At 38.0% G+C, this 144,179-nt stretch overlaps 3 protein-coding genes and 1 long non-coding RNA gene across 4 annotated transcripts; 2 read left to right on the top strand and 2 right to left on the bottom strand.

The window, feature by feature from the left end:
* The first annotated feature begins 46,806 nt into the window (after positions 1–46,806).
* LOC149500344 (uncharacterized) lies at positions 46,807–48,185 on the top strand. Its single transcript, XM_089737056.1, has one exon. It carries the CDS (start codon positions 47,073–47,075, stop codon positions 48,183–48,185), a length of 1,113 nt encoding a protein of 370 aa, XP_089593182.1. The 5' UTR covers positions 46,807–47,072.
* Positions 48,186–48,228: 43 nt separating this feature from the next.
* LOC149500343 (uncharacterized) lies at positions 48,229–49,105 on the top strand. Its single transcript, XM_089737003.1, has one exon. It carries the CDS (start codon positions 48,273–48,275, stop codon positions 49,098–49,100), a length of 828 nt encoding a protein of 275 aa, XP_089593129.1. The 5' UTR covers positions 48,229–48,272; the 3' UTR covers positions 49,101–49,105.
* Positions 49,106–65,283: 16,178 nt separating this feature from the next.
* LOC114244765 (uncharacterized) lies at positions 65,284–110,520 on the bottom strand. Its single transcript, XM_089736666.1, has 7 exons — positions 110,192–110,520; positions 99,040–99,255; positions 82,176–82,384; positions 81,407–81,542; positions 68,257–68,390; positions 66,295–66,706; positions 65,284–66,062 (listed from the first exon to the last, which is right to left on the bottom strand). Exons 2-7 carry the CDS (start codon positions 99,107–99,109, stop codon positions 65,995–65,997), a joined length of 1,029 nt encoding a protein of 342 aa, XP_089592792.1. The 5' UTR covers positions 99,110–99,255; positions 110,192–110,520; the 3' UTR covers positions 65,284–65,994.
* Positions 110,521–118,744: 8,224 nt separating this feature from the next.
* Positions 118,745–120,102, bottom strand: LOC149500342 (uncharacterized). Its single transcript, XR_016325089.1, has 2 exons — positions 119,562–120,102; positions 118,745–119,044 (listed from the first exon to the last, which is right to left on the bottom strand). It is a non-coding gene; the product is annotated as an uncharacterized LOC149500342 (long non-coding RNA).
* Positions 120,103–144,179: the final 24,077 nt, after the last annotated feature.

Here is a 144,179-nt window from a genome sequence, read left to right as displayed (position 1 = left end):
ACACCCTATATTTAGGGCGCTCTTGTAATAATTCATATTAAATTGTTTCTAGTTAAGCAATGAAATATAGATACTAATATTCAAATATATTTTTTATAGTTGAGAGGATATACGAATTGAAACAGAATTAACTCATTATTATATTTTATCATTAAATTTCTCATTATATTATCTAGTCTAGTATAGTATAGTATAGTAGTCTAGTATCTACTCATTATATTTTACTTATTATACTGAGATAATGTATGTTGTCTTTAACATTTAATATTATAAATTCAAGAGAAACAATCTCCTAAAGCTCTTTTAAATTCATTTAGTGACCTCCAAAATTGACCTAATATTGGAAATGAAGAGTGAATTACAAAGAAAGATAATGAAACTCGCCACACGTACAGTTTCCCGTCGCTTCTATCTCGAACTTTCGCCTCTTGACTTACAATCACTTCTTTTCCATGTTCCAAGGATTTTTTCAACCTTTACTCCAGATACATCTTTTCTTGGTCTAATTTTACCCCGACGCTTGCCGCAGAAAACATGATAGTAAACGATAGAAAATACATTGTATCTTATTTTACTAGGCAATCTCACTGGATTTTACGAGTACATAAAGAACTTACGAACTACTGCCGCCTTAAAAGAAATTCGTTCTTTGAGTATCTTTAAAAAAACATCAACTACAGGTACTTAGTTGTTCTCCATAAACAAAAGTTGAAGGTAAAAAAGTTAAATACACTGTTACAAAAGGAACTAAGTTTCAAAATTTTAATTACAAATATTTAGCACGTTTGTTTCAGAACTAGCCCGAAGCAATATAAGTTGTAGAGGTTTTCACTTACGGCTTAGTGATTTTAACAGCAGCGAAAATTCGGGAGAGTCATTTATTATTATCAGTTGCCTGAGCCCGGGCGCAGCCGGTGCCTTATTATGGCACTCCTGTGGTTTCGTAACTACCATCTCCAAGAATCGAGTGATTTACGCGCATTGAACTTTTTTGCCAAACGACACTGAAACTGTAATACGAAGATTTCTACGGTTCACGTTTCATCCGTTACTTTTATGGACTTTTTATTGGTTTTGATAAAGGGTAATTGAACGCTAACTCCATTTTATTGTCCATTAGATCATCGACGTTGAAATTATTTACTACCATTAATCAGAATGATTGTTGAGTTCATATTTTATCTAATTAAATAAGACGTAATAAAATATTTAAATGTATATTATGTAGCGAGGCCGTACTTCTCTCTCTCTTAAATTAACGCGATCGGTACTAAAGTTAGGAAAACGTTACTTTGTAAAATAATAAATGAGCTTCGAATTCTTTGTTAATTAAATTATTTAAATGACTTTACTTTCTCAAAGTGCACGCCCCTGAATTATTTGGTGGAATTAAGGCAGCCGAAGCCTTTTGGCTTTCAGAGACCCGCAACAGAAACTGGGTAATTAGGATCGCATAATAAGGGTCTCTGCGTGTTGTTTAATGCCACGAACTATTGAATGGAAGTCTGGGGCTATTGAATGTAACTCTTAATGGAAATGTTCCGGTAATGACTTGAAAAGTTTCGGCGATTAGACTCGCAAAGAAAAATATGAGTTGGATTATTGATCCGTTGTTTCTTGTAATTTCATTCGTTGGATGTTTTGTGAGCTACGTTTCGTTGTAATGAAATTTTTATCGAGTTATGTATAGCTCCTATTACCGAAATTGAGTTGAATAAGTACTTTTTTTTTTTTTTTTTTTTTTTTTTTATGATTGAAGGATTACTGGTGGCCCGGAGGCCTTTCCAGTTTCACCAGGACAGGTGGGCGAGCAAAGGCTCAGCCAGGAGGGGTGGGATTTGCTAACAGCTACCCAAGCGCCTCCGAAGGAGACCTAACAGCTCAAGAGCAGCTGCTTCGCGAATGAATCTACTACCGGATCGGAATCGCGACCCGCTGAGAAGATCCGGCGAGAAACTCAGCGAGCTGATTCATGGGTTAGGCTGCACGGCGAACTCCTTGTCGAGTTCGACGAGTACGGTTACCTCGGTCCCTAAGCCTGCTCCTAGAGCTGAAGGCGTCTAGTGCAAAGGTTATTGGATCTGAGGGATCCGTAAGGACGTGTCTAGGGCGTCGACGGTGACTGGCTCCTGCATGATCAGGATTCGGGGAGTAGTCAGCGGTGGCTACGATAAGGCGATTATCATGACGCATAGCCTTATCGAAGTACCGTTCCGACGCTGACTTCATGTATTTCTGGATAGATTCGAGGCCCAGGTCGTCGTGTAGGTCAACGTTCCTCACGAACCACGGAGCTCCGACGGCTAACCTGCAAAAGCGGGATTGTAGAGATTGAAGGGTGTCTATGTGTGTGCGGGCCGCGTGAGCGAACACCACACTCGCGTAAGTCATGACGGGCCTTATGCAAGTTTTGTAAAGTGTCACCTTGTTCCGAAGGGACATTTTACTCCGCTTACAGATCATGGGGTAGAGTCTACCGAGAATAAACGCGGCACGGTCACGGACTGATTTTATATGCGGGCGGAATGTCATCGATGCATCCAGGGTAACGCCCAGGTACTTGACCTTCCTGGCCCAGGGTATGGATTGACTAAAGAGAGTAATCGGGGGTGTGAGATTCCTCCTCCTAATACGGGAGGAAATCCGTGTGGAGCTTCCCCTCTGAAATAGCACCGCAGTACTTTTCGCTGGGTTGATGTCTATGCGCCATTTTCGGAACCACTGTCCTAGGGCTAGGGCTGCGCTCTGAAGCTTCTTCGCGATTAGGGACTTGTTTCTACTGGAATAGTAAACAGTCGTGTCGTCGGCGAATAAAGCTAAATGGGTCGGCGGCGACCGGGGAATATCGTTAACGAATAAGCTAAATAGGAGGGGTGAGAGGACAGAGCCTTGCGGGACTCCAGCTGTGAGAGGTCGTGGGGAGGAGCGGGTTCCCTCGACTCGATATCGAAAAGAGCGGTTCGACAAGAAGTCCCGTATGATGAGCACGAGACTATCCGGCACGCCCATGTTGAATAGTTTGAAAATCAAACCGTTGTGCCAGACTTTGTCGAAAGCTTTTGCGACGTCGAAGAAGAGAGCTCCCGTGTATAACGGTTTTGGTCGATTAAGCCCCACAAGAATGTGCTCCGTGAGGCGGTGCACCTGTTGAACGCATGAGTGATTTGTACGGAATCCGAATTGTTCATCGATGAGAATGCCCTTGGATGAGACGAAGTCTCTGAGGCGTTTGTAAAGCAGACGCTCATACAGTTTGCCTAGAGACATGAGGAGGCTAATCGGGCGGTAGCTCGTCGGATGATTTTTTGGTTTACCGGGTTTATGTATGCCGATAACGTCCGCTTCTTTCCACACCGCGGGAAAGATACAGTTCGCCATAGCGGCATTGAAAATAGATGCCAACATCACGATGAGTTGGACGGGTAGAAGTTTAATAACGCGGTTGGATATACCGTCGGAACCGGGAGCCTTGCGAGGACGTAGGTCTTTGATCAAGTCTTTAACTTCCATCGGGGTGACGGGTGGTAACGCGTCCGAGGGTGGCAAGGAGACTCTGCGTTCTACCTCACTGTCTACTAATTCTACATGAACAGGGTCCACGGATTGAGTGCTGGGCGTGCACTGGGTTTGCAATGTATCGGCCAGCAGCTCTGCTTTTTCATCATCATCGAACGCCGCGAGTCGGCCTGAGGGGCCTACGAGGGGGGGCATAGTTACTATCGTATCCGATTTGAGAGTACGAGCTAAGCGGTAGTAAGACCTTTGAGAGGGCGCGAGTCTTTCTAAGAAATCAGACCATCTGGCATCTCGAACTTCGGCGATGCGAGACTTTACGTCGCGTTGTAGGGCACGCATTCGAATACGATTTTCCGCGGTAGGATACCTGTCGTAGGCGCGTATCGAGGCGTTCTTAGCTCTAAGGAGTTCCCTAATATCGTCGGACAATTTGAAGCGGTGAAGGAAGTCCTCCGCTACAACTTGTTTCGATGACCTATCTAATGTCGAGGTGATGTGTGACGTTAAGATGTCTATGGCTTCAGCGGTATCCTGAGGAGACGGGGTAGAGTCTGGGTTAAACGGGAGCGATGGTGGATCAGATTCAGCCAGGCTGATGCCCAGCGTGTGCCAATCCACCACAGTCCTCGTGACGGGAACGGAGTCGGGAGCGCGACCGAGCTTCATAACGACGGGACGGTGGTCTGAATCTAACTCTGAAACTACTTCGATCGAGTGTAAGCGCAGAGTTACGTTTTTTAATAACGCTATGTCGAGTATATCCGGGCGATGCGCGATATTTAGCGGGTAGTGAGTCGGGGTTAGCGGAGCGACGATATCGAAGGCGAGATCATCGACTAACGCGTCAAGCCGCCTGCCATTCGGGGTTGTAGTGTGTGAGTTCCACCTGATGTGTTTACAATTTAGGTCGCCCGCCAGAATGACAGAGCTCCCCATGCCGAGCAGCGCCTCGATATCACTGCTTAGAACGATCTTATCCGGTGGAAGATAAACGGACGCGATAACGATCGGCGCGTGTCCCGTCAGTGAGATTCGGCACACTGATGCTTCGATATTAGCGAGCGCGGGAGGATCGAGCGGGACGCAATGCAGGGCTCTTCTATAGTAAATGACGGTACCACCACCACGAGCAGAGAGCCTGTCGTTCCTGACCATGTTATAGTTCGCGATTTTAGGGTCACGGCGCGCGGGCTTAAGTAGGGTCTCCTGCACTAAAAAGATATCAATTTGATGGTCACGCAAAAAGTCAGAAACCTGATCACGTTGATTTGCGAGACCGTAAGCGTTAAAAAATCCTTACGGATAGGGGCTTTATTCTACTTATATACGCCATTGATTACCGGCGGAGTGAGGGGAGGACGTACGTATTTAATGACGCGTATACGTCGGCGTATTCTTGCACAACGGCGATAAAGTGTTGTGCAGTGGAGGCAGCGCGAATGGCGTCGCCCAAAGCGTTAACGCGCTCAAAGTTGATCGACTGAAAGAAGTCGATCGCTAAAGCGAGATTGTCGGACGCGGTCGGAGGGCAAGTCGCGGGAGAGGGACGAGTCGCGGGGGCGGGACGAATCGCGGAGGAGGGAGTTGTAGCCGTGTTCGTGTACGGCAGCGGTTTCGCCCAGGCCGAGACACTGGGCACCGGCGCCGGAACGAACGCTGGCTTAGCCTGCGACACAGAGGGTGCTGAGGCTTTGATGTCTGGGCCGGAAGCTCGGAGGCGGTTTTGGCGGGCGACGCGTCGATTTATTTTAGGGGCTCGGGGGCATCCGCGGTAATTTGCGGGGTGACCCTGTGTTCGACACAGGACGCAGCTAGGCGGTTCCGTCGCGGTTTTTTGATCGCGAGTGCATAGGGCCGTGGCGTGATCGCCTAAGCACTTGACGCATCGGGGGCGCGCGTGACAGTTACGGGAAGAATGCCCGTATAATTGGCAGTTATGACACTGGCTAGGTGTGCCTTTCTTGTGTGGGGTTTCGACTGCGATTCCGGAAAGGCTACAGACCGTTCGGATGTTGAATATTTGCTTACCCTCGGGGGTAGGCTGGAGGGCGACGAGAACCATATTATATGGCTCCCTTCCGCGGCCTGTATGCATGCGGTGTACGGAGTTAACGGGTAGGCCTTGTTCGAGAAGGTCGGCCTTAACGAGCTCGGCATCCAACTCTTTAGGGATGCCACGTATAACGGCACGGAGTTCGCGCTCCTCCTGGAGCGTATACGTGTGGAAACTTATACGCTCCTTACGGAGGTAAGAAGAGAGGGCCCTATGGTCGTCGGGTGTTCGAACCTTAATTTGAATGCCGTTCGCGAGGTTACGGGCATTCGTGAAATTGATATTTTTGGCCTTAAGGGCCAGGGAAACTCGTTCCCAAGCTGCCTTCTCTTGAAGGATTACCGGGGGAGGGGTCTGGGTTTTATTTTGTGCCACCGGACGCGGCGACGGAGTGGCACGGGCTAGAGGCGCAACGGGAGTCTGAGGGCGGGGGCGCGACGCGTTCGCGGCTTTGCTAATTTTAGCGGCCGCGGGAGCTCGAGACTCCGCGGCACGCTTCTTACCCTTTTGCACCAGGGTGAATCCATCCGTCGATGAGGCGGGGGCGAGGTCGACCTCCATCTCCGAGTCAGAGTCGGAGGACGAGGAGGCGGGCGCAGGTGACCTACGAGTAGGTGTTTTGGAGGGTGCGACGGAGGCCGCGGATGATCGCGCTGCTGGAACGGTGACCACGGCGGACGACGCAGCAGTTTTACTCGCCAGTATAGGCGACGCGGGAACGGCAGGCACGACGGAGGCTGCGGTGCTCGATGCAGAAGCTTTGCACGCAGGTACAGGCGACGCAGGAGCAGCGAGCTCGGCGGAGTCCACGAGAGGGCTCGCGGTGTGATCGGCCTTGAAGGCCTGAAACTCGGAAGTGAGCTTTGGGTAGCGAAGCCGGAGAAATTCCGCAAATACAGCGTCCATGATGGCTACGTGCCCAGGTGGGGCTACCCTGGGTCTTAGAAAACACTCGCCTTGCGGCGAGGCCCCAACTTCTCGGACCTGAGCGGTTCTATTGAACACAGGTGGCGATGCGGCACGATTACTACAGGACAAAGAAAAAAAACACAACAAAACGGAAATAACAAAATGAAACAAAACAATTAAACACTTCCAGGAAGACAGTTTGTCGGCAGATGTACCACGAACACAGAAATAACAAAAGGAAACAAAACAATTAAAAACTTCCAGAAAAAAACACTTGGTCGGCAGATGTACCACGAACACAGGCCGCGCGAACAATGGCCGGGCTAACAAAAGTCGGGCGAACAAAGGCCGGGCAATCGAGTGGTCGATGAGCACGTCCGCACGTGACGGGTGCCTCTATCGGAATGAGAATAAGTACTGTCGCCGTCGTGGCTCAAACGATAAGGCACCCGGTGTATTTGTATCGAGCGATACGACTATACCCGTATTCGGGTAACTATATTTCTAAAGCAATACGTATATATGTACAGTAATAAGAAATATTTACGAATAGCTTTCACAATGAAGAAATAACATTGGGTAATAAAAGTGAAACTGTAATAATTAATGATTGCGCAATAGTTAATTATGGTATGATGCCTTGTTAGCCCGCACGGATAGGTACTATCACGTTATCTATTTTTAATCATATCACACTATTTTTGCCGCGAAGCAGTAATGTGTTTCTGTTTCAAGGTGGGTTGTCATTATACCACACAGTTCAAACTTCGACCTAATGTTCCATGTGGTGGTATTTTTTTTTATTTTTATTTCTTAGATGAGTGGACGAGCTCACAGCCCACCTGGTGTTAAGTGGTTACTGGAGTCCATAGACATCTACAACGTAAATGCGCCACCCACCTCGAGATATAAGTTCTAAGGTCTCAGTATAGTTACAAGGTAGTAATGTCTATGGGCTCCGGTCAGCCCTTAAGCCAGGTAGATCATGAGCTCATTCACCCATCTATACAATAAACTTAGTTAAAGTTTATTTGATTCACTTTGGGTTACATTCATACGAAATAAAGTCAAGATTAAAACTTAATGTTGTCAATTTTAAGGTATAAAAATACACATATTCTTTTGAAATGTATGCAGCAGTTTTTGTATTGATTTTACTCCTTTCCAATATGTGTCATTTGTTGAATTTTCTTCCATTCCACAAAACAAGCATTTTAATTATTGATCGAATATTTTAAAATTTGAGATAATTAAATATTATAACTTTTAGAACTCACATTCAGCTAATGATCATCTTAAATTAATCGGTATTCTATTTTAGGATTCTATTCATGAAGATGATTAACGATCCACATTTCCGAACCAATTTAGTTATAGTATGAAAGATGTTTTAAAGAAACGCTTCGGCAGATAAAAATGAGATATAAATGCCTCATCATTTAAGAATTATTTTAAATTTCCAACGAAAGCGGTACCGAAGAGATAACTCACCAATATCTATCTATTTAAATTATAATATTATAATACATCTTTAAGAAGTATTATAGACACAATAAAAAACTGTAAAGGATTTGAAAAGTGGGATAAAGGATTAAATAAAAAAGCACAGGATAAAACTCATAAATCAAAAGATTAGACTTAAAACTGATATTTTTATAGTGAGGAGACTGGTTTTTTTTTAATAAGCGAAGCCAATATAATAAGAGCTTCCATTTCAAATAAAAAAGAAGTTCACGTCATTCTTGTTATAATGTTAATGGAGTTTTTTACTGGTGGTAGGACCTCTTGTGAGTCCGCACGGGTAGGTACCACCGCCCCGCTTATTTCTGCCGTGAAGCAGTAATGCGTTTCGGTTTTAAGGGTGGGGCAGCCGTTGTAACTGTACTGAGACCTTAGAACTTATATCTCAAGGTGTGTGACGCATTTACGTTGTAGATGTCTATGGGCTTCAGTAACCACTTAACACCAGGTGGGCTGTGAGCTCGTCCACACGCCTAAGCAATAAAAAAACAAAAAAAAAAGTTTATCAATATCAAAATGTGATTACCTACCTACACCTACACAACCTTGAAATATTAATTCGAAGTTTCAACTGTCTTTCAATTAACTTTCAAACTACAAAAGACATACATAATAATATATACCTATCGCTTTGCGGCAAAAAATATAATAGTAGAATAGTATTCGTGCGGGCTCGCTGTAGACTTATTTTCTTAAGTGTGTCTGAAATTCAACGCCGTCTCATACACGAGAGAAACCTTCGCATTTTAAATTCAGATCAACGTTATTGTTAATTTTGAAATTTTTTTCTTCAAGAATTCTTCATGAGATTCGTTGTCACGAAACATCATCTATACTAATATTATAAAGAGGAAAGATTTGTTTGTTTGTTTGTTTCGAATAGGCTCCGAAACTACTGGACCGATTTGAAAAATTCTTTTTCCATTAGAAGCCGACATTGTCCCTGATGAACATAGGCTACTTTTTTTAATTTTTTTTTTATTTTTTTTTTTGTTTCATGTTTGTTTTAATGTTTCCGAAGCGAAGCGAGGGCGGGTCGCTAGTCACAAATAAAAAGTTTCTGAGTATATTCAGAAATAATGCTATGTTGTCACCAAATTTTGGCAAACGTAATTAAATTAAAATGTGTTTGTTGTCCTCGTTGCCGCTTGTAAACCCATTTCTGCTTATAATCCTAATTTTACATCATATAAATTAGCAACAGGGGACCTTTGTTACTGAACGACCTTAAGACCCCTGGAGACCCATCAAGACCTTGATCTCACCTTAATTAAGCCACTCGTGCGTATATCTAGCGTTTTGTGTATGTTGAAATAAAATGTGATTAAAGTCCAACATTATAGTTGTATCTATTAATTTTGACAAAGATAGGCAAACGTGCTCACAGCCTACTAGAGTATAAACGATAGCTGAAGTAAAAACTGAAGTTTCGGATCTTATTAGATTAGGTATAAATTATTCTACCTGGAATGTGTCATTACTTTCAACATTTCTATATAATATTATTTACGACGTTCAGAAAATTATTGTAATAAAATATCTGCGTTTTGCTGTGTTCGGCAAATCATTTGATTTAGTTGCTAGCAGCGTTTCTGGTCTAAATTATCAGTGCCAGGGTTCAAGTTGTGTACTTTTTACTTACTGGTAGGACGGTGTGAGTCCGCACGGGTAGGTACCACCACCCTGCATATTTCTGCAGTGAAGCAGTAATGCGTTTCGGTTTGAAGGGGCGGGGCAGCCGTTGTACTGTACTAAGATCTTACGGGTCATGTGTCTATGGGCTCCGGTAACCACTTGGAATCAGGTCACCAGGTGAGCTCACAGCCCACCTGGTGATGAGTGGTTACTGGAGCCCATAGACATCCACAACGTAAATGCGCCACCCACCTTGAGATATAAGTTCGAAGGTCTCAAGTATAGTTACAACGGCTGCCCCACCCTTCAAACCGAAACGCATTACTGCTTCACGGCAGAAATAAGCAGGGTAGTGGTACCTACCCGCGCGGACTCTCAAGAGGTCCTACCACCAGTAAAAGTTAATTAAGTAGTAACATATTCACGATAAAGGTAAGTTTACGGAGATTAAAATTTAATTTTCAATTTTATATCGAGGGGCTATTTGGTTTAAGCGACATTTACCTTTGTATTTAAAGGTGCGTTTTATTTCGTATTATTAGAATCAACAATTCGATGATTTTAATTGAACGTCAATTAAGTATACTGAGATCTTAGAACTTATATCTCAAGGTGGGTGGCGCATTTACATTGTAGATGTCCATGGGCACCAGTAACCACTTAACATCAGGTAGGCTGTGAGCTCGTCCACCCATATACGCTATAAAAAAAAAAGTTTACTCCATTCAAATATCTGTAGAAGTACAAATATCGCGGTCTATAACTATATTGTAATTATTAAAAAAACAAATCTTTTTTTTCGATGCGATGACTATATAAGTGAAACCTAATATTTTTACACCGTATCTCGATTCATCAAATACAACTTACTCACTCCATTACAAATGGATAATAAGTTATGTTTAACCACATGTTTTACCACTGTATTCTTACTTCTACAATATTGATATTGTTATGTATGTGTTTATTTCGTAAATTCTTTTTGCAATCGGTAACTACACCGCGGTCAAATTTCTTTCCTAAGATGTTAAAAATCTATCACGGAATATTTGTGTATTGAGACGAATTATTGTTTATATAAAATAAGTTAATTGTTCTAGCTAGAAAAGCTATATAAAGTTAATGACCACTTAGAAGGTTGCGCGATGTCGAAATAAGGCGATCGCTCCAGACCGTTCTATTTTATTACTGCCATGATATTTCTTTTGTATAATAAATTATTTGTTGGATAAATAAATTTAATTTCAATTTGATATCGTTTGCGAACATAAATTTGGTAATTATTTTATAGATAATCGATAGTAAAAACTATGTATATATTGTTTTTCAGCAAATTAATTAAAAACGGTAATTATTAGGATTAAAGTTTCAACGCTTTTGTTGCCCTTTGGACACGTTTTCAGTTTGAATATTCATATCTTCGTTTCCAGGTGAAATGCACAAGAGCTCTGAACGTAAATCCTTACTTAGGTAATAGGCGTGGTACCTACAGTCATGGCTTCAAAACCCATTATGTAGCGAGCGTCTCCAACTTGCTCTCGCAAGATTCGAGTTTCGGAGGAAAATAGCATTATAGCTACACTCTGTTCAGATTTAAGCTTAAGTAAACAAGCTTTGTATTTCATTTCAAATTGTATTAAATTTATATAATAATATTATTAATTGTTCATTTTATTATAATAGTAGCTCAAGTAAGTTAAAATTCCATTTTTTTTTTTTTTTTTTAAATCACTTATTTCAATCTAAAGCCGAAGTATTAACCAATTTAATGGACTACATCTTGTTTTCAGTTAGGAAATTCTCGGTGTAGAGAGAGAGAGAGAGAATACACTTTATTGCACACCAACACAATTTACATTAAAAAAACAGTCAAAAAGCACATACATTTGTACAATAGACGGTCTTATCGCTAAAAGCGATCTCTTCCAGACAACCGTTAAATTTACAGAAATTCTGTAAAATATAAAAATATAGTAGGTATGTTGCGGTGTACCATAGACAATACACTATTATAGAAAATATGTACATATTATAAACAGATATATACCGTTTACATATAATATATACCAATATATATACTTACATAAAATATGTACTAATATACTTACACACACATAATAAATCAACAGTATGGAAATGATAAATGATAATGATGCAACAAACAGCATTAAGCAAGATCAAATTTTATATCTTTTAAACAAGATTAAGATATTGAAGCTTAAATGCGCTGAGCTTTTGGTGGTCGTCGTGGCCTAACGGATAAGACGTCCGGTGCATTCGTGTTGAAGCGATGCACCGGTGTTCGAATCCCGCAGGCGGGTACCAATTTTTCTAATGAAATATGTACTCAACAAATGTTCACGATTGACTTCCACGGTGAAAGAATAACATCGTGTAATAAAAATGAAACCCGCAAAATTATAATTTGCGTAATTACTGATGGTAGGACCTCTTGTGAGTCCGCACGGGTAGGTACCACCGCCCCGCCTATTTCTGCCGTGAAGCAGTAATGCGTTTCGGTTTGAAGGGTGGGGCAGCCGTTGTGACTATACTGAGACCTTAGAACTATATCTCAAGGTGTGTGGCGCATTTACGTTGTAGATGTCTATGGGCTCCAGTAACCACTTAACATCAGGTGGGCTGTGAGCTCGTCCACACAGCTAAGCAATAAAAAAAAAAAAAAAGAGCTAATTTGATACCCTACTAGTTTTTTTTCCGTGACAGAACGTTCAAGATGACTCCAGAAAGGTAATGGAACTGATTTCGAAAACAGTGGGAACTAGCGCTGGCTACTACTTATATGGTGAGTGGTCACAGTCACCAGTTGATGTCAACAATGCCAGGGGTATTGCCAAGCCGCTGTTTACTGCTGAGTAGTCAGTCATGTATCATAAATAAAGCTTGAGAAATACCGCAGAGGTACGTTCCAAAGCCGGATATTCGATCAGCGAGGCGATCAACTATGAAAATGTTTGGCCAACGGCATAAATCGATAGTAATAACTGGCAAATAACAACACATCAATAATTTAAAATCCTTTTTTATTTAACATGTAACATCTCTTTTGTTTTGTTAATGACTGTTTGTGAAAATGGAAATATATTTTTTTACAAAACTCTTTAAATAATTAACTAAGAAGAAAATAATCATTAATAAACAGAGGAAAAAGTTACTATTTAATTATTGGTTATTATAATAGGATATAAAAACAAACATTAGATGCATTATAACGTTTAAAAGTCGTCCGCCATCTTAACTCGAGCTTACGAAAAATACACTCACTAAAACGACATGCATTTCTGCTTAGATTGGTATATAGTAAATATAGTTTCCCGGTAAAGTTACTGTAGTAGTTTATTGCTGTTCCAGCTCCGGGAATAGTCTCTTTGCACTCGCCATTTTTATTCACGCTCAGCTTTCTGGTTTTGTGCTTAAATACTTTATACTGATTAATGCAGATATAGAGCCGTAAAAATTCAAAGAATAACATCAAACAGTCTTTTAGAGATTCTAGTAAGTGCACTGCAAAAAATCTATATCATCATCATCATCATCATCATCAACAGCCCACAGTCGTCCACTGCTGGACATAGGCCTCTCCCAATCCACACCACTGAGCCCGGTCTGCGGCTCTCCTCATCCATTTCTTGCCGGCCACTCTGCGGAGGTCATCGCACCACCTAGCCAGGTGGCGTTCCACGTTACGTCTTTACATATATATATATATGTAAAGTATATATATATATACTATACATATATATATCATACACTCATTTAATAATAAACTGCAAATAATACTAGCGAGTGCATCTGAAAATTACTGAATTGCTTTAAATAGTTTTATAGTGTCATTTTATAACATAGTACAAAGATGCCTGTGAACACTATTTATTTTTTATTGCTTTGATGGGTGAACAAACTCTCACCCCACCTGGTGTTAAGTGATTACCGGAGTCTATGGGCATTTAAACCGAAATACATAACTGCTTCGCGGCTGAAATGGGTACGGTGGTGGTAGACTCACAAGACGTCTTACCACCAATAATTACGCGAATTATAATTTTGCGGTTTTGATTTTTATTACACGATGTTATTCCTTCACCGTGGAAGTCAATCGTAAACCTTTGTTAAGTACGTATTTCCTTAGCAAAATTGGTACCTGCTTGCGGAATTCGAACACTATTGCATCACTTAACATGAATGCCCCAGCCGTATGCGTTAGGCCACGATGGTTTCAGTCAATCTAAACGACGCCTCCTATAGTTGTAAAAATAATAGCTAAGCTTCATAAAATGGTGTCCGCAGTTTGTATTGAGCACGTACTTTAAAAACTTAAAAAATAGCATATATTCTGTTTACAATTTTTTAAAAGCAAACGTAGCTTAAAATCATATGTCCCATATTCCCTCAGAAGCCGATTTTCTCTTGTTTACGCACGTAATAGTGTACTTGTAGAGGTGGGACGGTAGTTAGATAAAGTTGGGCGTTATGCTACGCTTATATAACGAAATATCTTTACGTTTAGTTTACACTGACAGCTGTTAGTTTCATGTTGTTGATAGGTAGTAAATAGTAATGGTAGTAGTAGCAGTAGTATTTAGTAGTAGCAATAGTTTATATGTAAAATATAGACAAAGGACAGTTTCTCAATAAAAAAAAACTCAATTTCTCTTCTTTACTGGTGGTAGGACCTCTTGTGCGTCCGCACGGGTAGGTACCACCACTCCGCCTATTTCTGCCGTGAAGCAGTAATGCGTTTCGGTTTGAAGGGTGGGGCAGCCGTTGTGACTATACTTGAGACCTTAGAACTTATATCTCAAGATGGGTGGCGAATTTACGTTGTAGATGTCTATGGGTTACAGTAACTTAACACCAAGTGGGCCGTGAGTTCGTCTATCCATCTAAGCCATAAAAAAAAGGTGAAAAGCTAAAGCAAAAGCAAGAATTGATTAATGCGAAATATGTCAATTAATTTTATCAATCCAAGTTATCTTTCTTTAGCGTAATACAGCGCGAATTTGAAATTCGAATTCACCGAACTTCTCTATAATCGAATTACTTGTAAGGTATTATCGATGGAAGACACGATGCGTACCGATATATGTAAGTTATGATTGAGAAACGACCGAAAAATAATTTGTATATCCACTGAAGCCTTTGTTTTGATCATGTTTTTCCAGCAGCATCCGAAAATAGAATTTTAAATAATCCTCTAACAACTAAGATTAACGTAGCTTATTTGTCTATTGTTTGTTATGTCCACGGGGTTTCACTCGGATAATCTTTTTTTTTTTTGTGTAGATAAACAGAGGAAATCATTACCCACATATAATCTGTATTGTGAGTCTTTTTGGAACGACGTTCCTTATGGAACGATGCGGAGGGGTACCCTAACCGGGAAAAAACGTCCGTAACGTAAGATTTTTATTATTTATGTTTAGTCTTAGTATCATGGCTATGGTCTTAGTATCAGTGTCTAATGTATAGTCTACGTGATGATAGTTATTACTATTATTCATATAAATAGCTGTTTCTTTGTATATTATTATTATATATTTTTTATAAATCATTGTGAATAAAATAAAGTTGATAACTTTGGTAAGTAGTTCTTTTTATCAATAAAAAAATTATAATAAAAAACAGTTATTTTCTTTATACCTCGAATAGAACTTAAAATTAATGTTTTTATAATAAGGAACTTCGTTCCTATACGGTGTCCCACGACACCACAAATCTTTTTTTATTGCTTTGATGGTTGGACGAGTTTACAGCCCACCTGGTTTTAAGCGGTTACTGGAGCCCATAGACATCTACGACGTAAATGCGCCATCCGTCTTGAGATATAAGTTCTAAGGTCTCCAGTATAGTTACAACGGCTGCCCCACCCTTCAAACCGAAACGCATTACTGCTTCACGGCAGAAAAAGGCTAGGTGGTGGTACCTACCCGCGCGGACTCACAAGAGGTCCTACCACCAGTAAGTCTGTTAGTAGGCTTCAAATTACTTCAAAGAGGCATTTGTTTCGGTATGAAGAACAAAAGTGCCTTTGTCAATTTACAATACAAACGCGTTAAGAATGAAAAGCATTCGCTTAGAGATGTCTCACTAACCAATTAACATCTGTGCTGGCATGCTATTCGACTTCCCTTGTTCTTCGTAATAAGCTTTCAGTATTTCGTTATTTATTTCTAACTGTTACATGTGTACGTAGCTTTATATTACGTACGGTGGGCGGCCAACGTCCAAATGGCCACTTTAAAAGCAGTCACAACATAAAGGCGTCGTTGATAAGCCGAAATCTTTCAACGAATGCATTTGCTCTCAATTATTTTTTATTATAATATTTATTGTAATAGACTTTATGCCTACCGCTGCTCTTTGCGTTTATTATCGGAAATAACATTTCGGTGAATTGATTTAAGTAAATGTGTATTGATTTGTTAAATAGGATATTCGAATTGTTTCGTATTGAAACGATGTTTGTATTGGAATACTTTTCTTTACTATATTATATTAAACAAATTACTATAATAAAGTAAACAACAAGTAGACGAGTACAAATAAATTATTTCTCATGAATTTATTTACTGTTCTAGATCTATTTCGTTTCGTTTCGAGATTATTATTATTATTTTTTTATTTTATTGCTTAGGTCTTTGGACGAGCTCGCGGCCCACATGGTGTTAAGGAGTTACCGGAGCCCATAAGCACCTACGACGAAAATACCGCCACCTACCTCGAGACATACGTTCTAAGTCTCCGTTTTAAAAGCACAACGGCTGCCCTATCCTTCTAACCGAAACGCATTACTGCTTTACGGTAGAAATAGGCAGGGCGGTGGTACCTACCCGTCTGGTCTCACAAGATGTCGTACCACCAGTAATGTCCTACCACCGGTATTTTATATTTAGCTATAGTATTTTTTTAGAAAAATTAGCTACTTTACGTAAGAAAATATTTAATGTTTCTTTGATGTTGTAATTTTACAGGTAATACGTTCTTACACAGACTGAGCCTGTCCGGCTGTTCATTAGTTAATTAATGTACCCGACCATGGGAAATTAGCTACTCCTACTACATACATTCTCCCTGACCCTTACAAAGGAGGCATGATCTCTTAGTTATTAAGGAAAAGTCCTTCCCATATTCTTTCTGGAACCACCGCTTCTATTTCTCTCTTAATTTCACTAGCGGTAGGAGGTAATCAAGCCTACGCTAGTATTAGCATCCTATCTATTTCTTCCGTAAACTGATCTTGTGTTGTGGTGAAAAAGGCAGATAATCTAATTATAATACTATTAAGTCCTCAATGTTGTTGGCAGTATTAATTCTATGATATCTAAGGGCTTCGGTAGCCACTTCACGCCAGGTGGTTTGTGAGCTTATTGTCCCATCGAATATAGTAACAAAAGGAATATGTTGATTATGCTACGTCCAAAGTCGAGTAAAATGCATTAATTGAACAATAGGAGAGTAAAATTTTATTGGCAGTGTTAATTCTATGATATCTAAGGGCTTCGGTAGCCATTTCACGCCAGGTGGATTATGAGCTTATTGTCCCATCGAATATAGTAAGAAAGGAATAATAATATGTTGATTTTACTGGTGGTAGGACCTCTTGTGAGTCCGCTAGGGTAGGTACCACCGCTCTGCCTATTTCTGCCTTGAAGCAGTAATGCGTTTCGGTTTGAAGGGTAGGGCAGCCGTTGTAACTATACTGAGATCTTAGAACTTATATCTTAAGGTGGGTGGCGCATTTACGTTGTAGATGTCTATGGGCTCCAGTAACCACTTAACACCAGGTGGGCTGTGAGCTCATCCACCCATCTAAGCAATATAAATAAAAAAAGCTACGTCTAAAGTCGAGTAAAATGCATTAATTGAACAATAAGAGAGTAAAATTCGTAGACCGTAGCACGCGGAGGCTACGAAAACTCGTAGTCTCGAAACCGGCGTAGAAGCGGAAGACTGTTCCGCGCTTTGAAGCGGAATCGTGGTGACGTCACTGTGCCGTTCGGAACGCTGTGGCCCCGTCACACGCATCCGGGACCAAGAATCTAGGTTACAGAATGTTTCTCGCTTAGAGAGACACCTTCATTTTTGGCGCACTACTTGCTGACTTTGACAGGTTCTTTTATGAATGCAGTACTATCAAAAAATTACATTACCTTCCGCCAGTTATCTGTTCTCATAATCAAGAAAGAAATCTATCTATCTATATATATTATATAAAAATGAATTGCTGTTGGTTAGTCTCGCTAAAACTCGAGAGCGGCTGGACCGATTTGGCTAATTTTGGTCTTGAATTATTTGTGGAAGTCCAGAGAAGGTTTAAAAGGTAGATAAATATGAAAATGCCCGGAATTAAATAAAAATAACAATTTTGTTTTTCCTTTTAATTATCCCCTGTCGGACGGATTCATTTTGTTTGTTTTAAGCTTATTTTAAACAAAAGTTTAGGTCTTTTGTTTATCGATTGAGGCACTACGAAGTTTGCCGGGTCAGCTAGTTATCAATAGATTTGCGCGAATCGCGGACGTAATCAAATACTACATTTACAATTTGAAATCGTTTCGAATACAGTTTTCGCAGGCACACACTAATATATTGACATTAATAAACGCGAGATTAAACCGTAAAAGATATTTAATTAAGTTGTATAGATTTACAGCCTCCAGTAATCATTATTCATGATGTCACAGATTGTTTTACGAGGATACCCTATTGTTCTCCCAGCTATTTTGATAGTTCTATGACGTGAAATGTGTTTATGGAATACTCTTGGAATTGTGGCATCAATACTGAATGAAGTATGTATTCATTTTCACCACGAGGGCCCTATGAATGAAAGCTGTTCACGAGATTGGTTCAACGATCAATCCTTTCTAAGACGAAATGCGTTCATAGATTCTTTATGAATGCCACTATTATGTTGAGACCGTTAGTGATTTTAATTTCTCTTTAACAACATTTTTATTATTGCTTAGATGTGGTGTTAAGTGGTTACCGGAGTATATAGACATCTACAACGTAAATGCCGCTACCCTCCTTGAGATATGAGTTGTAAGGTTTCAGTATAGTTACAACAGCTGCTTCGCCCTTCAAATCGAAACGCATTACTGCTTCACGGCAGAAATAGGCAGGGTAGTGGTACCTACCCGTTCGGATCCACATTCTACCACCAGTATTCTACCAAAAGTAATTTCTACTTAAGCTGTTAACAATGGAAGCTAATTACGCAGGTTTAGGACTAAACAAGTTCATGTATAGTAATTTATCAGCATTTACGAAACAGTTGATATTTCTTGAAAATATAAGATGAAAATTTTTCTCTTCTTAGAAAATATCAATTATTCTCTTTATTTTACATCACAAAAAATGTCGGTCACCTCATTTAAGACATTGATTATGCCGTCTTACTAATTCTTTGAATCGTACATGGCTTACTATCACTTTGCCGAATGTAATGCCACTAATTTTCGTTTTTTCCTGTATGAGTAGCCAAACTTACGGACAAACTTGTGTAACAAGTGGTCCGTGGACAATCACGTAGTTAATACCACCACCCGATTAGAGATATGAAGTTGAAGTTTTATTTTTATTGTACAGCTGTCTCAACCTTCAAACCGGAATACACGGATCTACCCACCAAACGACTACCCTTGCACTCTCTCACCAGACGTTGATATCTGCCCCAGTAGGAACCCAGACAGAGTAGAGGGATTCCCTTCGTTAACACTACAACCAGACCTGCGACGCCACCCCTAAGCCGCCCAACCGACAGGCCGCCCAGGCTGTGCCGCTGATGTTCCGGAATACTCCGCCGGACCAGTTCACAAGATGCTCTGCAACTAGAAATAACACAAATCATTATTTTTGCGGATTACATTTTTATTACATGGTGATATTTGTTCATTGTGGAAATCATTCATGTCCTATTTATTTGAAGGTGTGCAAATTACAAATTTCGCAAAAAAAATTGGTACCTACCTACGGGTCACGAACATCGGCACAGTCACACCGCTAGAATCGAATGCAACAGGCGTCTTATCTTTTAGGCCACACTAGTTTTATTAACTATTTTTATTCGTCTAAACAATTAGACGAATTGAAATAGTTTAAATATATAAATGTAGGTAATGTATCAGATTTGTTTTTAAATCATTTAAAAATGAAATATATAATAGAAAAATGTATAAAATATAGATACCTTATGTTCATATCAATATTGAAGTAATTTGATTTACTTTCCTTAATTATGTTTTCTTAGAAATAAAACTTCTTTCGGCCTACGAAATCGGAATAAGCGCTCCCGATTTAGGTTCTTAGTGTTTTAATTAAATAATCTTCGAATTTAATTACCTTTTGTAACACAAATCCGCTTCTACGAATTCCCTACTAAATTTATATTTGTTTACAAGTAGTTCATAGTTTATTTATGGAAAATGCTGTATAACTAAATTTGTTTGAGTTCATCTTTATTCAAAACTATGTACTTACACTAATATAGCTTTATACGAATTCAAATTAACTGCACGTTCAAAATAAATTATACCAAAGAGCTGTAGATAACCAAACATAATGAATTTCACGAGAAAACAAGTAAGACGCTTTTTTTACGGCGTCAGTGGTACTTACGAAAATTTTAATCAGTTTCTTGGAATCATTATATATTTTGATAATTTGAGATTTAATTTCGTTATATGATGAAGCAAGTATGTAATAACAATCTACAAAGCTAAATCTAGGACTCTTATTAAATCATTTGTAGTGTTGGGGGTCATTCGTATGATGCTGTAATCTAAGCGTCTTCTTTCTCAGGGCAAAACATCTTTACAGGTCTTACACGTTTTGTCAAAGTCAAGCGCGTTCAACCAATTTATCTACGGCCTTGTTATTTTTCAAAAATTAACAACATATTATTCAATTTTCTTGATATAATCTACTCTGAATATACTTATGTAAGTATCCACGTACCCGACCGCGGTTGGCATGCATTGCTAGGCTAATTTCATTTCGACTGATTTATCTTCTACTTACTACTTATATCTACAGCTATTTACTAATAAAGTGCCAATTAATTCTGAAATGTACAAGCAAAGTTGAGGAAAAATCTGTTTCTGATTAAGCAATTACGAGGATTTGTTTTTCATCTAACAAATTGATTAAATAAGATGCCCGCTCTAGCAATTAATTAGAGACGCATTCGGATTCCGTTTCCGTTTTTTTTTTATCTTGACTTTGAACGAACTTCTAGTAAATCACTTGTTTCCTTCACCGAATTGGGCTCTAATTAGGCTAGAGGATTTTATATGTAATAACTGTCTCCTCTGTTACTATTTACATTATCGTTAGTGTTATACTGTGTGATTATTGGAACCATTAGACACCACAGCATGAATCTTGTCACGCCTCACATGAGGTCGAGGGGTCAAAAGCATAACGGATATCTTAATATTAAACTGAAATGTAGGACTGTTTTGGTCAAATATAGGAAGTATACTGCTTACAGGCCCCTAAGGCGCTCATACCACTAGTTCATTTAACCAAGTTCTCAGGCTACTATAAATTCGTTTTTCGCTTCTGTTCTCGAACGATTTTTAGTTACTGGTGGAAGAACGCCTTGGGAGTCCGCACGAGTAGGTACCACCATGCCTATTTCTACTGTGAAGCAGTAATGTGTTTCGGATTGAAGGGTGGGGCAGCCGTTGTACTATACTGAGACCTTAAAACTTATATCTTAAGGTAGGTGATGACATTTACGTTGTAGATGTCTATGGGCTCCGGTAACCACTTAACATCAGGTGGGCACTTAACATCGTCCACCCACCTATGCAATAAAAAAATAAAAGAAGTTCTAAGGAATGATATCATGTAGCTCACCACTGTTTGTAAATTTGCATAATGACTAACGTAGATGATATTGTGACTTCACACGATTGATACCATTACCCAGCTCGTTTCTGCCGCGAACCAGTCCATTTCAATTGTGTATAAACTTTGACTTCATGTGATAATTAAGAGATAATTCATTACTCAGGGCTGACTGTAAACAGGCTAGTGGATGGCTTTTTTTATTGCTTAGAGGGGTGAACGAGCTCACAGCCCACCCGGTGTTAAGTGGTTACTGGAGCCCATAGACATCTACTACTTAAATGCGCCACCCACCTTGAGATATAAGTTCTAAGGTCTCAGTACAGTTATAACGGCAGCCCCACCCTTCAAACCGAAACGCATTACTGCTTCACGGGAGAAATAGGCGGGGCGGTGGTACCTACCCGTGCGAATTCACAAGAGGTACTTGCACCAGTAAATGTCTGCTTCTAATTCTAAAATATAAGCAGACCCATCGATAAAAGAGCGCACTTATAATGATGGGCCATACGTTGAAAGAACAATGACAAAAATGTTTTCTGACATACCATCAATAAATCTAGAATTCAATAAATTCCAAGTCAATCGGGTAAACGAGGCGTACAACAAAACCACAGACATTAATCGTTTACGTCAGATGTTAGTTTAAAATGTGTTTCATTTAAAAGGAAATGTAAAACTCCTTTATTGTAAATATTTCGAAATAGATTTATCGTTGTGCTCAGAGAATGGCTTCTAAATTCTTCCGTCTATACGTTAGGATCCTAGATTTATGCATTCCACCGATACGTCACGTCGGAAACCGTGTTGACGAGGGTTATCTCGAGAACGCTCTCGTTCACTGAAAATTTAACAGGATTTACGTTCGTTCCAAATAACTAGCTTCGTAATTAAAATCAATATTTTAATTAAAAATGAATCGCAGTCGAGAGCACTCATCGCGTTTGTTTCGGTCATCGAAGCCTGTTTATATCTGAACAAATTAAACAGCTAAAACATGACCGTTGATTAAATTCCTCAATGCGAGTTTGAGATATTTCCAAATAGCCCGTATAGAGCGAACGCTCACAGATAAAAAATAAATAAAAACCTATAAAAATAAATCTTTCTTTTTTTAAAGACAAAGTAAAGCGGAAAGGTACGAAATCGTATTTTTTTTTTCTTTCTGAAAAATGCTTTGTTGCCGAACGAGGAGAGTTCGCTTTTTAAATGAAAACAGGTTAAACATAATGGCGGCTTTGAATCAATACGCTATTAAATTCATTGTGAAATGCATCAGTTATAACAGGAAGACGTTGACACGTTAACCTAACAACTCTGCTGCATTGAACATTAATTCAATTAGTGGTATCTACCCATTTCCATTTGCCATACAAATATTCCGATATCAAATTATTTTAGAACGATGAAGAGAAAAAGAATGCTAATGAAAAAGTACTGTATAATGGAGATCAGGAGCTTAATTAAGAGGTTTCCACTCCAACAAATAACAGTCGACTAGCGACTAGTCTATACAGATGTATTTTCAAATAAAGCGCTTTATTCAGTGTAATTCGTGTGTTCGCAGTTCTTGACTTGACGTGACTTGGATGTATTCAGTGTACAAGAGAGTTCTAGAGACGTACCTACTGTACAAGTATTAATGAACATTTATCGCGAAACAAATAATGTTTTCGTGATCTTATTACTGATTCTGTATTCTGTGTTTCTGTTAATGTTGACATATTTGATTAAACTAGAGGTCCCGCAGTAGTCGAAATCAGACTATAATTAATTGGAATTGTAAGTTTGTACACTTCTATAATCACAAATTTCGCCAAGACTACACTATAAAAAATATTAACAAAGACAAACAATATTTAATCTAGTCTCAATTTGACAACAGACGTCAAGAACAAAAGTTTGACAATAAATAGTATGTATGCGTGTGTGTAATGTTTTCTTTATTTATTTAATGTATCTTTTATGCATTATTTAAAAAAAATATTAACATTGTGCACTTCTTTTCTTTATTCTCTATAAGTGTGGAAAATTTCATACTCCTCCGTCCGCGCAATTTTGTAAAAAGGGATACAAAGTTTTTGCTTCACGTATTAATATTTGATTAAATAAATACAAATAAATTTCAAAAGAATATAAAATGTTTTTACTTAGTTATTGTTTATAGGTGTGAACTGGTTTACGGCCCATTTGGTGACGGTATTTCCCCTGGGACCTGAGGTCTATGTGTCTATAGCGTGCAACACTGGCTCATCTAAATCGCATTCGGGTGTCATCGGGCGCAATCGGAATTTCTGAATTTGCAGGTGTCACTAGGTGTCAGTCGACAATACTGGTACGCCGATTTAATTTTTAACTTAAACATATATAATTACTATCTCTTAGTGCTTAGCTTCCTTATGTCCGTTTTTTACTAATACTGTACTAATATTATTATACTGTACACTACCAAAACATTGTGCTTATAAAATAGTATGATTGATTTATTTATTATGGTAGGCAGCGGCTTGGCTCTGCCCCTGGCATTGCTGACGTCCATAAGCGACGGTGACCACTTACCATCAGGTGAGCCGTATGCTCGTCTGCCTACAAAGGCAATAAAAAAAAATCTGAGTACTAATTTTCCGCTAATGTGGTAGTAAATAACAAAACCTATTGTATAGTAATTACGTAAATGAAATTTTTTCATGGTATGGTTTTTATTACACGATGTTTTTCCTTCATATTCATGAGTATGAATAGTGGGAAAAAGATAAATCTTTACAAATTTTCACCACGGCGGTGCGCTGGTTCTATATTTTTGGAAGTTTCTGCGGGGGCGAGTATCGCCAAAAGGTGATCAAAAAAGAGGGGCAGGCCAAGGTTAGGTAGGTAATGAGAAGTAGACGTACCTGCCAACCGGTGATGTCTTCTTACAGGCTGCAGAATCCAAGGAAACGTGACTAGCTAACGACACGTAATGGCGGCGGTCGGCCTGACGACTTGACAGCACTCCGCTAAAATTGTTTGTGTTCACAATACGGGTATAACACTCGCGCAACGACGAGGATGATTGTCCGTAAGAGTTTGTTATAGAAAAGTAGTACAGTAGAGATGAAAAACAAGCGGCGTGTGCGTGTACATTGCGCACGGTGCGTGCGGCAATAGTGCTCTTTTTCTTCTTTTCTTCATTTATTTGTTTTTTTTTTATGTAACTGGCCATGCGATAGGTTTTATGTCATCAAAATAAGAACCAATGAGGTAATTGCTGATTTGAACAACATAGTATAGTACCGTATAGTCGCATCGCTTGATACGAATACACCAGGCGTCTTATCTTTAAGGCCACGACGACGACAAATGCGCACGTTATTCACTTTAAATGCAACTCTACCATTAACACGTTGACTGTGGGACCATTTCTGAGGGACTCTCAAACAGTTCGTATGAGGTCTTTTCAAGGCAAAATTGGACTTTTTTTCAGTGTAAATGAGACCTCAAAAAAATAAGTTTTCGAATATGTCCATACAGAAATGTGGATACAGTCGCCTCGTGTGGTGAGCGAAAGAACGCGATTTTGACTGTCGCACAAGGGAACAATCACGCATGGGACTTTTTAAGCCGCATAACGCAATCAACGTCTTAAGCAAGTCAATGTTTTACTATGTTTTCGCTCATACAAACTCATACAGGCTTGAGCTCACAGCTCACCTGATATTAAACGGTTACTAGAGTCCATAAACACCATAACATAAATAGCGTCAATCATCTTGACACGTGTTTTTATTTTTAAAATCTTTAGCTTATAAGCTATACCTATTCTACAGACTTGGACGTATAAATAGATAAGACAGTAATGTATATGCTAGCGGCTTTCCCGACTAGTGGTAGTCAAATTATATCTATACTGAAGGTAGTATGCAGCTATAATAACTTGATATGACTGGATTGCATACCCGTTACGAGCTTCATAGCTCTATCAAACCAGTACCCTGAAGAGTACATATTTGTAGGTATCCTTTTATATTCAGTAAAGAAAGTTTCGTCTGCGTAGATTCGCTCGTGAATTGGATTTGTGTCCGAATCCATTTGGTTACTCGCGTGTCACACCCTTGTTACGCAAAATTTGTTGATTCCTGTTCTGTGAAATGTTAAAAAAGGGTCATTTTGACTGCCTCGGTGGTGCAGTGGTTAGCGTCCCGAACTGTCGCGCCGAGGTTCGTGGGTTCGATTCTCACGTCGGGCAAACATTCGTTTGATGAGCAGGTTTGTTTCCTCTTTGTCTGGATGGTTATTATCTATATATGAATATATTTAAACGTATATAAGTATGTATGCCAGGGTCTGATACCCATAGAGAGTCCTAATTTGGGGTCGGATTTGTTCCCAAGTTCTTATTTATTTGTTTTAATTTATTTGCAGTTAATTAATTCTGATGAAAATTTTATTCTAAAAACGAACTATATTAATTATTTTGTAGTTTCGATTCGATAGTATTCGATTGTCTATAATGTTCACAATTGATAATTTATTGCAAGAAAGATAGATAAGTTTATGACATTTTAATGATTTATCTAAAAATCAAATATTTTGCATGTTAATTTTTTTTTTTTGATTTGGCTTCAAAAATTGACCTGGGACGACTCTTTTCATCGACTCTAAATAATCAAATGACTAAAAGTAGCTTATAAAGGGGGAAAAAATATTCATCGGTCTCTTTCACTCCGTGCTCTACCTCTAGGTCTACGCGGTTTGAAAACTTTATTCGAAGTTTTCCAAAAAAAAAAAAACCGTATTTTTGGGTTGGGTCAAATTCTAAAAGAGTGATATTTGACCAACTTTTCCAAAAATTCTGATGAAACATCGTCGTCGATGCCTTAAGGTTTATACGAAGCTTTACTCTGTGCACTAATAAAGTTTTATATATTTTTATAACTTCTACGAATTTACGACTTGGCCGCCGAATCGAGGAAAGAATATTCTGGAAGTAAATTATGAAACATTCGCCGAAATGCTGCTCAATCATCATAACTTACATGATCAAAACCTTTTAGCAAATATTTAAGATAAAACATTGATTATTATGAGACAACTGAGGAGCTCACGTATGAAGAAGATAAGTGATTTATTTGTATTATTAGCAGCAACAGCAGAGATAATGATAATTTTTTATTCGCCTATCTTTTGACGGAAATCAAAACCTTTTTTTAACGAATTCTCCTGTCTACCCCAATACTTGTAAGCTTCTAATTCAATGTAAATGGTATATAAAGAATTTAAATGAACGTTGTAAACTATTCTACTGCGGATATTGGGTATTGTTAATAAGTGTATTTAGAAGTGTATAAGTAAAAAAAGTTAATTGTTTTATTTTTAAATACAATTAATACAACCACACTTCGGCATTCTATCACTGCATTCAAAGTACTTTTAATCAATGGATTAGACAAAACGTCGAGAACTCATTGTGTTTATTATACTCATATATAGTATTTACCTATGAATTTCCAGTGTTACAATACTGGCCATTTGAAATCATTTATGTATATTTTTCGCTACCTAGCCGCTAGTAGCCTAAGGAGCAATTTCAGCTACGCTTGAACGGGTAGGTGAGCTCACGGATTCAACCTGAGAGAATTTGTTAACACTAGTCTGGCAAGACTAGTGCTTCGCTGAATATACCACCGGATCGGAATTACAACCCACTGAGAAGATCCGGCGAGGATCCGACATGTTTTAGGCGACGGCGCCTTTGCTTGGTCCTTTTGCCTTGGTGGTTATGTAATTAGCGGCGGCCATGATAAGAGGGATATCGTGTCGCGTCGCTTTTTCGAAAAAGCGTTCTGACACTTTTCTCAGATAGTCTTCAGATTTTCATTTCAGATATAATTGACTTCAATATTGAATGACATTTAATAACAATGCGTTGGGATCCATTAAGATGGTTAAGATTCAAAGCGTGCCAAAGAAATTGTGAACTGAACAAAGACCCGTAAAGCCGTCGCCCTTAAAAGTCACTTGAAAAGGATTCGCAAGAAGAATTCCTCTCCACGAGTGTAGCTAACATGCTCTATCTTACAAATGTGCCGGGATCGTCACTAGTAGCCATAAACCACGTCCTCTACATCACGTTAGTTCCCGGAAATTTCTCTTTATTAGCACCATGACCCTCCCAACGTCTTATAGCTGTCCATGAAATTGATTTCCTTATAATGTACACGTGCGCGCGTTGTTTTATGCGATAAAATGTGAACGATATAAGGCAACGATTGGGTTTTCTTCAAAATAAATCCGCACTGGGTGTTTTTTAGTTATTCCTTAACGGTCTTGCGCGATGTATCTTTGAAACAAAGAACATTTTAATTATTCTCTTGCCTACACATACCTCATAATTTTCTTAACAGGTAATAATTATTGTGATTGAGATTTTCTTATAACGTTTGAAACAAATGCAAATGAGAATTAAAGTAATTATGTTTTATGCAAAGCAGCGGTTTGCAATCTTTATTATAAGCACTGACCAAACCACAAACGTTTGCAGAATTAGTTTATCATTTCTCAAAATTTTCTCTTAATTCTATAATATTTATTCCTTTTTAAAGGCTTAAGGCTTGTTTTCATGGTAAGCAAAGGTTTAACAGAGATTCTTGTATTACTGATATTTTATTATGGCCCGTTAGATGGTGAATGTCGCCGTGTATTGCTCTTACCAAATATGGTTAGAGGAGAAGTGGTATCGTTGCTAATCGCTTAGGACTTAACACCTCATTTAATAGACGGTGCCATAGCGGTGACGTGACGCTCATAGATTAACACTGAGCGGTAGTTTCTTATGGAGAAGTGATTTATCTGAGAAGAGAGCCTTTGTCAGAAGATGCAATGTAATATTGAAATACTAGAGTTTTAAGTTCAGTATTTTTCGTTTTGAATTTTCCTCACTTCCCTCTCTTAACCGCAACAGATTTAGTAGAGGATAAATTAACCATTCCAAATGTAATCAACAGTTAAAAAGGTTCTACCTGGACCTTAAGGATTAAGTTGTTTATTTTCTGTGTGACGTGTCTTTTGTAATATTATAGTCTTTAGAACGTAATTTTGGTGGGGCTGTTTATATTTCTTGCACCAAATAAATGTTCTAGAATAGATCTAGACTTTGATTGGCGAAACCTAATCAGCTTTCGCTATGACGATAAAAAATAAACTTTAGTTAACAAAAAAAATAATCTGATCTATTCTGCCTGAAGCATGTGTCAAATTAAACCCTTTATTTATTTCACATTGCGTGTTTTTAGGCATTGGCAGACTTAATAACTAAGGCATTATGATCCCACCCTTCAAACGGAAACGCATTACTGCTTCCGTGGTACCTACCCGTGCGAACTCACAAGACGTCCTATCACCAGTAATTACGCAAAAGTATAATTTTGCGGGTTCGATTTTTATTACACGATGTTATTCCTTCACCAATTGGAAGTCAATCGTAAACATTTGGTAAGTAAGTTTTAATTATTTTAAAATTGGTACCTGGTAAAATTGGGTTTCGAACATCGTTACATCGCTACATACGAATGCACCGGACGTCTTATCCTTTAGGCCACGACGACTTCAAAGTTAAGTATTTATTTTCTTATTCAGTCTATTCGATTACAGTGTTCACCTTATGGTTTCCTGTTTAAAGCACTTAAAACTAAAAGTCGGTCCCTATAATTACGTCCAAAAAGTAAGCAGCCTTCCGCTCCATCCGACGTTAGTCATCGAACATAAAACTTTAATGAGTTTTGCCTCTTCTTGTTATCTTAAGGCAGGCTCGCCGAAGTTCTATGACGTACTGTTTATTCAGCATAGTACAGTTTAGCCACAACTCTATGTTAAATTGCGTTTAAGTTTTAATCAACGGTCAGAACTCTGTTCAATTTGTATTAAACTAACCCGCTTGCTATAATTTGCAGTTGTTATTTTACGAGTACCTAGAACGGATACCACTGTTTTACGACGCCGACGAAAATTGCCACGAAAATATTTCTTTGAGCCATAACGTTTCATCAGTTGGATATTAATTGAAGTTTATTACTTTCACAAATTAAATACAATACTGTTCTCGGCTGATATGGCCACCAGTTTGTGGCACATTTCGTATTGTTCGAAATTTAATAAGAGACAGGACTGTGTTTTGTAAACGTATTAATTAACTAAACAGTTGTTGCACTAATGAAATTCAGCGGAGTTTGCTCCCACCACCGGTGGTGGCGAAGGCTGTGGAGTTAAGTGGTGTTTTTATTTATATTTTGTGGCCATAAAATTTGAGCGTTAACATTTTATTAATGAGTTATATTATTATTCATTGTTATTTGCGTCAAGTTTCAAATAAGAATGTTTTGAAGAATGCTTGAAGAAGAAAGTTTAAAAAAAGAAAAACCTCTAATATTTAAAACTTTTTAGTTTAAAAAAAATCTTCAGTGTCATTTAGCGTCACGGAGTGAAGTCTGTCATTCAGTATAAAGAGAGCTCAGTTGTGTATGGTTTATTAATATTATGTACTGTTTAATTTATAATATTAATTTTAAAAGAGATTAAGGGCTTTAAATGTTGTTTTCTTATTATATCACAGAAAACGCAATTAAGTATTTTATTGTTTAATAAGAATAACACGATATAGCATATACTTTTTTAAAACTAATTTATAATTTACAAACTTTTATTTTATGCTTAGATAGGTGTACGAGCTCACAGCTCACCTGGTGTTACTGGAGCCCACAGACATCTACGATGTAAATGCGCCACTCACCTTGAGATATAAGTTCTAAAGTCTCAAATGTAGTTACAACGGCTGCCCCACCCTTCAAACCGAAACAGACAGGGTGGTGGTATCTAACCGCGCCGACTCACAAGAGATGGTATGCACTAATAACCTATCAAATAGCTTATTTTTAATGTCTAAGAATCGCATTCCATCTACTTTAAATATGGTATATGGAGACGCTCACTGAACTAATTGACAAGAAGTACGTACAAGAAGCAAACAATTATTATTGTATTCTATAATACTATGCGGACAAATTAGCTGACGGACCATCTGGTATTAAGTAATCACTGGAGTCCATGGACATGGATAAAGGAGAACGCAACCGTCCACTTTGAAACATGATGCAAAATTGTTGTTTAACGGCTGCCTTATCTTTCACACTGGAAGGCATGACTGGGAATGCTCATAATGGTGGTACCTACGTACATATGCGGATACACAGCACCCCTTACCAACCAGTAACTTCGCATATTAAAATCCAACCCAAAAATATTCTATAAGACGTGATAGTCTTAACAGAAATAAATAATCAAGGAAAATTACATCCGTTTTTGTGGCTACAATTTTACATGCTCACATGAATACTATCGCGTTTTGCCCGCGGAATATTAACGAGCCACTTACTGTAACTGTTCGCAAAGTTTGCAACGTACGTATTTTTATGTTCCATATCGGTGTAGGAGAAATTCCGAAACGCAATCAAAATGGTTTATATCCTAACCTTAATAAGGGCTATATCTTGATTTGCATTTCTTTACTCCCATAAGCATAACCTTTTTCTTCGCAGTAAAATTATCTGGTTTGTTAAATATTTTTCGAATTTAAATATAACTGTGTTTGTGTATAGGCTTTTGATTAAGAGAATGTTTACGACATCGTGAATGCGATCCATTTTGTAACACGAGATTAATGTCGAATCATATTTAATTGATATTAATAACTGTGTTCGCCCGAATTTACGATTAATGTTTATGGAAATATTAAAGATGGAACGATTACACTATGATGTTGAATAATACATTAATTTTCTCCGAGTGAACGAAATTGAAATCTAAACAACAGTTTTTCATTTAGATCTTGTTTATTATACACAAAGCATTTACACATAGCGCTGGATTCAAACGTACTCAAGAGTGTACGGGAGACGAGACAACGGAGTATTTCTCACATTAAAGTTAATGTTAAGATCGCCCAGAGTGCTCAGCAAACGAGAGTATACATTTGTACTTACTTCTAACGGAATATTTTTATGTTATTGTATTTTCTTTGTATTCTATTAAATCATGTAGGTATATTGCTATGTATTTGTGTATGTATATGGCTATTTGAAGTCGTTGTGGCCTAAGGGATAAGAGGTCCGATGCATTCGTGTTGAGCGATACACCGGTGTTCGAATCTCAGGCGGGCACCAATTTTTCTAATGAAATACGTACTCCACAGATGTTCACGATTGACTTCCACGGTGAAGGAATAACGTCGTGTAATAAAAATGAAACCCGCAAGATTATAATTTGCGTAATTACAGGTGGTAGGACCTCTTGTGAGTCCGCGCGGGTAGGTACCACCGCCCTGCCTATTTCTGCCGTGAAGCAGTAATGCGTTTCGGTTTGAAGGGTGGGGCAGCCGTTGTATCTATTTCAATATTTTTAGTAACACTCAAACAGAAATTACAATTACCCGTATTTTTTCCAAAATTAGTTTGAGGTATATCAAAGCGTCAAAATCGCCCTTTGTACTTAATTTTCTTGTTTACGATCTTAACGATTATTTAATGTTAAATGAATGCAAATTAATTTTAAATGAATGGTGAATAGATAAAGTGAATTATTCCGTTTGCGCGTTTAATTAATTTTACGCAACCATTCATGCGTTGATTATTGACAACTGCAAAAAAAGTCGTCCGTAAAGTGGCAACTGCTATTGTGCAAGATTCAAATTAAATACGATATGTCGTTAAAATAATAAAACAAACAAAAAACACAAATATTACCAAAATAAACCAAGAATCTAAAAATATTAATTTAATGTATTGGAAGAAAAATCAGTGAAGATTTTGTAATAAAAGTCTTTCACCTGCGTAGTAATCAAGTGAAAAACTTAGAAACATATTTCCTAGAAACTTTATCACCTAAGTTATCTTTAATTTTATCTAATATATAAAATTCTCGTGTCACAATGTTCGTTCCCATACTCCTCCGAAACCGCTTAACCGATTCTCATGAATTTTTTTATGCATATTCAGTAAGCCTGAGAATCAGCTACTATCTATTTTTCATACCCCTAAGTGATTAGGGTTGTCCACCCCTAACATTTTTTTTTTATTTGGACACATTTTTTGTTATAATGAGGTATTATGTGGTTGAATGAGGTTTTGTTATTTTTATTATATATATTCCCTCATCGTTCACAGCACTACATACCTCTTTCACTCATTTACCACATCCTTACACACTTACAATAAGTTAGTTTTTTTTTCTACACTAGAAATTCCCTAGAAATCTTATATATGGCAAAACAATGTTTGCCGGGTCAGCTAGTATTACATATATTCACGGAAAGCGAGTCACGCTATTTCATGTGTGTGTCTAATTTGTGGTGAAAGTCTCTAATAGGTCATCATCTATGAACGCGCCGTTACAGAAATTACATTTAAAATTGCATCTTTAATAAATCGATTTCTCAGATTTATTTAAATTACAATTATCGATGATGAATGGCTATTTGGTTTAATCGATATTTCGCTTAATACGCGGCATTTTGTCTTTGTAATGAAAGGTCCGTTTTGTTTGGTATTAGGATCAACAATTCGATTTTTTTACTGAAAATTTTTTTAGTTTTGGCATTTATTCCTGTAAAGTTGCAAAATGTCGCTTAAGCCTTTCACCCCTCGATATATTTACACACTTTAATGCCTTCATTGTGGAAGTCATTCGAGAAAATGTATTAATAGCGTATTTCTTTAGAAAAATTGATAATTACCTGCGGGAGTTGAACGATGACATGTTGCATCGCTCGATACCACCACACGAGACGTCTAACCGTTTAGGCCACGACAGCTTTCTAACTAACACCCGCTAGACCTTCCCGTATCTTATCTTTATAGTGTTCCAATTATGTGTGACTTCACTTGGATGGGAATCACCGTCTTGGCTATTACTCTCGACAAACAATATGGCGCTCAAGTAAGAGTGCGTTACCATTATCTCGATATAATGGATATTTCAAAGTGTTGAAAGTCGATAGCTGCTTATCATACAATTGTATCTTTATGATACTATAAAAGGTACCAGTAAAATACACTAAACAATTAGTATCTTAATACAGTATCAAATGTCTTGATAGACCCTTTATTTATTTAATCATTACATTCTTTATTGTACATTTAGTATCAGAAAGGGAAAAAAATGTGTTTACAAAATGCGAGCTTCATTGAAATGCAAGTTTTCTTTCGACAAACAAAAGTAAGAGCAGGTTATAGAAAACAGACTAATTCTGAAATAGCCTTTTGATATAAATAAAAAAAATTAATGGATGGGTTTGCAAAATACTACCTAATTTATTGAAAATTTTAGCTGCATGTAATAGCTACATTAAAAGGGAACGTTTCTCTCCTAAATAAACGAACGCGGAAGAGCTCTGCACTGACTGCTATTTTCAATTTCAAATTTGCTCTCCAACGACAATAGAATTGCACAATTTTATGTCAAAAGTTTTTGTGACCTGCGGGATCTGCTGCCCTGTTCGGGTCGTTGAATAGCTCGCGTAAATCAGTTTGACCATTAATGTTTTTATAATCATATTTTTACTCAGGAATTTTCACATGAAACATCTAAAATCACAATATCTTACTTTGAAGAAACAAATGACATAAACCTTCATAACCAAATATAGACTCTTAGATTTGTTTACAAATAATCTATACTGATATATAAATCTACAGTGGTTTTTACGGATGTTCCGTTATAACTACTGAACCATGCATCCGATTGACTTGAAACTTGGTATCCATGTAGAAAATACATGTACTTAATGGATAGGCTAATATTTATATGAGTGTTGGACCCCCTAATAATAATGACAATAAATAATAATGTTAATTTAAGATGCGCAGCGAAGCGGGCGAGTACGGCTAGGTATTATTTAAGTGTATAATGCGTATATATATTTATATGAGTTTAAATGGCACCTTTAGTTCGTATTAACTTATACTTTGCATCATTTTATACCCAACTAGCGGCCCGCTCCGGCTCCGCTCGGGTCTTTAACAAACATTTCAACGATATTTGACGGTGTTTTATTTTTTGAAATAAAAGAACACTTATTGCGGTATAACTATAATAGTCAGACATATTATGCTGTAGCGACACTTTTTGTAAATAATAATGTAATCTACAAAGTCGTAGTACATTATTTTATTCTATCATCAATAGTTTTCGCAGGGCACGCGATGTAATGAATATTTTAGGTAATTTTTTTACACTTTTATTGAAGTTTTAGTAAGGATCCTTAATTTTTTTCAAAAAAGATTATAGCCTATGTTACTCGAGTATATTGTAGCTTCCAAACAGTGAAAGAATTTTTTAAATCAGTTCAGTCGTTTTGGAGCCTATTCAATACAAACAAACAAACAAATCTTTATAATATTAGTATAGATATTTCGCTTGCGGTTATGTTCATTCGTTCGTATTTCGATTACCTTTCAAGTTATCAGCAGTTCAACTTATAACTTTTTGAGAATAACTGAATGGGAAAAAGGTTGGCGCAGACAGTATGGCGCCGTCGCTGTCGTCGCCGAACATACTGTGGAAGAGCAACCCGGTCGGCGGTGTATCGCGTTCCGACCCGGCAGGCTGGTTCTGGCCCAGCGGGGTATCGCGAAACACCAGCGGCATCGCCTGGGCGGCCTGGCAGGGCCGCCGTACCGCGGAGACCGACGTCGTCGGTCGTCGACTACCGCCTCGACGACCCGTCGGTCGGGCGTCCTCGGGGTGGCGCCGCGTGTCTGGTTGTAGTGTTGACCGCGGAAACCCCCCTACTTTGACCGGGTTCTGACCCCGGACGGAGATCGGACGTCGGGTGTAAGAGTGCAAGGGAGTCGTTTAGTGGGTGGGCCCTAAAATCCTTGGGCCCGCGATCTGCTCTCAACACCTGCAGATCGTTGAGTCTCACATACCCCGCGCGCCCCCTAGGCGCGGAGACCTGGTAGGAGGTTCGGCCCCTGGCCCGAAAAAAAGAAAAAAAGAAAAGACAGTATGGCGCAGAAATGAACGCGGTATTCTAGTTGAACAGTCAATGTCAGTTAAGAGAACGTCAATATTAACATTTTGCCACTGTAATCTGAAACCTATAGGTTTATGCATTTTGCACTCTAGTTGTAAGAAGCGGATTGGCGGTGAACTGTCACCGTCTAATGTACGAAAAATAATAGTTTAAAAAAACCAACAAAATACGCTTTTACAAAAAATCTAAACTAAAAAATAGAAAATATATTTTAATAAATTTGAATTAAATATAGTGTAAGGAAAAAATATTTTATTGTAAAAAAAACGTGGTATCAGTAATTATAAATATTTTATGAACAGATATTGAATTGTCATCGGTCCTTAATAAGTTTACCAAATTTCGGGTTAATCCGACGTTTTGAAGGGGGTCAAAATCATCTTCAAAGATTCCGTTACATACATACGTCTGAAGCTAATAAAAGCGTATTAAAAAGATTACGTATGTACGAATGAGATTATAAACAAACATATGCTCGTAAAAATTAAATGCTAAGTTTATTATTAGACAGTAAATCATGGTGTAGAAGCAGAGCGTCTGTGAAGGAGTGCGTATCTCGGCGGCTTACGGCAACACGGAGCGTACGTGAGCTCTAATCACCCTCTTTAAACCAAGGCTCACGTTCCAGAATGGCAGGAAACGTTTATTTTAATTCCCCACAAATGTGTGTCTAATTTCAACGGATGTGTTTTGTTTAATTTCAAAAGATTAGTGTCTGCGACACGTGGATTACGTTAGGTACGGTGCTGCTAAAGGAGTTAGCTGGATGATTTGTCACTACTACCGACTAATAGAGTGTTTTGGTTTCAGACTTTCATAAACATGAGTTCAATAAATGTTTGTTGTAATCATTGAATTTTTGTTCGAAATTGTAAATACACAGCTAAAGTCTTGTTAAATGAATTCAATGTTATTTAGGAAACATTTTCTGTAGCGACTTAATTGCCTTTAATGTGTAACTATGCAACCTTAATTAGGCTAATTAGTTTTGGAAATGGGTCCAATGCCTCTGACACGTGTTCGGTTATTTATTTGATTCCCTACAAACATTACGCCTTGTTTGAACAAAACAATCCTATTTTCTCATTTCGTTTTATCAAATAATATCGCAGGTTCGTTTTAGGTATCTTTCATACAGTGGAAAGGAAAATGCTCGTTAATAATTTATAAGAAAACCCAAATGGAAACGGCAAACAGGCGTCTAACTTTTTTAATAAAATTTTGACGCCGTCACAAATGAAAATTATTCGAAAAATAAAAACATTCTGAAAAGCTGCGTTAAGAATGATACACGTCGGGAGTGTATCATTTGTATTCGTTCAGCGTTCATTGAAGAACGTGTCCCGTTTGTTAATATTGTTACTAAGTAAACTCGGTTTTCAATTACGAAATTTCGGCAATGTGCGATGGCGGCATGATTCGAGAAAATTCATCAAAATTTGAAATCGCTACGTAACGAAAAGCGCACGACGTCGAAGAATTTGAGTAGAGCATTAATTTGGATGAATGTAGCGTGACTGATAATGGAATACATTAATGTTAAGTTGCTTGTACACGTGTGGGTGGCGGATTTACGTTGTAGATGTCTATGGGCTCCAGTAACCACTTAGCACCAGGTGGGCTGTGAGCTCATTCACCCATCCAACAATAAACTTAGTTAAAGTTTATTTGATTCACTTTGGGTAACATTCATACGAAATAAAGTCAAGATTAAAACTTAATATTGTCAATTAAGGCATAAAAATACACATATTCTATTGAATGTATGCAGCAGTTTTTAAATCTAAGCAATAAAAAAACCAACTTGCACCTCCAGGTTACTTTGAGGTATCTCATTTGTAGAAAGATCTATTATATAGAGAGTAATAGTAGAGTTTAATAGAAATACGCTATTAAATTCTACACCCAAATTGAATTAATACGGAAGGATTTTTTTCAAATTTTGATCGCCTATTTCGAGATTTTTAAATTTGAAAATATCAAATAATCTAGACAGAAACTAACTATTAAATAAACATGGACTGAGAATTATTGTCCACAAAACATCACAAATGAATGCTGTTATGTAAAGTTTCTCGTTAAAGATGGGTTCGGGTATTTATTAAAACCGATAATAAAATTAAGGCTAAGATTTACACGCTTCCAAAGTCATCTATACTAATATTATAAAGAGGAAAGATTTGTTTGTTTGTTTGTTTCGAATAGGCTCCGAAACTACTGACTGGACCGATTTGAAAAATTCTTTTTCCATTAGAAGCCGACATTGTCCCTGATGAACATTTTTTTTTGGTTTCATGTGTGTTTTAATGTTTCCGAAGCGAAACGAGGGCGGGTCGCTAGTAGAAAATAAATAGAAAATAAAAATTTGCAATGACACTTATTCTTAACATAGTTTTTTTAATTTAAAAAACTGTAATAAAAATCTTCAAGTTTTATTCAATGAATGGATTAATAGTAGCCTAGATCTCGGTAAGAGATCTTTTAGTTAGAAATTAGAAATGTATTCACTACGGCTAGTTTTAATTTGAATGTAACACTTTTGGGTAATTGGTTCTCAAATTTATTATTTAGAATCAAGAAGTTATTTTGATTGGGTGTTAGTCAATCAAGGAGAATTTCAAGTCAGACGTATTAGTAGCATTGTTTAGGTATATGACTAAATATTCTTTATTAATTCTACTTAATTAATTCTCTTAGGTTTTTACTAACATTTTATATGTTAATCATGTTTAAATTGATCTAGATTGAACTAGAAGCTTCAAAAATTCACGGCAATAAATTCTATTAAAGATATATATTTCGGATCTTAATAATCTTTATCTTTTAAAAACTGGCCCAACCAAAATCAAATATTCTGTGAAAGCATTTGATACTTTGGGTAAAAAGAGAAATTAATGTCATTTGTGCCGTGTGTCCAATCAAAAACGTACATTATTTAAAGAAAAAAGTATTAAATCGCAAAAATGATATTTTACAGGCTATCTAAAGTAAATCTAAGTTCGTAATATAATCTGAGCAGACAGAGATTGAACACAGACATCTATCACTCGTGGGTGTCGCCGGATTCAGTGATGGCGACAAAAATAAAAATTCCGCAAATGGGGTATTGAGTTTTTTGTACAATGCCGTACTTATATCTGTATCTGTTTCCTATTAACTACTCGGTAACGTTTATTTTATGATCATCCATTACGTAATTTTGTACTGTTATGCTTATATATTCCCTGGTATGTTTTGGAGTCGAATCGTAAAACTACGAGTATTTTCCTGCCTATTCCGCAATGAATCAATCACGCATTATTGTTTGATCCGGCACTATAATAATGGAAATGAGGGCTGTAGCATTTACGTTTTGATACCGATGGACTGTGATAGTTAGTTGTCTTTCGACCAAGCGTGCTAAGACAAGAAAAGATGAGCGAATGAAATTTAGAAATATGAAATAAGTCGGAAAAGCGTTGCGGTGGCAAGATATGTCTGAAGAATTTATGCACGGGTTAAAGCAAAAAAAATAATCGAATTGTAAACTTTGAACGTAATGTATCGGATTTTAGAACTCATAAATCTATGTTCAATCGGGCAATCGTATAAATTACAAGAGTACAAAGACTTATTGGGCTAACTAAACTCTCTCTCTCTTCTTTTCTTCAAACAGTGTCCACCCAATACTGACTCTTTAGGTCTCTTTGCCCTTCTCGCTCTGCCTTTAACATCCAGTCCGTACCAACCACTTTAATCCGGTCTGCCCAAGTTATGACGTCCAGTACGAGGTCTCCACTACAGTATTTTTGTGCCCCACGGATTGTCAGTGCGACAGCATATATGGCCGGCCCACTTCCACTTTTTCAAAGAGCCATGGAGTGGGCTATATTAGATATTTCTGTACGGAATAGAGCGTGCAATACCGAAATCCCCAGAAAAACTGGTTTGATTGACATAGGCAAAGTGATTGCTAGCTTAGCAATTTATGTGTTATAGGTATATTTTTTTATTAAATCTTGTTTCCATAATCGTGAAGTATATTTTGTTCCTAACATACATACCAAACAACATATTTTGATTAAAACTAGCTGCTAAATTCAAATAGAGGATCATATGTAGATCTATTTAGGTCTTGCTATACGATATAAGTTATTCGAAATTGGTTTTGCGAGCTCAAGTTCCGTTAAAAGCACAGTAGTTATTGGTAAGTAATGTATTTAAGAGCTTGACTTAGTTCTTGATTCGATATACATACATAAGATAGATACATACATACATACATACATACATAAGAGTCTAGTATAAGTTATCCAATTAGTTACTAAACATTCGATCGGTTTGTTGGATTTTTTTACTATCAATATTGCTTGGTTACGCTGAAGTTCTTGTTCCAATTGAACAGAAAATGGTTCTAAATAAACACTTGAGTTTGAAAAACAAACTACCCAACGATTGGAAAACTTTTTATAGTATTGAATTCTATTATTCCCAAAACCAGGAGTATTTATATAACCAGGAGTATCTATAAAACATTCAGAAATGATGAAAAAATTTCGGTGCCTACACTACTGATTAGTATCACATTATAGCCTTCACTTGTTTCCAATTCGGGTTCTACATCATGACTCTGAGTGTCTTTCTTTTGACATTGCATAAGATAACACCTATTTTTGAAGTCTAAAAAGCTATAAATTATAACTTTAAAGCGATCTAAAGATACTATTCATTAATAAAGCCTAGCAGACAGGCATGACCTAAAGTCTAAAGGATAAGACACCGAATGCACTCGTATCAAACGAAGCGACTATGCTAAAGCTTAAAATCTACAAGCTGGTACCATTTGTCTGAGAAAATGATTACTTAGACTGTGAAAGACTTTCACAATGAACACATTATATTTTTATATAAGAATCAAATCCGAAAAATGAGTAAATTCCGTGATCGAACGATGATTCAGTCGTTCCCCGCTAATGCCTATGGTGTCGGGTAACTTTAATATTCGTTGAGCCGTGAACTCGTTCACCTACGTTCCAAATAAATAATAAATTTGAACTTTGTGAAGCAGAAAATGAAAAGTATAAAGCTTGGCGATCGAAAACAGTACTCACTCAATCTCATGCGGCAGCTTGTGGCAACGCACACGTAATCGTACTGTGCTTGTGCGAAAGCAGAATAAGACATGTGATTTTTAATTGCGTTCCATTGCGTTCTGCTTAAAATGTAATAGTCTAACGATCGAATTCTTTTACTGTGCCAGGGGTCACAACCATTACTACTAGTCTTATTTTTCGGGATTACTTTTATTATACACTGTCTTAGTGTTCTAGTAAAATATTTGTGTTACATTTCTTCACTTAGCTTAATCATAAAAGTAGTTTTAATTATAAGAATCGCGAAAACAAATTTCATCATCATCATCATCATCAACAGCCCACAGTCGTCCACTGCTGGGCATAGGCCTCTCCCAATCTACACCACTGAGCCCGGTCTGCGGCTCTCCTCATATAAAATAAAATAATATCTCCTAAAACAAATTTAAATACTATAAATCATGGGAAAAAAAAAGTTTTTTTTTTATATTCTTAAAATATACGCAAATTTCCTTGTGTGGTTTTATTAGATATATAATGACGTCAAAAGGTACTTTTGAATGAACTAAAACTTATTCTGCGCTCGTGCTATCGTGTTTGTTATTTGAATATATATGATATTGTATCCTATAGTATATAGTAAAGATGTCACAAATTTATTAAAACTTCACAAGCAAAATAAAACAAAATTATTCGATCTTACAATAATTATTACAAATATTGTGATGCCGTTATCATCACATTATTTGTATACATGTAACCTCCATATGATTTATGACGTAAAGAGGTTAATATGTTATATACCTAGGTGACATAAATGTTAATTTGAATATTGAAACATTAGAAGAAGGAACATAAAAAATATAAAAACATTTTGAATTGTAAAATATAAAAAAAACATAAAAACTGGTGAAGCAATAGCTTTAAATGTTGTTTCTCTTTATAGAGCAACTCAATGTGTGCTATATTTTTACCCTAGTAAACTTTATTTTTATGTGTATGAAATAATACATATAAGCTACATCAAAAGAAACCAGTTTAGTGTTGAGGTGAAGATTGAAGAAGATTGAAGGAATGATTTATCAGAATTGGTCCGGTGCTCTGTGTGCGGACACAGTCGGGTGGTACGTGATTAGTTCGGCCTCGCACGGCTGTCGCCGGCTGCCTCTCGTCCCCGGGGCGCGAATCCAATTTACCAACTTGTAGCCCGTTATTGTGTCTGCCACCGTTTGTGTGCTCCCATATGAAAACTTTTCTTTATAATAAATAACCAAGCACAAAACGGAAGATTGATAGTCTCAATAATCTTGACGTTACGAACTTTCATACTATTTAGTTATTTATTAAGTTGCCCCAACAAAGTGATCATCAATACAAAGCATTTAACAATTGACAAAAGTTCATGGCAGATGTCACCTCAATTATAGGTGCAATCGACAGTGCATTAACAACAACAAAAAAAATTATATATAGCTAAGATTTGGTTACATTATTGATTGATTGCTTAAGATTAATTTATATTTAATTGGGAAATGATCCGCGACAGATTTTTCCTGTAAGTTGTGAGACAATTTGAAAAAAACATCTATTTCACTTTAAATTAGTTCAGCGCAATTGGACAACTATTAACACACTAAGTGTCTTTTTCAAAGTGTAACTATTTTTTTTTAATTTAATCTTTAAGCTTTTTATAATGTTTCATAAATTTACATTACTTTAATCAGTTCGTTTTGGTAAATAAACTTTTTTTTCTATATTATTAAAATCAAATAAAAATTTTTACTTTATTTTTCGTCTTTATCATTATTAACTGTGTTTTAACATACAGTGTTTATAGTATATTACTATCTCAGCGTCTTTCTTCTGGTAAAAAATGCATTCTCTTAACTATAACTCGTTTTGTTAATTTGCAACGGCTAGTATGTATTTAAATAAAAACACCCAATATGTAATTCCTTTTTTACTTTGAAAAACGAAACAAAGAATCATCATTTGGATATTTTTTTAGAAAGAGAAGATTAATTGTATTATTATCTGCTAACCATTTACAATTTCAAACGTCGTCAGATTATATTCATCCAAAAAATTATGTATACGTTAAGAATAGCTTGTATTAAATATTTTATTAGTTATTTATACGACACGTGATCTTTTTGGTACACACAGTAATTTTTGAAGCTATAAATCATAACTAAAGAAGTCTACGGCAATAAACGTTTATTCATGAAATCATTAAATTACTATATAAAAAAAAGTTAATACAAAGTGCCACCAGAAAATGATTTTCTCAATTTCCGAGAAAATTTTCGTCCCCTTCCATTCTACACGGGACCCGTTCCGTGTTTCTTTCATAACTTATTTGATGAACTCATGTAATACGCGAAGAATAGACGGATATCTTCAATAAGGCGTAGGAAATATCCTCGAAGTAGACACGTTGATAAACTGACGAGCATTCAGTTTATTGAGCTGAATGTCACAAATGATATCAGTCTTTCTTCATACGCACAAAGTAATAAGGAGTTTTTGTATTATTCTTGCGTTATCGTAAAATTCATCTCACGTAGGACTTTGTTAACTACATTTCGTGGATCTAGAATGAACCTTATGCTCTTTTAAATATATACCTATATAACTAGTCAGGTCATAAGTATTGTCACACAGTAAAAACTTTTCTTTTAGAATGCTGGCCACAAAAAAGTTTATTGAATTCGAATTTCGAATTGTTCATGAAAATAAAAATGTATACTTTTAGAAATTTACGCATTTTTAAATATGGAGTGGACGCTTAAAGAAGACCGTGTTGCAGTTATTGCGTTGCATCGTTGCGGTTACGCGCCAATTCAAATTTTTAACATACTGAAAAATTTGAATATAAGCAAAAGATTCGTTTGTCGTACCATCAAACGATACAATGAAGACTCTAGTGTAGATGACAGGTCAAGAAGTGGTCGCCCTCGGTCTGTTAGGACTCCAGCAGTGATAAAAGCTGTGAAGGCGCGAATTCAAAGAAATCCCAATCGTAAGCAGAAACTGTTGGCCCTTCAGATGGGGTTAAGCAGAACCACGGTGAAAAGGGTGTTAAATGAAGACTTAGGGCTTCGGGCATATCGAAGAAAAACAGGACATCGTTTGAATGCTCGTCTAATGGACCTGAGACTGAAGAGATGCCGCGCTTTGTTGAATCGGTACGCGGGAAAAAAATATCGGGAAATTCTTTTTTCGGATGAAAAATTTTTTACCGTAGAAGAGAGCTACAACAAACAAAATGATAAGGTGTACGCACACAGTAGTGAAGAAGCGAGCAACCGTATTTCGCGTGTCCAACGAGGTCATTTTCCATCCTCGCTCATGGTATGGTTGGGAGTTTCTTATTGGAGCTTAACAGAGGTACATTTTTGTGAGAAAGGTGTAAAAACGAATGCAGTTGTGTGTCAAAATACAGTCCTGACGAACCTTGTGGAACCTGTTTCTCATACCATGTTCAATAACAGGCACTGGGTATTCCAACAAGATTCGGCGCCAGCTCATAGAGCGAAGAGCACACCAGACTGGCTGGCGGCGCGTGAAATCGACTTCATCCGGCACGAAGACTGGCCCTCCTCCAGTCCAGATTTGAATCCGTTAGATTACAAGATATGGCAACACTTGGAGGGAAAGGCGTGCTCAAAGCCTCATCCCAATTTGGAGTCACTCAAGACATCCTTGATTAAGGCAGCCGCCGATATTGACATGGACCTCGTTCGTGCTGCGATAGACGACTGGCCGCGCAGATTGAAGGCCTGTATACAAAATCACGGAGGTCATTTTGAATAAACTTTAGTCTCATAAGAATCTATGTTTTGTTAAGTTCATTTTGGTATATGAATGGTTACATAATGAATAAACTTGTTTCAATTATTTTACATTAAACATGTGACAGAATTTATGACCTGACTAGTATATATTGTTTTTAGTCTAGCATTCCATGAAATTTCTTGACTATTTAATTTACCGTTCTTGAAATAAAACGTTTACTTGTTTTAACACACCTAGTATTAAGGTACAAATGCTGAACTTCAGATGAAAGTCAGGCTTATAAATACGGTTTACTTTTTTAAGGTTTCATACTAATCTCAATTCTTGTTTCGTTTATCTTATACATCGAATAAGTGGAATAAGTGGACTTGTTAAGAGTATTTATTTACTAATTCTTCTTTTTAAATTCTGTTTCGTAAATGAATATTTTTGACATAAGATTGCTTCAAACAGAACATGTTATTGTAAGAATGGAAAATAAAATCACAATGTACATTTTTATTGGCGATATAAACGGCAATCACGACCCGTTTACGTATATGACGCTGTTTACCTTGAGACAATAAGATCGAAGATTGCAGGGTCCAAAGGATATTTTATCCTGCGGGTTTTGTCTCATTTATATATACTATAGCACTGTAAAAGTACGTGCTGATACGAAAATCTTAGTATGAACCATTGTAAAAAAAACAATCGTGGTAGGACCTCTTGTGAGAAGGCGATGCTCGACTTCTGCGAGTCCACCATCTCGCAGAAGGAGGCGGCGGAGCGAGAGAGGGAGAGCTCTTCCCTTTCCGCACCGATCCGTCGCCGTCGAGCCGGGGGCCGGAGGCGGGAATACGCCCGCACGTCCCGGCTCCTGTAGGTGGCGGCCTCCCCCCGGTGAAGGTCAAGGGGCGACCTGAGGGGGTGAGGCCGCGCGGCGCGCTACCAGCACTCTAGCGCGCTGCCGTGGAGTGAATAGAGCGACCGGTCGACGGTGTATCGCGTCCCGACCCGGCAGGCTGGTTCTGGTCCAGCGGGGTATTCCGGGACACCAGCGGCACCGTCTGGGCGGCCCGACGGGCTGCCGTACCGAGACGGCCGACGTTTCAGAGCCTTCGATTCGCCTCGAAGGCTCCGTCGGCTGGGCGTCCTTGGGGTGAGCCGCGCCGTCTGGTTGTAGTGTTGACCGCGGTAGCCCCCTACCTCATCCGGGTTCTGACCTCGGAGGGGATCGGACGTCGGGTGTAAGAGTGCAGGGGAGTCGTTTAGTGGGTGGGTCCTAAAATCCTTGGGCTCGCGGTCTGCTCACAACACCATGCAGATCGTTGAGTCTCACATACCCCGCGCGCCCCTTTTGCGCGGGGACCTCGTAGGAGGTTCGGCCCTCTACCCGAAAAAAAAAAAAAAAAAAAGGACCTCTTGTGAGCCCGAGGGACCTGGGCGGGCCCCCCGGCGCGCACTCTGCGTGGCCGGGGGCTCCGTCTGTGGGGGAGTTTTGCTGGACTTCCACCGGGCGCGTCCGTAGGTGGCGGATAACGGGATCCTCTGGGAACAGTCCCACTCCCAGGGGTATCGTCCGGTCTTTTTCGTTGCAAGGATTTCTAGGTGTTAGGTAGGTAGGCTAGGTGTAGGAGTAGGGTAGCCTAGTTAGGCTTTGCAACGAAAGAGATCGGATGACGCGGACCAAAACCAGCAGGGGGAGTTGCGGGCTCTCAACGCCCTTCACTCGCTGAAGGGTGTTCCTCCTGGAGACGTTCGGGCTCCCTCTCTCTTCCCCCTTCTTCCCCTTTTGTTTTTTCGGGTAACGTCCGACCCGTTTCGGACCTAACCCATGGGTGGTGGTGGGCCACTTTTGGCCTGCCTTTCGATGGAGAAGTGAGCCGGCGTTGCTTACGCATCTTCCGGCCGCTGGTCGCCATGTCCCCGGCTTCGGCTACAGGGGCACGCCCTCTAGAGGGGGGTACCGGTATACCGGCGTGGCTTCGTCGTTGTTGCTCTTTTTGAGCGTCGGGCGGTGGTCTGCCGTGTTGCTCGTTGCACTCGGCGGGCCGCCGGCCAACCCGTAATCCTCACCGCGTGGGGGACGGGGGCCGCTGCCGCGAGGCACGGGGCCGCGAGGACGTAAACCTCTTTAAAAAATGCCCCAATCCTAAGCTCTGGTGCCCGGCGATGGGATGAATGGCTGGAGGGAGTCCAGTCCCAAGGGTACCAACCAGACCCCAGGGGACCGACCCCTGGTTAATCAAAAAGGAAATATGAAAACCATGGCACTTGTAAAAGATTTATTACCCCAGGAGGGTACCTCCCGCTCCGCGGGGGGAGAATCTCTCCGTGCGGTCGAGCGATCGGCCGCACGCTGCCCCACCGTTTCTGGGGGGGCAAACAATGCCAAGACGTAGGGGGCGACAGCACGGGTCGCGTAAGGGACAGAGTCCCCACCGTGCGCCTCGAGCGCTGTGAGAGCTTGATCTCGCTGTACTCGGCGCGGAGCTCCGCAAGGGGCGACGCGTCTAGTGGGCGGGAGACGCCAGCTCTGTTTGCTGATTGTGTTCGGCAGCGGACTCGGCGGAAGCGGAAGTCGGCTCGTCAGCCGGCGTCCTCCGCTCCGTCCGACTCCTCGGAGGGTGAGCCTGCCAGCGCCAAATACATGGCGTTGGCGGAAGGGCCGGCGGCTGCTGCAGCGCCGCCCGCCACTGATTGTGACAATAGTCTTCCTCGCGGACTGGCTGCTGCCTCCTCGGCGCATTCCAGGGCCGCCTGCCGTGAGGCAAGAGGAAAAATAAAAATAGGAGAGGTCGAGCGCCTGGAGCGCTCCCTGACGGAGGTGGGTCCCTATGACCACCTCCGAGCATTCGAAATAGTGAAGGACATGGTCGCCACCATAGCTACAAAATCGGCCAAGGGATTAAAGGGCGACTACGTGCGTGCCATGAAGTCGGCAGCCGCCACCTTGGCAGAGCGCATGGAAAGGATAGTAAGCCGCACAACAAATGAAGAGACAATGGACCAACGCAAGGAGCTGGATCTGATGCACGCCCGCCTTGAGCAAGTGTCAGAAGAGAATGGCCATCTTCGGGCGGAGAACGGACAGCTCCGCGTCGACATGGCCGAGCTGCGAACAATGGTTGCCGATCTCATCGAGCGGCAACGCAGCTCGGCCCCTGTCCCTCCTCCGCCCGAAGCGGAAGGCCTCACTGAGGTCGAGGAGTTGAGGCGGCAGCTCCTTATACAGGAGGCGCGCAGCTCCAGGGTGGAGCGTGCGAGGCCGCCCCTGGCTCACGAGGCGAAAGATGGTGCCCCTGTGCCGGCACCTCGAAAGATCAAGGGAGCGGCTACTGTTAAAGCGTACGCGGGACCGAAGAAAGCTGCAACACCCGCGACACTGTCGGCCACTTCTGACGCTGTTCCGGCCGGGGCTCGTACAACCGGAGCCTCTACGTCTGCAGCTGCGGGGGCAACAAGATCTGCCCCCCCAAAGAAACCGGTATCCGCTCCTGCTCCGCCTCAGCCTGCGAAGGCAGGGCCCGGCAGGAGCCGGACAAAGAAAAAGGGAGGCGTCAACGCCGCCAAACCGGCACCGACCCCCCAGCCCCGCCCACTGCCCCCCGCCCCGGCCAACATGAATGAGGCCTGGACGACGGTGGTGTGGCGAGGGCCCAAAAAGGTAGCGGCGCCTACCGCGCCGCGCCCCAAGCCCGCCCCTGCGGCCACCGCTCCCCGCCAAGAGGGTCGCGCGGAGCCTAGGGACCGGACTGGATGAAGGAGGCCGCGCGCCCCGCGGTCAGCGGCAGTGGTAGTGGAGCTGCTGCCGGCCGGCAAAGAAAAGGGCATCACCTACCACGAGGTGATGACCCAGGCGCGCGGCGGCGTAAATGTGGACGCCCTCGGCGTGGAGGGTGGCCTGAGGGTCCGGCAGACGGCCAACGGGGCCCGCCTAGTGGAATGTCCCGGCGCGAATTCCAGCGCCGCGGCAGAAAAACTGGCGGTCCGTCTGCGGGAAATCTTGCCGGACCCCGAGGTGGTGCGCATCGCGCGGCCCGTAAAAATGGCGGAGGTGAAGATTACGGGCCTCGACGAATGCGCCACGAAGGAGGAGGTCGCCGCGGCCATCGCGTCGCAGGGCAACTGCGCCCTCGCCGACGTCAAAGTCGGAGAGCTCCGGGTGACGTACTCCGGAACCCGGATGGCGTGGGCGCGTTGCCCCATCGCAACGGCGAACCTCCTGGCCACCCCTCCACAGGGTCGGCCTTCAGACAGCCCAGGATGGCTGCGCGTGGGCTGGGTAGTGGCCCACGTGCAACTGCAGGAGAGCAGGCCGTGGCGTTGCCTTCGGTGCTTCGGCACCGGCCACGGCCTCGCCAAGTGCCCCTCGACCGTGGACCGCAGCAACCTGTGTTTCCGCTGCGGCCAACCGGGGCACAAGGCAGCCTCCTGCACCTCAGCCGCGCCGCACTGCGTCTTGTGCGACGCGGCTAAAAGGAAGGCCGACCACCGGGCCGGGGGCCCGGCGTGTAAATCCGCCCCCTCCTCTACCAAAACGAGGAGGGGCGGAAAGAAAAATAAAAAGAGGAGAGAGCCGGCTGCAATAAGGGCAGCCGGCGAGTCAGTTCCCGCCGCGGCTGTTGTCGAGCCGCAGGGCGGGACAGACGAGGGAGCGATGGACGTAGCCCCGTAATGGGTTGCGTCCATCGCTTCCTCCAATGTAATTTGAACCACTCCGCCAGGGCACAGGATCTCCTCGTCCACACCATGGCGGAGTGGTCAATCGACGTCGCTGTCGCCGCGGAGCCGTACTTCGTCCCCACCGACCAGGACTGCTGGATCGGGGACGTCGACGGCTCCGTGGCCATCGTACTAAGACAGTCCGCGGCGTTACCCCCCTTGGATATGGTGGCCAGGGGACCCGGGTACGTCGCGGCTAGGATCGACGGGACCGTCGTGATCGGGGCGTACTTTTCTCCGAACAGGAGCCTCGCCGAGTTCGAGCGGTTTCTGGGCGGGCTCGAGGCGCTTTTACACCGCCTCGGGTCCCGCCCTGTCATCGTCGCGGGGGACTTCAATGCCAAGTGCACGGCTTGGGGTTCCCCCCGCACGGATGCGCGAGGCGAGGCCCTTTCAGAGTGGGCGATCGCGACCGGCCTCTGTCTCCTAAACAGAGGCACGGTCGCGACTTGCGTGCGGTGGAACGGGGAATCTCACGTGGACATGACGTTTGCGTCCCCGTCCGCCGTGCGCCGCACCCGCGGCTGGCGCGTACTCGAGGGGGCGGAGACGCTCTCGGACCACAGATACGTCCGATTCGAGCTCTCCGCCTCCTCCTTGTCATCGTCGTCAGCCGCGGGCGCCCGCGGCGAGGAGGAGCTCCCGCAAGGTGCGCCCCGTTCATTCCCCAGGTGGGCCTTGAAACGAATGAACAAGGAGTTGCAGATGGAGGCGGCCGCTGTTGCTGCGTGGGCGCCAAAACCCGCGCGGCTCGCGGACGTGGATGTGGAGGTCAACTGGTTCCGGGGCACCATGGCAAACATTTGCGATGCCGCCATGCCCCGGGTCAGCCCCCGAGCACCACGTGGGGGTGCGTTCTGGTGGTCACCCGAGATCGCAAGACTCCGAGAGGAGTGCGTGAGGGCGCGCCGCCGGAGCGCACGCCACCGCCGCCGCCGTCGTCGCGACGCTGCGTTCGCGGAGACGGCGGCCCAGCTGCACGCTGACTGTCGTCAAAAGCAGACGGCGCTGCAGCTGGCCATCGGCGAGGCCAAGAAGCAGAGCATGAAGACTCTCCTGGAGTCGCTCGACGAAGATCCCTGGGGGCGCCCATACAAGATGGTTCGCAGGAAACTGCAGCCGTGGGCGCTCCCGGTGACCGAGCGGCTCCAACCTCAGCAGCTGCGGGAAATTGTTGCGGCACTCTTTCCACCGGCAGCGGGGGGGGACTTTGAGCCCCCCCAGATGGACGCCACGTGGGGCACGCCTCCGCGTCGCCCCAGCGTTCCCGCTGTCGAGGAGCCCCCTCCCCCTATCACGGGGGCGGAGATCCATGCGGCCGTGTCCAAAATGAGAGCGAAGGACACGGCCCCCGGCCCTGACGGCGTTCACGGCTGGGTCTGGAGCTTGGCCTTCGAGGCCCTAGGGGACCGGCTCGGGGGGCTTTTCGAAGCGTGCCTCGAGTCGGGACGGTTCCCGTCGAAATGGAAGACGGGCAGACTGGTCCTTCTGCAGAAGGACGGGCGCCCCGCGGACTCACCCGCGGGCTATCGCCGTGTTGCTGGACGAAGCGGGCAAGATGCTCGAGAGAATCGTCGCGGCCCGCATCGTTCAGCACCTGACCGAGACGGGTCCCGATCTTTCGGCGGAGCAATATGGCTTCAGGGAGGGCCACTCGACGATCGACGCGATTCTGCGCGTGAGGGCCCTCTCCGACGAAGCCGTATCCCGGGGCGGGGTGGCGATGGCGTTATCCTTAGATGTAAGGAACGCCTTCAACACCCTGCCCTGGTCGGTGATCGCGGGGGCGCTGGAGTATCACGGCGTCCCCGCATACCTCCGCCGACTGATCGGCTCCTACCTCGAGGGCAGGTCGATCCAGTGCATCGGACACGGTGGGGCGATGTACCGCTTCCCCGTCGAGCGCGGTGTTCCACAGGGGTCTGTCCTGGGCCCCCTGCTGTGGAACATCGGCTACGACTGGGTCCTGCGGGGCGTCATACGGGGTCCCCTCCCCGGGCTGAGCGTAATTTGTTACGCGGACGACACGTTGGTCGTGGCTCCGGGGAGGGACTACCGGGAGTCTGCCCGTCTGGCGTGCGCAGGCGTGGCACACGTCGTCACTAGGATCCGACGGTTGGGGCTCGAGGTGGCGCTCGACAAAACCCAGGCCCTGTTATTTCAGGGGCCGGGACGAGCGCCGCCTCTGGGTGCCCACCTCGTGATCGGAGGCGTCCGCGTCGGGGTCGGGGTGACCGGTCTTCGGTACCTCGGCCTCGAACTGGATGGTCGGTGGAACTTCCGCGCTCACTTTGAGAAGTTGGGCCCTCGACTGATGGCGACGGCCGGCTCTCTGAGCCGGCTGCTTCCAAACGTCGGGGGTCCCGATCAGGTGGCGCGCTGCCTCTACATGGGGGTGGTGCGGTCGATGGCACTATACGGGGCTCCCGTATGGTGCCACGCCCTGACCCGCAAGAACGTCGCGGCGCTGCGACGTCCGCAGCGCGCGATCGCGGTCAGGGCGATCCGAGGATACCGCACCGTCTCCTTCGAGGCGGCGTGCTTGCTCGCCGGGGCGCCACCCTGGGACCTGGAGGCGGAGGCGCTCGCTGCCGATTACAGGTGGCGTAGCGACCTCCGCTCTAGGGGGGAAGGGCGCCCCGGCGAAGGAGTAGTTCGAGCGCGGAGGCTCCAATCTCGGCGGTCCGTGCTGGAGGCGTGGTCCCGCCGCTTGGCGGACCCGTTGGCCGGCCTCCGTACCGTCGAGGCGGTCCGCCCGGTTCTCGCGGACTGGGTGGGCCGCGACCGCGGATGCCTCACCTTCCGGCTGACGCAGATGTTGACCGGCCATGGGTGTTTTGGCCGGTATCTCTTCAAGATAGCCGGAAGGGAACCGACGGCGCAGTGCCACCACTGCGCGGACCGCGACGAGGAAGACACAGCGGAACATACATTGGCGCGTTGTTCTGGATTTGACGAGCAGCGCGCCGCCCTCGTCGCGGTCATTGGAGAGGACCTCTCGCTGCCGCGCGTCGTGGCTACGATGCTCGGCAGCGACGCGTCCTGGAAGGCGATGCTCGACTTCTGCGAGTCCACCATCTCGCAGAAGGAGGCGGCGGAGCGGTAGAGGGAGAGCTCTTCCCTTTCCGCACCGATCCGTCGCCGTCGAGCCGGGGGCCGGAGGCGGGAATACGCCCGTACGTCCCGGCCCCTGTAGGTGGCGGCCTCCCCCCGGTGAAGGTCAAGGGGCGACCTGAGGGGGTGAGGCCGCGCGGCGCGCTACCAGCACTCTAGCGCGCTGCCGTGGAGTGAATAGAGCGACCGGTCGACGGTGTATCGCGTCCCGACTCGGCAGGCTGGTTCTGGTCCAGCGGGGTATTCCGGGACACCAGCGGCACCGTCTGGGCGGCCCGACGGGCTGCCGTACCGAGACGGCCGACGTTTCAGAGCCTTCGATTCGCCTCGAAGGCTCCGTCGGCTGGGCGTCCTTGGGGTGAGCCGCGCCGTCTGGTTGTAGTGTTGACCGCGGTAGCCCCCCTACCTCATCCGGGTTCTGACCTCGGAGGGGATCGGACGTCGGGTGTAAGAGTGCAGGGGAGTCGTTTAGTGGGTGGGTCCTAAAATCCTTGGGCCCGCGGTCTGCTCACAACACCATGCAGATCGTTGAGTCCCACATACCCCGCGCGTCCCTTTTGCGCGGGGACCTCGTAGGAGGTTCGGCCCTCTACCCGAAAAATAAAAAAAAAGGACCTCTTGTGAGTCCGCGCGGTTAGGTACCACCGTCCTGCCTATTTCTATACTGAGACCTTAGGACTTATATCTCTGGGTGGATGGCGCATTTACGTTACAGATGTCTATGGGCTCCAGTAACCGCTTAACACCAGGTGGGCTGTGAGCTCGTCCACCAATAAAAGCAAAAAAAAAAAACACTGGTTATATAATTAAGAAACTCCGCAATCCTTACATTCAAGCTGAAAGGACGTAAAAAGTTAATAAAAGTGAACCCATTTAAGGATTTCAGCTTATTGGAATATTCCAAAAATTTCTAGCGTCCTTTCCGATAGCGGCACTGCTTTGCTGATATTCTAACTTGCCTATTCTTAACGGAATCTTGCGGCATTTTTCCCTCTGAATACTAATTACAAATCCCTAAAATAATAAAGCCTTCGTTTTGAATATCGAACTTAATTAAAAATATTTGAGAAGTTAGTTTCGGAATCATAAAAGGTAGGGCTGTGAAAAATACGTTCTGAAGTTGCCGATGTTTCTTTGAAATTAGATTTGGCGAGTTCGTGGATGTAAAAATTGTTGCTATTCTTTTGTGTTAATTATTTAGTAAACTCACGAATGGCGTTCCAAATATTATTTTTTGCGTAGCTTAAAACTAATTGTCCTACACACCTATTCAATGATCCAACTCATATTGGGTAATAAATTAATTACATTACTGCACATTATTAACCAATAATCGCGTTTTTGAATTGAAGGCTTGTTATGCTCTCGATACCTCTGTTATCATGAATTAGTTAGCGGGACTATTGACAATGACTACGTAAATGTCACCCGTCACTCAATCATTGCTCCGTGGTAAGGCGTATTGTAACCCCACGCGGGCAAGGTATCGCCATCGTGCATATTTTTGCAGTCATGTGATACGTAAGGTGAAACGGTGAAGTTAGTATCACCACTGGAACGCGAGGTCATCCATGCTGGATGAAATAATTTAATTTCGGATTTTTTTCAGGCTTATTAAAAAATAATCTAATTCAGAGAATAAAATTACATACTTCCTTCGGCTGCTTAATATTGATTCTCTTGACACGCAAAAATAAAATAACACGTAATATTGTCAAGTTAAAGTTCAGAGTTTGTGGGTTCAGAAAGAAGATGAATACGAATGTCTCATTGGTGGTCAAGTTTTATTGGCGCCAGTCACGAATGCCAACGCCGGTATGTCATCGAGGTTAGGCCGGGCTATAAGGGGCCGATTTTCGTTGGAATATCGAATCTGGTTTATAGGCAAAATCGTAAAGTTTTCAGTGTGTCCTTGCCCGAATTTATTGAGACATGTTTGATTTGTTCTACTTTGACAAATTCCATACGATAGTAAAGTTCAGCAGAGAAAATGGTTATCAAACATGCGTTACATTATAAATCCATTACGATGGTAAATTGGTTTGGTACTTACGCAATCTAAAATTGACTGTGCGCCTTTGGCTGTGTCATTATCATGTAATTGATCCTCAGTCCCGCAAACATTGATATAGTTTAATGTAAATTGAAGCACGCAAAAATGTTAACATCTGTGCTCGAATTAAAGCGACTGCTGAATTTTTAAAGTTATAAAATCTATTTTTAAGGTAAAATCGGGAAAATTATTATGAAAACTCGAAACGAAAAGAACAACTAAAACGTAACAACAGAAGCGTTGCTATTATTAAGCATGTAGTAGGTTGTTTTATAAGCTTTTGAGAAACTGTACAAACCAGAATGCCTTATGTTTATATCTATTAAAATACACATTCCCAGTAATTTACATCAAAATGTTACTACGAACATCTATAAATTGGAAATGGGAACAATCTAAAGTAATTATTAGAACCTATGAATAACGGTATTCAGCTAATGAATATGATTAAGTTTATAGATTCAAGTTGATTACTATGATAATTAACTCAATTTATAAAAATAAAAGTGTAGACGAGTGGCTACCTAGCGTTTTATCCGTGGATGTAGCAAAAATGAGAAAGGGGTTTGCTGGAAAATGTGAGCAATTGCGTATTTGAGTTTAACACATAATTGGATAAAATATAACTGTTCCTATCATTATTAAACAGAATAGCCTCCTGGCCGCGATAGGTAGTCCCTATTGCTGCCCTATACTGAGGCACTGGAATGAAGTCCATGTTGGCTCAAGACCAGCCATGGTCAATGTAAAATAAATAAAATGACCTGCTTTTTTTATGAAAGATTTTGTATTACTAACACGAATTTAATTCTGAAATAAAAAAATATTATTATTATTATTATATTAAGAGCGTATAAAAACCTCACATGCAGAGACTCTTTTTCTCTCATGTTACAAAATATATACATATGTTTCATATGTTTGATTGATAAACGTATATTTTTGTTAGTGTAATTTGATAATAATATTTACAGTCAAGAGATCACCGGACGTAAGTCTATCTTATAATAAACGATATATAATAGGTTGGGGAAAAAGTTTCTTCGATTTTTTGAAGAAAATTCACAACGTTTTTTAATATAGTTTATTTACATTTAACTAAAGTATGTAGGTACCATTTTGCTCGATAACTTTTTGCCATCTTGTAGATAGGGACATGATCCCATCACTATAGAAATTTTGGGGCTTCTGATCAAAATACCGCGACAATTGTCCTCTCATGATGTTAACCTGACACTGCCTAAAGAATCCTGAAGAGACCGAAACAGGTGGAAATCTGAAGGTGTAAGGTCAGGACTATACGGTGGATGCATTAACACCTCCCAGCCAAGCTCTCTTAATTTTGCCGAGTGGCTAAAGTTGTGTGAGCTCTAGCGTTATCATAATGAAAAACCACACCCCTTCTGTTGGTTAATTCCGGCCGCTTTCTCTCAACTTCTTGTTTTAATCTCATCAGTTATTCGCAGTAGAGTTCAGAATCGATGGTCCTGCCTGATGGTAACAGCTCATAATGAATAATGCCCTTCCAATCCCACCACACATACAGCATCACCTTATTGCGAGTTAACCTGGGTTTCGCCACAGTCTGTGAAGCCTGACCGGCTTTTGACCACGACCTTTTTCACACGTTCTTGTCGTACGTGATCCATTTTTCATCACCAGTTATCAGGTTTTTTTTTTGCTTAGATGGGTGGACGAGCTCACAGCCCACCTGGTGTAAAGTGGTTACTGGAGCCCATGGACATCTACAACGTAAATGCGCCACCCACCTTGAGATATAAGTTCTAAGATCTCAGTATAGTTACAACGGCTGCCCCACCCTTCAAACCGAAACGCATTACTGCTTCACGGCAGAAATTGCAGGGTGGTGGTACCTACCCGCGCGGACTCACAAGAGGTCCTACCACCAGTAAAAGCTTCTTCAAAAATGGTTCGGTTTCATTACGTCGTAATAAATAATCACAAATGAGTACACGGGACATTAGTTTCTTTCAGTGAGCTCGTGAGGTACCTAAATATCGAGCTTTTTTGTGTACCCAGTTTTTTTCAAATGCGCCAAAACTGTTTTTTGGTCGTTTCCCAGTTCTTTAGCTATGTCGTAACTACTCATATACTGATCTTGCTCCACTTTTTCAAAAATTGCATCCATTTTATCCGTAATAGGGCGACCAGAGCGACGTGCATCTTTGACATCAAAATTTTCCGATTGAATACGCTTAAACCAAACTTATGCTACTCTCACAGACACTGCACTAGGTCCATAACCATTTTTACCTTTTTCTAGTAAAATTTTAAAATGTATCGAATTTCTTCAGATTCATTCATCTTGACAGTACGAAAAATCAATAAAAATCACACATTTTCCTAATTTGAATTTGGAATTATCTTCTTTAAGCTTTAAGTGCTTAATTTTTTAAAAAGAAAAGTATTAATCTAAAAAATAACGTAAGAAAGTAATAACGCTTAAAAAATAAAAGCTTTGCGGTAACTTATTTATTTACTAGTTATTTGCGTAACATAAAACATTTATAGTGAAAGTTAAACCTTTCCTGTAACCTTTGTTTAATAAAAAATATTGACAGTTTTTGAAAAATTTTGATAACAAAATTAAATCAATAATGTTGCTGTCATGTATAACGTTCTCTCCCGTTTATATGGGCCTCATTGAAACTTATGTCATAAGACCCGATTACGCTGTGATTGGAAGTACATCCTTTGAATTTTCGAGCGTGTCATAATGAACAGGATCCGTTGGGTATACAAGAGCACAGCCCTGAGAATGGCATCGGTGACTGACGCGGGTTGACATTTCTGAGATATTATTTTACGAAAAAGTCCCTTTTTTTTTGAAACGCGCCAATAAAATTTACATGGCAAATTCATAACCTTCTTTGTTCGTACGAGCATTGCGTGGTAAATGTACGTTAACATTTCTTGTTGTTTCATCCGTTTCAAGACTAAAGTTTGCGTAGTCTGAGCGATTCCAACGAATGTTTCACACGAATTAGTGACAGCAGTTTAGTAATAAATTTTCAAAATAGATAATAATGGGAGGTATATTTGGCCTTTTGTTTTTGCCTCATATCAAATTTCAACTTTACCTTGATTTTCGTAGCAAGCATTCATTGAATATTTGGAAATGAATAATGTTTTTTTTTCTCTGTGATATACAAAAGGAATATTTTGTTGTTAGATGAAAGTTAGAGTATTCTGTCGAAAGCTCGCTTCTGTTGAAACACAAAGCTGAGGCTGATATGTTGATCTCGTAAGATTCTGTCTGGAAAGGTGAATCTAAATCCAATGAAATCTGCGCAGTAAATTTGTGCTTAGTACTTGCTTTGTGAACTGATGGAATATATTCTTATTAATGTCATTGATGTTTTATGAACTAGGTGTTTTTGTGATTCTATACACGGTCTCTTCGCATCTCGGGTGCATATTTTTCCTATTCAAAGTTGTAATCTCCGTAGCAGTCGTTAAAAATTTGTCTAAAAATTACTTTGATATGAATACTTTGAACTATTTATACTGTTTTGATCCCGATAATCTTTTGAGATCAGGCATTGTAATTGAAAAAATTGGCCTTAACAAGCGAACAGACAGATAGCAAAGACATAATATACATAACATAATATGTAATTTATGTGTCATTTTAATTTTTTATACGGTTTTTGTAAGTCGTCGACGTAATTAAAGCTACTTTTACTGAGTTTATTACTGTGTAATAGTTACGAAGTCTTAAATTTTTTTATATTTTTTTTTATTGTCTTTGTATGCAAACGAGCGTACAGCCCACCTGATGGCAAGTGGTTACCGTCGCTCAACCGTGGACGTCAGCAATGCCAAGGGCAGAGCCAAGCCGCTGACTAATAAATATATACTTTAAAGTTTTTGTGATCACAGACGACTACCCAAGTGAAAATGAAAACCCAAGTCAAACAATTTGCCAGACCACAAGATACTAGATATTAGTTCGTTTTATGTGAAATGAAACGTAAAAATATAGCTTTTTTGTTTTTAAAGAAAAGGAGAACAATTTTTAGTGCGCCTTTTTTAATTTTCAAAGTTCTCTTAAAACAAATTTAGATAGTTCAAGAGAGAGATTTACTGATAAAACCAATTTAATCTTATTTAATTTGTATTCTGAATCACTAGAAATTAAATTTGAAGTGCTAATCGAAACAAGTATGCCACAAGTTATTGACGACCCAATGAATCCACAAAAGGTTCAAAATAGCTAAAAATGTTGTTAAACATACTGAACAAAATTTTCAGATTATTTCAAATTCTCCGAAGGATTTCGTTTCGGTTTAAATCGCACCCGACCTTGAATACGCAACGAGTGGGCTCCGAGGTTAGCTTAAACGCTCAAAATTCAATTTAAATCTTCTAATTCTGAATGTTTGCTTATTGTGTTTCAGTGCTTAACGTTGCATACGTTTTTGCGTGCTTACAGTTTGATTACGCAAGTGAGCTGTGAGTTCGTCTGTAAATTCAGAAGAATAAAAAAAATTGAACAAGTAAACAACTAGCCATGATTGCGTAATTTATATCATCATTATCCTGCGCTTCTCCCAGTTACCTGAAGTCGGCGCAACATGTTTTCTCCTTCCATACTCTTCTATCATATATCATTTTTCGCTCACTCCCCTCTTACCCATATCGTCTTTCACGCAGTCCATCCATTTCTTCTTAGGTCTACCTCTTCCTCTATATCCTTCCACATTCATAGTTAACATTTTCTTACCAAACTCATTTTCATTTCGTCTCATGTCTATATTATTTTCACAAAATGTTTTATATTTCAATAACCCAATATTGTTGTTTGTGCTTACAACTTATCGATAATGTAAATTAACTATTCAATTTTGTATTTAGAACAAGTTAATCGTACCCCGTATTTTATTATCTTTTCTACAAGCTGTAAACTAAAAGCCACATGACAGGCTTTTAGTAATGAACCAAACGAGGGTCAAGGCTTCAAATGAAATTCAACTTTGCTTTTAAAAGCACTTCTGAGGTACAGAAACTTGCTGAATAAAAACCCTTCATTTTGTGATTCCACTTTTTCTTTACAAAAATAAAACAGTAGAATCCTTAGGTTTCTTATTCTTAATTAATATTAGAAATATTTGATCTAATGGAACTACATGTTACTCAATTTTAGTTAGTTTGTCTTGTTTTATAATATTATATGTACTAATGAAACCCGGCAATGCTTGATTCTCTGTGATTTTGGTTAAATTTAACTATAAAGTATATCCATTTTTCTCGCGCAATATCTATATTAGCTTGACGATACTGTAGTATTTTTTTTTATTGCTTAGATGGGTGGACGAGCTCACAGCTCACCTGGTGTTAAGTGGTTACTGGAGCCCATATACATCTACAACGTAAATGCGCCACCCACCTTGAAATATTAGTTCTAAGGTCTCAAGTATAGTTACAACGGCTACCCCACCCTTCAAACCGAAACGCATTACTGCTTTACGGCAGAAATAGGCGGGGTGGTGGTACCTACCCGTGCGGACTCACAAGAGGTCCTACCACCAATAAATCTACTCTAAAATGGGAACAACGACGCTACTATTTACTAGTATATCAGAAAGCGATTCGGAAGGCTTAGATCTCAAAGGACAAATACTAAAACCATTCGACATTAATAATATGATGTTGTTGAATTCAGATATTGTAAGACTATTTTTGCGATGTTTTCTTAATGGTTTTGTTGATATAGGTTAATCGCTTCGGTTCACTTTTCATTTAAAATAAAGATCTCCCTCAATCACACAAACATTTTACGTTCGTACAAAAGCTGAAGTTTCGAAGACGACTCATCAAAGTTTGCTAATGGTGAAACCGGAGTGAGTTGAACGAATAATCAATGAGTAGACGATAGGACTATAGAGCGATAGATTCGCTTCAATCAATGCGACTGTATAAATGAAAGACAGCCTAACGAACGTACCCAGACAATGGTGTTCTCGGATTGAACAAAGACTCGTAGTAGAGTTTTGTGACTCGTGTGGCACATTTTCACATGTGAATTATTTAAAGTATTTGACGTCACCGAGAGAGTAAGACTCGTTGTACTTGTATCGAACGATACGACTGTGTCAGACCTCAAATCCTGTCTATACAATTACTGAATAACATTTTTTTTTAAATAAGCATACATACATTAAACATGTGTTTTCGAACGACTTACAGGTATACAGTACACTGAGATTCAAACTATGAAACTTATAGGCTTACGTAATTACCTACTGATGGTAGTTGCTATTCAGGTTTGAAAAGTGGTATAAGTCTTATTCAAATAATTGAAACTTCGACAAAATAAACTACTTGATTCAAGCAGCATTCCCGATGCGTCGGCTATAGGCTCTGGTGTCCACCCAAAATCAAATGCAATGAGAGTGTCTAGTTGTCATCTATCTATAATAATATGAAGCTATTCTGGGCTATCCTTATAGTTAGAACATAATATGAACCGTTGGGTGAAGTTTCTCAATGACAGCTACACGTGATTGCTGCTTATTATTCGTGTGTCCCACTTTTATTTTTGTTTTTTGATTTTTTGTCCATTATTAAATCTACCTTTACGATTCAATATCGCGTTGTTTATTCTATTTTATTATTTCCGACGTTCCCAATATGTTCTAGTTTTCGTTGTCACGGACGACTACGGCGTTATTCGTTTACATTGGAATATTGTGCTAGCCTCCGTTGAATATTTTATAAAAATATTATTTAAGATATAAACACAGAAAGAATAAACAGTATCTTATGGTTTGGCAGTTTTTTACTTGGGAGATCATCAAGATTCCAGATGTTAGATCAGAGCCCACAATACACTGTTAAAGTTAGGGTGTTTCTTTTTATTTCGATGCCTTTGCATACTTATGATAATAAGTATTGTTTAACGAACGTTTAAATTTTGTCCAGTGTTATAAAGTGGTGGACACCACTCTTCAGGGCATTTTGATTGTTGACAAATTGCATGCACTACATGCTTATTTTTGACATCCGCACCATCCGCATCACTAATAACTTTAATATAAATATAAATATTTACTAACAATCACGCCACGTTAACTGGTCCCGTGCTAAGTTCGTAAAGAACTTGTGTTACAAGTACCAGATAACGGAAATAAATATAATATTTTTATTATACACATACATATATTTAATATACACCCATAACCCTAGAAAGACATATTTATCATACAAATATCTTCCCTTGGCGGGATTCGAACCCGCGACCCCCTTGTGTAGTGACCATGTCACTTACCACTACACCAGACGGCCGACTTTAACCGCAATGTGTCTCTTAGTCTGCTTAGTATAGACTAAAATCACATTCCAGTGACATAGGGTATTTACAGAGATATGTTCCAATATATTTTTGGGCAGGGGGCCTAACCTTTTACGAGCTGTCCGCGCATAGGGGGTACGCGTGATATGTGGGACTTGACGGTCTGCAGATGTTAGGAGCAGACCGCGGGCCCAAGGATATTTTTAGAGCCCTACTGCACCAAACAAATCCTCTTGCACTCTCTCACCGACATCCGTTCTCCGCTTGGGGTCAAAACCCAAGTGGTAAGGGTAAGGGGGTTACCGCGATCAACACCTCAACCAGACTCGCAGCGCTACCCCTAGGACGCCGGACCGACGGATCATCGAGGCGATTGTCGATATGTTCCACTTAACAGGTATAAGGTGGTGGTTCAGTTCCTTGTGTGGTGTATAAACTTATTTATACAAGCTTATATTTGTTTGTTATTCCCGGGATGTACTCAGAAACACTAAAGCCCGTCCACTTTGGCTGGTTGTGGTTTATACTTGAACGTGTTTCACATGCCAAATTTCATCGCGCAGGTGTTGGATGTCATAAATTTATCAGCTCTCTGTAACGAAGACAAACCAACAGCACGTGGTTGGCCCGGATACTGAAATATAATCGTAGCTTTAATGATGCTCACCACTCACGAAATAAATAAAATATGTAAGTCCATTTTAAAAATGTCATCTAAATGTATTATTATTTTTCGATTTTAGTCACATAATTGTGAGTAATGCAATGATTCAGAACTCAAAGTTACTATTGAAATTTCAAGTCACTAGCTCATCTAGTCATTTGCATAAATCGGTGTGAAATATATGAACAGAAACATACAATAAATTATAGACCAGAAAACTAGTTGTTTAACTGCAATCTTTGTGTTTTATTGAAGTCAAAAACATCGTTTTAGACTTATTCTTGAGTTCTTGAAGTACGTACGATGCAAGATGATATTGACCCAACTACTTACCACACTCACTACTATTGTCCGTGTGACAGTTTTGTGCCTACAAGGAGCTTCTGATCGTTAATCTAGATTATAGATAGTCGTTTTAAACACTTTAAGCACTTAGTTAATCTCATGAGCTTTCAGAACCAGTTAATTATTCCTTGAATTTAGGTTTCAAATTTAATTATTAACTTAACTAAATTTACAAGCATATTCCGAGCTTCCATAACATTTAAGTTTGTTTTACTAAATGTTCTTGATCAAGGAATCGATTAATGTATTTTTATTTATGAACACTTACGTAAACATGACAGTTATGCTATAAAATTAATAAGTATTATTGTAATAAAAGTATATTATTTATACAAAGACACTAATTGTTTTCGATCATTTCCAGTCGAACAGAACGAACGCAAGAGTCAAATACAAAAAGAAAGCGGGTAGTGTTTTTTTTTTTTTAATTATGTTTTATACTCCTAGTGATTACGTTCACTTATCCAACGCCAATTCTTTTCTTATATTATTCAGTAGCCTTTCTTGTATTTATTTAAACATTTTTCATTTTAAATTTTGAGGCATTTCTAATGGTTGTATCGTTACAAAAATTTCATAATGAGTATTTTGAAATCGTCGTGGCCTAAAGGATAAGACGTCCGGTGCATTCGTGTTGAGCGATGTACCGGTGTTCGAATCCCAGGCGGGTACCAATTTTTCTAATGAAATACGTACTCAACAAATATCCCCGATTGACTTCCACGGTGAAGGAATAGCATCGTGTAATAAGAATCAGTCCCGTAAAATTATAATTTGCGTAATTACTGGTGGTAGGACCTCTTGTCAGTCCGCACGGGTAGGTAGCACCACCCTGCCTATTTTTGCCGTGAAGCAGTAATGCGTTTCGGTTTGAAGGGTGGGGCAGCCGTTGTAACTATACTTTAGACCTTAGTACTTGTATCTCAAGGTGGGTGGCGCATTTACGTTGTAGATGTCTATGGGCTCCTGTAACCACTTAATACCAGGTGAGCTGTGAGCTTGTCCACCCATCTAAGCGATAAAAAAAAATGTAACTCACAGGCTTAAGCGGAGCTGGTGGCAGACTTTCGTAGTAAAAGCGAAGGTCATCGGAAAATCTTTGGCGAGATTGAAGCGAGATGGCTAGCAGTGTGGATGCCCTCAATTTATCTAGGGGACACAGGAACTTAAATATATAATATAGAAGAAAAGGTAATACAAATATGATGCCATTAAGCTAGTATAGTGATAAACTTGGAATACAGGTCTGTAATTTTTGTATTGCCATTATAACCAGGCAATCAAGCGTCATAAATGGTGAATGGTCATTATCCAGGTCAGTAGTGCCAGGGGCGTGGTCAAGCCACTTTCTACTGCTTAGGACTGTCCTTAATAAACAATGAGCTATAAAACAATTGGATACATATATAGTTAAATAAACTCATCGAGTTTGCATTTAATGCTTTCTCTTTTTTCATTGAAGGTTTTTTTAGTGAAAGTTACTTACTTACACTTTGTATTTTTATTTTAAACTAGCTGACCCAGCAGACTTCGTAGTACCTCAATCGATAAATAAAAGACCTAAGCTTTTGTATAAAATAAACTTAAAACAAACAAAATGAATCCGTCCGACGGGGGACACATCAAAGGAAAAACAAAATTGTTATATTTATTTAATTCCAAGCATTTTCATATTTATTTAACTTTTAAACCTCTTCTGGACTTCCACAAATAATTCAAGACTAAAATTAGCCAAATCGGTCTAGCCGTTCTCGAGTTTTAGCGAGACTAACGAACAGCAATTCATTTTTATATACTTAATTTAGATTCATATTTGTCCTTTTGGTCTTGTTAATCTAAAACACAAAATAATTTAGTACATTTTGATTCGTCACGTTTAAACTCTAACGATACCACCTTCCAATTAAGAAAATAGCCAAAATCTTTCAAGTTCTTAACGACTTTCGTAACAATTTATAATAAAATGGCCGTAAAAAAAAACAATAAAATTAAATAAAAGAGCTACTTTCATAATATTAAGTAAATGGGACAAATATTCTTCGAAATCCTTTAACTATAACTTGAATAAAACACAAAAACATATTAAATGTTCATATAGACTTTTGTATTCTGTTCGTTGATATAAGAGTTTCTTACACAATTAAAAGTAGGTCCATATTGAGTTACAATGAGACACCGATACATCAAATATTTCTCCAACAACAACAAAGTAGGTACGCAACTCATACGTCACGGTTCATTCCAACTTGAATAATCCATTATCTCCTTCATATAACTGCTCAATAAATGTTTCCCTCCATAGGGATAATGGTTAGATTTTCTACTGTTTATTGTGAACTCAATCTCTTGTTATGATTGATTGAGGATTATGTGGAACTCTTCCAAGACGAAATTGTTCTGTTATTTCCTGGCTGATATTATTATAAGATAAGGCCTTTGGGTTGGTTGTGTTCATATTAATTTCCCTTACTTATGTGTTGTGTGCAAAACTTTTGTTATTAGGAATTAATTGTTAGAGTCCTCTCTCTGTATATCTTTCTCTATATACGAAATCGTGTATTGGGGTGGTGATTTTTAATGTCGGTTTATTTATTTTATAACTATTATACTCTATCTTCAAGCCACAGAAATAAAACTGCATTATATTAAATTTAACATCTTCGTTTAATATATTGAATTTTACAATTAATTACGAACTACAATGTAATATTTACAAGTGTGTTACATTTCAAATTATTGACACCTTAATATACAAATTGCAATATTGCATCAAACATCAAATAGAAATTCGTAAAACTTAAAGATAATATTTAAAAAAACTTGAATGAGTACCTATTTTGTTAAAAGAATACGCATTCTCTCACGGAAAATAAAATGTATTCAAGTGGAATATTTTTATTCATCAGTCTTTAGCAAAGGGCTTAAAAGTTCCCCATTAATTAATTAACTTTCGTTCGAATATTAATTAGATGATCGTCGTAAAAGTTTTATTTGCGAGTAGTGGAACTATTAAAAATAAATTCACATATTTTAAAAATAATATTTTAAAATATTCTACGAATTTTTCTATCACATGTTATTTACAATGCCATAATTATGTAAAATTCTTTTATATTCGTTACCTAACTTTGGCCAACTCCCCGCTATAGCTATAGCTAACATTTTAAGAATTTTTAACATTTCAATAGTTTCATAAACTTCTTTCCTTTAAAAGGTTTGTTTGTACAAATCATATTCATAAAGAATGAGTAATCTAATATAATATAAAATTATGGATATGTCACTGACAATATTTTGTACAAAAAATAAGATGACATAAAATCATTTATAAATTCTAGAAATTAATTTGGAACAAACTACCGGATGACGTAAAATATTAACAAAGTACTTATTGTTGTTCGGTACATACTGCGTGACGTTGAATCTGGAACAAATAAAATATTCATAAAAAACATCTATTTTAAAACGCGAGCCCGACATCGGACGACCAGTTTTGAATATTTGATTGGCAGTATTTGGCATCGACTGATTGAAAACCATTAATGTATTTATGCAATTTACAACGTGACATCAAACAATTTTTTGGTTGTACAGTTACCAGTGGTTTTTAAATTCATTGATTTTACCACGACACGTATAATATCGAATGCACTTACCGAGCGCACTATTTCGGACACCTAATACCGACGCAACTTCAGGCTGCTCCATATCGAAAATTAGTTCAGAGCGAGAGGCGTACAAGTTGTATATACTCGCGATACAGGTCAGTCGCAAGCTGCCACGTTCGAACGCTTCGTTCTGGACCACAAACGACAGCTCACTGACAGTTGGTAATCTATAATCAGGACCGGTTCTCTCGTATGTTACTTTCGAGTTCTCTTTCGGAGGCCTCCGTATTTCTTCTTTGTGAAGATTTATATAAGACTCGTCTAAATATTGTAAGTTACTGTCGTCGTGAAAAAAGTTGAAGTCCTGGTCGGGAGCGTCCGTTGTCGTCGTTTCAACTTTAGGCGGCGGATCCCATTTGAACCAAGCCGGCAACATGTGAACGGCTAGCTCTGTCTCGACCTAGAAAAATTGTTTCCATAAATCTAGCGTTTCACGCTGCGTGGTCGGAAATCTCTTAGACGCGGCCCGCATAAGATAAAGGAGCTTCGCTTAAAGCTTATCTAACAGGGCTGCTTTGTGATTAATGAACTCGTGGAGGCAGCGGGCCTGGGTACTGGCAAAAACAACTGCTGCGTCAAAGTGACTACGTACAATGCTATTGTTCTCTCACGAGCATCACGGACCTCTGTCGGAGTTCGGACGCCATTCTGTTGGATGTTGATCGAATGCACATTCTTTTACTGTGACATTAATCCATAAAGGCGATTTAATTTTGTATTTCCATATTACGCAAAATTAACTCTCCATATACCGAAAGGTGTCATTGAAAAACTCTTTTTATCTTGAACATTTCTTTTTTTATTTATTGCTTAATTGGGTGGACGAGCTCACAGCCCACCTGGTGTTAAGTGGTTACTGGAGCCCATAGACATCTACAAAGTAAATGCGCCACCCACCCTGAGACATAAGTTCTAAGATCTCAGTATAGTTACAACGGCTGCCGCACCCTTCAAACCGAAACGCATTATTGCTTCACGGCAGAAATAGGCAGGGTGGTGGTACCTACCCGTGCGGACTCTCAAGAGGTCCTACCACCAGTAAAATACATTTCTTTTTTTCAAAACTATATTTGGTTACTTGTGTTTAATCAGTTTCAAATAAGTCAACGTAATTCTAGTTTAAATTATTCTGTCCGCAGTTGTATTTCAACTGGATAATCGGTAAAGATAAAGGTATCTATTGAAAAATAGATCGCCTGAAATTGTCTCTATTCGTTCAATTTAATACCAGCCACTTAACCCGCTGACCTGAATATGTGTATTTAGATAATGTTGTGAGTCGTGTTTGGAAGCTACATTAATGTTTTCTTGTGATTTTGGCCCTGTTTATGACCTAGATAAACAAATTAATAGTATTTGTTGGTGTATACATCGAACGACACAGGTATTTTATTAACCTAGATACGAATTCCAAATATACATGATTGAAGTCCCTATTATATTGAATTATCCTTAATTAACCGTACTAGAACTAGCAGAGTTATTCAATTATAATATATTAATATAAATGTATTAATTTTGTTATTACCACGATTATTGGAGAACACATTAAAATGGTGATAACGTTAAGATTTATATGTTTTAAATAAATATTTTATTTAGAAAATAAGACGGTTGTTAGCAGAATGTTCGTCCGCGACCATGAAAGCTGTAAAGTATTTGAAACGAAATAATAAAATAATAATAATAAGCGCGAGATTCAATCTTAAAATTTATTAAATATACCTATATAACATCATACTTATCTTTGAACGGTAGCATTTATGTTTTCCTTTTTGAATGAACTTTAGAACGAAATACTATTGCAGCTATATCGCATCGCATATCGCAAATTAGGCAGCAACATTTACTTTCTATAGGTTTCGGTAACACCGGGCCTCATGTGAGCTCTCGTTTGTCGTTATTCAACAAAAAAATTTTTTTTTCTAAATAAATATAAAAATAATGAACCTCCAGTCCGTTGAGTGCAAAAGTCAAGTTTGCTGGTGGATACGAAGGAGGCGTAGCGCACGTAGCGTGTAATGTAGAACCGACCCCATACCACGATCTATCTGAAACCAGTTTCGGACCCCACTCCGGAGGCTCTGAAACAAAAAAATATATTTATTACGGACTACAAGTCGTACGCTTGATGCATCCGCGTCTAAGCCAAGCGTCCTGAAATTGCGATACTTTAAGACAAATATTTTTTGTATGGAAACTAGCGACATCTTGTAGCAGATGCCCTTAAACTTATATGCTGTTAAAATTAAGGCAATTAATATTTGTATAACCAAACACAGAAAAGAAAAAAATAATAAATCATACAAGTCTTTATCTGTTTTAAAAAATTTACAAAATCTTTTATTAAAAACAAAATATAGGATAGGTAATATGTTACTGCTACCTACAGGAGCAACGAGAAACTAATCGAAGCGAAGCCATCTAGTGGCCGACGCCCGTAAATATTTTTGTTGATTTCTTGAGTTGCCTATCTATAACTAATTTATGTGTATTATCTATGGTCTAAGCAATGAGTAAGACGACTGGTGGATTCAGTCATGCGATTGATTATACGGTAGTTCGATGAAAAGGTCAGTTCCAGTTTACAATTAAATAATATGTATTTTTTTAAACAGACTTTTATTTACTGTTTTTTTTATTGCTTAGGTGTGTAACCTAACATAAGCCTAAGGTTATCGGAGCGCATAGATATCAACGTAGATGCCACACTTTGAAAGTTCAAACATGAGTTGTAAGTTTCAATTATTATATCGTACAATGGCTGACCCACCCTGCAAGCCCGATCATCGTTCTCGTCGAGCCCGAATTGCGCGAAGGGCTCGACGAGTAAATTAATACAGAGACACAGTCCACTGAGTTTCTCGCCAGATCTTCTCAGTAGGTCGCGTTTCCGATCCGGTGGTAGATTCTGCGAAGCACGGCTCTTCCTAGGGTTCGTGTTAGCAACGTCGTCAGGTTTGAGCCCCGTGAGCTCACCTACTAGTTAAGGTTACGCTGAAATAGCCTCTCAAGGCTATCAGCTTAGGTAGGAAAAAAAACCTGCAAACTGAAATGCATTGCTACTTCAGGACAGATATAGGCAGGGTAGCAGTACGTACACGTGATTGCTGACAACAAGTCCTACCAATAATTTTTTTTTTTTTTCGCGGATTTCATTTTATTACACAATGTTACTACTTCATCGTGGAAGTCATTCGCGAACATGTGTTAAGTACGTATTTCATTACAAAAAATTGGTAACTGCCTACGGGATTCGAACATTGGCACAGTCGCACCGGGCGTCTTCTGCTTTAGGCCATGACGACTCATTTTATTATTATTTAGGTTGTTACCGCCGATTTAATTATTTGACTTTTTTTTTTAATACAATTTAGACTTTGGCCTCCTGTCTCAAGGCAGTTAGCATTCAAGTTGTAAAATGAAACGGCTTCGGTTACCACTCAATACCAGGTCGAGCGTGAGATCATTCCCTAAGCATGTTTAAAAATGGTTATCATTAAAATGTTCAGCAAACTCATGTGCGTTATAAGCCGTTACAAAATAAATTTAATTAATATTTTATTTTTAATCGTTGCGCAATACAACTACATACTACATGTTTTAAATAGCAAAATAATTATTATATTATCGCAAAAAGATAAAAAACAAGTTCTGTTTTTAAGACCACCTAAAATTGCAGGGTAAAAAATGTATTTCACGTACATTATCTGTAAAACGAAAATGACATTGCCGCTTCCGGACGTAGTCTAACATAAAATCTTTTGAGAAGATTATTAATGTAAATCATTTTGGTCTTTCGGAACGCTTTAAGCAGATTTCTTATTTGTATCAAATTCTTTTAAAAGCGACGGCCGAAATCAGTGTTTTTAGATAAAATAATATTCTGGTACTAATTGGATTACATAAAATGAAATTTCATACGATGTTACCTTTTCTGAAATCAGGTTATTTTTTTCAATTTCAAAACTGCCTAAAGTTATCTGTGTAAAAAAGTTTTCTTTTTCTATTAAAGATAGATAAAAAATTTAAATGGATAAATTTCATTGACACTTCTATATTTCTCATTTCATTTAAAATCACTACAGTATAACCAATATTCTAATCGTATTTTACGTTCTTTGGCTGTGTGATATCGGCAAAGAATAGGACAACCCTATCTTTTCCCGATATTATCTCTTCCCTATATTTCGATGTCTATGGGTTCCGATGACAACTGTGTATTAGGCGGGCGGTGAGCCTGTTCACCTACCTATGTAATAAAAAAACGCCTCGATCATAGAGTAATACAAGGAGCTAAAATATAAAACACGAAAAAAATCAGAAACTTGACATAGTCACATATACATATCTTTATCAATACGTGAGTCCTTGCCTTTTGGGAACGTGTCTCTCAAACAAACGTTACATAGTTACATAGTCTATTTTGAAAAAAAAAGTTGAATACTTAAATGAACGCAGCGAATGATTGCACATTGCTATCTCCTTGGCCTAGTTAAAGGAAGGTTTTGCCTTTGAAAAGACATGTTTGACTCCGCATGCGATATACTTCATAGTCGCTTAACTTTTTATTACTCTTCAGAGGCAAACGAATCCACAATATGGGTCAGTGTTTTTAATTAAATTAGCTATTATTTGATAGCGCTCATGAACTTCACTATGCATAGTAAATGGATCTTGACTCTACAACGCTTTTTATTACACGAAAGGCGAGTATATTCTTCGCCATAAACTATACTACGTGGTACATTCTTTTCGGTGGCGGCATTGCGGTGTGTCGCGCGTCCTAGAAAATCACAGGCGTAATCGAAACTGGATAAGAAAATGTTTTCTTATTTTCTTCAGACATTTATGCAGACTTTAAAGCTTAGATAAACTCCTTTCGACGCTCGATAATATGTATAGTAGTAACACGGCCGAATTACTAACCTGAGTTACTCTTTAAATGTTCTTGGGCGCGAACGACTTACCATTATTTATTCTTAAACCAAATGAGTTTTTCATTTCAAAGCCCAAGATTGATAAGCTGTTTTATTTTTGTAATTTAGAGCTAATCATGAACGAAATACGCTTGTTTACTTACAATCGTTTGTAAATCTAAGACGAGTAAGTAATTGGATAATTCTTCACCAAGAAATTCCTTATTATGGATCTTATTAAATTCTGGAATGGTACAGCGAAATTATATGTATATTATCACAATATATGGACATGTTCAATAGACTCTGGTCAGATTCTGTAAATTTGAAAAAAATAACTACTGTAACAGCTAATTATTGACTAATACAATTTTTTTCTGTTTACGGCCAACGTGTGCCTGGACTTTAACAACAGTTATATTATACTGCACATTATTTTTAGGTTTGTGTTATTTTGTGGTTTGAGTATACAAAACAGTATATGCTATAGGAACTTTCACATGTAAAGAGCACAGTTTTTTAAAACTCTTAGATTCGATAGAACGGCCCTCTGGTGTAGTGATAAATGACATGGTCACTACACAATGGGGTCACGGGTTCGAATCCCGCCAAGGGAGGATATTTGTATGATAAATATAAAATGTATTTTCCAGGGTTATGGATGTATATTAAATATATGTATGTGTATAATAAAAATCTTACATTTATTACCGTTATTTGGTATTTGTAACACAAGTTCTTTACGAACTTAGTACGGGACCAGTGACTACTTAACACCAGTTGGGCTGTGAGTTCGTCCAACCATGTAAGCTATAAAAAAAATAAAAATTAAAAAAAAACATGGTTTGATAAAAATTTTATTAAGCACACTTTAACGCGAAACGATCTGATGAAGTAAAATTGTGGCCTATTCGCAACGTAGTAAGACAATAACATTGTTGACAAACATTGTTGAACATGAACACAACAAAAACATTGTTGAAAAAAAAAACTTAAATAAAAAACAAAAACAAAAAAAATAAAAAAAAAAAATAAAAAAAACTACTGAAAATACTTCAAATCACTTGTTAAGTTTTCAAGGCTTGCTGTCTGCTTTAATGTCTGAAACATAGATGGAAAATATTCAACATAATATACAAAATCATCCTAGAAATGTTATTTTAAATTATGATAATTCTAATGAACTATTTATATATTAATACGTAAAGCAAAAACTTTATACCCCTTTTTACTAAAAATGCCCAATCGGAGGAGTATGAAATTTCCCACACTTATAGAGAACATAGAGGAAGAGTGCAGACTGTTTTTCTTATTATGCACAGAAATACATTAAATCAATATAAAAAGCATTACACACGTGGTGTATTTGACATGTATTTGACATGTATTTGACACACACACGCATGTATACTATTTGTTTAATGTCAAACTTTTCTTAATGCTTACAGTCTGTGGTGAAATTGAGAATAGATTAAATTTTTGTCTTTATTAATATTGGTCTAATGTGTAGTCTTGGCGAAATCTGTGAATAAGTATAAATACTCTTTGACAATAAAATCATAATAGTGTACAAACTTATATTTCGACTACCGGGGGACCACTAGTTATATTAAACACGATAGATTTGTCACAACTCTAATCATCGAATAAAATAATGTATCCAAACGAACAATAACGTTCATATTCCTTTGTGTACAACTTTTCATATTATTAGGTAGTATGAGAAATAAACGAACACGACTACCCACATATCACGTACCCATTTCCAGACATTTATCTTTGCAGTTCACGAACGAGCGATGAAAATACGGTAATTTGATGGCAAAACTTTTCAGATATGCTACACTAAGCACAATCTCATTGTAAGTTGCGAAAATAACTTACATAAGGGAAACAGCATAATAATATATTTTTCGTAGTTTCGGAGCCAGATAAGCGAGGCAAAGAAATAAATGGGAGAAAATGAAAACAAAGTGTCTATGTTGTATTTCGGTCAATATGAATTCGTGCGATGGGCGGACGTCGAGAAACGCACGGGTTTCTCTATAAGGGTAAATACTTTGAAATAAATAAATAAATATTTACTAACAATCACGCCACGTTAACTGGTCCCGTGATAAGTTCGTAAAGAACTTGTGTTACAGGTACCAGATAACGGAAATAAATGTAAGATTTTTATTATACGCATACATAATATATTTAATATACATCCATAATCCTGGAAAAGACATTTATATTTATCATAGAAATATCTTCCCTTGGCGGGATTCGAATCCGCGACCCCCTTGTGTAGTGACCATGTCACTTACCACTACACCAGACGGCCATGGAAATGTAAATGTAATAGATTCGAGAATACCACATATATACTGCCCTATTAGTACAGGATCCCTGCTACACTTTTCATCATTTATTACTAACAAACTGATAGTTCGTGAGTAGCTTCCTTTTGATTAGACGCCCAACTTATTTCCTTACAGTAACGTTGATAAATGGTAGCTTACTAGGGGTAGCAAGAATAAAATATGTTGATTTCACGAATTTTAAAAATTTATTACTAACCGATTTTTTCTTTGTTAATTATCGAGATAATTATCTCAATAACGTGAAAAATATTTGTCCTACAAAATATAAGGTTTTGTTAGGGAGTCCTCCCTCTGTAACATGTATCATAAACAAGGTAATGAAAAATAATTACTAACCAGCTGATTTTTTTTTATTGGTTAGCTAACATTTGCATAGTTTTAATTAAAGAGGTAATGGGAATTTCATCCAAAAAATTAATACAGTAATGTCACTAAAGATTTTTTCTTTTAAAACAGCAGAATTGTGTATTTTTCTATAAATGGAAGAATGAAAATAAAAATGGTGGTGGCTCATAAAGAAGTTATAGAACATAAAACAATTATTATCTTTGAAATTATTTTAGTCTGTTTGTTTTTTCGCCCATATTTACTAAGCTACTGATTTTCATGGAGCTTTCACTCATATGCAATGAATAATTAGGAACAGAATATAGTATAATTTTTTTATTTTATTTTTTATGGCTTAGATGAGTGGACGAGCTCACAGCCCACCTGGTGCTAAGTGGTTATTGGAGCCCATAGACATCTACAACGTAAATGCACCACCCACCTTGAGATATAAGTTCTAAGTAATTATCCAAATTATAATATTGCGGGTTTGATTTTTATTACACGATGTTATTCCTTTACCGTGGAAGTCAATCGTGAGCATTTGTTGGGTACGTATTCCATTAGAAAAATTGGTACCCGCCTGGGATTCGAACATCGTTGCATCGCTCAACACTTAGATGTCTTACAAAATAAGTAATCGTCATTGTTTAACATTTTTGCAAACTATATTATTTTAAACTGTTATATGTCGCATAAGAAATAATAACATTATTAATATGAAAATATTTATGTCACTTTATCACGTCCAAATCACTGAAAGAAGACGAAATACGAGTACGAAAATACTGATCTTTGCTAACTGTACACGGGGTCGGAGTTCAAGTCGGGTTTAGAGTTCAGCAAGTTTGTTAAGATGTTTTGTTTTCAGAGACGAAGGGTACTATTGTGTGTTTTTAGTCAATACATAACACAGGAGAAACTTACAGCGTGAAATCGTAGCCAGTGGAATGCGGGAGTCTTTTTTTTTATAAACAATCTAGGCATTTTCAACGAAATTAATTTATGGTCTGCTCCGTTCAATTTAAACTTTATTTGCGTAAATATATCGACGCAAGTCGGATACAGAACTATCTATGTTTGTATCAGCAATAAAACCGACTTCGACAACCCATCGATTCCGCGTTCCCATTTAAGATTCGAACACACGATCATTTGTGATCACGCAACCATATAGCTCGGCGACTTTGGCGTAGATAAATTTTGTTACAGTAATAGCTAGTTTATCGGAACGATAATTTCAGAACAGTTCGCGTTGACATGAGAATCGGCTTTATTATATTAGTGTATAACGGATTTAGGGACAAACGCGATCCAAATTCAAATTCAAAATCATTTATTACAACTTTGATGTCAGTATAACACACTTGTTGAATGTCAAAATATAAATAAAAAGAACAATGTTAACTCTACCACCGGTTTCGAAAAAAGCAACGGTCTTGAGAAGAACCGGCGAAACAAACTTAGCGGTTTTTTTTTGTCTTCTCAATTTTTTTTTTTTAAATTAGTAAAAATATTTACAAATAAACGAAAAAACAAGTCAAAAAATACAATAATTTTTTTATGAAAAATTGAAAAGGTCCATAAGACAAGTCCCATAAAATAGCGGCTACGTGAGCACTATTAAATTACAGAGCTGCTGTAGATGTGTCACGTCATGGTATCCGCATGAATCACGACGTGAGGGCCCGCTTACATAATGCGACCCCGAAAAAAACAGAATGAATTTTCAAGCGACTCTTTCATCTTTTACATGATGAACACAGATCCACAATTTTATCACGTTTTCGTTCTAGTTAATGTTTTTTATTATTACACTATCGGAATTCGTGCATATTTCATTACACAGTTGTGGGGGCTGACGTCACAAAATTTAATTAGCTCAGGGAAATAAATCTATAGAAAGAGAAGCAGTGTCGTGAAGCAGTAATGCGTTTTGTTTGAAGGGTGGGGCAGCCGTTGTAACTATACTTGAGACCTTAGAACTTATATCTCAAGGTGGGTAGCGCATTTACGCTGTAGATGTCTATGGGCTCCAGTAACCACTTAACACCAGGTGGGATGTGAGCTCGTCCACCCATAGAAGCAATATAAAAAAAATAGTTTTTTTATGATATAAAATTTTAGATGCCTAAAACGTTATTACGTAAAAACCTTATTAGGACACTGCGCTCGCCTTAAACTGCTGTTTGTCGCGAATCTAGCAAAGACACAGAATCTAGGACGGCGTCAGTGCAAAAGTGTCGTTGGTGAAAACAAACGCTTACGGCTAGTAAGCTAACAGCTAAGAAATAGTTGTATATTCATAGTATGTCTTATTTCAAATGTACTTTTGCCATCGGCGTGAATATCATATAATATTTTTATGTTGTGTTTAAAGCGTCTATGAATTGAGGGATTTTATTGGTGCTTCATTTTTAAATGGTGCCATCCAAGAAATAGGGTAAACAGACGTGCCACAGACGAAGCCCCGGGCATTAATGGGATGGAGCTGAATATATTTTCGCTAAATATAATACACTAGATGATGACCGGGCTTTGCTCGGTTTTTTTTTTGATAACGCCATCTTGCTGTTTCTTTAAAGCGGTTAGTTACCCTCAATTAAGAAAAATAGTATTATTATTCGCCAATAGATGTCGGAATGAGTTAATTATTGAAAACACGGATAAAACAACATTTTCTGAAAATAAATCGTAGCTAGATCAATTTATCGCCCCCGAAATCTCCTGTATACTAAATTTTATGAAAATCGTTGGAGCCGTTTCCGAGATTTAGATTATATATATACAAGAATTGCTCGTTTAAAGGTATAAGATAAGATACGATAGTGTGTTTATGAATTTTTTGTTGTTACTTTTAATGTATATTTTCTTGATTTAAACTAACTTGATTTAGACTGGGTCAGTGAATTAAATTATTGTGTTCTTGATAAGATAAAATCATTCGGTTATATTTTATTTAATTTTATGATATCCGTTGATTTGAAAAGGCCCCAAACAAATATTGTTAAATAACAGTTTTTAATTTGATACGTAATTCTTAGAAAACGATTATTATTTCGGGGTGAATAGATCTGATATCAACAATTGTGATATCTGGGCTTCATGTCTGACGCAAGTAGACTATGTTTACACAAATTATACAATTATCAAAGTGTTTTCGTTAAAGCGACTGACCTTTTATCATTTTATTTTTAATGATCAATTAAAATTTTAAAGAATAATACGCAAAACATACTTGTAACTTATAAGGGGAAATTAATAAGAATTTAAAAAATGGTTTTTGTTACTTTAACAAATAATTATAATTGTATTAATGAGGCTACGAACAGAGGATTATAGACTAAATAATCATAACTAAACGATGACCGAGCTTTGCTCGGTTTTTTTAAATATTTTATATGAAAAAGACACAAATAATATAAATAAACAATTCATTTTCTTGGTCTAACCTTAAACCAAACTCTCATTGGCTTTGCGTGGCTTAACAACGCCATCTGCTGAAAGAGCTTAATAGTATTATTATTCACCAATAGATGTCGGGAAGAGTCAATCGATAAAGTTGAAAATAGAAAACACGATTACAACAACATTTTCTGAAAATAATTCGTAGCTAGATCGATTTATCGCCCCCGAAATTCCCTGTATACTAAATTTTATGAAAATCGTTGTACTAGGCTGCACTAAAAGTATCGGGAATGGAATATTTCTACTGTTCCTGTCATATTAAAATCTTTTTAACACGTTCACTGCGCCATTATTATCAAAGAACTTTCAGCTGGTGCTTTGGAGGCCTAAAAGATCTCGAAACTTACCCACCCTTTGGTGCGTTTGAGACCTAATCAGTCTCCTAAAGATACAGTTTTGAAAATAATTTATATCTTCCAAAAAAACAATGACATATACTTTGAAGTTTTTGTGGATGAAAGATAGCCTATTGATTTATATTTTGCTAGGTTCGCACGCAGTTATGACATTTGAATAAACTACAAATACCAAAAAAATAATTGATATCGATTGTATCTCGTACCGCAACCGAAGATAGTTCAATATGTGTAGTAAGTAGTGATGGGAATAAAATAATATCTCAGTTGTCGATTGAAATAGTTTTATTAATTATGCAAAGTGTTTTTTATTAATACATGTAAGCACATTGATTGCTTGCATTGCGCGCATATGGTAACAATTCGTTTAATTTTTTTAGAAGTGTCAGTGCTGTTTAATGTGCGTCGTAATTTTTCGTAACAACCCACGCAACGTCTTTTTTTTGTCGCCACGTTGGAAAATATGATCAGTACATCTTCCTTCGGGGAATTCCTAAATAAAATGCAATATCGACGGGCAATTTATTACGAATAGGTATATTTGTCACGCTATCAAGTATACTCTCATTGAAGCTCAATACGTCATTGTCGGGAATGTCAATCCAATCTTTATCACCCTCAAGCTCTCCACCCTCACTTTCTGATATATTTTCAGATATATTATCTTCATCTTCAGATATTATATCGGATGAGAGATTTTCACCTGTATCATCATCACGTTCATTTGAAACGATTTCTTCTATTTCAGTATTGGTTGCCTCATCAGTCTGCGTCTCCGGATCGTCTTCTTGTATTTCTTCGTTTTCTACGTCATGTTCTAGTTCTTCCTCTTTTTTATTCTGTATTTCTAGATTGCCATTTTGCTCATTCTGGTCTTTTTCTTGTCCTATTATATTATTTTCTTGTTGCTTTTCAATGTTTCTCTCTTCTAAATTTTTTTGTGAATTATTGTTCAAGTTGCATTTAGACGTTTTTCTTTCTGTTTTTTCGTCATAAGTGAGCGCATCATCCTCAAAAGTATACTCAAAAGAAAATGGACTATTGTTTATATTACTTGTGGTTCTTCTTTCGTTTATAGTTGTTTTAATCAATTTTTGCATGCTGCTCTCATTAAATTCTAAAGGTAATAAGTACGAACATGAAATATTATTCAAAGACGGGCACCTGCTTGATGTACATAAAGCACTCAATGAGGCAGGAGAAGCTTTAGCATTTGTGTTGGATGTTTCCGTTAGCATTTGAGTGCACAAGTTAGGAGTAGATAAACCACTACGGTTACGAGAAACAGTACCACAAAATTTACGATCAGGTGTCATAGGATCAGTAGTTATAGTCGGTGTAGTATTCGTCATCAACAATGTGGTATTATTGTTACTATTTTTTGGACTGGATATCGTATTCTGAAGCACACTAAATCTTTTTCCAGTACATGGGCTGATATATATATTTTTATTATTTAGCTGCGTGCTCTCCAACGTAGATAAGTTCATCGTTTTCTTTTGAGGTACGTCAAATATTTCATAATCAGAATCACTGTCATTATTAGCCAACGGGGGGAAAATTTGAACATTTTCCAAAATTTTTATTTTACTGGACGATGCAGCAGTACAATCCGGCTTTGATTTTTTGTTAGAAATCTCACCAAAATAAATAGAATTTTTTACATTTTTTTCTTTTAAAAGAACTCATTGTTTATCAAAAATAATCAACACGTAGGTATATATACGCGAGTGTTATTTCCAAAACATGCGCGCAAGCTCCCACGTCGATGCTAGGACAACACTAAAACGAGTCACGCAGCGCCCGCGCCACCCACCCTCCCTCTCTTGCGTCTACGAGGCGTACGATTCCACGAGTACTGACATATCTCATAACGCAAGGAATGAATATAATTACAGTACTGTGCGTTAGGGACCTAATCCATCTCTAATTTCTTTTTTAATGTCCTTGAATTCAGCTTTAAGTAGGAAGCAAATATGTATATTTGTCCTACTCATACTTAAAGAACTTTACACGTTAGATCTTCCCGCAAGGAGTGAAACAACACGATTATATTCAACGCACAACGCAAAAGTCCTGCAAGAGATCTGATAGATCTCGTAATGCAGCGAACGTGTTAATTGAAAACTCCTTGGTTTTAAAAATCGAATACCATTTATTTATTTTAAAAAAGATTCTCGGTCTTGTCACGAGGTTTTGTCAAACTTGTTTAGTCGTTGAGAAAATGGAATTGACTCGAGAAAATTCAAGAGCGATGATTTATTATGACTTTCGAAGTGGTTTAACACAAAAACAGTGTGTTGGCCGGATGATTTCTGCATTTGGTGATGAAGCCCCATCCAAAACCACAATTTATCGCTGGTTTGCTGAGTTTCAACGTGGACGTGTCAAGCTCAGTGATGATCCCCGTCAAGGTCGTCCAAAAACTGCAGTCACCCAAGAAAACGTTGATGCTGTGCGTAAGCTGATTGAGGAAGATCGACATGTGTCAAATACAAATAATCTTGCATGAACAATTAGATGTAAAAAAGTTGTTTTCCCGATGGATACCGCATTCGCTCTGTGAAGAGCAAAGAGCGGCTCGCGTTACTTGGTGCGTCAGAACTCTCTAAAGATTCCACGCAGGATCCTCAAATGCTGTGTACAACATTGTATCAGGTGACGAATCCTGAATATACGCGTACGAACCCGAAACAAAAAACCAGTCACGAGTTTGGGTGTTCGAAAATGAGTTAAAGCCAACAAAAATTGTTCGTTCACGGAGTGTTGCAAAAAAAATGGTGGCCACGTTTGTCTCCAAAACCGGCCTTGTTGCGACTATTCCTCTTGAGGGACAAAGAACGGTTAATGCAGAATGGTATGCTAGCATTTGTTTGCCACAGGTCGTTTCTGAACTCGGTAAAGAGAACTGCAACCGCCGCATCATCCTCCATCACGACAATGCGAGTTCTCACACCGCGCACAGAACAAAAGAGTTTTTAGAGCAAGAAAACATAGAATTATTAGACCATCCGCCGTACAGCTCCGACCTAAGCCCTAATGATTTCTATACTTTCCCTAAAATAAAGAATAAATTGCGTGGACAGAGATTTTCATCACCTGAAGAAGCTGTGGACGCCTACAAAACGGCCATTTTGGAGACCCCAACTTCCGAATGGAATGGTTGCTTCAATGATTGGTTCCATTGTATGGAAAAATGTGTCAAATTTCGCGGAGAATACTTCGAAAAGCAATAAATACATTTTTAAATAGTAATGTTGTGTCACTTCGTTAATTCCCGAAATTTTCAGTGCCGCCCTCGTAGCCGTTTCTGAGATTCAGATTATATAGGTATATATATTAATATACAAGAATTGCTCGTTTAAAGGTACTGAATATACTATGCTTAATCGTAGTATGCATTCTTTACGTTTTCCCCCAACGACTACTGATATGCCGTATTATTGGACGGCAATCGTGCCTCTAAACTGCTTATTACCAAAACCGTTCGCTCTGGCTTGAAACGTTGAAGTGTAGGACAACCATAATTTATCTCAAAGTAAGCGACAGTATTCGTTTTGTTAAGTCTGGTCCTCGAAACACGGTTAACGTGTGGCTTAATATATTTTTTTTAATTTTATTTTTATTTTTATATGGATACGTCGGTTCTTGTTTGATATCTTACCGACGACGTCTAGGGGCGCCGAGCGTATTTCCGTGTGGAATGTTGGCGCGTCGGCTGACACTTCACAACGGAATCGACCCGCCATTGCCGGTGTCGCCTGCTGTAGGACCACGCGCCGCGCTCCTGATCTTGATATCTAAATCGACATAAATACACTTTGTAAGCATCAGGTAATCCTCCGAAGCCGTCTAACGTCCACAATTACACAGCACGTTGGCGCAAACATGCCTAAAGTAGATAAAGGATTTCTTTTATTCAAACATTAATTACCTATAACAAATTAATTTTGGACCAAAGAATTTATTTACAAAAAAAAAAATCAAACATGAAATGAAAAAAGATGTCGCCGAATTCATCTTTTCAATTTTCAGAGAGCGACAGTCCCATTTACATTTTCAAAAGATCTAATTTTCTTCCCAGTAAATACCGTAGCTAAGTCAAGTGGAAATGATTTCGTTACAATGAATGTTTAGGAGGTAATTTGGAACAAATTAATTATTTTTATATATTATTATTTAGTGTGTTTATTTTTAAGTTTGTGTAAAATATATTGTATTTCTTGTATGTGTTAATTAAGCGCGCACCGGAGTGTACCACTATACGGCGATTTCTGCGGTAAACAATACGTTTGGGTTTGAAAGAGATTTAGATTACGAGTCTCAAGATGTGCAGCGGCATTCCGTTGTGGTGTTAAATTCGTGAGCATCAAATGAGCCGTAAAGTAACCTCACTACTAATGCCAATAAAACATCTTGAAATATTGACTTACATCAACTTCTATTCCTGGTAGAGGAAATACTCTGGTGTGCGGTAATTCTTTTGGTATATATCTATAGAATTCTTCTCTTCCGCGATACCATTTGACGCTGTATAGAGCCTCTTCGTCTTCAAGCTGCCAGCTACATTCTAGAGTTACGGTCTCACCGAGTAGCACTGCATTTGGCACGTTGATTTCCAAATTATGGAGACCTCGTACTCCTGAGAACAATTATTAACTTTTAATGTAATATTATAAAACAGTGTTGGACCTCGAAACTACGATTTTTTTAATGAAAACCAGACGATGTCAAATCCGGTTGCTATGATTACTATAAACTGAACCAAATGTAATCTATATAGTTAGTATAGTACTAGATGATGACCGAGCTTTACTCGGTTTTTTTTCTTTCTTCATAAATTGTGTTTTTTAGAAATTGTATTTAAATACGAATTACATATTGATAAAATAATGAAATATCCCAAGATCGTTTAGACATTTTTAAGTGAACAAGTGAGTTAAAAAGACACAAATAATATAAATAAACAATTCATTTTCTTGGTCTAACCTTAAATCAAACACTTAACAACGCCATCTGCTGAGGTAAGTTTAGTGTATTATTGTGTCTTTAAAGCAGTTAGTTGCTGTTAATTAAGAAAAATAGTATTATTATTCGCCAACAGATGTCGGGAAGAGTCATAAAGCTGATCTATACTAATATTATAAAGAGGAAAGATTTGTTTGTTTGTTTGTTTCGAATAGGCTCCGAAACTACTGGACCGATTTGAAAAATTCTTTTTCCATTAGAAGCCGACATTGTCCCTGATGAACATAGGCTACTTTTTTTATTATTTTTTTTATTTTTATTTTTTTTGGTTTCATGTGTGTTTTAATGTTTCCGAAGCGAAGCGAGGGCGGGTCGCTAGTTATCGATAAAGTTGATTATTGAAAACAGGAATAAAACAAGATTTTTTGAAAATAAATCGTAGCTAAATCGATTTGTCGCTCCCGAAATCACCTGTATACAAAATTTTATGAAAATCGTTGTAGCCGTTTCCGAGATTCAAGATATAAGATTGGTTGTGTAGGTACTTATTGTTACCTTTGTTCTTCGAATTCTCCTCAAATACGTTTTTAGATTTATTTTGTACTAAAACAATTCAGTATTATATTATTTCGGTCGTAACTTCTATTTAAGATAATAGATGGTTTAAGGAAAATAAAGAGTAGTCTTCATTGTACACCGAAATCATACAAATGAACTGTTCAAACGCAAAGGTATTATTCAATATCGGCGGGAAAGAATTATGAAAGAAAAGAGGTAAATAATTCAATGCTATTCAATGCTTGATCATCCAAAAAAACCTCACGTTAACCTTAGTTTAAAAAATCACGTGGTAGGTACCATTGAATTAAAAAAAAAACTTCCTTTATTGCACTAGACGGGTGTATAAGCTCCTCGCGCTAGTGGTAAGTGGTCAGGGGGCTCATAGACCACTATTAACCTACACTTGCTTACTCACAAGGCGCCCTGCCGCCAGTATTTATGCGATACATTTTTTGGGGATTTTTTATTGCCCTTGTAGACTAGCCTACGACCCTAACAGATGGTAGGTGGTTACCGTCGCTCATGGACATCAGCAATACTAGGGGCTGAGCCAAGCCGCTAACTAGCGTTTTTAATACGTTTTATACATTCATCGTGTCAATATCGATCGATATCGGTCATACAATTGGTCCGTTAACGTGTATTGGGAACGTGCTTAAAAAAGATTTTACCTGCTTGTTGTATTGTAACGCCAACATCAGTCGCATCATTCCATATAGAATAACATTGTCCCATGATTCAATAATTTTTGCACACTGACACTTCTCAAATCTTCATAATAATGTAATCTTTATTAATTTAACTTTACAATTACCATTTAATACATATTTACTCATTAAACGTGAAGCAATTTTTTTAATAATAGAAAAAACAAAGTGACGTTCCATAATATAACAGCTTAATATAGCAAGCACTTAATTTGACAAAGTAGAGAGGTAAGTGTATATAACAAAGAAAACTGTAATATAAAAGAAATCCTTGGTTCCAGCTCAAAGGAGTCCGGAGAATGAAAATGTGGCAGTTCTATGTAAAGGAGCTCAAACAAATATCTCGAGCGAAAGTTCATTTTACTTGACATTTTCGTACATTCTCTCTAAAAATAATAAATGTGATCCGCGTGGATCATCAATTTGAGTGTAATCCTTTTACGATTTCTTACACAGAGTGGACGATCTCAAAATTTCTTGATCTTCTGTTAAGCCCTTTCAGGTCTAGGATACATATCACACATATTTACATACAAATTACAAGCTGCAGACTGATTTACGTTGTTTAGTGCCACAATGGTTACGTTTGATGATTTACAAACTTGTCAAACAAATGTTGACGATTGACTTCCACGGTGAAGGAATAACATCGTGTAATAAAAATGAAACCCGCAAAATTATAATTTGCGTAATTACTAGTGGTAGGACCCCTTGTGAGTCCGCGCGGGTGGGTACCGCCACAATGCCTATTTCTGCCGTGAAGCAGTAATGCGTTTTGGTTTGAAGGGTGGGGCAGCCGTTGTAACTATACTTGAGGCCTTAGAACTTATATCTCAATTACGTTGTAGATGTCTATGGGCTCCAGTAACCACTTAACACCAGGTGGACTGTGAGCTCGTCCACCTATCTAAGCAATAAATTTTTTTATGTGGGAGTTGAACCTCACTAAAAACTCCTGCCACTCACAGCCGGCGTCCAACCCCGGACCGGACTGGAGCTCAGTCGGGATTATTGAGACAGCAGGACAGGGTCGGCGCCGAGCATATTGCATTCATCCCGCCGTCCCCCAGACGCCGGACCGGCAGCCGCCGGCGACACGACCACCGGTTCCCTCGGTTGACGGGCTGGGAGCCCGCCTTGATGGCGCCGCACTGCACCTTCCCCCGGAGCGGTCGGGGGAACGCGGTCTACCATCACGTGGCTTACTATTACGGGCGACCCACCGTCCCACCAGGACCCACGTCTGGGTTCCTCCCTGCATAAAGCGGGTGGAGCCCGAAGCTCTGAGGGGGCTGGGTCACGTACCGATTAAACTTAGGTTTTTTTAGTGACATGATATTATTATTTCGGACTTTATATGAAGTATACTTGAACTTGTAAATTAAGTCGCAAATAATTTTATTTTGGCGTTTGGACCACGTAAACTCTATCCATACTTAAGTATTAATATTATAAATGTGAAAGTGTGTTTGTTTGTCCTTCTTTCATGAAGAAACGAGGCAACGGATTGTCATGAATTTTTTAAAGTAATAGTGAGTCAGGAGAGTTACATAGGCTACCTTTTATCCCAAAAACGCATCTAATTCCTACTGGACACTTTCCTTAACTATGCGAGCGAAGCCGCGGGATACATCTAGTGAGTATATAAAACAACTAATACCAGTAATAGTAAAATGATGCAACAATTTAATAAATGATACCAATTGTAAAGGTACATCATAACAGATCGTAAAATACCAAAATTCACGAAATGTGAATTGATAAGTGCATGATTTTATTTGCATTGCATGAACCTTTGCAGATGAAACATTTGATTTATTTTACCTTACCGCTTTTATGATAATAAAACGTAATTTACAAACAATCAAAATTCACATTCATCAGGAAATTGAATTTCATAATAATAACTGAGTATACAAAATTATTGTGAAACATCAAACATTCGTAACGTGGACTTTATTTCCATATTTTCCTGTCTATTTCTTTTTTTTCTTATATTCTCGTTATTTTGTCGAATTTCTATTCTTTATGTAGCTAAACTGACGTATAGCCATTTGTCATATAGTAGCGGAAGCCCACAAACTCGTGGACTGGACTCTCCATCAATCAATCACAGGGACACTTTGCCGAGAAATCAATGGCTTTGTATCAAAACGTGTGTGCCCGAAGCCTTTCAATATAGTTCTAGTTATATTCGGTTACATTACAGAAAAGGGATCTATAACGCGGGACCAAAATCACGTACTAAAATAAACATTGATATTTGACGCATGAAGGTCTTCAAAATTAATATTCATACGAACATTCTCCCTATACCTATAATTTGTAGTTACAAAGCTTATCGTTAGCATAAATACGACTCCAAATAATGATGATAAATTGCCTACATTTTGAGGCTATGAAACTTCGTAAACATTCTAATTTACGGGAGTTTCAAAAACAACAGTTATTCCATTTGGAGGGAATCATAAAATTGAAACAATTTATTTTAATGTACGTTCGCGTATTAATATGAATACAAAAGAGCTTATCATACCCGAAAACTACTCTTAAATTTATTGATACTAAACTATGAAGGTACTTAATTATAATAATAATAAATTTGTAGTGACTTATTTAGCTTAAAATTTAAAAAAACAACCTACATTATTGTATTAAGTAAAGATTTTCACATAAATATGTCAAGTCTGTTTTCTTTTTAAATCGTAGTTTAAATTATGGATGGATTATAGAGAATTAAGGGGATTATATTGGTAGAGAACAAGCATCGTATCTGTAGATGCTCCCTGCGATTGGCCGACCGAAATGTAGTAAAACATTACTAGTGGTAGGACGTCTTGTGAGTCCGCACGGGTAGGTATCACCACCCTGCCTATTTCTGCCGTGAAGCAGTAATGCGTTTCGGTTCGACGGGTGGGGCAGCCGTTGTACTATTAAAAGTGAGACCTTACTCCTCATTTCTCAAGGTGGGTGGCGGCATTTACATTGTAGATGTCTATGGGCGTCGGTAACCACATAACGGCAGTTGGGCCGTGATCTGAGCATTAAAAAAAGCAACAAATACAAAAGAAAATTGGGCTAAAGCAGAGCCATGCAGAGCCTTCCGTTTTGCAATTTGTTAAAATTAAAACACTGATAATGATGTTTTATAGTAGTAATCAATAAACTTTTAGCCCATCGAATTAACATACCGAAGATGCGTATTTTCATCATTTCTTCTACTGCTTCCTGGAACGCATTACGCATACTATTCAATTTTAGCCAGAGAATTAAAGAGCGGAATTGAGTTAGAGGTAAAGAAAATAACTGACAAATGTTTGAAAAAAGAAAAATAATAATATTAAGACGCTCGCTCTAGCGATCAGGGTTTCAACGGAAAAAGTGGCAATCTTAACCACTAAGTAGCGGCAGATACCGAGTTGATTGCACAATTTGTATTACTTGTTAAAGACAAAGATGAGCTGCTCCATCTATGACTTTTCTTCACATAAAGTATTGTCTACTCTCGTAGACATCACAACGTAAATACCGCTTCCGCCTTCAGACCTCGACTACTCTAGCCTGTAAGTCGGATCTCTCGTCGTCCCGATTGACCATGACCGTGAAAATATGGTGCAGCAACGTGATATCAAACTGATCAGTGCGTGACACGATGCGGAAGCCCGTGAACTTCCCACTACTCATAGAAACAACGCTTTGAAAGTAAATTTATAATAGGTCCGTCTTTCCTTAGCAACTTTACCGAAAGCCAGGTAGCCGATTGCAAATATGTAGATAGAATCAGACTATACACGATGCAGATTTCATTCTAAAATAATATTTCACATAAATGAATTACATCATAGATTAAATATTTATTTTACCAGATTAGTAAGTGATAATCTGATTTCAACAAAGAATTACATCCAAGCCACTTCATGGAAACAAAACAATGAGCATTATGAAAAGAAACCCTTTTTTTGTTTTCATTAATCAACCAACTATTTCTTCGTTTAGTCTGGAGGACAAAGGAAAGATTGATGAAAATGGACTAATTCTTGACAGCAGAGAATATAACGCCCAGTATTTATTGTACAAGAAGTTTCAAACATAGGTTTTGCTCTACATTGGAATCTCAACTTAGCGAATTATTGTTAACTAGCGACCCGCCCTCGCTTCGCTTCGGAAACTTAATTTATTATTGATTTCTTCACTATTTAATGGACGTTATTATACATATAAACTTTGCTCTTTAATCACTCTATCTATTAAAAAAAACCGCATCAAAAACCGTTGCGTAGTTTTAAAAATTTAAGCATATATAAGGACAGACAGATATAGGGACAGAGAAAGCGACTTTGTTTTATACTATGTAGTGATAAGCCGTGTGAAACATGATGCAAAATCCGAACTACACCTCAGTATAGCTCATTAATATTACAAATTAAAACTTGATTGAGTCAGTTTATAAGTTAATAAATATTATATACCTATATAATATTTTAACATCGTACCATCAAAAGTAACTTTAATTAAATATGAATTATAAATAAATTTTATCTAAATTAATATCGTCACACTGCTCATACGCGTCTTTTTAAATATGTTTCCATATTGTATTTGACAAAGAGCTCGAGTATTCAAACCTAACTACATGGACTTAATTAAAATCTGAATGAATAATAAGTGACAAAATTCGTACGAATTAGCTTTTTTTCTTAAAACTACTATAAAGTTAAATAAAGTCAACGTCTCGGTATATTGTTTGTACGAGGGTTTAATTAGGCACAAAACTTTGCTTTGTGTACGACAAATGAAGCGTTTATATCTTTTAAGCACCTTGCGGAAAAAAACTTTCAAAAATCATTTTTTACTTTCAAAGAACGGGAAAAATCCTGCTTTTAAATCCACCGGATTAGTCCGCGCATTTTATGTCAGTCAATGTTAGAGTTTTACTGTGTCCTTGTCCGAGTTCACGACCCACTTGGCAATAACCGATCCTCTGAGCATACATACTAGGGGTTTTCAATAAAAAGTGACACCTAATAAGTGTGACGCAATTATCTTTTATTAAATGGTGTGATATTTTTGGACGTAGTCACCTTTCAGCTTTATATACTTTGTATATCTTTTTTTTTAAAAACTAAAACTACCTTTTTAAAAATCCTTCTTCCTGAACCCTTCAATAAATCGTGTACCACAGCACAGCAGTTACTGCGTCATCATGTATGATGTTGTATCCCTAAGATGTTCCTTTAACCGCGGAAATAGAAATCAGCTTCGTGAGTGACAGCCATCGCATCTTTGGATTTGTGCCCCGGGGCATCTTGGTGAAACAAAACGACTTTAGTGCGCTTGCCACGCCGTTGCTTGCGTATTTCCTCATACAACTTTGTTATTTGTCCTGCATATAAAGTCCCCATAATAGTGGCTCTATGATCACAGTCATTTCCATCACTTGGCTGTCCCCGTAAAAACAGTCATTATCTTACCGGCGGATGAAATCGCCTTAAATTTCTTCGGAGTTGGAGATGCCGGTCTCTTCCAAGTCAGAACCTGCTTTGTCGTTTTCAGGTCAGGCTACTGAAGCTATATTTCGCCCATAATTATAAATCGAGCTAAAAACAGGTCATTATTTTGTTGTTACAAAACCAAAAGTGCTTTGTGGAATTCTCAGTTTCGTTTGTATCTGCGCGTCAGCGAAAGCATTCTAGGCACCCAGTGCGGTGACAACTTTTTTATACCCTTCGCACTTCCTATAGAAAGCTTCGTTTCTTCTGCTGTAAAACAAAGAGTAAGATCTGCCAACAGAATATTTCAACTTTTTTAATCATTTCATTTTCCAGTCACTATCAGGCACTATTATAGAGCGTCCCATGCGGGAGTCGTCGTTATCAGAATTTCTTCCTCGGTTGAACTTAGCACACCAATGCGCAACCGTAGAATATGAAGGAGCACGAGCCCCTAATGTTACTCTCAAATCTTGATTTACCAGGTCCGTAGTAAAAAAATTCAAGCAGAGGTGTTTTATTACTACGCGAACTTCCATTTTATCGATTTTTAAGAACAGATTCCGGCACGAAGCAAACAGTTGACTTCCAATTTTAAAAAACAAAAGAGAATTAATTTATTGGTTTTCTATTATTTGTATATCTAATCTGAACTATGTCAGCCCGTGTTTTTGGAACGAAGTTCCTTTTGGGACGATGCGGAGGGGTACCCTAACCAGGAAAAAACGTCCGTAATGTAAGATTTTTATTACTAATGCACACAGGGTACGACTTAACTTTGTAATACCGAAAAAAAATTATACATATTTTTTTATCATTCATTAACCACGATCTCAGAGCGCTCCTTTGCGCAATACTAGTTAACTCTTACGCAAACAACCGTGAATGAAGTGTACCAAAATAAGTTCGCACGTTACCAAATGACCGTGGGTTGTTGCGAAACCTCCAGTTTTATTTTTTTTATACCTCGAATAGAACTTTAAATTAATATTTTTATAATAAGTAGCTTCGTTTCTATCCGGTGTCCCACGACACCACACAGAATTTTTTTGAATGAGAATGTATCCCATTATCACTATTTATTGAACACCCTTTGTATGTCATTATCCACTGTGTGAGAGCAATAGCGATTCCTTTAAGTGAAACAAAAATTGACAATGATTTTTGTTAGCATTAGGAAATTGGAAAGTACATTACAACTATTTCGCGAATACACTGTATACGTTTTGCTTATGATTCTTATTTATCAAGAAAAATACAGCAAAAAAACGGACCACATTCTACAGACATAAACTAATATTTTCTCCCGTCTTATGGGTGCCAAAAAAAGAACATACGTCAAAAAAACATTTACACCAAGACTCTTTATGTCCAGCATTATTGAGGTCGCTGACTCTATACCAATAAAGCGAGCAATTTAAGCCATATTTTTTGTATCACATTGTTGAGTAAAAGACATTATTATATTAAGTAATAAATTATATGATAAACTAGTTTACAATTATGTGTCTTATCAATGAAACATAACGTTCCGTTTTGAATCAAAATAAGCAGTTGTTTGCACCAATTGGCGCTGACTGAGACAGATTGGTAGTTTCCTGCCTGTGAGTGATACAAATGTAGCTTTAATGGCTCCTAGTGAGACAAGGGTTAATTTATTTGAAGACGACAATTCCACGAGATTGGCTTCCTCTTGGCAACATTGGTTCCGCATTTGCAATCTGGTTATTTCGGTCATCCTATCGATCTGAACGCCGTAATCCGAATCAGCTTTTTCTATCTACACGCAAATTAACATCTATGCTTTATAAGTAGAAAATCACAAATGTGTGTATTTAAAGAAGCGGGAATTAAAATAAATCGATCCAATCGAATTGTGGATTACTTACTCATAATTAAACTATAGCTTAAAACGTGAATTTTATTTTTTATTTAGAGCCAGAGATTTTCCGAGCACGTCATAGATTTTTTATTGTGACTCAAAGAGATCGATGATGACAAGATCAACACCACAAGTATTTGTTGCAGTGGTGTAGCTGCTAACGACGAATGACGTCACGAGTATTGAGAACCAGCAACCGAGAATCCAATATTGATCTCGATTCTGGACTCATCACGAAAAACATAGAGACTGGTTTAAAAAAATACTATCGTAGACTTGTGAGGCAGTACGCATTTGATTTTGGTTGGCTTGTGGTTACTAAAACCCACAAATTGTAGAACAGAAATATGTAGATAAGACAGCGAAATCCGTACCACTTTGTATCACGTACCATGCATTCGGTTTTGAATTAAACTCCAGCCTCTGGTGTTTCTCGAGCTGTATGACATGTCTTTCTTGAAACAGCGTTGAAAAAGAGTTTGAAACGCTTAAAAACCGAAGCGGTAGATAATAGCTACGCTGATACAACAACAGAATAAAACATGACAAGAAAGGGAAGATTGTACTTGGAGCTCCCTGCCAATAAAATCGGGGTACAAGTACCTATAGGTTTCAAGGCTGATTAAGGCGTTCGACTTAGATTCAGATTTGCCTAATGTGATGAGATAAAAAGAAAAATATTGAATACTAAGCATAAAGAGTCACGTCAATAATGTTATTATTACAGTAAATGTATCGAAATTCGTAGTTAGCATACTTATTTCAATATTTAAACAACTATTATATCTATCTAATGGTAAAGTTAGAGTTGTACCAACATTTTGCGTCTCCATAAAAGATAGCAATGGCGTATCTATATCCCTTTGTTAAAACATTTTACTCTTGTTAGATTAGTAACTAGTCAGGTCATAAGAATTGTCACACAGTAAAAACTTTTCTTTTAGAATGCTGGCCACAAAAAAGTTTATTGAATTCGAATTTCGAATTGTTCATGAAAATAAAAATGTTTACTTTTAGAATTTTACCCATTTTTTAAATATGGAGTGGACGCTTAAAGAAGACCGTGTTGCAGTTATTGCGTTGCATCGTTGCGGTTACGCGCCAATTCAAATTTTTAACATACTGAAAAATTTGAATATAACCAAAAGAATCGTTTATCGTACCATCAAACAATACAATGAAGACTCTAGTGTAGATGACAGGTCAAGAAGTGGTCGCCCTCGGTCTGTTAGGACTCCAGCAGTGATAAAAGCTGTGAAGGCGCGAATTCAAAGAAATCCCAAACGTAAGCAGAAACTGTTGGCCCTTCAGATGGGGTTAAGCAGAACCACGGTGAAAAGGGTGTTAAATAAAGACTTAGGGCTTCGGGCATATCGAAGAAAAACAGGACATCGTTTGAATGCTCGTCTAATGGACCTGAGACCGAAGAGATGCCGCGCTTTGTTGAAGCGGTACGCGGGAAAAAAATATCGGGAAATTCTTTTTCGGATGAAAAAAAATTTACCGTAGAAGAGAGCTACAACAAACATAATGATAAGGTGTACGCACACAGTAGTGAAGAAGCGAGCAACCGTATTCCGCGTGTCTAACGAGGTCATTTTCCATCCTCGCTCATGGTATGGTTGGGAGTTTCTTATTGGGGCTTAGCAGAGGTACATTTTTGTGAGAAAGGTGTAAAAACGAATGCAGTTGTGTATCAAAATACAGTCCTGACGAACCTTGTGGAACCTGTTTCTCATACCATGCTCAATAACAGACACTAGGTATTCTAACAAGATTCGGCGCCAGCTCATAGAGCGAAGAGCACACAAGACTGGCTGGCGGCGCGTGAAATCGACTTCATCCGGCACGAAGAGTGGCCCTCCTCCAGTCCAGATTTGAATCCGTTAGATTACAAGATATGGCAACAATTGGAGGAAAAGGCGTGCTCAAAGCCTCATCCCAATTTGGAGTCACTCAAGACATCCTCGATTAAGGCAGCCGCCGATATTGACATGGACCTCGTTCGTGCTGCGATAGAAGACTGACCGCGCAGATTGAAGAACTGTATTCAAAATCACGGAGGTCATTTTGAATAAACTTTAGTGTCATAAGAATCTATGTTTTGTTAAGTTCATTTTGGTATATGAATGGTTACATAATGAATAAACTTGTTTCAATTATTTTACATTAAACATGTGACAGAATTTATGACCTGACTAGGTATATATAAGATGATCCGGACCTACGAATTTCCCAATCTAAATACTCGATAGTAAGTAAGGTCAAAACAAACACGATTGATAAATGAAGACCAATAACAATAGTGGAACTTTGAAATGGGAATATTTCGAATTATAATTAATGGTGTTGATATCACAACAATGGAACTAAAAATGAATTTACTAATTCTAAAACAAGTATTAAACAACCCGTAAATATTGTTTACATGAACGTTTCAAATAAACCAATATTCAACAAAAAAAATCCTTAACTATACTACTTGCTGGAGTCATGGTCCAGACGGCTGGCTGATCCTACGGTTGATCGTAGGACCGTCGAGGCGATTCGCCCGGTCCTTGTGGATTGGGTGAATCGTGACAGAGGACGCCTCACTTTCCGGCTCACGCAGGTGCTCACTGGGCATGGTTGTTTCGGTGAGTTCCTGGACCGGATCACAGCCGAGCCGACGGCAGAGTGCCACCATTGTGGTTGCGACTTGGACACGGCAGAGCATACGCTCGTCGCCTGCCCCGCATGGGAGGGGTGGCGCCGTGTCCTCGTCGCAAAAATAGGAACCGACTTGTCGTTGCCGAGTGTTGTGGCATCGATGCTCGGCGACGACGAGTCGTGGAAGGCGATGCTCGACTTCTGCGAGTGCACCATCTCGCAGAAGGAGGCGGCGGGGCGCGTGAGAGACGCACAATCCCGCCGCCGTCGAGCGGGGGCCAGGGAGGCGGATATCGCCCAAGCCCTGGCCCTTTAAGTGTTTCGAGTCCCCCTCACATGTTGGTCTGGGGACCGGCGAGGGGGGCCTAAGAAGACGTCGTGCAAGCTGCTCTGCACGCGTTTTACGCAAGAGCATCCGGGTGATGGAAGGCCGGCTATCCTCGACCCACGCTGGTTCTGGCCCAGCGGGGTATTCCGTAGGGTAACCCACTCTAACCGGCGCCATGTAGGCGGGCTTCGGACAGTCTGCCGACCGAGAGGACTGGTGGTCGTGGCGCCGACGACCGCCAGTCCGGCGTCCCGAGGGGGAGGGTGATGGGTCCGCACTAAACGCTTCACTTTCCCCCCTTTGCCTTGTCATGAGTTCTGTCTCATGCGAGGTTTGGACGTTGGTTGTTGAGCGACAGGAGGTTTTAGTCAGTTCGACTCTGACATACCGCGCCCAGTATCCCCAGAAAAGGGCGGAAGTCCGGCGATTTCCTCCTGACCAAAAAAAATAAAAAAAAACTATACTACTTGTAGTCATTCTTATAACTTTAGTTCACAAAACGTATAACAGATTTACAAAGGCCAAAAAATACCTTTTACTAAATTTCAATAGCTTCTAGTTTAGCAGACTAGTGTGAAGCGTCTTTGACCTGAAGGTTAAGACGCCCGGTATACTCGTATAAGCCGATGTGACGATGGTTCTAATCTTATAGGCTTTCACGATAAAGAAATAGAATTATGTAATATGATAAAGAGTTTTGTGAGCCAATCACACAGTTAGCCTTCGCTTTCAGATACAAAGCAATCATGCCTTCAGTTTTGAAGGGTGGGGCAGACTCATATCTCAAGGCGAGCTACAAAGTCGAATCACTTTTTTTTTATTGCTTAGATGGGTGGACGAGCTCACGGCCCACCTGGTGTTAAGTGGTTACTGGAGCCCATAGACATCCAAAACGTAAATGCGCCACCCACCTTGAGATATAAGTTCTAAGGTCTCAAGTATAGTTATAACGGCTGCCCTACCCTTCAAACCGAAACGCATTACTACTTCACGGCAAAAATAGGCGGGGTGGTGGCACCCACCCGCGCGGACTGTCCTATCACCAGAGGTCCTATCACCAGTAGACTTAAACACTTAACATCGGGTGGATCTTGAACTCGTCTATCCACATAGAGCAAAGAAAACGTTCACTTACACGAACCTTAGTAAAAAGCTGATACCACGCTAGTGGTTCTTATGAAGTATTAAACATGTTTTAGCCTAACGCTGCTTAAATCACTAAATTTAAATAAAATATAATATGTACGTTACGCAGGATGTTACTAACTACAAGCCGTTCGTTTCTTGAATATATAATTAAAGCAATAAGTAGCATACAACAAAGTAGTCATTTATTATTCACCTAATAACACAGGATCGGGGAAACTTTAACATTTCTGATTTAAGTCAAGATTATTGTATTACAATATATTCGACTACACAAGGCTACCGCTCGTTACCATTATAAAGTCATTAGAAATTTCAAATAGCATAATATATTTCTTTAAATTCGTAAATGTATCAGAGTTAAGCTTCTTTTTTTTCTATCACGCAGAAATCGGCGGACACCCACGCTTTGGGGGCGGTAGCCGGTGCGTGACGAAGCTAAGCCGACTAAAACTCAATGTCACACAAGGACCTACGACCGCTCTTCCCGGGGACAACTCACCGTCCAACCCCCCTGAACGGTCGAAGAATCAGTTGAACGGTCAATTCGTTCTTTTGTCGACTATTTTTATATGTTTAAGAGAACGGTCGGTTCGTTCCTTGTCGTCTTTTTGTGTCTTTTAAGAAGTCAAAAAATGTACTGCCTGTCGCTAGTCACGTACGCCTTCGTTTCATTTCTTTTCGAATTCTTGTCAAGTCTCTGTCTAAGTCTGTGTCTATGTCTAGTCGTTGTAGTTCTAATGTCCTGTCAAAGAGGTTGCACGCCACGACACCCCCGGAGGATCGAAGCGGCGGTTGTCAGCTTGGGCTTTTCAAGCTCTATCCGAAAGCTTAATAGACGGTGTTGCCTTGGTATACTCCTCTAGGATAGAACTAGCATGAGTTGGAGAATACGGTTGCACAATCATCGTGCTTTTGTCTGCCGCTAAGCAATTAAACACTCTGATTTAAAAGGACACTCAATTAATTGAGAAAAGACTTCAAACTTATGTTTCGTGATGGAACTGTGATCATGCTTAATATCTATGAGCTCAAATAACTTAGCGTGGTCCGTCGTGACCTGGTTTGCCTATCTTAACAAAATCATAGAATATTTGACAAATCGTCGTGGCCTAAAGGATAAGCCGTCCCGTTCATTCGTGTTGAAGCGACGCGATGCAACGGTGTTCGAATCCCAGGCGGGTACCAATTTTTCTAATGAAATACGTATTCAACAAATGTTCACGATTGACTTCCACGGTGAAGGAATAACATCGTGTAATAAGAATCAAACCCGCAAAATTATAATTTGCGAAATTACTGGTGGTAGGACCATCTGTGAGTCCGCGCGGATAGGTACCACCGCCCTGCGTATTTCTGCCGTGAAGCAGTAATGCGTTTCGGTTTGAAGGGTGGGGCAGCCGTTGTAACTATACTGAGACCTTAGAACCTGTATCTCAAGGTGGGTGGCGCGTTTACGTTGTAGATGTCTATGGGCTCCAGTAACCACTTAACACCAGGTGGGCTGTGAGTTCGTCCACCCATCTAAGCAAAAAAAAAAAAAAGATTCACAATCACTTGTTATGCTTTATTCAAAAATATTGAATAAGTAAATAAATACACTTTAGTAATGCATAGCTAGCAGATTTTAATTTTAAATAAATGTATTCGTGATAAATACAAGAAGTGTTCGCAAGTTGAATATCATTTTTAAAGAGAAGCTACGATTGGCACTCATTATAAGTGAAGATGAAAGGTTGCCTTTTCACGCAACGATATCAATTTCTTTTTCATCGTCAATGGTTTCCCTCGTCTCCAAATATAAATTTATATTTCTTCGGTCCTAAATTACCTCAACAGCGAAATTTGTAAAAAATTAATATCAAAGTTTATTTTGTGTTTCTCAGATATTACGATAAAAAAAAATTGTTGGGGCCTGCTCTTTTTATACAATTATGATGGATTTTGATGTTGTAATTTAAGCTAGAGCTACACGAAAAACTTCTAAATTCACTAGTCCTTCTAGTGTTTAATTTTTTAAATTTCTTATATGGTTGGACGAACACACAGCCCACCTGATGTGAAGTGGTCACCAAAGCCCATCTCTTAAAGACGTAAATGCCGCCACCGACTTTGAAACATGAGTTTAAAGTTTCAGCTTTCTAGTACAATGCCTACCCCACCCTTCAAACCGAAATGCATTATGAAAGGATTGTTCAACACCTCAAGCTGAAGTGCGTGATTGCTTCACGGCAGAAATAGGCGGAGTGATGACACCTAGGACGCCCTATCACTAGTGACTAGACAGAGGTATACATTCTTTGTGGGATGAGAAGGATTTCTTTTTGATCATAAGCCTTGTCGGCTAAGCAGGACGGGTGGAGGTAATCTTTTGTTGCTCCTAGGTTTAGCACTGATAGCGTCCAGCTGTACTTAGAGTAAATGGTTTTTGTTGGAGGTAAGATCTCTTGTGAGTCCGCACGGGTAGGTACCACCACCCTTCCTATTTCTGCCGTGAAGCAGTAATGCGTTTCGGTTTGAAGAGTGAGGCAGCCGTTGTAACTATACTGAGACCTTAGAACTTATACCTATCTCAAGGTGGGTGGCGCATTTACGTTGTAGATGTCTATGTGTCCAGTAACCACTTAACACCAGATGGGCTGTGAGCTCGTCCACCCATCTAAGCAATAAAAAAAAAATCAGAAGGTTTCATGACATCTTCGGACGTCGATAGTAGTTGTTGGCTATGTTATCCGGGCCGGAGGTAAGGTTGGCCGCGGACAAGGAGTTTACTGTACGACCCCGCTAACTCGAGGTAGCGTTCCAACGCTATCTTCAGATACTTATTGCGGGCTTGATTTTTGTACACGATTTAATTAATAGTTCGTTCAGTACGTTATTTTTTTAAAATATCCTGCCTGCAGAATACCGACACAGTCGCATCGCTTAATACGAGTACACCAGGCACCTCTGCAAGCTACTTTAGTCCATGACTACTTAAAAAAATATCCTAATTAAGCAATTCAACAAAAATAAGAAATGTTTGAATATCTATATATATAAAAGAAAGTCGTGTTAGTTACACTATTTATAACTCGAAAACGGCTGAATTGATTTGGCTGAAAATTGGTGAGGAGGTAGCTTAGAACCAGGAGAAGGACATAGGATACTTTTTATCACGTTCCTGTGGTATGACATAAAACGTGGTATAACAAAACGCAACTGATATGGAATAACAAAACGCAACTGACCGCTAAACGTAATGTAGTCTGTGGTTAACTGAAAAAAAAATGACCTTGATAAAATCTAAAGTCTGCTCATTTACCTAATGCCTCTAAGGCGAAACAAAGTTCGCCGGGTCACCTAGTAGTTTATAAAACGCGTTTTCAATGGCCTGAAACATGTTGAAATTCCTTAGAATATTGCCCGATACGCAAGCATTCCTTTTAGAGGTATATCAAGTTTTCGTTTACCTACAGTACGGTAATACGCATTGTTATTGAACATTTACATAACATTACATAACAATTACATTGAACATTTACATATATATACATATAACATATTATTATATTGGGCTGAACTCACCCATTCCCCAGAAGATGGTCGCAAAGAAGGCCACGAAGATGCGGCTTCTGCACGGTGGAATAACCTCCATGGCAACTGATATAATCCCACCGACTTTTATTTACACGTTTCTCACACTTTCGTTTTTCAGAAATCTCTCTTCACCGTTTCCACAATAATTTGGAAACATTCACTTTTAGTTCTAAAAAAAACGTCACTTTATTTTAGTTGAGTTATCTGAAACAATAAAAAACTCTATTAATATAGTAAATTCACTTAGAACACACTACACACACACTATACATATACTCATAAGCTGTTATTTAGAATGTTCAATCTGTGTTTCGCGTCACCTTATTTATGGTAAAAAAAAAGTAACTTGAATCAAACTATTATATAAAATGAATTTAGTATCACTGAAAAAGAGTTTTTGATAAGTCGACTCCGGTGTAAGTATCTTCTTATTAACAAGTTCGCATCGAATATTTCCAATAAAATGAAGATACCATTCCGAGTTTGGCTCAGTATATTTACATACATAAAGGATCAAAGGATTTCGGTAATAACTTTGATGAAATATTTATTAAGATTTTCTTCGCGAAAATCGTTGCTTACTTCAAATATGTTTGTCATAAAGCGAAGGTGATTATACGGTATTTAAACTTTAATATATGGAGCTTAACCGCTACCTTTATACAAAGATAGGAAAAAGAAGTTAGATACACCCACGGAACAAGTTTCGCGGCCGCAATTCAACTTTTTCTTATGGATTTTGTTGTTGCTTTCAAGTTACATTTTTGTATTTCACTGTGAATAAATATTTCACAAAGGATGCTGAATACTTTAGTTCTATTCTTTGCAGGTACAGTGCTTAAAAATTCTTGCAATGTTTAATAGAAATATTCTAACTATTTTAATGTTGAATAAAACAATCAGCGAAAAAACAAATATAAATTCATTTGCAAAGATCACTATTTACAAACAAAATGTATTAAAAGTGTAAAATTGTCTGCTTTTTGGACTGATCGTTACTCGCGTATTTAATAGACATCACAACGTGAATGAGGCTATGCACCTCGAGATATGAGGTATCAGTTTCAATAGCGTAGTACATATAACTGTCTGAAGCACTTCAAAATCGAACACATAACTGTTTTGCGGTACATATAAGTATGCTACTAATATAACAACAATAAAATTAAGTTTAACAGCAACCCAAACTGCGATGTTGCATCATAACATACAACTTACAGACCCCCATTACACGCCATTAATGATTTTGGTTGTCGTTAATGTTAAATGTTATTATTAGTGCTTTCGAATTTCAAACCGTTCTTGCGCACGTTCAAAAGACTTTCGGGTCTTGCAACAGCTGGGAAACGTAAAGGATCGCCGAGACAAGAACGAGATGAGTCGCAGCTGACATCTAACACAACTGGCCACAGAGCTAGACTACATTAGATTAGAAAGGTTAGCGGGATATATTTTTCGTCTACAGCTCAATTTAACTATTGTTACTGAGTAAAGTCATAATGATATCTAATGTAAAAGTATCTTAATAAAAAAACAATTTTATTTATACAATTTCATCTAGATCGGCGTTACTTTTTTTTTAAATAGCATTCGTTGGTCACACCATCTACCGCTTGATATTAAGTGGTTATTGAACGCCAATAGACGTGACAATGTTAATGTGAATGTCGAAGCGTTAGGTCAAATTAACATAGCATCTTTGTACCCGTGGGTTGGTCCCAACATCTGCAGACCGACAAGTTCCACATACCCTGTGCGCCCCCTAGGCGCGGACACCAAGTGTGAGACTCAGCCCCCTATCCAAAAATAAAGGTCAAATCAACTTATCAAAAGCACTGAAGAACAGCTCTCAATACTCCCCGCCAGCAATTAAATAACTATTTTGTGCGGGTCCCCATTTTTATTATAACTTGATTGCTTCATCGCGAAAATAATTTACTAGCCAATCGCGCCGACGCTTTTTGGACAATATCCATTTTGCATTTATTCACAGAAGATCCTTTCACTGGTCTTATCATATTGACACAGTCGGTACGTTTAATCATTCAATTTCATTCGCCCTTTCCAATACCCGAAAATACTCGAACGAGGTTTCGAAATTAAATTCTATTGTATCGAGTAGGCAAGTACTCATCAACTCTTGGGGTCACACGTCTCCGGCGCGACAGCTCTGCATTACATGGACTGTACGACTGACATTACGGTACTGATGCAGCATACAACCTTTCGATTCACCGCAGACTTCCAGCAGCACCGGCACTTGCAACCTAACCTCAGCACCTCTCAACAAGATTAACACCCTAGTTGTCTTAACTGCCTACTGATATCACGGTCAAACCTAGGCGCAACGGACGCACAATCAGGTTCCCCGATTACTATCTCCCATAGCTACGGTCTCAATGGGGGAGTAGTTCATACCTGATTCTGCGAACCGAATGGTAAACAGTCGACGTCGCCCTAAACACGTCATTTCGGATCCTCCCGATCCACTAAAGGTGATTTTAGGTAGCTTATGCACCGGTCACCGTTTTCGTCGAACCCGTCGTTTGCGATAAAGAGTTCGGCGTGTAAATTAACCCACAGACACAGCCCACTGAGCTTCTCGCCGGATTTTCTCAGTGGGTCGCTTTTCCGATTCGGTGGTAGATTCTGCGAAGCACTGCTCTTGCTAGGGCTAGTGTTAGCAACGTCCTTAGGTTAGAGTCCCGTGAGCTCACCTATTTGCTCGGTCACGCTGGCATAGCCTCAAAAGGCTATCAGCATAGGTAGGAAAAAAAAGGGAGTAATATAATAAGCGAGTAGGCAAATACTCGCACACGACTAAACGCAGCTCCACATCGTATGACGCCTACGACATATCACATGACGTTTATACAGGCCAGATTATTTTTTGTTTATAATATGTAAATGAGTGTTTTGATTATTTTCATTCAGTGTGTTTTGTAAAATTGATCTGACCAATGCAAGTAATAAAATCTCGCCATTGTTTATCTTCCGTGAACTGTTTCACATCTGATCTGTTTTGAATATTAAACTAAACTAATATTAAACTGCCAGTGGCTAAAAGCCTAGTACAAACAGCGCTTCAATATTCTAAAAAAATTTCATGTTTTTATTTTTTTATTGCTTAGGTGGATGGACGAGCTCACAGCCCACCTGATGTTAAGTGGTTACTGGAGCCCATAGACATCTACAACGTAAATGCGCCACCCATCTTGAGATATAAGTTCTAAGGTCACAATATAGTTACAACGGCTACCCCACCTTTCGAACCGAAACGCATTACTGCTTTACGGCGGAAATAGGCGGGGTGGTGGTACCTACCCGTGCGGACTCCCAAGAGGTCCTAGCACCAGTTCATGATTGTTTAATAAAAAAAATATGTGCAAGATCGGTTCGTTAATTTCGATTTGTGTTTTCATGTATTGAAATTGCGTTTAATTACTATTGTAATCTTTGTTGAGTGATTACTGGAGCGCATAGACATCGCACGAAGTCAACTGTTTAGTATCCAGTTGTTCTGCTCTTCAAACAGAAACTTTTTTGATTTGATCCCCGACATCGATTGATATGAGTATCGAATGCCCTATCTTTTAGGCCACAACGATACTAAGTATCAGTTATGCTACACATCAGGTAATTTTTGTGTTGCACTGCATGCCAAAAAACATTAGAGATATTATTATCCTTCGATCACTTTAGTTTTTTTTTTTTATGATTGAGGGATTACTTGTGGCCCGGAGGCCTTTCCAGTTTCACCAGGATAGGTGGGCGAGCAAAGGCTCAGCCAGAAGGGGTGGTATTTGCTAACAGCTACCCGAGCGCCTCCGAAGGAGGGACCTAACAGCTCAAGAGCGGCTGCTTCGCGAATGAATCTACTACCGGATCGGAATCGCGACCCGCTGAGAAGATCCGGCGAGAAACTCAACGAGCTGATTCATGGGCTAGGTTGCACGTCAAACTCTTTGTCGAGTTCGATGAGTACGGTTACCGGGGTCCCTAAGCCTGCTCCTAGTATTAGAGCTGAAGGCGTCTAATGCAAAGGTTATTGAATCTGATGGATCCGTAAGGACGACGATTTTAGTGTTATGTAAGCAGTATTATTAATTATCTGCCTTCGTTTATGTGTTTCGATATAGTTGCAACACAGTGTTTACACATATCGAAAAATTGGCTGGTATTACGTGCAGGCCCCATCGTTAGATTTCAAATAGAGTCACGAACTGGATCTATTATGTGAAGTCATTCGGTCGAATAACTGCCGTGAGCCGTGTTTAAAATGTTCGGGGCGGAGGAAAATGGTTCGGTCACTGCAATGAGGGATTAATGGGCACAGTATACCAAGATTTTTGATTTACGACCTTTGTTGGTAGTCCAACAATGTATTGGGAGTGTTATTAGGGTAGAAATTGTATTGCTGTGATGTCGTGCATTCTCTAAAATTACGATATTAAAAATTATTACACTATTGAATTTTATTTGAAGAATTTTGTTGAATTCGAGTCATGTTTTTGGGTTTTTATACTGCACTTTTTTTTTGCTTATATATTTTTAATCTTTCGCTGTGAAAGGCCATCTCAAATATAATGATATTTATTATGAAAAACAATCATGATATCACTACACTAAGTATGCCTTGACAAAGCAAAGTAATAAAATGAATACCTAATAAGGCAATGAAAAAATGTGCTTTTGAAAGATATAACCCAACTTCCAATTGTTTTTCAACTGAAACTAATTTAATATCACGGGTTTTGACTTTAAATTTTATTTAGTATTGAATACAAATAGTGGGTATTTATTAACACGCTCCAACAGTTTTGAATGACTTATTAATGTAATTGAAATTTTGTATTCAGAAAATTTATTGTTCACTTACTCGTACGTTTAATTATTTCACAGATAGTTAAAGTATTTTACACAATCACAATAAAAAGCCTCATATCGCGTTGTAGAAAATTGGAAGGTATTTCGACGTTTAAAAAAACTGAATTCATTGTTGTTTTGCCTCTTGTTTCGTTCATTGACATTATATTAATTATGTTTCAACATAAAAGTCGTACGTATAATTTTGTAATTCTATTTTAACGCGTATTAATGACAAGCTAGAGGTTTCACAGCTTACTGAGCTCATAACGTTTGTTACTATTTATAGTTCAACTAGCGACCCGCCCTCGCTTCGCTTCGGAAACATTAAAACACACATGAAACCAAAAAAAAAAAAATAAAAAAAAAAAAAAATAAGTAGCCTATGTTCATCAGGGACAATGTCGGCTTCTAATGGAAAAATAATTTTTCAAATCGGTCCAGTAGTTTCGGAGCCTTTTCGAAACAAACAAACAAACAAACAAATCTTTCCTCTTTATAATATTAGTATAGAAAACACCAACGTTATCGATTTGATCCTACAAACATTATCGTAGATAACTTAATAATACCCTTGACAAAATCTCACACAATAATTCATCTTTCATTCAAGTAAAATAAATGAAGATTAAAAATAATAATCTAGAAATACATTTTCTTTATAGAAACTCTAAAAGGCACACATATTGATGCATGAAACGAAATATACCGATAATATCAATTCAAGTTTCGCACTAACCACATAGCTCTCGACGTCAAATAGTGGTGACCATTTAGCCATAAATCGTGTAGTGAGCTACGTGCATAGCACTATCGATCTTACTGTGATTGGTTACAAATGATAGTGAATTTAACCGCGACGATTCAGAACGAACGTGGATAACGTTGCCAAAGTATTCTAAGGCTTTGCTCGACAAAACGACTGATTTTCCGGCGTGTGCTTTATGTTCTAGTCAAAAACACCTTGACATACATTTAGCTGTATTGGTGAAATTCCATAAAATATTGAAATTCTTCTTTAGTTTTGCGTGCAGCCAAATATTTTTATACGGCAGACTTTTATTTGTCAGTTGTATATTCATATAGTTACATTTTCAAACTTTCGCTTAGGATCATATTACCAATACTATCGATGAGCTTAATTCATGTCGACAAGCCCATGACATAGTTACTAATAATATCTTACATGTTCCTTGGGTAGTCAAGTAGCCCGTGGTATCAGCATCCTTTGGGAGTAAACGACAAAGGAAAGATCTTCCACCGAGCGGGTGATATTTCTCTGTAGACCGACGGTCCAAATATTGTTGTTCAGAGCTTATTTATATGAAAGCTTATGTTGAAAATGTCGTAAGCGAGATTCAGGCATCTGTCAAATATCTCATGGTGCATGATAATCACCCACTCATAATACTTTCAATATTTAACCTTTCATTTGGTCTAGAACATACAATATACTTTTTAGGAAAGTAAATTAAGTACATTTAAAAACCATACTTAATTTAGTCACGTAAAATACTTAACACGAAACAGAATGAATTCGTTATTTGGTTATGAGCAATTACATGAAATGGCTGACCACAAAAAGTCGTATGGGTTTCATGCAATTTTGTTATCGATTTAACACAATTCGAGTACGAATTTTATTTTAAATATGATACATTTGAGCGCCCTGTCTATAATAGTATGAAGTTTTTAATATTACTAGTGGTCCCCCAGTAGTGAAAATTCGACTATAATTAACTGAAATTATAAATTTGAACATTATTATGGTTCTATTTTCAAAGACTATTATACTTCTATAATCACAGATTTCGCCAAGACTACACTATAGACAAATAATAATAGACAAACAATATTCACCTATTCTTAAGTTGACTACAAACTTTAAACAATAACAAAAGTTGGACAATAAACGAAGGGTAGGTATTTATATATGTGTGCTGTGTCAAATGCATGGTAGATGTGTAATGTTTTTTTTATTTATTTAATGTGTCTTTTATGCATAATTTACAAAAAATATTAGCATTCTGCACTCCTTTTCTATATTCTCAATAAGTGTGGAAAATTTCATGCTCCTCCGTCCGCGCAATTTTCGTAAAAAGGAGTACAAAGTTTTTACTTCACATATTAATATATAGATTCTATTTCTTTTCAATTTACCGAAAAATTAAATTCACACAACACGGAATAGGCTTAAAAGTCAGAATATCAAAAAATTTCAACTAAAAATTACTTTTCTATGCATTAGATTTTATTTGACTTATATGATTATAAAATTAATGACACCTTCCGTTTATTTTTATATTATTTGCTGCACACAGGTAATTATTAAATTCATCGATAAATAGATTTTATACTATCTTTATAGTAATTAAATGTTCTTTGTTTACTTCTATATCGACAACTAACACAATTTACAGAAAAAGCTATTTTTTTTTAAATTGAAACGTTTTTATTCTCTCTCTCTAAAAACAAACAATCTCGGCATGCATTAAATAAAAGCGAACCAACAAAGTTAAGATTAAAATGAGCTAAAAATCTTCACTTCAATGTTAATCAACCACTATATCTTGCTTTACTTGACTTTTAAATCTCTCGTTTTATCATTTCAAGAGAAGCTTGAAGCACCTTAATTAAGTTATTTAAAACACATTTCGTGCGCATCCTTCAACACTAACTTAACGAAAACGAACCAAAAAGTAAAATGGACTCTATGATTACTTTAGCCCAGATATTCCCGTTGGGATGTTATGAAATGGCACTATGCCTTTCAACGAGTACCTTTTTTATTATACATGAAGACTGTATCAACGATTTTTCCGGAGCATCATTTCCGAACGTTTAGGGACCCCTTAGAATTGTATTGTCTATTAGTTCGTTTATGTATCATTTTTTATAAAATATCTCGTATATTGCTGAATAACGAAACAAATGTCTTAACACACTTGCATGCGACTTTAAGTCTGAAAAAGGTATAAATTTTAGCATTGTAGTACGGGAGTACGTTTTTCTATTTCCTCGTGGGTCCTAAGCTTCTGACCCCATGTACGCAATATATTTTTAAGGCGTAAAGTGGTTTTCATGATCGAGGTATCAGCCATTAGCACAGAGTTTGGCCCCATAATTTGTAATTAGTACAACTTCTCTTCTTTGTCTCCTTATTCAAATAAGTTTTTTTATTGCTTAGATGGGTGGACGAGCTCACAGCCCACCTGGTGTTAAGTGGTTACTGGAGCCCATAGACATCCACAACGCAAATGCGCCACCCACCCTGAGGTATAAATTCTAAGGTCTGAGTATAGTTATAACGGCCGGCTCAGTATAGTTACAAAGGGGTCGGCACAGCGAATTTTTCTATTCCATTCTCTTCTATCAGCCATCATCATTCACACACTTAATCCATGTCTTCTTCGGTCGACCTCTTCCCCCTCTACTTTGCGCTACAATTTCCATACATCTCCTAGTCATATGCCTCTCCTCTCTACGCATCACATGTCCATACCGTGCTAATTTGGAATTCAACAGCATTGTATTTCCAAGAAACATTTGTGCTACTGTCACTGTCAGTGGGGCGTGTTGTAAGACCGCGCGGATAGGTATCACGACTTTCTCTATTTCAGTAGTAAATTAGTCATACATTTTGGTTTGAAGGTTTGAACATTCGTTAAATAATACAATTGAGGATTCAACTTCATGTCTGAAGGATTGTCATTGCTAGTAGCAGTCACGTGGTTATGCCTACTGGTTCCGGTAACCGCCCTATAACAGGTTGGCCATGAGTTCTCACACCCATCCACGCAAAGAAATATGTCGATTATTTGCAAAGAGGACAAGAGAAACTCAATTTAAGTCCTACGCTCAATCGTAATCGCATAAACTTTTACACGACAATTCGCGATCACATACAGCAAGGGTCTCTGTTTTATCAGCCTACTCGCCGGATCTTGCCCCAATAGAATACAAACTTTTCGATTCTTTATAAAACGGTTTGAATGGAAAAATCTTCACTTCTGAAGAGCAAGTTAGGCAGGCTGTAAAAAACTTCTTCCAGTCCAAACTAACCACATTTTACAAGGAAGGAATTGGTAAACTGAAAGGAAGATGGGAGAAGACTATAGTTATTATAATAAATTAATTTAGTTTCATTATTTTATGAGAGTTATAAAAAAACGGAAGTTACTTAAGACTCGACCTAAGTAGTTTATACACTATAGCAAACGGAATTCACAACTTATTTCATCTTTTTTTTTTAATCCTATTGATACTAGTCAGAATTTTAGAGGGAGATTTTAAAATAATGTATTGTTATCGGTCCCTGATGCGTGTGCAAATTTTCTAGTTAATTGGTTTGTATTGAAGTCGATGACAATAACGTTCAAAGATTCCGTTGTCTACAAAACAAACACATCAAACTAATATTAAAGGGTGTTAAAAATTAACCAAAAACAAAATATGTAGTACTTACTATCCAGCTCTGGAATATCTGGAACTTTCCATTACGGCTGTTTGCAATTTTTGGCATATTTCTCGAGCCCTATGTTTTATTCTTTTTCATAGATGTATCCAGCAAATTGAGTATCATACAATCAGGTGAACTGTAGGCTCATCGGCTTACTTGACTAAAATGTAAATAATAATAATATGACGTCACAATAAAAATATGATAGCCTTTCAAACTTAATATCAAAGTAAATTAATACCGTAGTAAAAAGTTATTTAATTTATAAACTAAAATTAAAACAATATATTTAGAATTTGTGATTAATGATCTTTCATATAAAATCATTTATCGTTTCATTCCTTATTATTAATTATTCTTGGACTTATTTACATACAATTAATTTCAATGATCTCTGAATTTCTAAGATTAAGATAACAAGAGTCGACCTTCGACTACAGAGTTGAGAGATTGAAACAAAGATTGTACCAATTATTGGAACGAGCACAGTTGTCAAAGATCGCGATATTCAATAAAGTATGTATATTATTGAGAATTTCATCGTAACAAATATACCAGTAGTATAATCTCTATAAGAATTGTATAATAATGTAGTGTTGATAACAAAATCAAATCGGTCAATGAGAAAAATTACTTCAGAATGTTAATAAATAAATACATTGATTAGGAATCGAATATTAAATCTTTAACTAACATACTAAATCCCTTACTAAAAGTCTTTGTGGCCTAAAGGATAAGACGTCCGGTGTACTCGTATCTAGCGATGCACCGGTGTTCGAATCCCGCGGGCAGGTACCAGTTTTTCTAATGAAATACGTACTTAACAAATGTTCACGATTGACTTCCACGATGAAGGAATAACATCGTGTAATAAAAATGAAACCCGCAAAATTATAATTTGCATAATAATTACTGGGGGTAGGACCTCTTATGAGTCCGCACGGGTAGGTACCAATATCCCGCCTATTTCTACCGTGAAGCAGCAATGCGTTTCGGCTTGAAGGGCGGGGTAGCCGTTGTAACTATACTGAGACCTTAGAACTATATCTCAAGGTGGGGGCGCATTTACGTTGTAGATGTCTAAGGGCTCCAGTGACCACTTAACACCAGGTGGGCTCATCCACCCATCTAAGCAATAAAAAATATATTAAAAAAAACATATTTTTTTTAGTTTACTTTGATACGACAATACAGAAAAACAATAAAACGTGATATTTTTATATTTCTGTTACAAGAAAATCTAAATTTTAGTGTAAATGTTTATAATAATAAAAAAAAAATCATAAAACTAAAACCATATGAAGTAAAAGAAATATAAAAAGAAGGAACAGAAAAGTCCCTGTCTATGGCACGTTGCAATGGATTTATCTATTGGAGATATAACCCAAGGCAGGTTGAGGTCAGGCTGGCGTCTGGTCGTAAAACTCATGCCAAATCCCTATGCAGCTTGACTAGAGGATATGCTGCGCCGACCCCACATGATAATGGGATTAAGACATGAAGAAATAGATTTTAGTGGGATAAAGACTTTAGTGGAGAGATTTTAGTGGGAAGAAGCAGATTTTAAAATGAATAAAACAAGCACTTTAAAAATAAACCCTAAATCAGTCTTTGTTTACCTTCAAGGAGTCTGGTGTCTGATATGAGATACATAATTTCATCTAGTAATGTAATTTTTATAGACTTGCGGAGTATTTGAGAAGTATTCAAGAAGACATGATTTCTCTGGAGCTATCATTAATGTTACGTTTCATTTATGATTTTGTTATTTTCAAAAATGTACTCAAATCTCACTACGAATACTTGAAAACTTACCAAAGTGAAATTTTCTTCAAAGAAAATGTATTTTCCTTTGTTCCAATACTCTTTAAGATTTGTGTATAAATGTCACTGTTTTTTAATCAATATAGCAGCTCTATATTCACTTTAAAACACGAAATACAAAGAGGAAATTAACACTCGAAGAACCCGTACTAGTTTTCTAATAATTTATTCGAACATCCCGCCGAAAACGAATCCGGTCACACGAGTTGACAGCGTGTTTGTTTGGCTGAGCTCTGACAGGCGAATGACGTAAATTTTAATAAGGGAGGGTTCTCGCGTTACGTGTGAGACGTTTCGTACAGGCGGCCGCCCCCATGGCACTGGCGGAGGATGGAGCGAAATCTCCGCTCTCCCGCTCTTCCCCAACGCGCAAACACCTCGAACGGCGAACATAGCTGCTGAACATAGTGCTCGGCGTAACACGACTTCGTCGCTCTATATTCCGAGTATTGAAGCCAGATATTTCAAACAAAATTTATCAAATAATCTGTGAAATGTACAAAAAAAGATGTGTGGTGTCGTGGGACATCGGACAGGAACGAAGTACCTTATTATAAAAATATTAATTTTAAGTTCTATTCGAGGTATAAAGAAAATAATCATTCGGGTATACATTTTTTATTATGATGTTTTTATTGATAAAAAAAATAAAAAACTACTTCACAAAGTTATCAACTTTATTTTATTCACAATAATTTATAAAAATATATGATAATAATATACAAAGAAACAGCTATTTATATGAATAATAATAATAGCCGTCATCACGTAGTCTATACATTAGACATTGTATAGCCATCATACTAATACTATACATAAATAAAAAAATCTTACGTTACGGACGTTTTTTCTCGGTTGGGGTACCGCTCCGAATCGTCCCATAATGAACTTCGTTCCAAAAAATAAATAATTGATCGATTGGTTTTCACCAATCAATAAGATAAGCTCTAATAAAAATTTGGACAATTTATTGTGTTTAATAATAAGATTTGAGTTTTAATACATATTTGAGTGCTGTAACTGTTATTTATTATTGGAGACGGGTGAACGAGCTTACGGTCTACCTTATGCTTAGTGGCTACAAGAGTTCGTAGACATCACAACATGACGCCCCCACTTTGAGATTAAAGTCTAAGTAGTTATAGAATAACGCCTATTTGAAAGCCGAACACATTACTGCTTCGTGGCAGATGGTGGTACCTACATGTAATTACTTTTATTTATTTATTGCTTTGAGACTTTAATTAAATTATGCCTTTTACTATGTTGATGTTTATTACACGCAGCTATCTCTTCAAGGTGAAAGTTGTATATAAAGGACGTATTACACTAGAAGGTGGTACTTACGAGATTCGAACATGATAGTATCGATATGAGTACAACGAACTTATCCTTTAGGCCGTCTTTCAAAAATTAAAAAAGATGTGTGGTGTCGTGGGATACCGGATAGGAACGAAGTTCCTTATTATAAAAAGATTAATTTTATGTTCTATTCGAGGTATAAAGAAAATAAAGTGGAGGTTTCGCAACAACCCACGGTCAGTCGGTAACGTACGAACTTATTGTGGTACACTTCTTTTTTTTTTTTTTTTTTTTTTTTTTATGATTGAAACTTTACTGGTGGCCCGAAGGCCTTTCCAGTTTCACCAGGACAGGTGGGCGAGCAAAGGCTCAGCCAAGAGGGGCGGGATTTGCTAACAACCGCCCGAGCGCCTCCGAAGGAGACCTAACAACTCAAGAGCAATTGTTTCGCGAATGAATCTACTACCGGATCGGAATCGCGACCCGCTGAGAAGATCCGGCGAGAAACTCAGCGGGCTGATGCATGGGTTAGTTTGCACGTCGACCTCTTTGTCGAGTTCGACGAGTACGGTTACCGGGGTCCCTAAGCCTGCCCCTAGTATTAGAGCTGAAGGCATCTAATGCAACGGTTATTGGATCTGATGGATCCGTAAGGACGTGTCTAGGGCGTCGACGGTGACTGGCTCCTGCATGATCAGGATTCGGGGAGTAGTCAGCGGCGGCAACGATAAGGCGATTATCATGACGCATAGCCTTATCGAAGTATCGTTCCGACGCTGACTTCATGTATTTCCGAATTGATTCGAGGCCCAGGTCGTCGTGTAGGTCAACGTTCCTCACGAACCACGGAGCCCCGACAGCTAACCTACAAAAGCGGGATTGTAGGGATTGAAGGGTGTCTATGTGTGTGCGGGCCGCGTGAGCGAACACCACACTCGCGTAAGTCATGACGGGCCTTATGCAAGTTTTGTAAAGTGTCACCTTGTTCCGAAGGGACATTTTACTCCGCTTACAGATCATGGGGTAGAGTCTACCGAGAATAAACGCGGCACGGTCACGGACTGATTTTATATGCGGGCGGAATGTCATCGATGCATCCAGGGTAACACCCAGGTACTTGACCTTCCTAGCCCAGGGTATGGGTTGTCTAAAGAGAGTAATCGGAGGTGTGGTGGTACACTTCATTCACGGTTGTTTGCATAAGAGTTAGTGTATTGCGCAAACGAACGCTCTGAGATCGTGGTCAATGGATGATAAAAAAATATGTTATTTTTTGTACGTTATTACAAAGTTAAGTCGTACACTGTGTCCATTATTAATAAAAATCTTATGTTAAGGACGTTTTTTTCTCGGTTAGGGTACCACTCCGCATCGTCCCATAAGGAACTTCGTTCAAAAAACGTGATAATATGTTATTGCTTTATGTATGATACACTTTATATAGTTTACGCATTCTATAGTAAATATATATCCTGCAACTCTATTGGCCGCTCGCAAGCGCCCCTGGCTCCGTTTTCCGAAATCGAAGCTCTCCTAGATTGCGCGGCCTTAGCGAACATTAATTACACCCAACTTAGTCTGATTAAAGCCTGAGGAATTATCCGAATTGATAAAATTAACTTTTAACTTAGATTAATGTCCGACGACAGTGGGTAATATAAAAACACGGCCAGGGTTATTTGATGAATACGAATTTACTAGTGTATCAACTTGCTGTTAAGAGATATTTTTGCAATTACTAGTTAAGAGATCCCAGCTTGATTTTAGGGCGTGTTTAAATCTATCATGGATTCTGAAAAACAATATTAATAAATAAAACCTATATATAATATTATAAAGAGGAAAGATTTGTTTGTTTGTTTGTTTCGAATAGGCTCCGAAACTACTGGACCGATTTGAAAAATTCTTTTTCCATTAGAAGCCGACATTGTCCCTGATGAACATAGGCTACTTTTTTTAAATTTTTTATTTATTTTATTTTTTGGTTTCATGTGTGTTTTAATGTTTCCGAAGCGAAGCGAGGGCGGGTCGCTAGTAAAACCTATGTTCGTACTCATGACGTCATAAGTAAGTTGATAGTATAAGAATGCCAAAACAATAAGATGGCCGACTTTGTTTTTGTAATTAAAGTATCGTTTTCGATTTTCACATTCACAAATATCCACCCGAATAGACACTAGAAATCAAGTACATAAAAAGGTGCTAAATGACTGTTACAAAAAGTAATATCGGAGATTTATTGGGCTGCTGTTCCAAGCAGTTTTGGGACAGAGGATCTTACATTATAATAATAGTCTGTCTGATAGTTGTCTTGTGACTAAATCAGAAGAAGGATAGTGTTGAAAAGTGAGCATAAGCACCAGTCTAATATTTACGAGGTTTTAAAAAAACATTCGACTTACAAGGAAAAGAGTGACCACTAAGAAACTTTGTTGTCTTTCTGTCTATGCAACATTTGAAATAGTTTATTACTGAAGGAAGTGGAAAGGAATTCAGGACAGTGGAAGGTATTCATAAAAACTTCAGTTTTTCAGTAAAGGTAATCAAAATATTCCCATATATGATCACTCACAAATACTATCAACTTCCAGTTAATCTAGAATCATGAAATTTATCAAGACACAAGGCCTCGTACCAGAATTAAAGACAAGCATTTGAAAATAGTAACGACATTGTATTTTTGTATTTTGGAAATACAAAAGAAGACATGTTACGTTTGTAGACATGAAAGGAAGCGTTACGTTGAAAATGTATCCAAAATAAATAAAGATCGTCTCCAAAGTTAAGTTTATCTTTCTGAAATGCGAAAAGAGAATGCCTAAATCGTTTATGATCGCAGTAATTTTTGCTTTTAATTAAAACTGATTATTACAAATAAAAATCGCAATTTCTCCGGCGTTAAATTGTAATCTTAATTATAAATACTTTTACGGTTTAATCTCACGTTTATTATTTTCATTTTAATACTTCAGAATTTTCGAATATGTTATAAATGTTTCCGAGGTTGCGAACAGCTAAGGTTTTATTCGTCGAGATTAGTTTATACTAAATACAGCCAAACTTCAATCAAATCTAAAAAGTCTACGACTTGCGGAAACTTTTTTTTTTATTCCTACCTAAGCTGAGAGCCTTGAGAGGCGTCAGCGTAGCCTTAACTAGTAGGTGAGCTCACGGGGCTCAAACCTGACGACGTTGCTAATACGAACCCTAGGAAGAGCCGTGCTTCGCAGAATCTACCACCGGATCGGAAACGCGACCCACTGAGAAGATCTGGCGAGAATCTCAGTGGGATGTGTCCGAGGGTTGTTGCGGAAACTGCAGAAAATACTGAATCTAAGTAATCTTATTTTGTATTTTTTTGTATTTAGTTCTTCCTGTTGTTCTTCCTCTATAAATTGTTTTAACTTCTGTTTGTCCAACGGGCAAAGGGAACACAGAATATACGTCTAGCTTATGCATTATTTAAATTCCTTAAGTCTTATGTATTTTTGTGTGATGCATATACATATGTTTATATTTGTGACATACGCAAAATACATGAATAGTATTAGTTCTGGAAGTCCGCGAGCCTTCAGTACGAAGAGCTTAAACTTGTACTCGGAAGTTGCATCCTCAGCGCGCTAGTTTTGCTCGCACTAGACCGATTTTTGTATTCTCGTATCCCGTCATCGTGGAAGTCGTTTGTGAATCCTAATTAAGGTAAGTATTCTCTTAGAAAAATGGATGTATTGTAAAATAATATGGTATCGTAATTAAAATTTTATTGTTGTCAACGTTGAACTGTGTGAACATTGAACTAAACGATTATCTTTAAATTTACTATAAATAGTCGACCTTTGGTTTATTACCTACTTAAATGTAAATGTAAAAAAAAAAAACTAATCTAATTTTATAATTTCATAATATCACGATGAATTTCAACGTAGTCGAAATATAGAAAATTATATTAAAAAAATACTAAAAGCAAGATTAAACATACTTTAAATGTTTTTTTTTTAAATTATATTCGTACATAAAGCATACATACCATCAAGAACGGCGCGCTTAAATTTAAAACTATAAAATTAGAGTTGACGAAGAAACAAGCACTTGCAATATAAACTAAAAACATTAATTTATGTTCATAATAATTTTTTAGATGCTTAACTTCGAGAAAAACATTTAATGATTTTTAATGTTAGCTTAAGAACCTTTTAATAATTACTGCGTACTCTGAGCCAAATTACACATTAAGAATTTTTTACAGAAATAAAAAAATTAAGATGTTCGAAGAGTCTCAAGGTGATTGCCAACTTAACGTACTGTAAAATACCGACTACATATATTAATAATCCCTATAAGGTATTAGCACATCTATCTACCTATCTCAAAAAGAAAAACCGTATTTTATATTATATCACTTAAACACATAACGTGAATCTAAAGTCATACGCAAATAATACGACTTAGCTACAGTAGCTTTACATATTTCTGTAATAATGCAATTTATATTAAGTTAAAGGAATTTCAGTTCTAAAAATAACATTATTAGATAACATATTACATTGACTAAACAAATCCACGTTAAGGCAACCGCAGTTGTACCTATTCCATAGTAATTATGATTTATCCTACATACCGCTACGTGACTGAGATTCCGACCAATTCCGAATTCGGGGCATTCGAACGCTCGATGACAGGAGTAATAATAATACGTTATATATCATCAACAGGATAAATATCTACGGAATTGGATACCGAGGAAGTTGAAGGCAATTATAACGATAGTTAGAAAGGTATAAATATCAAACGCAACCAGAAATTGTGAACGTCGGATATCTGATACATTAACGCGCGTACTATAAATTATGTAAGTCAAGCGAATCGTGAACAATGTATTCATACGCTTCGATTTGATGGACGGGACAATTGTTCTTTTGTATTTTGTATTATTGCAGTTTCGATTTTTGGAACGAAGTTCCTTATGGGACGATGCGGAGGGGGTACCCGGGAAAAAACGTCCGTAACGTAAGATTTTTTCTATTTAGTTTGTTATCAACAGATGTCGCTGCACGTAAATTCAACAATTCCTGAATTACACACAGTTGATAGACGTTGTCGTATTTCTCTTGCTAAATCATACTTATTTGGCGTAAGGGATGCCGTAATCATGCAGGTGGTTCCTCCAGGGAGAGGCTGCTCCATTGTACTGCGGAGTGGTTGACTCTTACGATTATTTTTATTTTTATCAATAAAAGAATCATAATAAAAAATGTATACCCGAATAATTGTTTTCTATATACCTCGAATAGAACTTAAAATTAATATTTTTATAATAACGAACTTTGTTCCTATCCGGGTCTCATGACACCACACATCTTTTTTTTCTGTAGGAAGGCGTGGTACATTATCGTCTTCTTCTTCTTTCTTACCACTAATTTCTACTGGGTTATTGGGCGCGAATCAAATTCTTCCATCTGCGTCTGTCTTGGGCAGTCTATACTACCTCCTCCCATGTCATGGTCAAGGTGTCAAATTCCTGCTCTACCGAGTGACGCTTAGGCATCTTAGACATCTTACAAAACACTAATCAAAACAAATCAAAGTACAAAAAAATCTAAGATGTTTAATTTGTTTTCCGGCCCATTTTTTGTTTTCCGGCCCTTAATTACGATTACGCTTAATTATTTATGAGTTATTAAGATGTAGTTTTGAGGACGAGAGACGAGGATGAAGCCTTAATTATATTGTATAAGAATTGTGACACACTTCAAAGAAGAAGTATAACTGCTTAACAGCAAACACGAACGTTTGAGTCTACAAAACACCCACATTATAGTTTCCAGCTATTGCGCAAATTAATATTTTGTTCAGGTTCAATTTTTACTACACAATATTACTCTTTCACTATCTAAAACCTTAGGGACATGTTTATTAAAAAAATATTGGTACTTGTCTGTAGGATCTGGACGCCAGCGTGATCACATCACTGTATACAAGACACCGGGTGGTAGGTGCCTTACCCTTTAGACTACGACGAGTTATAATTTTATATAAAATAATAATTGAATATTTTTTCTGATGACAAAATAATTACGACGACATAAAACAATAAAACGACAATTTCAAAATAAAATTGATTTAAAGAAAACATTTCTGCCTCTCCTCGCTTCGTTTATCTCGGGATTACCGAGTAATCCCCAGTGGAATCATTTTCGGGCTGATGATGTACGCCATATTTGCGACTATGCTTAGTTAGAAAAAGGTTCTAAGCTAAATAAATTGCATTAAAACTCTTCAAACACTTTTTTTAGTTATGCCACGGCAACGGACCGAGTAGAATTTATAAAATAACAAAAATTATTTAAAAAAGAAGAGAAAATCAGGTAAAAACATCCGTGTAATTGAAGACTAAAAAAGCCCAGAGGTAACACGTCTAATCAAATAACTTTCGTCTAGGTTGAAGTAACGTGTAATTAAAGGAAAGGTCGAGGAGGTCCATTAAATATTATTAATTCATTTGTTTAGGAACAGCTCTGATGTTTATGGAAGCTATTATATTATTAATTCATTAATTAACTTCCTTACTTTTTCAAAATCACAAAATCAAGTTATATAATATATAACTACTTATATACTAGCAGACCCGGCCACACGTTGCTGTGGCTAAGGTTTTTGTTTCTAAATAACTCGTGGCCGGCTATGCTAATACAAAAAATTAATAAAGTAAGGACAATTGGATTTCACTGTATTGCGATTACTACGAAATAAATTTCACTTATACTTTAGCCTCAGCAACACGTGTTGTTTATGCCGTTAAATTGTAGCTTATGTGAAACGTTGATATTTTTAACACAGCGCCACCTATGAGATATTAATGTCAGACAGTATTAAAATTGTCTGTAAAAACTGATTTAAGGTGACTTATGAAACTTACAATTAATAACAATAATCAACATAAGAAATCATTTTATTGTTAATAAATAAATATTTCGACCATCGAAATAAAAACCATCCTATGGCCTAAGTTGGAACAAAAGAGATATTTAAAAAAAAAAAAAGTTAAAATCGGTTCAGTAGTTTAGGTGTCCATCACGGACAAACAACACGTAATTTATGTATATTAAGAGAATGTAACTGGGAGCAAATCACGTAGAACGATTAGAATTCCTTGTGTTATGGGTACCAGAAACTAGTACTTATAAACGTTTGAATAATATACACATACACATTCGCGGGTAGGTGTGGAAAAGAATACAAGCGTTCTCAAGTCGAAAAGTGAATTTTATTCAATTTAATAATATTTTTGACATTTTTTTTTTAACAATTCTTTAAAACTAAACATAAGAAGACCACACAAATGTTTGTGACAGTTTTTATGGAAGCTAAGTTTTAATAATTAGCTACCTGCCAGTTTCTGCACACTCATAAGTTGTGAGGTTGGAATTGAAGGATTAAGCAACATGTCACAGCTGGCTACAATAGAAGCAGCACAAGCTACCCTCGAAGAATGCTTCTCAAGAAGAATGGCTGACCTTGAAGCACAACTCAACAATACTGCCCCTGCAAAGGAAACTATTTCAAAAATTTCTGAAGAATTTAGGACATTCAGAGAGCTAGTTTTCTCAATGCTTCATCTTCTCCGGCAACAAATCAATGAATGTTCCCAAATGTTAGATATTATTGAGACCAGACACAGAAGAAAAGCTATCATCTTTATGGGCATTCCAGAAGTCGAAAAAGAAGACTGTAATAAAATTGTTCTAGATATTACACATAAGCAGTTGGAACTGAAAGGTATTTCTGCTTCAGATATAAATGTATGTCATAGGATCGGCTCACAAAATAAAGATCATCATCGTCCAATCCTGGTAAGGTTTTCCAGTTTAGATACCAAGATAGGTGTGTGGAGGGCTAAATCTAAATTAAAAGGTTCACCCATCTCAGTCAAGGAGTTTTTGACCAAAACCAGGCAGGTGGTTTTTAGCAAAGGTCGGCAGCATTTTGGAATGCATGCTTGCTGGACTCAAGATGCTAAAATCATAATCAAGTTACCCGATGGAAGTAGGCAGAAACTTACTACGATGGACGACTTGAATCACCTAGTTTCCAGATACCCCAAAATTATAAAAGAACCTTCGGCAGCTAAAAGCATTGAGAGCGATACAGTGAAAACAAAGAGCACAACCACAAGGCTTCGAAAGCATTAGTGTATTTGTTATAGTATGTGTGAAAGTGTCTATCCCACTGTACCTACATACATTGTTATTTTTTTAATGTGTTGGTCAGTTATTGTAATGCCATTATTTCGTAACGATCGAAATTTAAATTGCATTTTTCAATTTTATTTTAATTTGTAATTATTATTTTTATTGCTTCTTCCTTCAATTTTTGCCTTACCCACCATACAGTTTGTTTTTAGTTTTCAATCATATGCAAATTAATAATTAATGTAATCACTGATTTGCGGTGCATTGGTTGTGTACTTAGTGTTTTAATTTATAATCATCATTATTGTTATTGTTATTAATATTATATATAAACTACTATTTTTAATAACAACATGATTTTTGTAATAATGCATAGCTAAGCACTGACGTCTGATCATGTCGTCAGATTGGCGTCTGACACCTAGTCTGTCAAATTGACATTGATGCAGCTTAGTGAATCACAGAGTAAATATTAATGTAACTTAATTTGCATTCCATTTTACTCAAAGTTCTAAGTTTTCTTTTGTTTTTTTTTTTTTTTATTCTAATATTTTCTTGGTTTATTTTGTACATATCATTGTTGTTATAGTTTGTTATAATTTTTTTTTTTTTTGTTTTGATTTTGTGTGCTGAAAATAATCTGTATTGTTATTTTTATTGTTATTTTTATTATGTATACGGTATGTATTGGCTGGCGGGTGGTGCAGAGATATCAGCTTTTTGTTTTTTGTTTTTGAACTCATTGCATTTGCTTTAAGTTATCAATAACTTTTATAAAATTTGTTTTCTATATAGGATAATAGTATATATATTTAAATTGTGCATTGTATTTGTATTGCATTGATTAATTTATGAGTAATTCATGTGACGACCTTTATCTTTCTGCCAATGAATCTCTTTCTCCTGTTTCTTCGTTAAATGAGGATAGTTTTTGTTCAGTAACTGGTACTCTTGGTGACTGTGTACGACGATGTTTTAGCAAAAATTCGGGCCTACTAAATTTATGTCACATTAATGCGCAAAGTGTGCCCAGTCATTATAGTGAAATTCTGGAAAGTTTTGATAATACTGACGTTCATGCTGTGCTGATATCCGAGAGCTGGCTAAAGCCTCATCTTCTTTCCACTAGTTATCCTCTTCCTGGTTTCGATTTGATTCGGAATGATCGTGTTGATAGGAGAGGCGGCGGCGTTGCTATCTACCTTCGCAGTGTTTTTTCTTATAAAATCCTCGACTGTTCTCCACCAAACTGTTCAACCTCTGCTGAGTTTCTTTTTTTGGAAGTTTCCGTTAAGGGAGTTAAATTAGTGCTGGGTGTTGTTTATTGTCCTCCCACTGTAGATTACTTCTCCAGTCTCGAACCAATTCTGGAATCCTTAGGCTCAAAATATTCACATCACGTCATTATGGGTGATTTCAACACCGACCTTGCAGTTCATTCACCTCGATCCTGTAAACTCTTGGCTATCGTCGAATCTGCTAATCTTCAAGTCCTGCCTCTACAAGCCACTCATTGGAACAGTGATGGGAATGACACCTGGCTTGATCTAATTCTTACTTCCTCTCCCACCCTTGTATCATCTCATGGTCAATATCCCGCACCTGGCTTCTCTCATCATGACCTCATTTTCCTCTCTTACTCCTTAAGTCCTCCGAAGTCCCAACCTAGGCTTATGAGCATACGTAGTTTCAAACGCTTAAATTTAGATCAGTTGCAAAAGGATGCGTCAGAATTAAAATGGGATGATTTCATGGCCACACCTTCTGTAGATGATAAAGTGCGTATTTTTAATGAAACTATCCTTAACTTGTATGATATCCATGCGCCTGTTAGGAAGGTGAAGATGAAGCGTCCTCCAGCTCCATGGATAACGAGAGGTGTGCGTATGTGTATGCGGCGTAGAGATAGAGCTTTTCGTAAATTCCGGAGGGACCGATGCGATGACAATTGGGCTTCTTATAAAATTGCGAGAAACCGGTGTAACCAGGTGATACGAAATGCTAAACGCCGCTACTTTCTACATAATATATCGTCTTCTTCAGTTGCTAATATCTGGAAGTTCCTCGGAACTCTAGGTATTGGCAAACAACGTCAATACAGCTTTCAGTCGGCAATTGGACTGGATGATATCAATGTGCACTTTACTACAAGTATCCCGTTGGATCACCAGTCTACGCGCCGTACTGTGGAGTTTCTGGAAGGACTATCCCCTCCAAATATCGACCCCTTTAAATTTTCCACGGTATCTATGGGTGAGATCAAAAAGATAATCCTCTCTATAAGATCCAATGCTGTAGGTCACGACGGAGTGAGCCGCCAGATGATAGTGCTGATTCTCGATTGTCTTCTTCCATCGTTACAACATTTAATCAATTCATCTTTGTCCTCTGGTACTTTTCCTGTACAGTGGCGCAAAGCATTTGTGATTCCCTTACCCAAAGTCTCTAATCCGACTCTTCCTACTCATTTCCGTCCCATATCGATTCTCCCTTTTCTGTCCAAGGTGTTGGAGGCCTGTGTACATAGCCAACTGTCCCAGTTTGTTCATAAGTATGGTTTAATAAACTCTCTACAGTCTGGCTTCAGACCAGGCCACAGCACCATCTCCGCTCTCCTCAAAGTGACAGGCGATGGTAGGGCTGGAATGGAGGATACTAAAGTCACATTGTTGGCTTTGGTCGACTTCTCTAATGCCTTTAATACCGTCAGTCACGAAATCCTTTTATCTATCCTGTCCTATCTTATGATTTCGCCTGAGGTGCTGAAATGGTTTACATCATATCTTCGAGGGCGCCAGCAATCGGTCCGCATTGATGAGTCTTCGTCTTCATGGCGTGATCTAGATACTGGTGTCCCTCAAGGCGGAATTCTCTCCCCTTTGCTTTTCTCTCTATTTATCAATCTCATAACTCAGTCCCTTCAGTGTTCGTATCACCTGTACGCTGACGACCTACAGCTGTACTCGCAGGCTACTGTGGACTGTGTGTCTGAAGCGGTTCGCAGAGTGAATGGGGATCTAGAGGCTATATGCGATTGGTCTGGTAGATTTGGTTTGACGGTCAATCCAACCAAATGTCAGGCGATTATTATTGGTAGTCCCCGTTTGTTGGGACGATTAGATTTTAGCTCACTCCCACCCGTAACTTATAATGGAGCAATTATACCTTTGAGCCCATCAGTCAAAAACCTTGGACTGTATATGGATTCTGGACTTGATTGGGCGGTACAGGTGTTGAATGTTAGTCGGAAGGTTACTGGATCTCTGCGTGCCCTTTATCGCTTCAAGAACTTTCTCCCTTTCAAGATAAAGTTGATGCTTGTTCAAGCTTTAATCCTGCCCATAATTGACTATGGCGATGTATGCTATCTTGACCTGAATGCAGACCTTTTGAACAAACTCGACCGCCTTCTCAACAACTGCATTCGTTTCATTTTTAATCTTCGCAAGTATGACCACGTGTCTACTTACCGCTCCGAAATAAATTTTCTTCCTATACGCGAGCGCCGCAATCTACATGCTCTTACTGCGCTTCATTCTATACTAACATGCCCAACTCCTCCCTCCTATCTGACTCAGTACTTTAAATATTTACATTCTTCGCACGATAAGGACTTGCGTTCCTCTAATAATTTACTCCTTCACTGTCCCACGCACAACTCTAGTTTAGTCCGTTCGTCTTTCGTAGTTCAATCTGTTCAACTTTGGAATTCACTTCCTCTTAATGTTAGGATGATCACTGATCGCCTAACTTTCAAAATAAAGGTACGCCAACTTTTTCTGGAGAAACTTAAAAACTTAACAATTTGACTTGCAATGTGTGTTCTGTGCAATATACTATTTTCTTGTACTGTATGTATATGTATATGTGGTTCTATTTCTTTGTTATATTTTTAAGTTGTGTTTAAGTGTGTATATGAATATGTATGTGAATATGTGAGTATATGATAGAGATTATATATAGATATATGTGTAAATTTTATATTATTATCATGATATAAAATTGTGTACGTTGTTTGTGTGATTATATATATATATATATATATATATATACCGTGTATGTGTTTATATATTGTATAATGTAGTTTGGTTGTTTCACATTAAGTTATGCACCTACCACAAGATTCTCTACACCACCCTTGGTTGACTGGTAGAGAATGCCTCAGGCATTAAGTCCGCCATTGTACTTATGTGCATTAAGTTGAATAAATAAATAAATAAATATAGATTATAAACACACAGATAAAGACAAACACGCACACAAACCTGTTCATCACACGAATGTTTGGACAATGTTTGTGACAATCGAACCCACGATCCTCAGTGCAACAGTAAGAGGCGCTGTCTACTACACCACCGAATCAGTCTTAAGGTCAAGTAAGCTGATCTAAGAAGTAGGACCTAAGATTTAAGATGAAGCTTCCCCTAAACTTTCATATGTCATTGACTCGCTGATTATATTGAATTGATTGAATCGTTCTGGCTGTCTGTCATAAAAGCCACGACACGAATTTGGCCTAAACGCTTCGTGGATGTAATAATAGGTAACATGAGTTCTGCGACGTGAACTTTTTACGGAGACCACAACGCCCTCTCAAATATCTTTATGTTTTATGTGTATTATTGTCTATAAGCTTAGTTTAAATACAGAGATAGACTTGAATTTTTTCTTTAACTAAAGGTTATTCGGTGTCGTGTAAGTCCATGACATTTTCTTATTGAGCAAATTCTACACGAAAGATGTTTCACACCCAGAAATCACAGTTTTGTTGCTTACATAATCAACCTATTTACTCTTTTACATTTAAATATTTTTTTTATATTGATAACACGAAATGAGATCTTGTCACCAGACCAGATAGTTTTGTGTCAGTTATTTGGTTGTCAGAAAACAAAAAAATATATCTAGAGCAATAACAAAAAATACATGACTTCAAACATTCTCGTTCCCTTTGCCACTCAAGACTTCCTTTGCCTTTTTCGTTCAATTACGAGACTGGACACGTATTACGTTTCTTTGTTATCTTTGTTTTGTAGTTGTATGTGCTTGCGTATTTATTATGTTAATGATTATTGTGATCGGCAGACTGTTGGCAATATATATTAACATTGTAAATCGTTAATAAAATGACATCAATGTTTTTCTTTTCTTACATACACAGGTAAACGAGATCCCTTTTCCAGTCCTTCAAAATCGAACGAATAGCAGTTTCGCGGCAAAAACAGTCAAGATGGTGGTGTACCTACTCGTGCGGGCTTACAATATGCCTTACCATCAGTAATGACGCAAATTTTTGGAAGTTTTTCTTACACGATATTAATATTTTATCGAAGTAGTGAACGTGTGTGAGTATGTATATTTTTATTGCCATCTCGATCGTGATTTGAAAATCGGCATAGTGGCATTACTCGACACAAGTATACGGGGTAGTTTTTTTTTTAGGCCATAACGACTTCAAACGTATTTATCATAAGCTACAGTTTGCCTTACCACCAGTAGCACTGTGAGGCACTTAGGGCCTGAGTTTGATCTTTGGCCTCTTGCGTAGATAATTGAAATTTAATTAGGATGAAACGAACAAAACCCAACTGGTGATGACATGTGCCATTGATAAATACATAGGCGGCACTGAAAATTTCGGGAATTAACGAAGTGACACAACATTACTATTTAAAAATGTATTTATTGCTTTTCGAAGTATTCTCCGCGAAATTTGACACATTTTTTCATACGATGGAACCAATCATTGAAGCAACCATTCCATTCGGAAGTTGGGGTCTCCAAAATGGCCGTTTTGTAGGCGTCCACAGCTTCTTCAGGTGATGAAAATCTCTGTCCACGCAATTTATTCTTTATTTTAGGGAAAGTATAGAAATCATTAGGGCTTAGGTCGGGGCTGTACGGCGGATGGTCTAATAATTCTATGTTTTCTTGCTCTAAAAACTCTTTTGTTCTGTGCGCGGTGTGAGAACTCGCATTGTCGTGATGGAGGATGATGCGGCGGTTGCAGTTCTCTTTACGGAGTTCAGAAACGACCTGTAGCAAACAAATGCTAGCCTACCATTCTGCATTAACCGTTCTTTGTCCCTCAAGAGGAATAGTCGTAACATGGCCGGTTTTGGAGACAAACGTGGCCACCATTTTTTTTGCAACACTCCGTGAACGAACAATTTTTGTTGGCTTTAACTCATTTTCGAACACCCAAACTCGTGACTGGGTTTTTGTTTCGGGTTCGTACGCATATATCCAGGATTCGTCACCTGATACAATGTTGCATACAGCATTTGAGGATCCTGCGTGGAATCTTTCGAGAGTTCTGACGCACCAAGTAACGCGAGCCGCTTTTTGCTCTTCATAGAGCGAATGCGGTATCCATCGGGAAAACAACTTTTTTACACCTAATTGTTCATGCAAGATTATTTGTATTTGACTCATGCCAATGTCTAAAGTTACCTGAATTTCGCGGTATGTCACATGTCGATCTTCCTCAATCAGCTTACGCACAGCATCAACGTTTTCTTGGGTGACTGCAGTTTTTGGACGACCTTGACGGGTATCATCACTGAGCTTAACACGTTCACGTTGAAACTCAGCAAACCAGCGATAAATTGTGGTTTTGGATGGGGCTTCATCACCAAATGCAGAAATCATCCGGTCAACACACTGTTTTTGTGTTAAACCACTTCGAAAGTCATAATAAATCATCGCTCTTGAATTTTCTCGAGTCAACTCCATTTTCTCAACGACTAAACAAGTTTGACAAAACCTCGTGACAAGACCGAGAATCTTTTTTTAAATAAATAAATGGTATTCGATTTTTAAAACTAAGGAGTTTTCAATTAAAAAGATTTTAATATGACAGGAACAGTGGAACTATTCCATTCCCGATACTTTTAGTGCAGCCCTCGTACAACGGAAGCCATGGGATCCGCAAAGGCACTACGCTATTTTTCTGTTATAACTGGAGTCGTCTCGGTTGATTTCAAATAATGTAACATCATTAGTGACGTCAGTATCGTTGTGGAAATTATACAATAGAATAGGAACTCCAAAATAGTAAATTTGAATATTATTCCTTTGTGCACATTGTTCAAAATTCTAATGAAAATACATCGAGCACGGATGTAAGAGATTTTCCATTTGGTTCAAATTCGATTTGATCTGGATTAAGATTTTGAGAGTATTTCGAAATGCTGCCTTAATTTTATATTGGCCTTCAGTGTGTTATGATTGGTCTTAAAGCTCGGAAGCAAAAGTCAACATATTGTTCATTTAAAGCATTTTTTTGTCATTATCCTAATACTTCTACCTTTCTATTCAACTACGATCTACGACTTCTTGCATGGTTGTATTGCTACTAAATCTATCTATGTGTAGCACTTTGGCCTAAAATCCTCACTTGGTTCTTCGAATAATTCTACTTGGTTCTTTGAATAAAGGAACATTTAGAGAATGGAATTACATTCCAGTATCGGATAGGACTTTAAAAAACGATCTCTGTTGGTGGATTCAGTAGCTCCAGGTGAAAAGAATGAGCCCTGATCTGGAAGATGGTGTGTGTTGTAGTTGATAATGTCACTTCGAAAAAATCTTCAGGAACGGGAATACCCGTGGCCTAAAGGATAAGACGTCCGGTACATTCGTGTTGATCGATGCACCAGTGTCCGAATCCCAGGCGGGTACCAATTTTCCTAATGAAATGCGTACTCAACAAATGTTCTCGATTTACTTCCACGGTGAACGAATAACATCGTGTAATAAAAATCATACCTGCAAATTGTAATTTGCGTAATTATGCGTTTCGGTTTGAAGGGTGGGGCAGCCGTTGTAACTATACTAAGACCTCACTTAACACCATGTGACCTGTGAGCTCTTCCATCGATCTAAGCAATAAAAAAAAACGTGATACACACACTGAAAAATGCAATGAGAAACAAAATCCCTTCATCGACACAGATGTCGTGAGCTATATGTGATAAATACTTAAGAATAAAAATTCAATCATGCTTCAAGCTACGACCTCTTGCATAACAAGTAGTTATAAAAGTAAAACAGAAATTAGTCGCCGTAGTCGAAATCAAGATGTATATTTATTGTCATTATCGAAGATCCAGCAGACGACTTAAGCGATATTACGATTACAATCATAAATCTATTTTTATTTCGAGTTTAGAAAACAATAATGCAAATTAATTAGTGAATAAACAGTGTTACTGTAACTTTCACACGACCACATCAGTATGCTTAGTGCGAGCTGGTTAACGTTCTCGATAGCGTAAAAGTTAACTCAGATTTGTATGAAGTTGGAACGTTTGCCTACGTTGGCCGCTAGAGGCGCTGTTTTCAAACGGTGCAACTTTTACACTATCGAGAACCTTAAAAAACTCGCAGTAAGCACACAGCCCAATATTGCGAAATGAGTAACATTTCATTTCATCCTACCCACATTAATCATAATATGAGACTAATGCCTTTTTCATTTGTTTATTTTCAACAAACTTATGATTTAAATATAATTAATTTCTCCGCGATCTAAGTGCACCTTGTATCGCAGGAGATCCACATCCGCTCTTCTAATATAGGTTCGATTATGACACACAGTTCGAAATAGAACACATATTTTTTATTATTATAAAACAAAATAAAACTTAACTATTTAACTATTAAGCTATTTTTCTGCCGTGAAGCAGTAATGCGCTTCGGTTTGAAGGGTGGGGCAGCCGTTGTAACTATACTTGAGACCTTAGAACTTATATCTCAGGGTGGGTGGCGCATTTAAGTTGTAGATATCTATGGGCTCCAGTAACCACTTAACACCGAGTGGGCTGTGAGCTCGTGAGATGCGTGGATTTAAGCAATAAAAAATAAAAATAAAAACTATATTTAATGACACAGTTCTCTTAAACAACGACAATGTATGAGTGAACTTTTTCATTGCAATCAACTTTAGTTTGATGTATGAAACAAATTAAAAATTAAACCTAAATTCGAATAATGTTCTCTTAAATAGTAATGCCACTGCAAAACTCGGCTAAAGCTCTCATGTAAAAAAAACATCCCAAACTACAGTCAGTTACAATTTGTAGATTGGTTACTAAAAAACATTTTTATTTTGGTATTGATTTAATTTGAAAACCAAACTGTGGCTCTTGCTAAATTTTTTAATTAAGGATAATTTATTTGGGGGTGTTTAACGACAAATGGAAGATCTTCCACCGAGCGGGTGATATTTGCTCGGTAGACCGAAGGTCCGAATTTGTTGTTCGGAACTTGTATATATGCAAGCTTATCTTGAAAATGTTGTAAGCGAGATTCAGGCATCTGTCAATTATCTTGCGTTGTATGATGGCTACCCGCCACATCACCCCCCTCCGAGACCGGAGGTCGTGTCATTTAGTTAGCGTTGTCCGTACTGAGATTAGCTTGCAAGTGCCAGTGCTGCTCGAACTTTGCGGTGAGTCAAAACTGAGCTTGAATGCTGCGTGATTGTCGCCAGTGCTGCTCGAAGTCTGCGGTGAGTCGAGTCTGAGCTTGAATGCTGCATGATGAGGCAGTGTAGGTGCGTGCCGTAGGACCAGGAAGCGCGATGAGTCGGCTGCGATGGTCCTGTTGAGGCTGCGATGCTGGCTTGCTGTGGGACGACTGTCGATGACTTGCTTTTATCTGCGAGAATGCGGGTATTGTGGTAGCCGAAGTTCTTGATGCGCTGATGATGAAGTGTGAAAGCTGCAATTGTTCCGTCGCAGGTCACCAGTTTGGGAGGCTTAACGACAAAGGGAAGATCTTCCACCGAGCGGGTGATATTGCTCGGTAGACTAGACCGACGGTCCGAATGTTGTTGTTTGGAACTTCTAAATATGCGCTTTATCTTGAAAATGTCGTAAGCGAGATTCAGGCATCTGTCAATTATCTTGCGTTGTATGATGGCTACCCGCCACATTTATACCTATAGTAAGTGCCGTCTGTAGTGGATATGCATTCAATCATTAAATCCGTTCGTGTAGGTAATAAAACAAGGATTAGTGCCATCAGGGGACCGCCTCAACTCTCGCCCATATCCCAGTTATACTTTTTATATTACGTACCAGCATAGATTTGCTCTTTTATTTTGAGTTCGACCGCACATGCTTCACACATTTTATTACTCCTTTTCCGATCTCGAGAGAGCACGTATAAAATTTGGACTAGACCCCCAAAATACATTATTCATATTGACATAATAAACGAACAAAAACATCGCGTAACAAAAAAAATATACCCGCAACTACTATTACTGGCGTTTCAAGTTTTTCAAATAAATTATTATATACCAGGTAAATCTACGAGAATTTCCATGAGCAATTTGACTAATGCACACTAGATAAATTGATCCCGCGTTCTTTGTTATTCCACCACGCAACCGTAAAGTTAGCGCAGTGATTATTGGAACTAAACATAGTATCAGCGAACCCCGATCCCTTTTATTTGACCCGCGCGAAACTTTCAGACCGGCTTAGTTTTATATCCCCGTAATAGAAATGGTTTCCTATAAATACAAGTTACCTACATGGATGAAAAAGTACGATGCGGTTACGAACTGATTTGATTTTTTTTTGTAAAATAAAGCAAACTCTAACACCCATATCTTTAGACATTAACTGAAATATTACTCCACTCTAACTCATCCGAGGACTTTGAGACTTATTTTTGCTTTTACAGCTTTAGAGAGATTAATTATACTTTACTGCACACTAAAATATAACTAACATTGAAAATAAGACAATAATATGTACAAGAAGCGATCTTAACGTTAAAAGCAGACTCTCTTAGACAATCACTGCTATCAAACAAAATTCTGAAAAAGATACGGCAGATATTGTGCTGTAGTATTAGTAACAACATTCAAAGACATTTATCATAATAGACCAAGGTCTTCTTCACTTACTTTTGAGACTTAGTAAAGCTCTGCGCAGCGATGTTTGTTAGGCTATCATCCGTGAAGCACGTCTTCATCGTCGGTATCTAAATTAATAGTAGGTATAATGAGTGTTTATAAAATTGTTTTATACACATTTCCAATCGTAGCTTTGTGGGGCGCTACGTTAGCATGCGTCTCTAAATACCTACCTCAAAACTTGTTAAGCCATCGGACTTCGATGAGCTTAATTCGAATAAATTTTATGAGAACAGTAAAAAGTATTCCATACACTGGAGTATTTTAAGACACCGCAGCGTTAATTACAAATTTATAATATACTAGCTGACCCGGCAGACTTCGTAGTGCCTCAACCGATAAATAAAATACCTAAAATTTTGTTTAAAATAAACTTAAAACAAACAAAAGGTATCCGTCCGACGGGGGACACGTCAAAGGAAAAACAAAATTGTTATTTTTATTTAATTCCGAGCATTTTCATATTTATCTACCTTTTAAACTTTCTCTGGACTTCCACAAATAATTCAAGACCAAAATTAGCCAAATCGGTCCAGCCGTTCTCTAGTTTTAGCGAGACTAACGAACAGCAATTCATTTTTATTTATATAATATAGATATGCTTTTTTATTATTGCTATAATAAGCAGGCCAACGCTTCAATTGGGCACCGATATTCAGAACAATGTCCCCGGCATAGTATTTGAATTACAATTATTCACACAAATATGTTGAACTCCATTGAATACCTGGACACGTAGAACAATAATGAGAGTTAAACTGTTGCACTATAACAAAGGATTTCACAAAGCTTTATGTCACGCACAAAGGGCTGAGTTTAATTTATTTGAAACAATGACTGGTTAGTACATTACAAACCCGAAGTTTCCACTGAACATGATATCCGTACTAACTATGAAAACATTTAGTTCCTCGGGCTAAAGGAGTTATAATATGTATACGCGTAACCATATGAATCATACATTCCCGAGAATGTTTCATGAGGATTACATGCCTTCGAGCTCTACCATGCAGATGGAATATTATTTTTGATAAAATAACGCTACTTACTTCAAAACCTTTCAGAACTATATGAGCACGTTTTATGACTGCACGAAGAGAAAACGATGGGTACACAACTGCTAAGTGAATTCATAAAGTGTCCTACTGCAATCGTTCTATACACAATCTCTACGTACTCAAGTTAGTCAGTTAGTTAGATAGCTATTGAGTTTATTTTATTTTATTTATTGGGTACCAACATGTTATACATTAGCACAGAACATTACAGGTATCATATACATTGATTTCACACTAAATGCTAACACAATTACAGGTACCGACTGCATCCATTGAAAAAAAAAGAGTGCGTGTACTTATGTACACGCGTAAGAAGTTATACTTTATTTTTATTAAATTTATTTCTTTTTTTTTAAATATTAAATTATTAATCTATACTAATATTATAAAGAGGAAAGATTTGTTTGTTTGTTTGTTTCGAATAGGCTCCGAAACTACTGGACCGATTTGAAAAATTATTTTTCCATTAGAAGCCGACATTGTACCTGATGAACATAGGCTACTTTTTTTTTTTTTTTGGTTTCATGTGTGTTTTAATGTTTCCGAAGCGAAGCGAGGGCGGGTCGCTATAATAAATATTTAACGTTAATAATTTAATAATATGTAGTATGAATTATATTAATAATAATTTTATAATTTATATTACTAAATAATACATAGGGATAGTTAACCTCAATTGTATTCGAGCACTTAGGAAGGTTGATGAGCACAGTTTTTTCACAAATATTTTCTAATATTAATTAGTATTGATTTAAATAACTTCTGATTATAATTCAGACGCACATATAAAATTCGCACTTGTATAATGAAAACAAAATGAAAACACGTGTTTTAAATGTAGAAACTCAAAGCATGTGGATAAATATTATAAATACACAGTGAACAGAGGCGGCGTGCGTGCCAACATGCGCTACTAGCAGAGGTTCAATTTCTGTTTTTTTGGTAGCATTTTTTACGAGTGTACATGCGCAAAAGTTCACCTGCGGCTATATTCAGACTCGCCAAGTTACGTCAGTCGTATTGTAATGAGCGATTTAGTAGGCAACTTCATTTCTGTTAATTTTGTGTCACGGTGCGCGCGCGTCGTAAAATTTTACTCTTATCAATTTTTCATAGCGCGCCTAAAGAAGTGTAACTTCAAAAAGCGGTTCATTACATATAAAAAACTTTATATAACATTACATGAAGACTTTACATTATTACACATTTATTACCAAATACGCTATTACTTAATTGAAAAAACTCATTGAGCAAGGTTGTATGTAGACTTCTCGTCTAAAAAAAGTAAGTTAATTCACTAAGGTCATCGTAATTGAATAGACAAGTACACTTAAATTATTAGAACTGCAGTACATTTATGACTAATAAATTAAATTAAATTTTTAAATACGTCCCGTTATTAAATGCGTTATTTTTGGAACTCCGGTAAACTCGTGTGTCGTTCACGCTCAACGCATCGAGCGATTTTTTCCTAAAAAAAAGTACACTTAAATTATAATTATTAAAACTGCAGTACGTTTACGACTAATAAATTAAATTAAATTCTTAAATGCGTTCCGTTATTAAATGCATTATTTTTGGAACCCCAGTAAACTCGTGTGTCGTTCACGCTCAACGCATCGAGCGATCTTTCACGCCTTAATTATATATGAAGTATGATGCATGCCCGAAGTGGCACCTGTGAGGAGCGGAACGAGCGAGGGCGGGGGCAGGAGTGGACGGTTTATTTCGAGAGCATCCGGAGTAACCAGCTGCCCGCTTTAATATGATGACAGCTCTCCCCGCTGTCACTTCTGTCCAATCTCGGTAAGAATAAATTAAAATGTCAACAACGCCATTCTTGGGAAACGGTTTACGATATTTTATTTGACGGTTCGAATATTTAATGTAATATTCTTGCTAGTTGGTAAGGAGGTGTATTTTTTATCATGAAAGCAAAAAATGCGTTTTTTTTTCTAAATTTTTCACCGTTCTGTTTACCGTATGCTGATATGACAGGGGGGATGGAGGAATAAGACTAGGGAAATATAATTTGTAAGGTTAAAGGAACATCGCGAAAAGGAGCTTATTGAAAAAGGAAGAATTATTAAGTACGCTGCAACGAGGTAACACTGCCTAAGCGTGTTCACTACAAATTGATTTTTTAATGTCTTCCAGCGAGAAGATGCTTTCAACCAACCTGATATTGAATGATCATCGTAGCTCGCAAACAAGTGACAATCACAATTAGAATTATATGAAGCGCCAGTTGCTTGTGGCCGAATTATTGTGGCGGGAAACAGATAGAAGGATGGTACAAGTCAGGATCAACAATACGCTCTGACACTAATCAGTTGATATTGAAATTTTCAAACAAAATATGTAATATGTATTATTTAAGAAGATTGTTTAAGTAAGAAGATTGTTTAAGTAAGAAGATTGTTTAAGTAAGAAGATCATTTATGTATATTAGATTATTTAAGAAGAACTAATAACTAAACGAACTCTCGAACAAACATTTTGAAATTAAAAACCTCACAGATTGGTTGGTGGCATTGACTTTTCCGCAAACATAAACGAATGATCGTTAAATTTACATAAAACAATTAAGTTTACGCACGGAAACAAATTGTAAAACAACTCTTTTCACAAAACGAAACCGACGCGACGATACATATTTAACTAAAATTCATAAACAAACCGGGCCGACTGTGATTTTAATAAAACCCTTCGGCATTTCCTCGGCTCGTCGCCGTTCGCATGAGAAGTTTAACCGTAATAATTGTTTAAAATATGGCGCGCACATGAACGATGACACATCGAAAAAGAGAACGTGAACCAAATTGATATTCATTCCGTTTCTGTGAGCAACCGCCGGATGGTGTTCTAGATGTATGTATCTGTGTTTCTCTGTATGAAATATTCACGGTTTCCTGTCTGAGGTAATATTTTTATTCCTTTTACTAATATAAGAAAATTTACAATACTAAAAATAGTTTAATATTGCTAATGGTTTTGTACGTAATTAAATTGAATTACTTAGTATTTATTTTAATGTTAAATGAAATAGTTCTGCAATTTTCTTCTAAGCTGAATTTCACACAAACTGAATGGAACTCACTAACAAAATCAATGAATTTTGTCGAAAATCAAATAAAACACAGTCTGTTTCGACGCATTGTCACCGTTAACAAATTAATTTCCGTTGTCTACGCACAGAGAATATTAATTGAGTTCGTAAACAGCAACCAAACATGTTGATTTGATTCCATTCAATAGAATTCTGAGACATCGAATCTACATATAGATAGAGATCGTGTTTGAAGTGTTCTGCTCGTACAGTTAATTGGAATAAATAAGATACCATCGTCGCAGCGATCTTAAATTATTATCCTCAAACAAATTTTGTTTAACAAAAAACATATCCCTGAGGATATGTCAGTTAATTCTGGTCAGTTTACCTTATTAGTCATAAGTTGTTGTCAGTATTTGGTCAATTTGGCGATCATCCAGTAGATGTTGATCTTGTACTTCGTTATGGTTAAATATGGAACTACGAAATATGTGTAATTCGTGTGACTTCTTTCCTTGAAAACTATTGTCGAACGTCTGGTGTAGTGGTAAGTGACATGGTCACTACACAAAGGGGTCGCGGGTTCGAATCCCGCCAAGGGAAGATATTTGTATGATAAATATAAATGTCTTTTCCAGGGTTATGGATATATATTAAATATATGTACGTGTATAATAAAAATCTTACATTTATTTCCGTTATCTGGTACCTGTAACACAAGTTCTTTACGAACTTAGCACGGGACCAGTTAACGTGGCGTGATTGTTATTAAACATAAAAAATATAAATATTTCAGGGTTTGGTTTGCCATATTACCATTTATTGCGTGCATCGCTCGCTATTTAAATCCCATAGGAACCAATTTTGCTAATCAAGACGTACTTAGCTCATGTTCACGAACAACTCACGAAAGAAAATAAAACAGACAATTTTGTTCAATTTTATAATACATATATATTTATTGATTTTAAATAAATCTTTGTACTTTTTTCTGTAAAGCTTAAAGTAAGCGATATTAGTAAATAACCGGCATTAATGAAGCCGCCGTGGTCACGCGGCTTGGTAAGCTTATTTAACAAAAATGTTTCATCCTATGATCGAAATTCGATTATAATATTTAGATTCATTTTAAATAAAAAAGTATTACATTAATGTCCTACAAATAAAAAAGGAACGCGTGCATCTTGGTGTACATGAAAGGAGTGAAACTTCTTTTGTGGTGTGTAAGTATTATCTTTTTCTTTATTTTTCATACTTAAATCAAATTTCTCTTGTAATAGTTTGTCTTATGCTGTGTATAAGAGAAATGACCTAACTCGCTTTGCCCTTTCCCTCTTTCCGTCTCGCCGTAACGAATCTGTAGTGAGTTAAATTTTACTCTCAACGCGCCTAAAGGAGTTTCACTTAAAAAAAATAGACTCAAAAAAATTGCTACTTAAGAAAAAAAATATAGAAAATGAAATGGATTTGCAAACAGACGAGAAAATGGCCATGAACTGTTTTGTTTAGTTGCCTATTTGTATACATAGAGATAGCAATGGAAATTGACATACAAGTACGTAGCTACATCACTTTTAGAGGACAGTCCCAATCTCGAACCTCTCATCTGACATATTTGATATTTAAAAAATCCAACGATCGATATTAATAAAATATGTTTCAAGCATCGTTATATAGTATCATTTCTGTAATGACCTATTCAGAATCATAATGTGCCAGATTGAGGTTCGGTCTAGTAACAAACATCATAATTAAATTAATCTTAAGCAATGAATGAAATGTATTCAAATCTTAGCTGTATATTTTTTTTATTTTTGATGTTAATGCACTGTCGATTGCACCTATAATTGAGGTGACATCTGCCATGAACTTTTGTCAATTTGTCAATGTTTTGTATTGATGATCACTTTGTTGGTGCGACTTAATAAATAAATAAATAAATAAAATGCGAAACCTCACAAAAACTCATGTAACTTTATAACAAAGTTTTTTCTCGATCCAAATCCAATTTGAAAGAATTGTTATGACTGCGGCTATGAATGTCTATTGAAATAAGAATGTGAACCTCTCTTGTCGCCAAATTCAAGAATAGAGCAAGGAATGTAAAAAGCCAAGACTTAACGTAATATACTCATTGGTCGGGAAAATTCTTATGAAACAGTAGGTAATTCGTAGGCAAAGCGATCGGAAATCCCTTGGCTGTCGTAAAACTGCTAAGCCTTTCACTAAATTGAGAAACTTGTTGAAAAAGTCTTACGTGTGGAACGAAATATATAGACTTGTATGAAATTCGTTCATTTTTATCGAAAAATATTATAATAATCATTCATTCTAATGTAAATTTCACCTGTTCTGTAAAGAAACCAAAAACGAGTTCTTGGCCTTTAAGTATTTTAATAAAAATAATAGCTTGTCTACTGGCTTTGACACTTTGATTTTAGACCACAAAGCCATTTTATCTTTAAATAAATTTCAAAATGTTTTTTCTAGGAACATGCATAATAATTTGAAGGACCATTTTAAATTTCATTCAGATTTGTTTTTCCTTAATAGTAAGCTAAAAAAATGGGGTCCCTATTGATATGAAAGCCTTGACCTTCTTGAGCCATAAAGAGCTAATCATTGTGCACTCTGACGCGGGCATGGAACGGGCTTCGAGGAAAACCCCTTTGTCCGGACAGAAACTGCCCACTTAATGGCGCAGGGGTGATCGATTGCTGGACGAGTTGTCTGTATAGAGTGGCGTAATAAATATGTATTTATGTACATAGACATAATACTAGTGTTGATGATGAACGATGTGATGAAATTTAAAATAATCATCAAATTGAAACGCATAATTGCTTCGCGGCACGGATTGGAATTGTCGTAGCAGCTGTATGGACTCACAACACTCTCTGATACCGTACATATATATAATTGCCTTTGTAGGAGACAAGCATACAATCCACCTGATGGTAAATGTTTACCGTCTCTCACGGACGTCAGCTATACTCTTCGAAACCCTCATTTGAAGAAAGGCATGATATAGCGCTCAGGAAACACCATGAAGGAGAGTTCCTTCCAGGGTTGGATAATACGCACTGTCGATGAAAGCAGAGGTTGTAGTATAGCGACGATAGTTCATATAAACTGTGGAGGCGGGAAGTGCGAAGGTAAAAAGAAAATGGAGGGATTATCTCTAACAATTCCTCAAAGCACATTTATCAGATATAATACTTGCTAGCTAGAGAAATCTGCTGCCTACTCACTGATAAATCTATTAACCGCCCTTTACGACACTCACGGGAAAAAATTAATCAAACACATCACACAACTAAAAAATACCACACATTAATGATATTTATTTGTGATTAAACAAATAGGCAATTCAAGAAGTACATCACAATAACGATAACAGTTAACATAATTAGAAAAAAAAACGTAATGCAAACAAAAAAAATCTGACAAAAAGGTTTTTCCCGAAAGTAGAAGTAAGCTCAATAAAAAATGAAGACAAAATTTCCATTGTGAAAAGCGCAATCTACTACGAAACAGACTTACTAAAGAATACAAAGATCGCGGTCTCGGTACGAGTGGACGAGAAAGGAAACTATTGAGCGAATTTTAATTTTTAAAAGGGAGAAACCTTCCCGCCCTCTATTTATGGCACCTTAAAGTAAATGAAACCCGTACTGAAATAAAACTTTACATAATTATTATAAAAATACTCACGGTTACGCAAATCGATTGTTTTTTTTTCAAAAACTTTTTATATCGTCTTTGAAACAGCTATTCGACATTGGTCATTGACCTTTTTATTTAATTAAAAAAACTCTTGATTACTGTAAAACAATTTTAATGAAAAATAACAATCTTTATCTACTATTACTATATTATAAACCAAATAAGTTTGAACGTTATTTATCCTCAATTGACGTCACTACAGACTTTATCATGCTTATCAAACCGTTGAAAAGTTCAACAAATAATAGAAATGAATTAATATTCTATGTTTAAATTGAACGCTCAGTGTGTTTTGTAACTAACAATAAATTTCGTCGGCCGGTATTTCGGCTTTCGCCAAACTTATATAATTACAGATTGAACCAGAGATCCGACAGAATCTCACAGAAATCCTTTAAAGCTAAGGAAAGCACGTCCCGTCGATTCCGCCCTACTGTAATTCTGCTATAAGACGACCATAAATGCCCAAGTTAAATTGAAACGAAGAAGGGGTTAATGTTAAACGGAATTTCATGAAAGTATTAATAATACAAAATTTTAATAAAAAACAAAACCAGCTTCGATAAAACAAAATCGAATATCATCAACAAAGACGATTAAATATACATTATTATGGGTAACTCAAAAACGACTTGCCAAATCTTGATAATATTCAAATAGGATTTGAAGGTTGGATTAAAATTTTTAATGGCAATGAGAAGCATCAGCTTTCAAATAAAATAAATCCTCAAAATCGGTTGGCTTATTTTGAAAATTTTCTGAGGTAAACGACAAACATAAAAAAGTACAGTCGAATCGATAACCAAGTCCTTTGTTTTTGTTGAAGTCAATTAAAATTTCAGTAAATTATTCAAAGCCATATTTGAAAATAACTAGCTGCATTTAATGCGAGTATCGAATCCTCGGGTTGAATTTAATCAACGATTCACCAGTCGTTTGTTCATTGGTAATTAAAAAAAAACCCTTCCAGAATACATTCCGATACGACAATCAGATCATTTAAACGATTACGAACTGCTGAATAATCTAATTTATCAAAGTGGCGACTTTTTCAAATTTTAGTAGACTTCGAGACTAGTGGACTAGAAAACTATATTAGCGGGACTTTGTTAATTAATTTAATTATTTTATTTAATTTTTTTTTTTTAATTAAAACCAATAAAAAGCTAATGCAGTCATAAAATAACCAAATATGGAAGCAGCTGTTTACATTAATTACGTTACAGGCTATAAAAAAAATTAATTAAAATTAAACTACAACTTAAGAGGGAATTGTACCTTAGACAATTATGCATAGAAGATCACATTATGTCATGTGTGCTGCCATTATAGCTAAACTTCAGTACATTTTAATGTATTTGTAGGCAGATGAGTATACCGCTTACTTAACGCTAAACGTTAACCGTGGCCCATAGACATCAACGGGGCGCAACCGAGGGCTTTAAAAATAGAACAGGTGTGATTTTGTAACACTACGTAATATGAAGGTAAATAGAAATTGGGATTTAGCGTAATTCTCTCAAGAGGTCTAGGCCACAGCATTTTACGTTAAGGCCTTCATTTTTTTTCTTCCTTGATAAATTTCAATGTAATTAATCTACCTTCACCTTTACGAGTACCATTTATCTGGTCACAGTTCACTAACGAAAAAAGATGTGTGCGTATTACATACACCTTAACAAAAATATTGCGGGATTTACGCTGCGCCACCCGCGTCGTGACAAAAATAGAAAATATCTGATACCCGGCGCACATAACATACATCATACGATGACACCGACATAACTAACCACTAACAAACATTCTTGAAAATGTGGATTAAAAGAACGATAAGAAAATATGGACATTTATATAACTATACTTATACTAGTATTTTACTACTTAATACTAGTATAGATATTATAGCTATATATCATTATAGTGACAATAATATGTTATTTAGATTTGAAACTTTCAGGGTTCTATGCGTGGAGCATAAAGCTATATGCATATTTTCAAATCATAAACTATTAAGAGTCACTTGCCTTTTTAGAAAATTGGCTAATAAAATAGAAAATAGTGAGTGAATTGCCATTAGTCCCGGAATTGCCGTTATTTGACGAGGACTGTAGTAACAATTTAAAATCTATAACTTACTAGCTGACCCGGCAGAATTCGTAGTGCCTCAATCGATAAATAAAAGACCTAAACTTTTATATAAAATAAACTTAAAACAAACAAAAGGAATCTGTCCGACGGGCGACACGTCAAAGGGAAACAAAATTGTTATTTTTATTTAATTCCGAGTATTTTCATAAACTTTAAACCTTCTCTGGACTTCCAAAAACAATTCAAGACCAAAATTAGCCAAATTGGTTCAGCTGTTCTTGAGTTTTAGCGAGACTAACGAACAGCAATTCATTTTTATATATTATATAGATAGATGTAACAGTAATAACAACATCTAAATAAAAACTTCCTTTATTATATTTTACTTTCTTCTTTAATGAACTAGCATACCAATCAATCATCGTCAGAAGAGCTTATGAAAAAGACATAAGCCACAGAAAAAGATCGTAAGGTTTATACAAATAGCCATTATTAAGCTGTATATAAATGATGGTTTGTTCCAGACACACTCGTATGTTAATAGTCTCTGACTTCGTCGGTGCTTCTGGCACTTGAGCCAGGACTCATTCATAAACAATTCTAATAGTCGATCTACAAGTATTAACTTCTAACATTTTGGGCTCCATAGCTTAGTCAAACGCTTTTTTGTGTTAATTAAATGACCATAAAAACTTTTGAATTATCAAAATTTCTTATACATATCTAAAGAAAAACCTTTATTGTCTAAAACTCTTTAGTATTCTAAAAAAGAATTTTTCTTAAATGTCATTGAGTGAAGTCGGTCATGCAGTAAAAAAAAGTTTAGTTTGTTTAAAATAGGTATTAATTTTATTAAATTAAGGGCTTTAAATGTTGTTTTATAATAATATTGGGTACTTCAAATAACAGTAATTGCGTTTTCTGTTAAATATAAAATTTTAGAAAACTAAGAGAAAAGAAAACTAATTTAGAAAACTAAGGAGTTTTAAACAATAAAGGTTATTCTTTGCACATGTGTATCTGAGCAGAACTATTGTAGATGTGCAGCAAAATTCAAGCCTTCAAGTCAATTCAATGCAAGAATCCCACTAGATAATCCATTTTGAAATTCAACTTGAACACGTAGCTTTTTTGGAAATCAATACTGTCGGTGACTGACATCGATGGCGGCTCTAACTGTTGCGCCGAGGGACGTGGGTTCGATTCTCACATCGGGCAAATATCCGTGTGATGAACTTTGCTTGCTCTTTGCCCGGGTGCTTATTATCTATATAGGCTATATATTGAAACGTATATAAGTGTAGTATGTATGTCAGTCTCTAGTACCGATAGCACAGGGAGTCCTAATTTAAGGCCGGATGACCGATTTGTTTCCATATACGATACGTGATTTGTTTCCAGTTATTTATGATATCTGACATGAACATTGTTTGTCAGACTATAATTCAAAACATTTTAATAGGATGTTGACTTTTTCAGGAAAATGAACACCAAGTGAACCGACCAAATTAACAAATAAGCTTCAGTGAGTTTTGATGAAATAATATTTTGTATAATAACGTTATATTCAAGGTAACATGTATTTATTAGGTAACTTTGTAGACACACAAAGGAAATTTAATAAATAACTTAAAATGGGCACAGTGAAAAGTCATGTTACGTTCAAAAGGATAAAGGTGGGATCGACATACCTTTACGAAAGTTAATTAGCAAACATTTACAATTACATTTTTACTGTGTCTTTCAGAAATAAATTTATAGAAATACACGAATAAACAAAAAAAAAACACGGTATAATAAAAAGAACAAGATTGAAGATGACTGTCATTCGTGGATTATAAATGTAACTTTGTAGCAATTAACAAAATTAAATTGTATGCACAACGTTGTATTTTGAATACATTTTTGAAGTCGTCATGGCCTGCAATATCAGAGACCGTGTGCATTCGTATCGAGCAATGCGACTGTGTCGGTGTTCAAATCCCGCAGGCAGATATCGATTTTTCTAATGAAATTCATACTTAATAAACGTTCACGATTGACTTCCACGGGGAAGGAGTAGCAAGTAAAAATCAAACCTGCAAAATTATAAGTTGCCTAATTACTTGTGGAGGGACGCCTCGTGTGTCCGTACGGGTAGGTACCACCACCCTGCCTCTTTCTGCCGTAAAGCAGTAATGCGCTTATTTCAGTTTGATGGGTGAGGCAACCGTTGTACTTTAAAAAATTGAGGCACAGAACTCATGTCTCAAAGTAGATGGCGGCATTTACGTTTTTGATATCCGATAGCCACTTAACACCAGGTGAATTCGTGAAAAATTATAAATGCACACTCATTCTTGTACGCATATTATTATAACAAGATCATTGACTACCAGGTGTGAATTGTTGATTGAAAACCCGTATGACAGCGCATTAATGGTAGGCAGCGACTTGGCTCTGCCCCTGGCATTGCTGACGTCCATGAGCGACAGTAACCACTCACCATCAGGTAAAAAAAAAAAAAAAAAAAAAAACAAACGTGTGGCACTCGGGAACTGCCGCGGCATGATTTATCAACTTATGCAATTATAATTAGACAATGATAATTTAATATTAAAACAATAATAAAACAAGACCACGCTATATTAAACATTAATAAAAGCAAAACATTCACTGTCCCCTTCACACTCATAAGCTAGACCGCGCGAGAGAGAGATGGGCAGACTTTTCATGATGCGCATGCAGTGTGACGTCACGCCAAGCGCTTATTCACAAACACTACATAAGCGCAACGTGTAAATGTGTTGAACGCGAGCTACATAGTAGGCGTAGTGGGGGTGTCAGGTTATTTTCGTTACGGAATTCGGCGGATTCAGTCGCCGCGCTCAAAAGCCGCGATAAAATCTATGAAATAGCTTAAAAATGAAAATTTTGGCACCCGCTTTAAGATATGAGGTGCAAGTAACAATTGTATCGATTTCTTAATTAATCAATAAAAGCGTCGGTCCTTCCATTATAATAATTTTCATCGAACACGTTCGAATTTTATTTGCCGAAGCGAGCTCGTGTAATGCGTTAAACTGTTACGGAATCGAGTAGAATCGTAATTAACACCTGCGCGTTCATCGGGTTAAACGGGAAGTAACAAATCAAAACCCTCCTTCTCCGACGAACGAAGGATTTAGCTGCCGCTAAATGCGTTCTGTGTTATGTTAAATGATTTAAGACGAATTTGTTTGAAAACATTTAATTAAATTTTCATTGATTTATTTTGTTAATAAAATATATGGAAAGGCTGTTTCAGGGCTCACGCAGTCCATCTAGAGACGAGTTTGAAGTTTATAAGTTGAGTTAAATGAGCTAAGTCAACCCCAATGCTTTGCTAATACCTTCTCTGTGGTATTCATACGTCTCAGATTAAGGGTTTAGGTAAAGAAACTGTTCCAATATATTTCCTTGGAAATTGGTGTTACAATGTGATGCCCATGGGCTTCAGTGCTTACTACTTCACATCAATTGGGCGTTGAGCTTGCTCACTAATTAATTCAATTTAGAAAAAAATCACCAAAATTAGCACAGAGAGACATAGAGATTCAAAAATAATTCTCGTATTTCGAACCCTTTTTAATGATGAGATATAGCTTAGACT

The sequence above is a fragment of the Bombyx mandarina genome, chromosome 22 (assembly GCF_030267445.1).
Source record: "Bombyx mandarina strain Sakado chromosome 22, ASM3026744v2".
Classification (NCBI taxonomy): domain Eukaryota; kingdom Metazoa; phylum Arthropoda; class Insecta; order Lepidoptera; family Bombycidae; genus Bombyx; species Bombyx mandarina.
This window is presented reverse-complemented; position numbering and strand designations above follow the sequence as displayed.

Coding starts and splice junctions, on each gene's coding strand:
- LOC149500343 (XM_089737003.1), top strand. CDS start 48,273: ATGACCCAGGCGCGCGGCGGCGTAAATGTGGACGCCCTCGGCGTGGAG.
- LOC114244765 (XM_089736666.1), bottom strand. CDS start 99,109: ATGGAGGTTATTCCACCGTGCAGAAGCCGCATCTTCGTGGCCTTCTTT. Junction 82,385..99,039: donor GACCATCTTCTGGGGAATGG/GTGAGTTCAGCC, acceptor AATTGTTCTCAG/GAGTACGAGGTCTCCATAAT. Junction 68,391..81,406: donor GGCGCCCCTAGACGTCGTCG/GTAAGATATCAA, acceptor TTTTTGTTTCAG/AGCCTCCGGAGTGGGGTCCG.
- LOC149500344 (XM_089737056.1), top strand. CDS start 47,073: ATGGCGTTGGCGGAAGGGCCGGCGGCTGCTGCAGCGCCGCCCGCCACT.